Source organism: Mixophyes fleayi, chromosome 9, assembly GCF_038048845.1.
Source record: "Mixophyes fleayi isolate aMixFle1 chromosome 9, aMixFle1.hap1, whole genome shotgun sequence".
In the NCBI taxonomy this organism is placed as follows: Eukaryota; Metazoa; Chordata; class Amphibia; order Anura; family Limnodynastidae; genus Mixophyes; species Mixophyes fleayi.
In genome coordinates, this window is record NC_134410.1 from 104,269,571 (window position 1) to 104,413,749 (window position 144,179).

Consider the following 144,179-nt stretch of genomic DNA (forward strand, 5'->3'; position numbering starts at 1 on the left):
TGCCACTTGGCGGATCCCGGAGTGACTGCAGGTGGGAAAGCCACGCTGCCGCTCTGAGGCCCGAACTTCTGGTTTCCCATGACCCAACCGGAAGTGGCCACCTGCGGTCCACTCTACGGTCCAAAATGGCTGTAAGATGATGCAGTAGCTGCCGGGAGGTAAGTCTGGGTCAAAGTTGGTTTCCAAGGGGGTTCTGCCGAGGTGTGTCCAGAGGGATGTTTTTAGAAGTTCTGCGTGTTCAGACGACAGACGGGAACAATTCCAGCGGCCGCTCGTATCCCGTCAGGGATCGTTTCCCCCCAAGGCAGGAGTAACTCATGCTGCAGGGCTAATGGTTTATAAGTGTCCACTAGCCCCAAAAGGTGCAATTTTAGAGGACCTGGTACCTGGAGCTCTGAGCTTGAACTTCTGGCTAATATGGCGTCCATACCACGCCCCCATAAAAGAATATTTTAATATTCTTTTTTCAATTATATGTCTTTCAAATAACAATTTACAGCACTCATTAACATAAATAAGTTCAAACACAACACAACAGCAATATGTACAGAAATGTGCTTGGTTATTAAAGAATGTTATAAAAATACCAAACTTATTTATTAATAGGATGTGTGCACCTATTGTGTGCCCCTTAATATCACACTGTGCCTCTTCACCATCACACTGTGCCCATTCAAAAGATTCCCTTTTATTATGTTGTACCTTTATCACACAGTCCTTCCATCATCACACTGTGCCCGCTCACCGTCACACTGTGCCCCTTCACCGTCACACTGTGCCCCTTCACCGTCACACTGTGCCCCTTCACCATCACACTGTGCCCGCTCACCGTCACACTGTGCCCCTTCAACGTCACACTGTGCCCGCTCACCGTCACACTGTGCCCCTTCACCGTCACACTGTGCCCCTTCACCGTCACACTGTGCCCCTTCATCAGTTTCCTTTTTATTAAATTGTCCCTTTATCACACTGCACCATTGATCTCAATGTTGTCCCTCTGTTTCTTTACTTACCTTTAACTTGAACTTCTTTCTTCTGTTTTCTTTCTTCAAGTTCTGGCTTCTCTCTGCGCCACTCCTCAATAAATGAAATGCTGGACGAGATGATGTCACACCCGGCAGTCAGGGAGGAGGGTGCCAGGTGCGGCCGCCATATTGGTATGTATTTTTTTGTGCCGGCTGGTGGACAAACAAGGGATAAACGCATTGACATTCTATGAGGAAGGCACAATTGTATTAAGATTGTATCCTGTGCATATGTATGTTAAGTGTTCTAAACGTTAGACAAGTCATTCTTAAATGTGGCCAGGTTGATTGTTTAATCAGGGATAAAAGAGAACAATAGGTCTGGGTTATATAACTAGCATACGCAGATACTATCAACCTTTTCATTGTTATACAGTACCCTGGATTGGATTCCCAGCACCTTCTCCACAGGGAGCCAACAGTCCCCAACCACCAGGGGGGAGATCACTCAGGGTTAAATCTTATAATTTTCCCACCTATTACAAGCTGGCTACCGCCCACAAATTCGCGCACCACTGTTGGAGTATTGAAGAGGCTACCTGTGTTTTTGAGTGTTTGGAGCGTTAGTGGATTAGTGCCTAGGAACAGTGCTTCCGTCCCACGTGTATACTCAGGCCCGGGCTCCCATTTTTTACATACATATATATTTTTTTTACACACATACACACTATATATATATATATATATTTATTTTTAGGGGCCCGGTACACTGCATTGCCCGGGGGCCCATAAAGTAGTTAAGGTGGCCCTGCCTATGGCCAATACATCCCTGTATATAACCAATGTTACTTGAACACTGAATAAAAATAACATCTAAATATTTATACTTATTTAGATTAATATACAGTACGGTCTTGTGTTACAATACTGTTACGATCCTGGTAGTAACTTTTTGTTGCAATATCTCACTTTCACTAGAGGTGGTGCTCTTGTGGAAAGTTTCCATTTCAGTTTGCGAGGAGTTAATCTTCTCACTCCAGCCTTTAACATCTGCACCTGTCACTGATCCTTAAATCCCTGGTCTTGGCTGCAGTCTGTTTCAGATCATTGTTATCAACTTGGGAACAAGAATGCATCACTGAGCCATGGTTTGCTATTATCTTTTGTCTGTTCTTCAGAGATCCTGTTCAGTCCAATGCTCTGGTGACTCTGTTATCTTGTACTACTGATTCCTGGCAATGACAACACTTATGTGAGCTATTACCTTAGCATCAACTTATGCACCGGTGATTTTACCTTTACAGTGTTTCATGTGTGTATGGAACTTGTTGTACTTCAGTGCATTCATTTTTATAAGCAACATCCTGTGTATCTGCACTTTTCAAACTTATTGCTTTAATAATTATAAGCGTCATCCTGTGCCATAGCAAAAAGACAGTTGTCAGCGCTTATCCTTAACACTTCATATATGTGTATATCTAGCAGAAGGAAAACATGAGTAATGGGTTCATATTTTGATCAAAATATTTAAGCCTGTATCCCAACGTCAAGGTAACCTCAATATATGCAGGTCCTACACTGATCTATATGCTTCAAACACATTTAAAATGCAATTAAAATCAGATGCACTCACCTCCCAGGTATAGGGGCTTACATGTTACAAGGGCTGGCTTGTAAGGCACACGCAAAAAGGCCCTAAATAGGCATGATAGTCATCTTCAAGACAACACAAGGCAATATGGTGATATAAAACAAAAGAAGAAATAAGCCTGTGTTTGGTTAATCCCATATTATAAATGGTACCAGGTGCATGGCATCACATCATCTTGTTACATACTATTATTGCAACATCCCGTGCACTTAAGAGGCTGTGCTATCATAGTGCCTTCTGTGTTCCAATTATTATTGTATTTACATATCATCCAGAGACTTGTTGTGCACCACTCTCCGGTCACTGGGTCTGCACTATTTTGATACTCTTGTGTGTTCTGCCTAAACAAAAATGATTATTTTATAGAGCCACAGCACAGGTATACCCATTACTGACTGAATGATATTAACTGGAGCAATGCTGGCATTACAAATGTGTAGCACACAGCAGCACCTCTGGTGGGAGTCTGTTACTTCACCAATAGTTCACAGAGGTTAGGGTTCTATGGGGGGTATTCAATTGTCCGCGGGTTCGAGCGCGGAAAAACTATTCCCGTTAATACGGTAATCTCTCGCTGGATTTCAGCTCGCAGCTCCCTGAGCTGCAGGCTGAAATCCAGCGAGTAAATTACCGTATTAACGTTTTTTCCGCGCAGGATTATCGTAATAACGGTAATCCTGCGTGGACCGCGGGATTTTCGGCAATTCCGCGGACAATTGAATATGCCCCTAAGAGGCCAGTTCAATTATAAGCAGTGTGCTGCGGAGTTCCTGTTGAATTGCCACGAATGTACCATTCCATGGCTAATCAACATAATAGATTTTTCCTTGAACCTCATAGAGGTACACAGGAATATCTACGATGTTGGGATACTGTAGTACCAGGAAATGTGTGCTATCTGACACTGCATTTATGTCCAGTGCACATCTCTAGTAACTGAATCAGCCCCTAAAACCTAACAATGATATTGATCAACAAATAAGTTCTAGAGACACATAGATTTATAGTTTCCCCATAAATACTTTTATGAAACTGAAAGTTGCTAAACAGCCAAAGTCCCATTTTGCCCTAAATTGTATTTTGTAGACCAACCTGGTTAATTGTTTTTTTTCTCTTCATGGTTTGAGCCTTATGGGTTTATAAAATAAGTGGCTGAATTAATTTGGGTCACACAGAGACAGATTAGGGTGCAGTGCTTATCATGGCATGCTCCATTAAAAAGAAAATACTTGGTGCACCATGCATAACATACTGAACAATATAGTGAAAGTAGGGGTGTGCACCGGCCACTTTTGGTGTTTTGGGTTCTGATCAGTGGCGGATCCAGAGAGGGGCGATCGGGGCATTCGCCCCCCCTAGCAGCAATAAGCTAGGTCCCAGCCGCCGATCAAAATGGGAGGGGCGGGGCTAAGTGTGAGCGGGGGCGGGGCTAAATGGAATTGTCCTTGGGCCCTCCCACCCACCCTTATATTGTTGAAATAGGACATGCACACTTTAACAAACCAATCATTTCAGCGACAGGGCCTACCAAACTACTGCGGCTGAAATGATTGGTTTGTTTGGGCCCCCACACCAAAAAAGCAATTCATCTCTCCCTGTACAAACTAAACTGGCTCTACTGAGGCAAGATGTCGTTCTCATCCTCATCCTCTGATTCCTCGCCCCCTTCAGTGTGTACCAGATTGAACCTTGCACAACACTGAAATCAGTCTCCACTGCACTTGACTCAGGCGCATTCCCACTCCTTTGCCTATGTCGTAGGTGGCTGTGTAGGCTTGAATGGCCTTTTGCTGCTCCTCCATCCTCTGCAGCATATAGAGGGTGGAGTTCAAGCGCGTCACAGCCTCTTGTTTTAGTTGATGGCATGGCAGGTTCATGCTTTTTTGATGTAGCAGGAACAGTGAACGTAGTTTAATATCTGATACTAATATTTCTGCACTGCAGGAACAGTGAACGTAGTTTAATATCTGATACTAATATTTCTGCACTGCAGGAACAGTGAACGTAGTTTAATATCTGATACTAATATTTCTGCACTGCAGGAACAGTGAACGTAGTTTGACTTTGAAATAGCAGTACCTATTTTTTGGTACAGCAGCAACAGTGAACGTATTTTTATATATTGCAGTACTAATATTTCTTGACTGCAGGAACAGTGAACCTATTCATATATTGCAGTAGGAATTTTTTTTTATCATTTTTTTAAAATTATTTTTGTATAACTTTTTTATAATTTTTTTTTTATTTTTTTATAACTTTTTAATAATTTTGAAATAACAATGCCCTTAGCAGAACAAAACACAGGACACAGGCAGCACCACTGGACTCAGCAGGACAGAGCACAGGACAAAGCACCACTGGACTCAGCAGGACAGAGCACTGGACAAAGCACCACTAAACTGATCAGCAGGACAGAGCACAGGATCTCAAAGGAAACCACTGAAAAGCAGGACAGAAGCTCCCTAACTACAACCTCCCTCACGAGTGATCGCAGCCAGAGTGAAGATAGCGGGCGCGAGCAGTGAATTTATGACATCCGAGTCTCGCGAGATCCGACGCAAGACTTGGATGTCATAGCCTCGTTTTGGCTTCATTTGGCGGCCGGAAATACCTGAACAGTGCTCGGATCCCGTCGGATCCCGCGAAATCCGAGCCCGCTCATCACTAAGTGAAAGGTTATTCTTGTTGAGGCATAAAAGTGAATATGTAGCCTGATTACCTATAAAAAGCAAATTCTATACTTTACAGTCTACTGCATGAAAATAATGGACCTCATGAAGTTATAAATCTCATAACCATACGTGCCAACTCTCCCGGAATATCCAGGAGACTGCCAAATTCCAGATAGATCTCCTGGACTCCCCAAGGAGGAGGGCATTCTCCCGAATTTGCCCACTTCACTAGGAATTTGAAGTCTCATGACATGTTTTGCGGGGTAATCCCATCATTTTGCCTCCCACGCAGTAAAATTATGCGCTTGCATCATTGCATCACAGGAGCAGGTCCAAAATGACGCAATTTGCCGAGCCCTGCCCTCACACGCCCACTTCCCCCGGAATCTCCCAGAGAATATTAATGAAAGATAGGCAAGCATGCTCATAATGCCAAAGTGGTAACAAAAGAAAATCATTCTTTTTTTTTTTTTTTAAGTCCAAAGATCTCGCTTATGGATAAGGTAATCTAAAGAGTCATGTGCTCACGAAGGTCTCCACAATTTTGCATCACACACAGTGGCGTTACCCAGGACCGACAGTAGAAATTTAGGGGCCACGGTACAGCAACTTCATGAGACCCCCTACAGTCGACTAGAAAGGAAACCCATGTGCCACAACACCAAAGGGGTGTAGCTATACCATTGGAGGTGTGGCTTGCATCACCGGGGGCATGCCTAGGAGGTGAAAAGCACAAGGCAAGGAAAAATTTAATATATCCCCATTAGAGGGTACAATGATTTGGTGCTCCAGTAGTCTAAGGACGAAGCCCTGTAGCATTGTCATTACAGAAATGCCCAGCAGCTTTACTCACACATGTACCCTCTGCCCACATACTTTACACACATATGCCCTATCTGCGAAGCAGCTTTACATACACATACCCACTCTGCCCACATGCTTTAAACGCACATACCACCTCTGTCAAACAGCTTTACACACACACCTCCTCTGCTCACAGGCTTTACACGCACACATGCCCCCTCTGCCCACATGCTTTACATACACATACTGTAATGCTCTTACCTGTTTCCTCGCTCCAGCGCTGTCTCCTCCATGTCGCGATCGGCACTTCCAGGGAGCGGGTCACATGACTCGGCAGCCTGGGCGGGCTGTTTGAAAGCCTCTCTATAAAATTTTGGCACTGATACTTGCTTAGTTTCAGTGTAACTCAGTTGCTGTGCATCTGACTCCCCTGTGCTCCTCCTTGTATGGTGTTTTCTGTTGGATCTCCTGTGTACCATTTCTGCCTGTCTGACTACGTGCTGCTGGATTTTATGTATATCGAACTTGACTGGTCTGATTACGTGTTGCTGGATTCTCTGTGTACTGAACCTGGCTTGCCTGACTGCGAGCTGTTGGATCCTCCTGTGTCCCGAACTTGGCTTGTCCAACCATCTGTTGCCTGATTACCCCATAAACCAGATACTAGCCTGTCTGACCATCCATTGCCAGATTTCCCGTGTACCAGATCCTAGCCTGTCTGACCATCCATTGCCTGATTTCCTGTATACCAGATCCTAGCCTGTCTGACCATCCGTTGCCTGATTACCCATGTACCAAATCCTAGCCTGTCTGACCATCTGTTGCCTGATTTCCCGTGTACAAGATCCTAGCCTGTCTGACCATCCGTTGCCTGATTTCCTGCGTATCAGATCTTAGCCTGTCTGACCATCTGTTGCCTGATTTCCCGTGTACAAGATCCTAGCCTGTCTGACCATCCTTTGCCTGATTTCCCGCATACCAGATCCTAGCCAGTCTGACCATCCATTGCCTGATTTCCTGCATACCCGATCCTAGCCTGTCTGACTATCCGCTGCCTGTTTTCCAGGGGGACCCGATTCTAGCCTGTCTAACTATTCTTCATCTTCCTCCTTAGGCCTTGTGTTACATCTTGAAGCCATCCAGAGGGCCGCGACCTGCAGGTTCCTGGCAGCAAAGTCCATCCTGCCTTGCGGAAATTCTTGGTGAATATCGGGGAATCCGTTAGACTCCGAGCCTATGGTCTGCTAGTGCTAATCGGGATTAACACAGGTACCTCCTGAGTTGTAACACTCTGCCCACATCCTTTACACACACGCATGCCCCCTCTGCCAAGCAGCTTTACACACACATGCCCCCTCTGCCAAGCAGCTTTACACAAACATGCCCCCTCTGCCAAGCAGCTTTAAACACACATGCCCCATCTGCCAAGCAGCTTTACACACACATGCCCCCTCTGCTAAGCAGCTTTACACACATATGCCCCTCACTGCCCAGAAGCTTTAATCACACATGCCCCTCACTGGGATAGTCTCCACCAACTCCACAAGAGGAGCAGAGTTGGGGAGTTCATCAATGGGTCAGTATATTCCCCCCTGTACTCCTACTCTGCTGGACTGTGGCTCTGAGCACTTCTCCTCCTTGCCCCTGCACATGGAGCTGGCAGCCTGGGACTGTAGGTAAGTTTGTCTAAATAAACACCTGTTTTCTTCATGTGTTTTCTATGGAGTATTATGCTTTTCTGTATGTTCAGTCTTTCTTACCTTACCTTTCTGCTCTTTTCCTATTTGTGCCAGCCTCTCTGCCCTTCCCTCATCTGTGCCAGCCCCTCTGTCCTACCTCTGACTGCACCAGCCTCTCTGCCCTACCTGTCTGTGCCAGTTCCTCTGATTTGCCCCTGTCTGCGCCAGCCTGTCTACCCTTCCCCTGTCTGCACCAGCCTCTCTACACCACCTCTGTCTGTGCCAGCCTATCTGCCCTACATGTCAGCAACAGGCTTTCTGCCCTCCCTCTTTCTGTCATCCTTTCTGTATTCCTATATGCGTCAGCCTCTCTGCCCTTCCCATATGCACTACCTTTTCTGCCCTTCCCCCATATGCACTAGCTTCTGTGCAAGCCTCTGCCATCCCTGATCTGTCAGCCCCTGTGCCCTAGTGCTGATACCAGCACTTCTAAATTCCTACTTCCACCACTGTGTAATATATCACAAAACTACAAACAAAATGATAAAACACCATGTACAGCTGATGATGAAGTAGAAACTGAAGACTGAACAATGAAATATTGTAAGTGCAAAACTTAAAAGAATTATTTATCATTATCATTAAATTTTTTTTGCAATTCTGAATGTGAACAGATTTCTTTGTTCAGTACAGAGGTCATTGCAAGCATAATGGAAAGGCTATAATGCCTACATAAATGAAAAGTCCACTTTGAAACAAAGGCTTTCATTAAATATATATTACAGGTAGACTGTAATACCTTTTATCCCTGTGTAAGGTCCGTAGAAGAGCGGTGCCTCACAGGGCGACTAGCTCCTAGTACCTAAGAAAAACCTACCACGATTCGCGTGGATGACTGTATCCTGCCTCGGTTCCGAATCGGGGAGCTCTCCGTACACCCACTGGTATCGCCTACGAAGAGAAACGGAAAATTAACCCGAGCCTATAAGGAAAGAGCTGTCCGAGAACACGGCAAAGAACGAGGACACTCTCAGTCCAAGCTCACTCGCCGCCTTCTCGCTTTGCTCTTGCCAAGGCAGGGGGGACTACAGGCACTTGAGACCAGGACTGGTCCCGCCCCAAGTACCTGGCCCACCTGCCGGTGAGGGCCGAACCGAAAGGGGAATCAAGCGTGATACTCACTGGGACACTCCCACTTATGATCCTGTTCTCCTGCACCTTCCCGACACCTGCGGAGGACAAGAACACACAGCCTCCCTCTGCACTCTCAGTGAGACTAAGATGGCATCCACAAAACTAAACTGACTGCAACAGCGACCCGACCCTAACAACACTCTAATGGTCGGCAACGCAACTAAGTCAAACAACTATGACTAACTAGGTGTGGTGCACTAACGGAACTGCTCACTTACCACTACGGGGAACACCAGCCGGTGTTCACGGACTAAACCGGAGGGCGGTTCCTAACCCCCTCACCCAGGTCGTACCAAGAAGCTGCCTCCTTGCTATGGGGTCACCCACGTACCCTAAGGACCGGCTGCTTCAAGCCCGGCTGAGGCTCAGTGGAACAGCACACTAACCCGCGGGCCGACTGCCGCACGGAACAGCCGATCGTAACTGAACCACCCGACTGTCTGTACTCGGGTATCTCACACGTGTCCTTACGTCCGGAACCACAGGTCCACCTGCACGGAACCGGCCTTGGGAACCCTCAATCAGAACCACGAGCTGCCCCTGGAACTGCCTCAAGGTGTGCTGCACTGCCACCAACTCACTCAGCCACCCCCTCTGGGAACCAGTGTGACCCCGGGGACCTAAGGGACAGGAAAACTACGTGTGGTCTCCCCTGACTATGTGTATGCTGGTAATCTACACTTGTCCCCACAGCACGGGTTAGCACAGAAAAACACAGGAGCAAGAGCCTACCTTTAATGGGGGCCTGACGTCTTGCCCCTGAACACAGTTATGTAGCACACCCCAAAATACAGTAATACAAACAATACTCGCCGCACAGACAAAATAAATGCAGTATACAGTACTTTGCACGCTACTCACCAGAGCACACCTCTGTTAGCCAACCAGCCGGTTGCTACAGCACCACAGGAGCCTCCGCTCTACTGTACCTCCTAACTCCGTGTGCTCACCTCACACAGGACCGCGCCTACACTCATGAGGCTCTCACGCCTCTATCACACCACCACCAGGGCCGTCTGCCCTTCACACCATGGGCCTCTGCCCAGCTACACACAGAGCCTTGTGCTCTGTTTAATGGGCCTCAGCCCCCTCTCTAACTCAGGGCTCTGAGCCCACTAACTGAGGGCCTTGTGCCCATAAAAGACTATGGGCAATCAGCCCCTAACCAGGCCCTGTGGCCTTCCTATGGCCTCTAGGCCGCTAACTACCTAAGGGCCTTGTGCCCTTTTATACCTGGGGGCTCTGAGCCTCCTCTTATCTAACTAACAGGGCCTTGTGCCCTTTATAGCAATATGGCCTACTGGCCCACTACTTATTCGGGGCCTAGTACCCAAGTCCCTGGGCCTTGTGCCCCTAATTTAATCCGTCCCACGGGCCTTGTACCCGACCGTGGCCATGGGCCTATTGCCCGACTCTAGTAGGTGTGCTGCGGGCGGGGGCCCGGGAGAGAGGTTGCCTGACACAGGCCTCACCTGGTGCTGTCTTCGAAGAGCTTCTCCTGGACTCCTTCCCCGTCTGCCGCTGCTTCCACGCTCTGCCGCTGGCTTCTGGTCTTGATCACGCCGGTCTTCAGGCAGCAGAGGCGCTCTTAGCCCTAACAAGGGCTCTCTGCCGCCACTGCTGGTCTCTGCTGGCTTCTTCTCTTCTGATCTTGATCCCGCAGCTCTCCGCGACACGTCCTGCTCCCTCTCACTCCGCCGACGAACCGAAGATGGCGACGCGCGCGCCGACTTATATAGTCGGCGGCGAGCTAACGCCGTCACGTAGCGTCGACGCGATGCTACGTGATGACGTGGCGGGTCCGGATTGGCCCGCCGCCGTTGCAGACTTTCAAATGGCCGGGAGGTGAGCCCTGATTGGCTCACCGTCCCGGCCGGACCAAGGGGACCGCAGCCGCCCGAGGAACGACGACGGCCCCGGACAGGTAAGCCCTCCACACCTGCATCCAGTGGATACCACCAAACCTGGGTAAAGAACATTCCCAAAGACCAGTTTCATGCGCTTAAGAAGGAACTGTTCTGACCTCAATGTGTTCAGAGAACAGGCCGCAGAACTTAAGGAGAGGTTCATTGATAGAAACTGTGGCCCCACTACAGTTAATTCAGCTTTACTGGAAACCGTAAGTATAGAAAGGAACGACCGGTTCAGCCTAAAGAGAGGCCTATAGAACCAAATAGAATCTCCATCATCACCCAATACACCAAAACTCTAGACAATTTGAACAAATCATTTGGAAACATTGGCCCATCCTTTTAAAAGATGACAAACTCTCAAAAATATTACCTTAAAACCATCCTATATATATAAAAAAGCACCCAATCTGAAAAACATATTGGTATCCAGCTGTTTACCACAAGATAAACATCCTTCAACAGAGACATGACTTAAAGAACAAACTACTGGATTCTTCCACTGTAACCGCTGCTTAGCCTGTGGAACTACAAAGTGTGGATCAACCAAGCCCATTAAAACATTTCAATCTTTTGTCACAAGAAAGGACTATACCATTAAAGTAAAAATCACATGTGACACGGTAGGAGTCATATACATGTTAGAGTGTCCATGTGGACCCCTGTACGTGGGAAGAACCATACGAAATCTGAAGGGTCTCAGAACATATCAGAAATATTAGAAAACAATTAGAAACACACAGTGTTTCAGAACATTATTCTGTTCACCATAATCACGACCCCACAACCCTCAAGTTTGTGGGTATTAAAAAAGTTTCAAGATATTGGAGGGGAGGGCATTATATCAAGCGCATATCTAGGGAAGAGGCGAGGTGGATCTACAACTTACACTCTCTCCACCCCAAAGGCCTTAACTTAGACTTTGATCTGGAGACCTGGAGAATGAATAACCACTATTTTGATATTTCTGGTGTTACTACCTAATCGGACCCAGACAACCATACTGTCATCAGTAGAAAAATTCATTTATTTTAGTGTGGAAGGGATAAACAAGAATTACAGTTATACATAAAGTTATACATAAAGCTCCATCATACAGCAGTACAGATTGCACACAATATGTCTCTATTAGGTCTTTTCTTGCTGGACCTACTTCCATTTGTTGCAATTAACATCAAGACAAAAGGTCCAATTTATTAACTCAATTCTTTATAACAATTGATATTGTCTGTATTCCTCCAGACTCCTATGTATCATCATCACCATTTATTTATATAGCGCCACTGATTCTGCAGCGCTGTACAGAGAACGCATTCACATCAGTTCCTGCCCCATTGAAGTTTACAGTCTAAATTCGCTAACATACACAGACAGACAGAGAGAGAGACTAGGGTCAATTTTGATAGCAGCCAATTAACCTACTACTATGTTTTTGGAATGTGGGAGGAAACCGGAGCATCCAGAGGAAACCCATGCAAAACTCCACACAGATAAGGCCATGGTCGGGAATTGAACTCATGACCCCAGCACTGAGAGGCAGAAGTGCTAACCACTTAGCCACCATGCTGCCCGGTGAATGCTACTGTTATGTCAGCATATACTGTTGATGTTATGTCATTCTTTCATGATTATCTATGTTCACCACTGCTGCAGTCTTTTACCACATCTATATAGTAAGGTTCATCTTAACCCACACCTCTCCTTGTGATTGGCTACAGACTCAAGCCTCCTGTTAGAAAAGTTGAAATGGGAGGAACACCTGTTTCATTCATAATTTATCCCTGATAAAGCCTGTACGGTGCGGGGGAAACGCCTTGGATATTACACCACCACTGAACTTAATTTGCCATCCACAACTGGCCCCTTGGATCAGGGGAGAAGATTTCACATCGTTATCCCCCGCTCGCCAGATTCCAAGCCTGCCACGTCAGCCGAATAGGACAACAGCTGGGACTACTATATAGCCTACGCGCATGTGCACACCGCTGGAGACGCCATGCTCACTTCACTTCGTTCACGGCTAAACATCATGCCGCCACCCGTCCACCAGGAGAGGTAAGAATGAAGACTGGAATCAAGGCTCCAACAAATACCCTTTACTAGTGTCTCCTGACATCTCGGAATCATCATTTCGATCTGGATTTGACTTTGCATTTAGCATATTAAGAATTTGTTTCCCGGACCATCACTTCAGACCTTTAATCATTTACTTATTCATCCAGCGAGCCTACACTAGGGCCCCTCTACTGAACTGTACACACACGCTCAGGATTTGACTTTTTAATGTGTATAGCTGCCATTTGGTCCTAATTTTTTATCTTACATCCTGCACTATTGGTCCATTACATTGCTATTATTATATTCTGGCCACAATCGTATTTTATGTGTCTGCATTTGTTTAATAAAGAAGCCCTCTGTCTATGCTACATGAGTACACCTTCCCTCTATCCCATACATATATTCACAGGTACTCTTTTTTAGCGCTGAGGAATCTCTTCCATTTGTCTACCCTGTATAGGAATAGGATCACTTATACAGGCCCGGCGCTCCCATTAGGCAAGGTTAGGCACTTGCCTAGGGCGCCGGGCTCTGGAGGGCGCCTGGAGGGTGCCACAGAATACTAAAAGACTTTAAAACTGTGCGGCGACCGCTGACCACACCTGGAGGGGGGAAGGGGCTATTTTGTCACCACCGCCGCCTCTCTGCTCCGTCTCCGCCCCTCCACTTACTAGTGTCAGTGAGTGGAGGGGAGGAGACGGAGCAGAGAGGCGGCGGTGGTGAGACAAGGTAAGGAGAGGAGGGAGGAGGGCGGCAATTTTTGCGGGGGGGGCGGCAATTTTTGCGGGGGGCGCCGCTTTTTTAAAAATGCCTAGGGCGCCGTGGACCCTAGCACCGGCCCTGCACCTATACTTCCTCCTCTGGCAGCTTTTACATTATCCAACAGGGAGCGCAGTTAACCATACCCCCTGCTATAACTATCAGGGATGTAAATCATTTTTAGATAGACCAGTTGGATTTGTTGTGATTAACCCTTCACAACCAAACATTATGCTTGCTCAGGCTTACTGTGACAAACAGTTTAAATTGAATTGACTTTTCATTTATTAATATACCCAAATTGTGAAAAAAAATATGTTCTTATTTTATAAATATTACCTAAAAAATTAAACAACAATAGGAATAAATTACATTTTTCTATTTCTTTTTCTTCCCCTAGCTACTCTGTTGTTATCAGCAGCCCCTAACAATTATTCCATAATTGAATTAGTCCTAAGTAAAGTGTACCAATTATGTTTACTTTTTTTAAAGTCTGATGTTATTTATAGGAACAAGGACAAGGGGCTTATTTTAGTTTTAAATGTTTTCACCCCACCGGTGTGCCACATCTTTACACAAGGATGGAGTACAATTGTACAAAAATTTTTAGGGTTGGCATAAGGTTACATAAGGCAGGTTTGGGCAGGCAAAAATTTGTGGAAGACAGAATTTTGAAGTGTGAGGTAACATACATTCTATTACACCCATGCAAAATGCCTTCATGTCATGCATGATGGGTTGAGATAACACAGTTTAAATGGGTTGGAAAACAATTTAGAAGGACAGGGACATTTTTTAGTTTTTAATCTTTATTTTTATTTTATCTTTACCTTTTTTACATTTTATTTAACATTTTTTATTTACTTTTTGTACTGTTGGGCCACAGAGATGTAGGAGGTACTTAATCCATAACTTCACTGTCCCTCAGCAATATTAGATGAATTCGAACAGTTATCTAATAGCCAACATTTATATTACTAATAATAGTGATCTATATACATTGAGCGTTTTACCGGTCTTGTAAATGGGAACTGGATCTAATGGGTCACAGTACTGGAACTGGGGCTGTCAGTGACAGATTTATTAAAAAAAAATTGCATTTACTTTCTTCTTCAGGGATGTGTGATAGAGAGTCATGATATTATATAAAAAAGTAATTAACTTAGTTGTAGTGTGACTTAGGAATTTCACCAAAATAGCACCAGTGTGAGGCTTCACCAAAATGGTGGTGCTGGGGTGGCATCACTGACTACATCTCTCAGCAGTCTATTCTGCTGGAAGGAGGAGAGGACTGATGAGGAGGGTGGAGAGTAGCTGAGCATCTGAACTGTGCCATTTGAGAGGGTAAAGGTAATAGAGGGCAGGACACCAGGGAGGAGGACATACCATATTGGGAGAGAGTGGTGAAAGCCAGAGAGGAACTTTTCTCTAAGTTATAATTTCCAGGATAACAGAGCCTCTCTGAGTGTATGGGAGATTTATACCTCAGAGTTTACTGACTGAGCTGTGATGACCACTCAGCCCCTAGTGATTATCACATAATCTGTTATAATTATCTTCAAGGGGTGTACTTAACAAGTTTATCTATTCCATTTTATTACAGTCTAGTCTACTCTACTCTTTTGTTTATTAATTGGTCTTTTATCTAATCCTATCCAACCATGTGAACAGTGATTCCTGACAGGCATCCAGGTTTAGTTTGGGCATGAAACTGATTGCCAGAGTGGTAGGACTGTAGGAACATATATTCTGAAAGGTCACTCACAATTAAGTTGTACTGTATATTGTGGCAGTTTCTAAAAGGGGTCATCTGTGCAATTTAAGATGGGGTTTCTTTTAAAAGTGTCTGGATATAGGGTCATACTTGCCAACTCTCCCTGAATGTCAGGGAGACTCCCTGAAATAGAGGTGATCTCCCTCACTCCCTGAAAAGTCTGGCATTCTCCCTGATGCTGAGCCAGTACAAGACATGGTTGGCTTCGCCATCTGTGGCATGATGACACAGTTCAGAAATTGTGTCCAATGTCCATGTATTGATGTATATGGAGGTGGCCATTTTCATGGAGACCAAGATTTAATCAAAGACTGACAGGTAAGACAACATGACTTCAGTAATGGAGACAGAAATGTAAAAGACACTTCAGTCTCTAGAGATTCATTAGCTGCTTTTCTTTAAGCATAGTTGTCTACACTCCCGGAATATCCGGGAGACTCCCGCATTTCTGGGAGACCTCCCGGGAAAGCAGAGTAACCTCCCGGTTATCATCCCTGCAAAAGATTAAGTGGTGGGGGGGGGCTTAATGACGCCAATATTGCGTCATCTTAGCCCCACCCTTTGGTGTAATTGGACAATTTTGTGACAACCATTTAGGGGTCGGGACCAAAATGATGCAATTCATCAAGCCCCGCCCCCACACTCGCACCTACCCTGGGATCTCCCTGAAGCCAACCAGGAAAAGTTGGCAATTATGATAGGGTACGTGTAACATGGGCAATAACAGTGAATCTTTGAAAAGTGTAACTATTATTAAATACACTAAACATGGCTTGATGGGGAGTGTCGTTTATTAAGGTCAGTTGAAGCAACATTGTCTGTAAATTGCACAGAGGCTCCCATTTACTAGCCCTGGGGGATATTTAAAACGTTGGAAACCATGCATTTACATTTCTGTGTTTTCTGAATACATTTCATGACTTTACTGAACTAATTCTTGTGTTCATCAAATAAAGCATGTGAACCAGCTTGCTTTTATATATTACAAAGTATCCAGATATTGCAAAAGAAGCTGGCACACATATTTATAAGGCAAATAATTAATGCACTAAATAAGTATGCCACAAATATTTTTACATTTGTTTAAAGAGGATTCTGAAGCAACACACACCCTAATAAACTGCTTACATTCTTGACATTTTTATGTCTTTTATAAACAAAATTCTGGCTGCAGACTCTATTTTATTTATTTTGATATAAGATAAAATACTGAGGTTAAATCAAGTAAGGCAGGTAACATTATCATTCCAAATTCACTGGAAGAGATTTAAAGCTTAGAACAAAATACATAATTTCTCATTGTAACATTTTTCTACAGACCTGTAGAGATTATTAAACATAGTTAGAAATTAATGTCATGAGTCTGTCATACAGAATGTAATGTAAGTGTGTTTTCTTTGAAGTCCAAAATATATACAAGGTAGGTAGCATTTGTTCCTGGGGAAAAAGATTATTTCCATTTTCATTTTTCAGGTATAGCTATTAGGACATTTACATGGAGGGCAGGTAACCATTGAAGTGACTTCTATTCAATCTAATCATTAGTAATATATAAAACAGCCTTTAAAATTCAATATACTGGTTTTGGGTACCACCACCAAGTCTATTATTTTTATCTTTAAAGTATACTTAGATATTTTGATGACTGCTAATTACATTACATAAGTTTGAAATAGATTATCCCAAAGGCGCCAAATTAATATATACTGTAAACACAGATTTATTCTCATTACAGTTGAACAGCATATAAAATCAGTGCACTGATACAATACATCGATATCATTACACACTTACATACAAATATCCAGTGTTGTAAGGGTACGCTCATATGTAAAAATATAGTCACTGTGCATCTCAATTCATGATATAGTCATATGCAGACTAAACACAAGCTGCTTGTGGCCAATACTCAAATGATAATTTGTTCATTAAAAAAATGATGCATGTGGTATCTCAATGTACAATGTCCCGTTACAGTTCCTCACAAAGTGTACAGCTGTAGCAATAAATCACATATATCCATATAGATCAAGCCCTCCGGGGATAAATGAGGTGGCGAACCACTTATTTGCAATCCATGGTAGTTGATTGCCACCAAACCCAAGCGGTATGGGACTGAATTCCGTTTTCAATTCTGATCAGAAATATGTAAGAATAGGTGCCCCGTTCTTACTCATACAGCTAGGAACTGTCTTGAATAAAATAATCACTCTAATAGTGAGGGCAGAGTACAAGACCGATGGCCTCTTAATGTCAAAAAGCAGTCTGGTAATTGGAGGCACAATGGTCTCTCAATAAAGTGTGCCCGAAGGATCGCTTACCCGGTAGTTGATTTTGCACAAAGGTGCCAATCCTCGGCAGTTGTTTCGTGTCTTGGATGACTCTATAATCCAAAGGGATGTACGTGGCCGCGTCGTCTCCTTCGCGCATGCGCACTTCGCAGTTTGAGGTTTCCGTTTGTAGGACCGTTCTCGCGAGCACAGCGGGATAGAAGTTCCGTTTGTTAATGCAATAGTGTCCGGTTCCTACGCGTTTCGCCGAGATACGGCTTCGTCAGGGAAGAATCTTCCCTGACGAAGATGACAAACTGCGAAGTGCGCATGCGCGAAGGAGACGACGCGGCCGCGTACATCCCTTTGGATTATAGAGTCATCCAAGACACGAAACAACTGCCGAGGATTGGCACCTTTGTGCAAAATCAACTACCGGGTAAGCGATCCTTCGGGCACACTTTATTGAGAGACCATTGTGCCTCCAATTACCAGACTGCTTTTTGACATTAAGAGGCCATCGGTCTTGTACTCTGCCCTCATTATTAGAGTGATTATTTTATTCAAGACAGTTCTTAGCTGTATGAGTAAGAACGGGGCACCTATTCTTACATATTTCTGATCAGAATTGAAAACGGAATTCAGTCCCGTACCGCTTGGGTTTGGTGGCAATCAACCACCATGGATTGCAAATAAGTGGTTCGCCACCTCATTTATCCCCGGAGGGCTTGATCTATATGGATTATTGTGATTTATTGCTACAGCTGTACACTTTGTGAGGAACTGTAACGGGACATTGTACATTGAGATACCACATGCATCATTTTTTTAATGAACAAATTATCATTTGAGTATTGGCCACAAGCAGCTTGTGTTTAGTCTGCATATGACTGTATCATGAATTGAGATGCACAGTGACTATATTTTTACATATGAGCGTACCCTTACAACACTGGATATTTGTATGTGAGGGTGTGTAATGATATCGATGTATTGTATCAGTGCACTGATTTTATATGCTGTTCAACTGTAATGAGAGTAAATCTGTGTTTACAGTATATATTAATTTGGCGCCTTTGGGATAATCTATTTCAAACTTATACCATGGAGGGATGAAGCCCACCCCTTTCTTTCACACACCCTATAGGCAGCCTACCTACATTTACATATAGGAAGCGCGGAATCCACCACCTTTTTCACCTAATTACATTACATGGCTGATATTTCTAGAAGAGTTCCCCTGGAAATCTCTTATGTCTTTTTATACTTGGACTGGGGAAAGCTTTACCTTTTGGCTGATGACACAGATATATGGAAAGCAGCATACAAAATTATGAGATATGGATGCACATAAATGCTGGTTGTAGAATAGAACTTTCTACATATCTAAACTACAGTAAGTAGCAACTTAAATAAAGTGCTCTTTATTTTACCTGTTAAAGAAAACGAAAGCTAAAATGGCAAAGATGAAAAGACTTAAAAATAATGCATTTATATACAGTAGGTGGATAAAAAACTGTGTACACTGAAGTTTCCTCATGCAGAGTTGTATGTAAATTGTGGGTAATTTACACTAAAAAAGGTGCGTGTAAAAGAAGTACTATTCAACCCATATGCCATACACATCACAAGATGCGTCCACCTCTGCATCAAAAGCATATGCGCCAGGTATACACCAAATGCAAAACTAGCCCATTTACACCCATCTGCTGAGCTTAAAACATGTGTCTGACTCTTCACTACTAGCATATGCACTATGTTTATTGCAGACGTACATCAGGTATATTTACACCATAATCAGTCAATAATGTACATGTGCCCATAGTGTGAAGTACGTTCATTAACATACGTAGGGTGCAGTGTATGTCATTTTTCTGAATAAAGAGTATTCACACTTAACAAAGGAGGACCCATTACATTATATTCAACATGAATAAACATATGTGTCATAAACACTGCTTATTTACAATGTACTGCTACATCCCCATTAGGAACTCTTGTCTATGTATTGTGCATTGACAATGTTATGTGACTGTTCCATTTGTAACTATTAAACACTTTTGCAGATACTTTATTAACACCTTATTAGATATATGAAAACTGTACTGTCACTGCAACACCGAAACCTCACATTGATCACTCTATTTACAAAAGAATGCATTCATTTAATTTGAAAAAAACATACAAATTATGTTTAATGAAATGGCGAGATGTGAACATTTATATAAAAAATGTTTTAAACATTTTTAAAAATGTAATAATAAAATTATTTAGATTGTAAGCTTCAACAGGGCATGACTGATATGAGTGAATTCTGTGTACATAATAAGTGGCGCTATATAAATAGATGATGATGATGATTATAGTCAGCCAGGTATGTTAAAAAAGGTGGATGGGCAACATTTAAATAAAGAATTTGTTAAAAAAAAAAAAGAGGGAAGGAACATATAAAATAAAATGCAATATAAATGAAGATTTGTTTTTGTTGCATTATTTATTTTCATTATGTAAGATCTATCAGTTATAATAATAAAGTACTGCTGGATTAGGCAACACTAAAATAGGTTCTTTTTAATATTGATAAATATTTATTATACTGAAAACCACCCTTTAGGGATAGCCCGCTACTTATGGGCCAGTGCTGTGTGATTGACCCTACCCCCCAGGCTAAAATCTGCCAGCCAGCCCCTGTTCCGTACTACTGTTTCTGACTGCATTCATTTGGTTTCCCTGCCTCATGAGACAGACGTAGTTCTTACATAAGCAGACAGCTGTCTGGGAGCATGTATAGTTCAGAATGCCGACTGACTCTCACACTGGGGCCATTTTGTGCGGCAGGGGGGGAAAAAGTAAAATGCATAATCTAATTTAGCATTGTATGGGGGGCATGGCTTAGTCCAAACTCTAATATAGCATAAAAGCAACATAAAAATAGACTAAAAACAGCATAAAATTACAGTTAGTATCATTTGCCTTACATGTATAAAAAGTTTGCATGTTTTCAAATTTTGCACCCACTAAGCCCCTGCATTTACATATGACATATTTTTTATCCAGGCTCTCTTATACGAAAACCACGACTTTTGGTATTAGGCGTTATTAAAGGCAAATATTACCAACAATTTTTTTCTTACATTAAAATTTTAAGTGGTTTATTTTTTTTTTTTTATACTTTATTAAAGTATAATTAATGTTTATAGTTTTAACCTTTATTAAATACATAAATGATATGAAAATAATATTAAATATCTCTTTTTCCAACATAGTGAATACCACATGATCATAGTTGGTGATATCTACACTTCAGTTTGTCTCTGTTGTTATAATGATAACATAATTTACCATTTCATGTTCATCTGTGCTTCTCAAATGATATACATTGTATCTTAGCATTTTATCTGTGACTCTATGGGGTATATTGCCTATAGCAACCAATCAGGTTCTAGCTTTCATTTTGTAGAATGTACAAAATAAATGATAACTAGAATCTGACTGGTTGCTATAGGCAACATCTCCACTTTTTCAAACCTGCAGTTTAGTAAATATATCCTTAGAAGTGCTTTAAACACTGATAAGGACAAAGTACCCAGATATTTTGCTGCTGTTTTTTTTATTCACAAAACAGCGACATGACACATTAGCCATGCACAAATTATGGCTAAAAGTTCTTAAACTATCAACAATAGAAATACTATAGTGTAAGAGAGCACGGACAGAATATCAATGTTCCTTGGACCTAGGATTTGATATTGAATTACATCTTTTCTTTTTTTTAACATGCTATGTAATCGCTTAAAAAATTGCATTTGCTGCAATCACCTTGGCATTTAAAACCTCTCACGTTGTCTACGCCAGGAGAAGCAGCATTAAAGTGTCAGCAGGGTGTGGGAGAACAGATTCCTGGCTATGGAAACCCGTAGCTCCTATAAATTAAAGAGGGAGGAAGTCTGTTTAAAAAAAAGGTTAACATTATCCATGAAGAGTACCTGCCAACATTTGCATCTATGAATTCAGGACAGGGTCCTGAATGGGGTGTGGCCTCATTATGATGGAGGCGTTATCACATTTTTTGACATACCTCCCAACATTCTCAGCAGTTGAAATGAAAGTTCTGACTTTCAGGATGACCGCATACTCCTCTAGAATCAAGACTGTCCCACCTAAATCAGGAGAGTTTTGAGGTACAGTATGCTTTAATGACCAATGATGATATCATCATCATCACCATTTATTTATATAGCGCCACTGATTCCGCAGCGCTGTACGGAGAACTCATTCACATCAGTCCCTGCCCCATTGAAGCTTACAGTCTAAATTCCCTAACATACACACACAGACAGAGAGTCTAGGGTCAATTTTGATAGCAGCCAATTAACCTACTAGTATGTTTTTGGAGTGTGGGAGGAAACCAGAGCACCCGGAGGAAACCCACGCAAACACGGGGAGAACATACAAACTCCAAATCATCTATTTTCCCATAGCGTGAAGACCACACGAAACATATTTCCTGACCACTACACTTTTCCAGTGTGAGCCTGATTGGGGGTTTGAATTATAACTGACTGGAGACATTAACTCTTGATAATAAAGGAACCCTTTACAGCTAGGCAGTCATTACATGAGGGACCAGAGTTACATAGTTTATGAACATTGAGGATGAAGATGAATACTCCAGCAGATTAGATAATGGAGCAATAGGCCAAAATCATCTTGCGAGTGAGTTATCTTTAAAATGCATGGGGATTATTAAATTGTCCCATGTTTGCAAGGAGAGGAGTCTCCTCTGTCAAGTGAGTTGTTTCACCTAGGTACTAAAGCCAATAAAAAAATGAGAGAAGAATTCCAATTTTAATCTTAACTTAACAATTGTAACCCTAATGATTACATAGCTCTAAGGCCAAATCCTCACACATTGTATTCTCTCTTGAGAAAGCTTTATACAAAATACTTCATCTATATATTTTAGGGGCGGATCTAGAAAGATTTTCTACCCCGGGCGATTTAGGGGGGGCGATTTAGGCCCCGCCCCCTTTCTGCCTTTTAAGGCTGCCGGCGGCTGCACACTATTTGCAGGTCCGCTCGGCAGTGACAATGTGCTGCCTGGCTGCTCTGATTGTGTTTAAAACACAATCAGAGCAGCCGGGCAGCACATTGTCACTGCTGAGCAGACCTGCACATACTGTGCAGCCGCCGGCAGCAAGCCCCTGCTAGGGGGGGCGATTGCCCCGATCGCCCCCCCCCCTGGATCCGCCACTGCTATATATATATAAAAGACTAGCTGAAGTAATCGGCATTGCCCGGGTTTCAGTCTTCAAGTTAAGATATCAATGTAACTGTCAACCTTTAAAAAATAATAAGCAGCTTACCAGCTCTTCCAACACATCCATGAGGTTGCTGCCCAGTGTCGTTTTTGTTTTTATATTAAATGTAATATATGTATTACAGTGGAAGGCCCCCGGGTCAAAGTTCTGCCCAGCGTAAACCAACAGGAGGTCCGACCAGGACCCTAACCCAGTACCGTAACTAGACATTTTAGTGCCCTGGGCGAGACAGGGCACCGGCGCCCCCCATCTAAGTGGGAGTGACAATCGTCGAGTGGGCGTGGTCAACCTACTGCGGGGGCGTGGCTAGCTCTTTACAAGTTCGAGACAGCACTGAAACCCCCTCTCTCCCCATTCTTCACATTCTGGCTTTATAAGGATCTTGATGTAATGGGCCTCCATAGAATCAAAGTACTTTAAATGCAGCTATCACATGCTAGCTGTATAAAAAATGAATTGGTTATTGAAATAAAACTCACTGAAACAAATTGAAACATAATTGTAATGGTACCATCTGTACCACACTGCCCCTTTCATCCCAATCTGTGCAGCAGTGTCGGGATGCTTAACCGGACAGACAAACAAGCAGAGTAATGAATTTTACATATAAGACAAGCAGGGTCACCCGGGGTTGCGCGTGTCCGATTTGTGATGTGTCGCAGTTGTTTGTCGCGAGGTTTCCGTCCAGCAGTCAAACAATTGTTTACAACCAAAAACTGATGTTTTCACTATTTGTCATATTGTCGCAAATTCCATAGTAACATAGTAACATAGTTGATGAGGTTGAAAAAAGACACCAGTCCACCAAGTTCAACCTATTTTGGATCTCCTGCGATCCTGCACTTATATTTGAAATTAATCCAGAGTAAGCAACCGCCAATCTGTTTCAATTTTGAAAATCCCCCCAGACTCAATATTGCAATCCAATTTTTACCCTATATCCACTACTATCCTTTATTTTAAATTAATGGTCGTATCCCTGGATACACCTTTCCGCTAAAAATTTGTCTAACCCTTTCTTAAACATATCTATTGAATCTGCCATCACAACCTTCCCTGGCAATGAATTCCATATCTTGACTGCCCTTACTGTAAAGAACCCCTTCCTTTGCTGGTATAGCACTTTATAATTGTGAACAAGCACAGTAACAAAACAATACTAGGTAATACATACAGACAGAGAGGTAAGAAGACCCTGCTTGCAAGCTTGCAATCTATGGGCATTAAAGACAGTAACTTTGGATATATATACTATCACATATGGAAAAATGTTTGTGAAACAATAATAATAATGATAATAATAATAATACCTTAGTAAAAATGTTGCCTGTCAGATCAGTATATTTTAATAATGGTTACAGTTATATATTTTTGTTAAGGCTGCCAACCTTGCTTAACTCACCTAGTATCCATCTAATATAATCCCTGCTAAAATGAATCTGATTATCTTAGAAAACATGTATTAAAACCGTTACATTACACTGTAACATACAGTACACATTCTTTGCAGTACCTGTGACTCTGTATAAGTGTGTAACTTTCTTTGTGCCCCCAAGCTACTTTTTTCCCCCCTGCCAATGCTGTTACGTGTGGGAGGTTGGTCTGGAATTTGGAAGGAGGGGTTAAGCCTGTGCACTATCTGAAATGTGACTGCTCCAAGTCTTTCTTCATGAAGGACGTAACATAACAGGCGAGATGGCTGGTAAGTTTCCCAACATCACCTCCTAAAACGTACTCAGAAATACATTTAGAATAATGCTTAATCCTTATATATTTCAGGAAGATACTTTCTTCTGCTGTTAGTAATGATGAATGTTTTCTCTTCATTCCAAACTTCTAATACAGGTTAGTACCATCTATCTTTCACATTTTCTCTTACCACTCAGCTGAATTGAGCAGCAACTAAAGATTATGTTTAGAAGACTGCCATTGTATAGCATAAGCTGCAAGATGTAGATATATAAGAAGAGCAAAATATAACATTTTGAACAGATTCACCAGTGTGGAAACAGAGCTAATATGTTATAACTTGCAAAATAGGACAGCAAAGTGTGTACATTTCCCTCCTAGTATGACAGTAATTTTCCCACAAGCTCTGTAGGTTGCATAATATTATTATTTGATCTTGTGTTTGATATTTTGATTATAAAAGCATGACTGTGGTATGATAAGATTAGTCACATATTTGATATCTCGCTTCCTTTTTTGTGGTTTTGAGTGGTCTATTAAAAATAAAACATTTTCATTTGACATGTAAATTCAAAATAAATACAGTTATGCAGGTTGTAATTTTAGTTAAACTGTTAATTTATTGTATGAGGCTATATGCTTAGCCATATTTTAACATGTGTTTGAAGAATAGTGTGTTGTGTTATATTACATGTCAAAGCAAAAGTCATAGTTTTAGCTATAGTCATAAGCAGACATGGATGTTTGAATTAGTGTTTACCTGGGAACATATGCCTTGTGGTGCCTGTATGTATTTTCTTTTGTTTGTATTCTTATTTTTATTACTCTGCCTTTAAATATGTTTTCCCAGCTTTCAATAGCATTGTGGAATGTGTTGGTGCATAATATTAAATTAAAAAAGCAAACAAAAAAACTATAAGCTGCAGGAACAAGAATTTGTTTTAACCCTTCAATATCCAAAGGTTGTTTGCACCTTAACTGCAGCACAACAGGATGCCCAAACACCCTCCACACCCTCTTCATGACCAAGGCAATTTTTAGGTTGGGGGTCCATCTGTTTCCTCAGGAAGCACTTTTTATTAATAGTGTACTATTTATTTTTATTTTAGGTTTGCACAAGTAAATTTATATGGAGAAAGGTTTTTTGGTTCCATACTGGAATACACGTCTTGTTTTCTATATATATATATATATATATATATATAGGAAAAAAATAGGCCACATTTTTGAAAACCATAACTTTTTTCTGCTTTTTGTAACTTTCAATTTGTTATAATAAATGTAATGTATGCAACTTTTGCTTAAAATGTAATCATCTAGGTTCTGAGTATAGCAATACCTAATATGGGTCGTTTATTTTAAACTTGAAGCAGTGATGGATTAAATGCATATATATATTTATATTTATTTAGATAATTACATTTTTTTTCAATTAGTTCAGCTTTAAACAGTCTAATGTTATAAATTATGTGTCCCTGTTTCCCTGTAAACAGTTTTTATGTAATTTGCCAATCACAAATGTATCATGCTTGACAACTTATGGTAGTCGGCGTCAGGGAGCTGCTGGGGAAAGGTGGGCGTGCAGGGGGCGGGGCTCATTCGGGCCCCGTCCCGTGACGTATTGCCGCAAATGCATCGTTTTACAGCGGGGGGTAGTGCCAAATGACGCGATTCTCAGGGAATCGCTGCATTCTGGATTTAATTCTGCCCACTTCACTAGGAAGTGGGCAGATGCGGGAGGCTGCCATACTTTCCCGGGAGTCGGGGAGACCCACCCGGAATCCTGGAGTCTCCCGGACATTCCGGGAGAGTTGGCAAGTATGATGTATACGCTAAAGTTTTAGGAGCATTTCAAAACTACTAGGTAATTAGTGAAGGGATAATGAGGGAAGCAATTTTTTTTTTATGAATACTTCTTTAATATCATTTACTTATAAAATTACGCAGTTGTCTACATAGGTTTCTACACCACTATAGGGGGGCACTGCAGTTTTGTTTGTGGCCTCTGGGCATTCTTACATCAAATGTTTGGCATTGTCCCACAACAACATGCATGTGTGTTAGGTCCCTTCTGAGCTTGTAAGCACAGATTACCTGACAGCTCTGATGTGATATTTCCATTCAGTGGCATGCAAAACTATTAAACAATGCAACAGTTGTGTTGTACAGTCCTATAATTTGGAGACAGCAGTTGAGCCGCCCTGTGCTGCTCTAATAGCCTCCAATTTCTGGGAAGGATTTCCACTACATTTTGGAATATATCTGGGGGGATTCACATCCATTCAGCCATTTGTTTGATTGGGTTGATGCCAGGGCTTTGTTTAGGCCACTCAAGTCCTTCCAGAACAAACTCATGAAACCATTTTTTGTTGAACCTCGCCTTGTGCACGGGGTACTGTCATGCTGAAACATGAATGGGTCTTCCCCAAACTGTTTCCACAAAGTTGAAAGCAGATAATTGTGTAGAAAAAGTGCAAAAGACAAATCAAGAAGAAGGGGCGGGTCCAGCTCTGACCATTCAGTACCTGTGTTAGAAACTTACAGAGCGCTGTATGAGTTTAAACGTTTCTCAAGGTGTTAGGTCAACATGAATGTGTAAGTGGCCTTGGCCTTAAAAATTAAGAAAATGCACCATGCAGCTGTTTATAGTATTGCTATAATACTTGTTTATCCCTTTTACATTGGGTTTACTTAGTTAACTATTTAAGAGTTAGATTTCTTCTTGAATAGACCTCATATTGCTGTAAGAAAACCCAATAATGTAGGTTTGCAGTTTCTCAGGTTTCCGAAGCATATTTCTTGCACAAAAATGGATATTGTAGGTATGATTAAATGACAACTAAATGTCAAAATTAAATGTTCCTAATTGAAACATAGAGGTAAAACAAATTGTTAAAACTTACCCTAATTTTCATTAGTAATAGTAGATTTTAGAAATCCAACTTTCTCCAGTGAAGGATATCTAAAGCCAGTGGTTCCCAAACTTTCTTAGTTCGAGACACCCTTACGGTCTCCATAAAGGCACCCCTAAGACAAACTAATTACAGAGTAGTCACATTTTTTTAATTAGATGGGTCAAAGTAACTTAAGTATTTAAGCCTCTTCACCACCACACTGTGCTCCTTCACCACCACACTGTGCCCCTTCACCATCACACTGTGCCCCTTCACCAGTTTCCCTTTTATTACACTGTGTTTTTCATCCCATTGCTGTCCCTCTCTTGCTTTGCATATCTTTTACTTGGCCCTCTTTTTTCTGTTTTCTTTCCTTTTTCTACTCTCTTCTTTTGTTCACGTTCAGGCTCCTCTCTGTGCCATTCTTCACTGAAAATGTCAGACGTGATAACGTCATGCCCAAGTCAGTGTGAAGAGAGCAGGGAGAAGGTTGCCGGGCACCCCCACCACCCCAGTACTGGTAAGTTTTGTTTTTTTTCTTGGCTGGCCGGTGGACAAATGGGGGATTGCAGGCGGAGGGGAACCTAGGCGCCCACCACCTTGCTTTCCTAAATCACGGCCGGCCCTGGCTGCAGCACCGTGTGAGATCACTGCGCCCCTTTCCCCCCTGGAGCACAGTTTAGGAAAAGTTGGCTTAAGTTAAAGTTATTTTGGTTTTTACTACTAAGCTGTTACAATCCATACACAAGAGTGCTGTTTTTTTTATTACTTTATTATTGTTATTGTTTATTTATATTTCACCACAATATTATGAAGTGCTCTACAGAGAATATCTAATCATTCACATCACCCTGTCCCACTGGTTCTTAGGGGCGTATTCAATTGTTAGCGTTAACGCTAACAAACGAGTGCTCGAAAAATCTTAGCGTTAATACGGTAATTACTCGCAGAATTTCAGCTCGAGCTGAAATTCCGCGAGTAAACTACCGTATTAACGCTTTTCGTGCGCAATATTACCGTATAAACGGTAATATTTTTCGAGCGCTCGTTTTTCAGCGTTAACGCTCACAATTGAATACGCCCCTTACTGTCTAAATTCTCTACCACACACAATAGGGTCATTTTTTGCCAGCAACCATTTAATCCTCGAGTATGTTTTTGGATTATTGGAGGAGACTTAGGCACTTGGAGAAAGTCCATTAGGGTGCTGCACAAAGTCAGTGTCCTGGTTGGAGTATGTCACCATGTCACCTGATGCACTTGCTACTTTATTAAAACAATTTGCTATTTTCTGAATACTGGATAATTATTTTAACAGTGTCTTAGCCTAGGCACAAATTAAAAGTTTATTCAAAGTACGGATGATACCTACCATCCAGTGAGTCATCACTGTGTAGGCTCAGCAAGTGCACTGAAAACTACGATTTCCATGAACACAATAGTGTTTTTTTTCATCTTAAATATCAGGTCATGCAAAGGAGAGAGACATGAGACATAACGAGAAAAGGGCCCTGCCCTCTCCTCCCTACATTCTAGAAGGAGGGAGTAATGAGAGGCATAGATGTAAATGAGACAGGAGTGAATGTGATGAATGTGTGAGGCAGGGGTAATGGATGTGAGGGTTGAGGGGGTAGGGTAGGTAAACCTGAAGAGATGACTTGTGATCATTTGAAGGATTGAAGGTTGGGGGAAAATGCGGTAAGATGAAGCGATGAGTTCCATAGGTGGGAAGCAAAGCAGAAGAAGTCTTGGAGATGGGAGTGGGAGGAAGTAATGAGGGCGAAAGAGACCTGAAGGTCAGAGGTGGAGCAGAGTGGACATGCTGGGGTGTATCTCGTGACGAGGTCAGAGATCATATAGGGAAAGCGTTCATGACGGCCTTGTAGGTAAAAGTGAGCAGGTTAAACTTAATTCTTGAGGCAATGGGGAGCAGGGGCGGATCTAGAAAAATGCTGTACCCGGGGCGAGATAGGGGGGGGGATTTAGGCCCCGCCCCTTTCTAACATCTTAGGCTGCTGACGGCTGCACACTATGTGCAGGTCCGTCCAGCCGTGACAGGCAGGGACAGTGTGCTGCCCGGCTGCTCTGATTGTAGTCAGAGCAGCCGGGCAGCACACTGTCCCTGCCTGTCACGGCTGGACGGACTTGCACATACTGTGCAGCCGTCGGCAGAAAGTGTCTGCTAGGGGGGGCGATCGCCCCCCCCCCCCTGGATCCGCCACTGATGGGGAGCCAGTGAAGGAATATACAGAGAGGAGCACAGGATGAGGCCTGGCTAGAGAGGAAGATAAGTCTAGCCACAGCATTCAGCCTAGAATAGGGGAAAGGTGGGCTTTGGGGAGGCCAGTGAGGAGTAGGTTACAGTAGTCATGCCAATAAATAAGGAGCAAGTGGATCAGGTTTTTAGTTACTACTCGAGTGAGTAAAGGGCAATGTTGTCGATGTGGAGGTGGCAGGACTGGGAGATGGACTGGATGTGAGGGGTAAAGCTAAAAGCACAGGGTGACACTGAGGCAGCATATGTTGGGAACAGAGTATAGAGTGATGTTGTGGACTGTGAGAGAGATTCAAAGAAGGTTGGTGAAGTAAGAAGGGGGAAAGCTGGTAAGCTGCAATTTGGACATTTTAAGTTTGAGGAAGCATTGGGTCATCCAGGTAGAGATGGCGGAGAGGCAGTTGGACACGTGCGATAGGAAAGAGGGTGAAAGGTGTGAAAAGGAACGCTAGATTTTGGTGTCATTGGCATAGAGGCGGTGATGGAGGCCAAAGGAGTGGAAGAATTTGTCAACAGAGGAGGTGAAGGTAGAAAAAAGTAGAGGGTCAAGAACAGAGCCTTGGGGAACACTAATAAAGAGAGAAAGAGGAAAGGAGCAAGAATCAGAAGTAGAGACACTGATGGAGCAGCTCAAGAGGTCGGAGGTGATCCAGGAGTGGCAGTTTCCTTATGATGGATAAAGGAACAAAGACCACTAAAACCCAAAATTTACATTTTCAGATTTACACTTTTACTTGCACATATTAGATAAATAAAATGTCCTCCTTAATATTATGTTTAACACCTGTATTGAGCCTGTACATACCATTTACATGCTTCAGACTTTATATTTATGTGCAATAAAGAGCAGTCTATGAAAGCAGCTCACTACGGAACTCAGCTTTAATCACCCAACTTAAGACACACAACAGATTCCAGACAGTTATATTCCTAGTGGTAATTCAGGAAATGAAAAACAAAAGGAAGTAAAAACAGCTGGGGGCGATGTTGAAAATTAAGTAGCCTAAGCTACTGTATGTTATAGTCCAGGTGGCGTGTCATATTTGTTGTGTGACCATAAATCAATGAAAAAAAAAAATTCATCTGTTACTCTTCCAAATAATGGCTCTATTGAATTTAACAACAAATGTACATGCTGATCTTCTGCTCCTCTATTAGACTGCAGTGCAACCCAAGTGTCTTTGGGATAGTAAGCTTAAAATGTCCTTAGATTAACTAAAACTTCGAAAAAGCAACCAATCAGATTATAGATATAATTTTCTAGAAAGTAAGATAAATGATAGCTAGAATTTGGTTTGTTGCTATAGGCAACACCACCACTTTTACTTTTTAGAGGTATTAGTAAATATCCCCCATTGTCTCCTAAAGAAAGTGGGTTTAAAAATCAGGTAGAGTCAGCCCTCCTTTGGAAGTACACACTTGCTTTAATTATTTTTTTGCATTTATAAAATATTTGTTTTCTATATGCTGATCAATACCAATATGAGGTTTTTTCTTAGACACTTCTTATCATTTTGCACTGATCCAGAAAACAAATCCGGAGTTGTTTCTGTAACTCCTACAGGGACTGCCAATGACCCACACAGAAAAATATCCTAAATCTGACTCCGGTTGACATTGCACTACCCTGATGATAGTTAAAGGACCACTAATCCGCAAAATTGTGATTTTCAAATTTACATTACTGTATGTTTGTGCTAATAAAAACTGGATGCAGGTGTGGAGGAGTGATTTAGAACATGTTTACTCAGTAACAGGTACAAACAGTAATAACCGATGAGATACTTGTCCTCTCCCACCAAAGTCCATGATGTAGTTCTGTTGAGCTCCCAGCAGGACATTCATCTACATCCCTTCCTTCATAAATATAGGAAAAGAGTAAATGAAGCAATAAGTAAATGAGACAGTGGGAGAAAATAAACAAGTGAAGTGAAGTATAATTGTTGTTTAAGTCACAAAGTTCTGAAACTGTGGGCTAGGCCTTGGTAGTCTGTCAGATCTTATGATGATGGTGGTATTTTTGAAGGAAGGTGCTCTAATGTGTACTCTGACCTTCTATAAGGGTCTGAGAACATTCCTGTATCTGAACATATGACTTAGGGTTTTTTGCCTGTGGATTCAATTGGAACAAGATTGGTAGAAGGGGTGGCTATAAAAGGATTACATGTAGAAGTGACAGGCTCAGACACACTTAACATGTGGCATCTCTACCCTTCATAAGAGGTACCACTAGCTTGAGCCATGTAACTGTTAGGTTGGTTGGATGCTCTCTTAGCAGTGGCTAACTTGTCATACCCATATGAAGTTACATACAGGCATTGTGACCAAGATGAAGTGCTGTTTTGTCAAATGTGATTTGCCACTTAATACTTGCTTCTTAGTATGTGAACTGGGTACCTGAGTTTAGACCTTCTGCAATAACTGATGCTTTGGTAAAGATTTGACAGTTCTGGTACATGAATATTTTTATAACGCCTGTTTGGCTGAATGTACTGCCCTTTCAGCCAGACTATTTGACTGTGGGTACAAAGGACTGGTTGTGATGTGCCCAAAGTCCCATGTATTAGCAAAGGTTTTGGACTCTGTATTAAAAACTGCTTGTAATTATCTGTGATGAGGTTTTTTGTGGTATGCCAAATACAGCGAAGATTCTCCTGGAAATTACTATTGCACTGGTGAGGATAGGCAAGTAATCAATCTCAAACCAGGTGGAATAAATGTTGATCAGTAAGAAGTGTTCCTTACTGAGCCATTCTGATATGTCAGGAGCAGTGATAGACAAATCCATAATGAATGTTCCTTAGGTTGATGAGTTTTGAGTGCATTATATGGTGCACACAAACCTATGGCCCTTTCATAATCGCTGTACATTGCAGACCAGAAAAGTGATTTGTATCCCCTGCATTTGGTAGCTTCAAGGCCTGGATGACCTTGTTGTAAACATTGGGTATAGTATTTCTGAAGTTTATTTGGAAAAATTAATCTCTGTCCTCTAAGAAGGCTCCCATCAGAAGAAAGGGGCATAGGTTTTGGCAGAGTTCTCAAGAAGATGATGGTCAACCTTCTAATATATAGGAATATTAGACTGGTGTCTGTTCCAATCAGTGTATTTTAAGCAAGCCCAGATGAGATCTGGAAGGTCCCTAAATTCCTTTCCAGTATAACAGAAGATCTATAAGATAAAATTGGTTTAATTACCTTTTTTGAGCCATAAAAGATTACATGTATTCATAAGTGTTGTGTTGGGTGTGGTTTTTATACCTTGGGAAGATTTGATTATATCCATGTCTTCAATGCACTGTTTATGTATTTGGCTAGAAAATGATAAATGACCACTCAGAATCATTGAGTACCACAAGGCTCAGTCCTATATCTGCTATCCTCTATCTACACCACTTCTCTTCGAAAACTAATACTCTCCTTTGGATTTCAGTATCACCTCTATGCAGATGGTACCCAAACCTATCTCTGCTCTCCTGATCTCTCACCATCTGTGTTGTCTCGTATTACTGACTGTCTTTCTGCCATTTCCTCTTGGATGTCTTCTCGCCAACTCAAACTCAATCTTTCAAAAACAGAATTAATAATATTCCCACCAAAAAACAGAAGTTTCCTGCCTGACATTTCTATTTCTGTTAATAACATGACCATAAATTCCACCTCGCTGCCTAGGTGTAATACTTGACTCACAACTATCGTTTATTCCCCACATCGACTATATCTAAATCATGTTACATACATCTAAAGAACATTTCCGAAATACCCACATATCTTACACAAGACACTGCAAAAAACCTTAATTCATGCACTCATCATCTTCTGCATCGACTTTTGCAATTCACTCCTTACTGGTCTTCCCATAATCAGACTTGAACCCCTACAATCTATTTTGCACACAGCGGCTAGATTGATTTTCCTTGCAAACCGTTCTTCCTCTGTTGAGCCACCCTGTCAGTCTCTACATTGGTTTCTTGTTTTTCAACGAATCCAATATAAAATTATTCTACAAACATACAGGGCCTTCAACAAAATTGCACCGACATACATCTCCTCACTTGTCTCAAAATATGTCCCATTTCGACACCTCCGCTCTGCACAAGATCTGCATCTCTCTTCCACTCTCATCACGTCCTTCCATTCCCAGTTACAGGACTTTTTTCCGGCTGCACCCACTTTGTGGAATTCCCTCCTTCACAGAGTAAGACTTTCCTCTAGTCTTCAAACCTTCAAGTGTTCTCTGAAAACCCATCTGTTTAGACAAGCTTATGATATTCCTCAACCAGCCTCTTAATCTCCCTAGTTTACCCAATTACCATCCTCTACACTGCTAACGCAAGACAACAACCTTCTGACCAACATTGCAACACACATAGCCCACTCAGTACTTTTACCTTTGCAGTCTAGCTGGTCCATTGTGCAATATGATGTAGCACATGTCCTTGTGTTTCAAACTCCCATTGTCCCATAGATTGTAAGCTTGCGAGCAGGGCCCTCTTACCTCTCTGTATGCATTACCCAGTTTTATTAATGTTTGTTCCCAATTGTAAAGCGCTACGGAATTTGTTGGCGCTATATAAAAAAATGTTGATGATGACTATCATACAAGTCACTAAATTCCTTCAATTCTGGCTATTCTTGTTGGACAATGTGCACTTCCGGTCCCTGGTCTATTACATTAAGTTTAGCACTCTCAGGTAGGTCCAATAATATGAAAATGTTAAATAGCGCTTGTGAATTCAAGCACAGCCATGTCCAGGGTCTTGATGATTTGACCTTGATACGATACAAGGTTAACTGAACTTATATGGTCAAAATGGTCCTGAGGACTTAGTTTGAGAAGTAGGTTTTGGGATATAATATTGCATTTAAAATCAGTGTCAATTTTTATTTTCATGATACTGTTATTGTGCTTAACTTTTAGACTAGTGAAGATTTCACCTAACTCAGTTATGAGGTCAATGCTCTCACAATATAACATGCTAATAGGTTGTAGGCCTGACTCCAATCCACCAGATTGACATCATGTAGCATTTTTTTTTCTCTGTATTTCACGTAAGCAGTCTAGCTACCTGCATGTGTTTAGACTTGCAACATTCGGCAAAGTGGTTCCGTTTGTTGCATGCATTGCATTGCTTGTTAAAGGCTGGACATTTTTGCCAGTCAGACTATAGGGGTGGTGTGTACCGTACATGGCACACTTCTGCCTTTTTCCTTAACTGTCTTACACTACTCTCTGATTGTTCCTTTATCATACAGGTTAACACCTACTCTTGCAATAATTGCGTGCAGACTGTCATTAAAGATACCACAGATGGTTCTATGCCTAATAAGTTCGTTTGTAATGGTGTCAAAGCATGGAAACATGAGTGTATTGTTTCATCATACCTTTGGTTGGTGGTGTTGAAAGCATATCTGTCCGTTATTTGTTATTTGTTTACAGGAAGACATATTTCTTCAAAGTTTTGTAATAAAATATCATGATCTTCTAAATTTAGTAGTGTATAAGGTTGTACCTTTTTAGACTTGTAAAACAATCCAGCAATGCTGTACACTCTCCATTCCTTTTTGAATTTCAGTCAGCAATGCTTACATCAAAAGTCAATGAATTAATGCAGCGGAGACCCTGAGCAGGTGCAGGCTGGACTAGGGGGCAGACCGGTCCCATAGTGGTCTACCTTGGGCTGGTTCACTGGGCCACCTGCATTTTTTTTACTTTAAATTGTTCCTAGTAGGCTGCTGAGTCAAGTCTTGCCCCCCTCCCTTCCCCCCCCCCGGGCTAAAATTTGCCAGCCCTCCTCTGACCCTGAGCTATGTCTGTCCACTTCTGACACCATGGCCTGAGTTATTATGGAGAGCAAGGCAAAAAAAATGGTGTATATTTTCTCCTGGACAAACCATGTTTCAATGCAAGGGGTGCAAATTTGTTTACTATTTTGCATGTAAGGAAAATACTGGCTGCTTTTTCATGTAGCACACAAATACTTGATAGCATTAATTTTACACTGAAATTTAAAGTTGATCTAGGACAGGGGTCAGGGAACTTTTCTACCTTTTACCCCAAAATATATTTAGATACACCAACGTTACCCCCTTGATTTGACAGGAAGGAAATCATATATTATTAATTATTGTAATACCACATTTTATTGAATCTATTCAAAATTTCTTTGAAAACTTCAATTTCAAAACTTCAGGATTTGGAGAAATGATGTTGCTTCATTTCTGATACAAGAGCATCAATATTAGGGCATTTTGATGTCAGAGCAATTTGGATACAGTCTTCAGGGTCCATTCGACTTCTCTGCTTTGTTTTTATGTTCGTTAGAGTAGAAAATCCTTGCTCGCAAAGGTAGGTTATTGCAAAAGGCAGCAACTTTTTGACTACCTCCTCATGTGCAATTTTGAATACCTTTGCAGCTGTTGACATCCAAAAATATGACAGATCTGCTTTGTTTTAAAATGCAATGCATGCTTCATTATTGCATTGAAGCTCAAGAAGTGCCTCTGCCAACCCTTGAGGCTCTTCTGGTACAACAGCAATTTTACATTTAAAGGGGTCTACAATCCAACTGACAGCATGTGAATCGGCAGCATTACCCCCAGGAATTAAATTTTTACCCCATTTGGGGTACTTTACCCCTGTTCCCTGACCACTGATTTAGGACATGCCCTAGCCCAAATATAAATCTGTCCCCACATTTTAAATTTATCTCCCCCTCCAATGCAACATGGTTTTGGCAAGGTGCAATGTTAATTCTTTTTTTGATTTGCTCTCCTTAATGACTCAGGCCCCCATGTGTTTTTGTGCTTATAAAAACTTAAAAACTATATGCAATTGTGGAAGAGCGATGTAAAACATGTTTACTTATTAACAGGTACAAACAGTAATAACTGACAAGATACTTGACCCCTCCCACCAGGACATACATCTACTAGTACAAAAGTAAAATAAAAGTTCAGTGTTACTTTAACAATACCTGCAGCTCTATTAAATAGTAGTATTACGTCCCCATTTAATAACAGAGATATGAAGCCCCTCCCACATCTCTAGGACAGTGCCCTACATGGCAAAAAAACCCAACCCCCTCCTAACATGAGAAGAGAATGTTAGATATACTTCACAAGTAGCACAGATAGGTGTGAATAAAACTGTAGGGACTCACACAGAATGTAGCAAAAGACATGTGAAGGACATATGAGGAAGATGAATAGTAAGCAGTCATGATACAATAGGTAAAGAGGAGCCTGTCTGTGAGAGCTTACATTCTAGAGGTCAGCTGTTGTGTGTTAACCTATGCAATAGCTTATGGGGAACAAAAACATGCAGTGTTGTAGTAGTTGAATTGTCCTAAAGCACTCTTTGGGTGTAATTCAAGTCCAAACATAAATTACATGCAATTTGAGTTTTAAGACAGACCACAGAACTTCAGCGTAGTTCCTTCCATATTCAAATCAAAGCGTATCTCAAGATACGCTTTGACTTGAATCTATGTGTAACTACGCTCTTGCAATGCAGTACTTGCCTTAACAAGGTACAAACAACAGACTGCAGTAAACACACAAGCATATGTAAAATGAAAGGTCACATCACAATGCATAAAAACAGATTTCTAACATAAAATAAAAGAAAACCTAAAATAAAAGAACAACTCTTACCAGAATAATCATTTATAGAAATATGTGTTTTTAAATATTTGTTTTACATTAAATACATGAATAAAAATGATGGCATTGTGGACTGTACATACAATGCATTTTTATAATCTATCTTACTTGCAAACAGTTGTTCTGTTACACTAGCTAGTGGCACGTATATGTGAACTTTTCAATTCAAAGACTATGCCATCACTATCAGTCACACCTGACGTGTAGTGGGTGCAAATGATACGGCTGAAACTAAGCATACTTAGGAGAAGCCTAGGGCTTAAATTGTCCGCATCTATGTCACAATGCCCTTACTGAATATTGCCTAAGTTAGTCCGATCCTTCCCATTCGATCCGCCTCTCAAATTGTAGGCAGTCATACCTGTCATTTGTGTTCAGATATGATTTGCATGCAATTGTGTACCTTGGTGTAGGGCCTGTTTCTGAACATACGCAGAGCAATTTCCCGCAAGATACACTACACAAATAGTCATTCATCCAAACATAAATCATGCCCTTTGTGTTCAAGTGGGACATTTCCCATTAAAACCTAGGTGCTACCATGGGAGCGTCAGGAAACTGCCTTTGTTTGGTTGGAACAATACAGATACAACATTATCTTTCTATTGCTAAAATCTCTACTTACACTGCTACTGAATCTTTGTTGGCATTCAATGAATTACTAGCTTAACTAAATAGAGAGTGGAATGGTGTCATCCATAGAGTAGATCAGGATGTGGAAGTACTTTTGCTAAAAAAATTGCAAAGTAATTCAATTACTATTTATAAATAACTATAACGGAAATCCATAGAGCATTGCAAGCTTGCAATGATTGTCTTTATAAATGTACCGCCTTTGAATTACTTTTGTTACTATTACTTGTAAAAGTTTAAAAAGATGAACCAATCACTAACACTGCTATATGATACTTTTCTCTATGAACACTCTATTCAGTGTCTTTGGATTCCGTTCCACTTGACCTGTGTTTAAACTACCATTCTGTCCATGTTTCTTTGCCTTTGTCCAGTTAGACAGTAGGCACTTCCCAGCAGCGACCACACTATCGTTTGCTACCGTGTTCTTATGCTAGTGCTTCCACATATCCTAATATGTTTTTATTTCTAAAACCCTATAATTCAGAATGCTTATTTTCCCAGAACTTGGACTCCTTATGCCTTTTGGATTAAAATGATATATAAGAATATACACCTGCACTTGGTACCCAAAAGAAAGTAAGGGTTAGCATGCAAGGCTTTATTAGAACTTTCCAGTTTTAATGCAATTGATGTGTGTCAGTTGGCTCATTAAATATAGAACCAAGATTCTAGCTCACTCCACTGAAATGTAAAATCTTAAAATAAGAGTTTGTTGTAGAGAGCTAATCCACTTTACAAACTGCAGCGCCAGGGAGCTGGTAATGGGAAAGGAGAGGGCCAGTCCTCATAGACCGTTGAGAAATAACAAGACAAGCTAAACAATCTGACTTCTAAAAGTTATTTTGCTTTGTTTTTTTTGAACAGTGGCAATAAGTTCTCTTTGAAGTTGTGCTAGAATAAATATAAATTAAACACTGTGTTGCTATAGAGACATTACCCCTATTATTTACCTATTGTAAATGCAGCATGGAACGCCTCTTGCCAATTAAAACATGGGTGATGCTATGTAAGATAAATATATTGCTTTGTTTGATAACTAATTATATGAGTTAAAAATCGACCATACCATTCACACAGCAGTTTTGAGCACTAATATGTCTATGGCTAATATTTACCTTACGTCAAATGACAGCTCTTATATCAATAAAAACAAATATACAGAGCATTTGTGTTAGTCCCTTAGGCTTTGCAACTAGTTGACTGATATTCAAGTCTCCAGCATGCTGCTCATAATTCTGTATATCATCATACTCTTCTTTATTTGATAGTCAAAGCACAGTACAGTATAGTACTATCAAACATGTTCTACCATTGAATGGGAACATTTACATATACAGAGATATATTTTCATATTGATTTATTTGTATTCTAGATTGTGTTGTCCTGTAATTCAAGTACGTTTTCCTATTAGCAGTAGTAAGAGGAGAACACAACCCAAGCTTACAATGGTGCAAGACAATTATTTACTTCCCTGGGATGCACCCTTCCTTCAATATGACGGGCCCCCCAAAGCCTTTAGTGGTTCAGAACTGGTCTCCTCTCTGCCACTACAGCTTAACATTGTAATGTTGTCAGTATTCCTCCCTTTAGTCAATATTGTCCTCAGTCATGGAAACGGGAATTCACAGAGAAATGGCATTGGCAACATTCTTGTTTGTATTAGTGGCTGATGGGACAGCAGCCCTGGATCATCTGGGGAACCTGTCGGTTTAGTTGAATGGGATGCGGTCATATTTCAGACATGAAAATGTTGGCAAGCTAAATGTCAATACTTCTATTCTGGTGACAGCTTGAAATATGAACAGTGTGATTGTCGACATTCACAATAATAATAATAATAATAATAATAATAATAATTATTTATATGTAAAGAGTAAAGTTTTAGTAACTTATGAGAACTGAAGATATCTGAGATAACAATTGTAATAGTGGGTAAGACATTTTCATATGCACACTAGACTTGCCATAGGAAGACATGTTTAAGGGCGAGATGTTCACTGACCCCTGTGTTCTGGTTTTGGTTTTGGATCTGGATTAACTTCGTGTTTTGGTTGTGGTTTTGGCAAAACCGCCCTTGCGTGTTTTGGTTCTGGTTTTTTTTTCTTGGATCCCTATTTTTTTCTAAAATCCCTATGTTTTTTTGCTAAAATCACATAATTTAGCTTTTTCCCCCCTACATTATTATTAACTTCAATAACACTAATTACAAGTCATTTGTAGTCAATTTTGACCACCTCACACTTTCAAACAAAGACTGCAGCAGTTCTTGCCAGTGATAAGAAGGCCATTGTCATGCCTGGGCATAAGACCAAAAAATCCACCTCTTATGTGTGGCATTATTTTTTTTAATCTTTTTTAAACAAGTGTTTATTAACGGTCAAAAAAGAATTAACAATGCAAAGAGATACATGTTATATCAAACAAAATATATTCAGTACATTAAATAGTGAAGTAGAAATCTCAGTGCTTCAGAAAAAAAATAGCACAGATTTTATAAAATAAAGCCCGATATTTTTATATTTAAAAGAGAAGAAAGAAAATAAAAGGAGAAGGATGAGAAAGAGGAAGATAAAAGAGAAGATGAGAGGTGGAGGGGGAGAAGGGGAGGGGCGTGGGAGATCGCTCTTGAACCAGAGGCAATGAGATGGGAGGGGGGAGGGGGCTACGTAAGGGGCGGGGGAACGATTAGGAAAAAGGGGAGCGGTATTGGAAGTAAGACATCCAGGGGTCCCGGACCTTGTTAAAAGATTTTTGTTTCGTATAATGCTAGTCATATATTCCATCTTATACGTATGCCAAATCCTATTAGTTACAGCGGAGAATGAAGGGGGGCAGCCTGCCTCCAATCTATGGCGATTTGACATGTGGTCGCTGAAATAATGTGACGAGCAAGTTTATTTTGGTGTCTAGTGGCCGTGGGGAACCCAAGGGGTAGAAGGAAAAATTTAGGGTCAAAGGGTATGGGGGTTTGAATTAACATTTCTATCAAAGCTTTAATTTCGCGCCAGATGGGAATCAGTTTCGTGCAGTCCCACCATATATGTAAGAAAGAGCCCGCGCCAGAGCATAGACGCCAACATCTGTCAGAGGAATCAAGCAGTATCTTTTGTAGTCGAGTAGAAACATAGTACCACCGGTAAAGAAGTTTGTAAACATTTTCCTTTATTCGGACGCAGATTGAGCTGGAGGCAGCATTGTCCCGAATTTCCGACCACTCCTCATCATCAAGAGGAGAGCCCAGGCCATGTTCCCATGACATCTCATGGGAGTCTCGAGGAGGAGTAGAGGGAACAATTAGTTCAGAATAGATATTAGAAATAAGACCTGACGTCGATGCTTGGTGCAGACACAGTGTTTCAATTGTTGTGAGATGTGAGAGGTAAGACGTGGTTTGGAGAGGGAGTGAAAATTGCGAATTTGCAGGAATTGATAAAATATCCATGTGGGCAAGCCAATTTTAGTTTGAATATCCGTGAATTGGGGAAAAGTTATATTGCGGGTTATGTCATTTAGAAAACGTATCCCTCAGGAATGCCAAGGAAGGAATGCGGAATGGTGTAGGCCAGGAGGGAAATCAGGGTTATTAAAGAGGGGGATAATTGGTGATGGCTGCGGAGAGAGACCATAGAGCCTGATGGATGAGTCCCATATAGCCAGAGAGTGGGAGATTATGGGATGAGACAAAGCTTTTTTGGGGCGACGGGCCCTTGGAATCCACAGAAGGGAGGCAGGAGTGAGCATCCCCAGACTTTCCGCCTCTAGTGTCACCCAGACCCTAGCAAAAACAGGACCGTTCAATAAGACACATTGAGCGATTTGCGCCGATAGGTAGTATTTTTTAAAATTTGGTATACCTAGACCACCACCCCGTGAGGATCTCTGTAGGACCCCAAGCCGTACTCGTGGGCGTCTACCTGCCCAAATAAATTTAGAAGACTCAAATTGGAGGAATTTAAATACATAGGGGAGAATTCGGATAGGCAAGGTTTGAAAAAGGTACACCAGTCTGGGAAGAATATTCATTTTAACAGAGTTTATACGACCTATCCATGAGATAAGTTGGAGGGACCAGGTGTTGAAATCTTTCTTAATTTGAGAAAGGGTATGGGGGAAATTAGCTTGGAATAGATGGGAGGGATTTTTGGTAAGGAAGACCCCCAGGTATTTTATTTTATGGCGATGCCAGGTGAAAGGGAATGTTTGATCTAGGATTGCCTTATTTGTTTTAGAGATATAGAAATCCAAAGTTTCAGTTTTGGCAGGGTTAATTTTATAGCCCGAGAAGTGCCCATAAGTATCTAATTCCGAGAGATGGGGGGGGAGAGAGGTAATGGGGTTGGACAAGCTAATGAGGACATCATCTGCATACAAAGCAATTTTGCTTTCCGTATAACCGACCTTAATACCAGAAATGGATTGGTTGCAACGAATTCTGGCTGCTAACGGTTCGATTATAAGAGTGAAGATCAATGGGGAGAGGGGGCAACCCTGGCGAGTGCCATTAGAAATTGTAAATGGTTTGGAAGTTAGGCCATTGGCCGAAACCGTAGCAGAGGGGTTTCTATAGAGAGCCAAAATACCAGTTAGAAACCTACCACAAAAGCCCATGGATTCGAGGACTCGACTCATGAATGTCCAAGAGATATGGTCAAACACCTTTTCCGCATCCAAGGCCATCATGAGCGAGGGCAATTTTCCGTTATGTAGAGTGGATCAAATTGATGGATCGTCAAGTGTTGTCGGGGGCCTGTCTCCCTGGGATGAATCCCGTTTGGTCCGGGTGAACCAGTTTTGGGAGCAAAGGGTTAAGCCTGGTAGCCCATATTTTAGCATAAAGCTTGAGATCTACATTGAGGAGGGAAATGGGTCTCTAGCCCGCACAGTGGAGAAGGTCTTTCCCAGGTTTAGGAATTACTGCAATATTGGCAAGCGTGGTAGCAGAGTCAAAGGAAGCCCCCTCCAGAATTTGTTTGTAAAAGGATGTTAAATAAGGAACAAGGTCCGCAGTATACTTTTTATAATACTGCGCTGAAAAGCCGTGTGGCATTATTTTTACACAAATCCTGACAACAGTTGTCTAGACATTTGCAGCATTGTAAAGCCACAGTCAGTAGAGGTAGGCAACTTAACCATCTAGGAACCTCATCCATGTTACGCCATTTGAAGCGAGTTCATGGAAACCTTTTGTGAAAATCAAATTTATGCTAAAAAATAACCACAAGCAGTCCAATATCAGCTACCTCCCTTCTCTCAGATAGATCCCAGCACCTGCAATCTACACCCCCAACATCTTCATCTTCAATATCCTCACAAGTGATCGGAGTTAGTCCTGCATCCAAGTTGCTAAAGCGAGATGACTCCTCCCCCATCCTATAACCCCTCAGAAGAATCCTTGAGTGTTAGTCCCACTGCTGCTGCTCCTGCTGCTGAGGGTGGATCTTCAACCCAGAAGCAGACCAAGAAGAATACTACTAGTAGTTTACAACAATTGACTGTTAAACAATTCTTTGCAAGAGGAAGCAACTATGGTAACTGTCACCCAGTCGCACAGCGGATCACCGGCGCCATGGCGACTATACTAGTATTAGATCTATGTCCAATATTCACCATTAATGCAGCAGGAATAAGACAGTTAATTGAGGTCCTGTGTCCCCATTATCAAATTCCATCTCAATACCATTTTACTTGACAAGCAATTCCTCACCTGTACCAGAAGATTACAAAAAAATAAAATTATTGGGCTACAAAATGCCGTTCTACCCATTGTACACTTTACCAGAGATATGGAGACAAGCGGAACTGGGAAAACTAAAGACTATATGATTGTGTTAGCCCACTTGGTGATTTGCCTTCACCAGCAGGAACAGCAGCAGCATGTACCCAAGAACGTAACATTTTTCAGAGGCAGGCTACTCTGTGTATCATTTGCTTCTCTAAGAGGCATATTATTATTATTATTATCGTAGATTTGTAAGGCATCACAGTGCTCCACACACCGTACAGTAGGACATACATAAAACAAGACATACGTAAAACAAGAGCAGACAAGGCAGACAAAATGAATGGAGACATGAAAACAAAGGGTATGGAGGACCCTGCTCATTAGAGAGCTTACATTCTAAAGGGAAGAGGGCACAGCTGAAACAAGAGGAGCGAGTGTGGCTCAGAGTGGAGAATGGGATAGTTGTGAGGGTGCATTAGTGTGAATAGTATTATCGAGGATAAGGTCACCTCTAAAAAAAGTTGGGTTTTCTAAAGATTTGAAGGCTATGGGAAAGTCTGATTGAGCAAGGTAGGAAATTAAATAAGTGGGGAGCAGCACAGGGAGAAGTCTTGAAGGCGGGAGTGAGAGGTGGTTATCAGAGACGAGACAAGGCACAGGTCAGAGGTAATACCGCTGACAACCTGTTTGAAAAAGTAAGGGATGTCATTGCGAAATGGCTTATCCTGCTTGGATTCTCCTGAGGATATGTGATTTCTGCTAACGCCACCAATATTGTTAGAGCATTATAGTGGGGGGAATTCCATCACATTCCCTGTTTTGCTCACACAATTAACTTGGTGGTCCAGAACTTTTTAAAAAATGACAATGACATACAGGAGATGCTGTCTGTGTCCTGAAATATTTAGGGTCATTTTCGGGATTCTGCAACAGCATGTAGGAGAATGCAGCAGCTGCAAGAAGAATAGAATTTAGGGGGAATACACTTTAGTCCAGCGCAATGGAGAATACTTTCCGTGTTGTGCAAGATGCTGAAACCACTCGAAGTAATCACCTGTGAAGAGAGTGCAGACACTGTTTGCTTGAGTCAAGTGGTTTCCCTAATTAGACTTTTTGAAAAACAGCAAGAGAAATTTAAGGAGGAAATTAAACAAAGCAATTCCGTTAATTATGTTGGACTTGTAGATTAAGTATTCGCTTCGCCAGGATCCAAGACTTATTAACATCTTGAAATCAGATCATTACATTTTGGCAACTGTGCTTGATCCTAGGTTTAAGAGCTATGTCTTCTCTTTCTTTCCAACTGACCCAGATCTCAAGAGATGCAATGAGCTCCTGGTCAGAAAGCTGACAGCTCAAGTATTACATGACACAATGACGTCTCCTCCTTCAGTTTCTCTGGAAGTTGCTGCTAGGAATAAACTTAGCTTTCCCAAGACACCCAGTGGTGATGCAGATGAGTCTGCACAACATTTTGATATTTGGTCTGGTCTAAAGGAATTGCCCAAAAATCGTGACAGCTCTTCTGTAAAATGATCTACAAATTCCATGAGGAAGGCCATTACATCAAAATACACAGACTTCTGTGATGGGGGATTCCAGAATTAGTATTTTTTGAGGATGATGTACACACTGATGAGGGTGAATATGATGACAGTGTAGATTGCAGGTGCTGAGATCTAGCTGAGAGAAGGGAGCTAGCTGGTGCTAGTATGCTTGGTAATATTTTGGGTAAAAAGTCATGTTGGCAATTTTATGTTTTTCTACAGTAAACTTTCACGTTTATTAGAGAGGTCTTTTTTTTCTTTAAAAAGGTACAAGCTTTTTATTTACATTTTTGTTTCTCTGACTTAAAAACACTATGCATTTGCCCATGGTCCTTCCTACTCTGTTATCCTATACAGGACCTAGACACCCACTCTGCAAAACTTGCTTCACATGTCCTGGCAGCCGCTAGATGCCTGATTGCTAAATTTTGGAAGCAGGCGGACCCCCCTCGCATCTCTTCTCTTAGATCATATATATGGTTTATTGCCAACATGGAAAAAATTACGTCACTACTACGAGACAAAGAAGACAAATTTCATCAAATCTGGGCCCCCTGGCTTTATGCCTAGGGTCCCGCAGTTATTTCTTCCTCCAAATAATCTCCCCCTACACAATTCCATATAACATTGACCCCCTTACTACTTTAAAATACTCCCATGCAGACCTGATAGCGTTCCCTTCTGAAGGTGAACATGCTTTTCTTAGTATACCCCGTGAGACGGCCATCTCCCCCCCCCCTTGCCTACCCTACACCCCCTTCAATGTCCGCTACCTTTCCCTCCCGTCCCTTACCCATTACTATCTTGTTATATTGCAATACATTTTACTGTTTTGTGAGTGACATTGCTGGATATCTGCTTTGTGATTATTTCAACCAAAATGCTTGTTGTTTTCTGTTTATGTCATTCATACTTAATTATGCAATAAAATTTTGAGTTAAAAAAAACCCACTATGCATTTGAACATAGGCTTTAGCACATGAGGTAGAGGGATTAGTATCATCATGACTGAGACTGGAGAGTGACAAGAACAATGCCACCTTTTCTGTTTCTCTATGAGCTATGGCACAATAGAATGTCACTGGAGACTTTTAAGAACACTGACAGCCCTATTATTAAAATTTCTGTTTCAGCACTGAACCCTGCCACCTCTCCTGTTTCTGAGTGAGCTATGGTACAGTTAAATGTAACTGCAGATTTAGACCAAGCCTGCCAGCCCTATTATTTCTATTTCAGCAATGACAATTAGCAGTGGAGCTCTCCTCTTTGTGTTTTACCTATATAACACAGTATAATGTGACTGCACATTTAGAAGACCAAGCCTGCTAGCCCTATTATTTCTATATCAGCAATGCAAATTAGCAATGGAGCAATATAGCTCTCCTCTTTGTGTTTTACCTATATAACATAGTACAATGTGACTGCAGATTTAGAGGACCAAGCCTGCCAGACCTATTAGTTCTATTTCAGCAATGACAATTAGCAATGGAGCAATGGAGCTCTCCTGAATGTCACTGGAGACTTTGAAGAACACTGCTACCCCTCATCTTTCTTTTCTACCCTTGACGCTGCTCAACTGCAGTAGAGATTGCCAAGAACTTTGCTACCCCCTCTGTGAAATGGAGCTGGATCGCTGTGGAGTGTGGTACTTATAGAATCCAAAACTCGGGAGATCCGACGACGTACCAATGACGTTTTGACTCGTTTTCAATTCCGAGGTTATGTGAAAGCACCGAGCCGGCTAAGTTTAGCTAAGTTTGGGTGTGTTCGGTTCTCGGGGAACAGAGTCTGAGCATCTCTTGTTTAAGGACGCTGCAGTTGGCCTAATTCAGCTAGAAGAGAGAACAGTTTTGCATACCTGCACTTCATAGATACAGTCTTTGAAAGGATTCTGAGAAATGTCATTATGAAATATATTGTAGAACATAATTTAAAAACACAGGCAACTATGGAGAAATCATTGGCTCATTTCCACTCTTTGCTTTTTATTTGCATCACCTTTGATGCTTTGCATGACGTTTTACCAGAGTTTGAGCTAAGAGGAGAAGCCAGGGCTGAGCTACAGCATGCACACATGGTAAGGAGATTAATCATTACCATGTGGTGTGTGCCTCACTTGATCCCTAACTTCCTCCACCAAAATCCTCTGTCACCTCTGCTCCTTTTCTTGAACAGAGCTGTATTACATATAATAGCTAAATATTTCATGTGGCACCACTCTGCTCCAAAAACTGAGGCTCTATGTACAATAGTCTGAGCATATCTTTGTGTGAGGACCATAATGATTAAGAAATATGGTTAGCTTTTTTATTAAAGGTAGATTTCAAACTAGATCTTCATAGAACAATTAATGTGATGTATTTTTCGAAATCATTCATCAACACTGCTAGGTCTTGGGGGAAAAGTTTGATAACTGATTAAAGAAGAGAAAAGGTAGTAAGAAATGGAGCATATTCAGAATGTGCTAAAGTTATTAATGGTGTTTTAAAAGGATCAGTATTCGGCACTGCTTTTTCATCTTTTTATTAATAATCTTGTACACAGTGTAAAAAGTAAGGTTAGAAATTACAGATGAAATTTAATGTAGATAAATGTACGGTTATACACCTAGGTCATGGTAATAACTATGTTCTTACACATTAAATCGAATACAATTAGGGAAAACAGAGATGGAAAGTGACTTAAAAACTAGTTGAAGAAAGCTAAGTAGCAGCACAGTGCCAGGCACTGGCTGTAAAGGCAATAGAAATCTGGGATGCATAAAAAGGTGTAAATGCAGACAATGCAAACATAATCACTGTAAATCACTAGTTAGACCCAATCTTGAATATGGGGTACAGTTTTGGGCAAATCACTGTAAAAAGGACAAATGCAAACATAAGAGGACTCCGAGGCAGGCTAGCTCATTCATAAAATGAATAGAAGGGTTAAATTAAAAGGTAGAAAAACTAGATATGAAAGTGACCTTCTTAATATGTATAAATATATGCAATGTCAAAATAAAGATTTGAATAATTAGCTTTTCATACAAAGGACCATACAGAGGAAAATGAGTCATTAGTTACAAATGTAAGATAGATGTTTTCACTATCAGCATTGAAAGGGTTTCATAACTGTAAGGATAGTCAAGCTGTGGAAATCCCTTATCAGATAAGGCGGTTATGACAAATTCACTAGCAGAATTCAGCAACAGATCGGAAGCCTTCCTTACAGATAATACTACCTAAAACTCTAATTTCAATAATTTATTATGGGGTGATTAAGGCTAAATTGGCCAACTGTCAAACTGGGTGATTTGGTTTGACTTGATCTGTATTAACTCAATTAGAAATGATAAAAAAAAATGATAAAACTTTGCTTTTTTTTCAATTTACTGTTTAACTACTGCATGCATCTATGTAACAATACTTTGTACTGAACTGCGCAACACATGTAAAAGCAATATAACACATTTCAAGGTCTGTGGAAGGTATGTAGACTTTTACATAAGCACTTGTAAATATTTTTTAATTTATATTTAATAAACTTGTATATTAGAAGTCCCCTTAATCAGAGCAATGTCATGGACAGGTATACAAAAATAAGGGACATGTATGTTAAATTGGTAATATCAGAATTTACTACACACCATGGTAGTTATGGAAACTCAAAAGTGAATTTCAGTTGAGTGGCTGCATGCATTTTAGGTTAGTTTTCGTGAACAAGATCTTGCATGTATGCTTTCTGTGAATAAAATTCCGATCACCTATGCAAGAGGCAGACACAGAATACAGGTTAAAAGTACAGAAGTATCTAGTTTCTTGAAATTGCAAAGTGTTTGTTCCTAGTACCACTCTGGAAAAAAAAGGAAAAAATTATATATATATATATATATATATATATATATATATATATATATAAAATTAAAAAGTAAAAAATATATATATAAAGGTAGGAGAATATATATGTATATATATATATATATATATATATATATATATATATATGTATATATATATATATATATATATATATATATATATATATATATATATGTATATATATATATATATGTATATATATATATATATATATATATATATATATATATATATATATATGTGTTTATATATATATATATAATATATATATATATATATATAATATATATATCATTGAGAAAGCTGGAATACCCTAATTCATACCCTACCCGCTTATGCTCCAATTAAATGTCAGTGGGAGGAGGACAAGACAAATTTTCCACAATATCTCTTTAACAGAAGATTATGTTATAGCTAAACTGCACATTTTCTAGTTACATAACAGAAAAGTGGTTCATTTGGAATTAGGCCTCCCACATATGAACATAAGGCACGACTGTAAGATGATCTTTATGACGGCAGCAGCAGCTTTACAATCAACATTCCACAATATACAAGTAATAAAAGCATATAACTACAGAAATGCAGTAAGGATATATTGCTGCTTTTCTGTCAATTTAAGGATGCTACAATATAGAGGCACATTGTCTGGATAACTGTACTTGCACTAACCTAACCATTTACCTTTTTTGTCAGTAAAGGTTAGAGCTAGCAATATGGAACTATGCAAAATATTCCTTGTAATTTATATTGAAACTGCTATAATTGTGACTTTAAGCTGTCTCACTATTTCATATGAAAAGAACATACAATATGTTTTTCCTTTAGACTTCCTTATATATCTCTAGAGATTAATGGTTCAGAGTCAGAGAAATCCGACAGAACCGAATTTTGGGGTTCCGCGTTAAACTGAGTCATGACTCGTTTCTCGTGCCACATTCATTTGGGAGTTTTGAATCAAAATTTTGTTTATATATATTGTGGCAAAAGCCCGCAACTGCGGAAGCACACGCGAACAACTTCTTCCATTTTACGTAGTTTTATTGTCAGGATGGTAAATGTTTTAACACCGTACAGATTTCACAGCATTTCTTGGAGACCCTAAACGCTAGCTAGACATAGCTCAGCTCTCTCAAGACCAGCCAGCTTCCCCAACATTGATCTCAGTGCACAAATGATATAAACAAGCTTTTATACCTGATACTCCTCCCCCAGCCTTAGCTTGATGGACAGGTGACACACCCACCTTCTCTTTAAAAGGAAACGCCCATCACTGGCTCTGTAATTCAAACAGGCACACCCTGTCTGTTTGCTGAGAGGAAGGATTTCAAGTCATGTAAGTTAAACCAAATTTAAACTATTGCTATTCATACATAGGTCTTTACATTCAATCTAGGTGCATTACTGCACAAATGTTTTACTCTACTTCCCTGCTTTCTCTGCATATTGCCAGCTAAATGCCTCCGATTGTTACAATATATATATATATATATATATATATATATATATATATATATATCCCTCCCACCTATTCTCATCATTCAATTTAGAAGTAATAGCATGTGGGTAGGAGGTTGGCTGTTATTCTGTGCTAAGAAGATCACTTGGAGAGGGTTAAAGGTCAGTTTGCTAGAATTGTGTGCTGATTATTTGGGTGTCAAGAGAGTGAAGAGTAGAGAGGTGGTGGCTACTGGTTGTTGTACTTATATATTAAAGTATATATAGTATAGACATCTCAACTATTTAGTGTAGAAAAAGCGGGATGCTGTATGCTGTAAGTGTGTTTAAAGTGTTTCAATCTGCAAGCAAGCAATTGTGTGAGGGGCAGTATCAAAAACATCTTTAGTAATCGGCAAATATCAAGGTGTTCTTTGACTCTGGGCAGCACGCCCCCCTCCCCCCCCCCCCCCAAAAAAAAATATATATTTCTTGCTTTTAAATCCCCAAGTATTTCAAGCTGAATGCAACTGTGTGAGGGGCAGTATCAGTGACATCTTTAGTAATCGCCAAAAAACAGGGTGTTTTTTAAGAACCAATTGTCTAAAGTTTTGATTATATTGTGGGGCAATGATGGAAGAATTGTAAGGTAATATTCCCCCCTTTCCCTATCTCATTGGCCGTTCACCTGGTGTGGTGGCATCTACAAGTAGATCCAACTTCAACTAGCATTGCTCAACAATGGATCAGTCTACAGATCCGGAGCAACCCAGTATCAGTACTGGCAATAGTAGTACTTTTTTGACCTCTACTCGTAAAAAAGTTTATGTGTAGGAAAGTATGCTCAAAATCCAAACAATGTTAGTCAAAAATAAAACATCAGCTCTTAATGTACGTAAGGAAAATGTTTCTGATGTTGTGATTTGTTCCCAAAAAAAAAAAAAAAAATAGTTAACATTTCATACACCACCTGCGGTGCAGAGAAAAGGCTCAAACCAAGCCCACTTTTTGCTAGTAGGGGTCCTGCTACTGCTTGTCCACGTACTAGAATGCTGATTGCAAAACAGAGTGCCCAACACGGTCATGCATCTCCTTTAACTTCCCATGCACAACCTTTTCGCTCAGAGTGTAGGTCTTTCACCTCCAAAATAGTCACATCAGTGCATAAAAAGAACACTGAAGCTGAAGAATAACTTGGGCAGTCACAGAATCCTGAGGACAGTCTAAGGGTACAGGGGAAAACGCAGGATTTGTAGAGGGGGTTTCCACACCACGCCGCCAATGGGCGTGACCTGCATGATTGGGGGAGTGGCTATAATTTTAGACAGTGCTTGGCTGCTCTCCAACTCTTCCTATCCCTATAATATACATGGACAGTGCTGCGTTCACTACTGTTAGGTGCACGCAGCTCTCCCTTTTCAAGCAGAGCCGTGTGAAGCGGGGGCAGGGTCCAGCCACCTCAATTATACAGTGCCCCAGGCTTGGAGAGGGATTTCCAGGCACTAGGAACCCCCCCCCTCATGGCTACCCACTATGGGGTAGCCATGAGTGCTATATTTAAGTCTGATGTTTTAGATTCTGACACTGTAATTATAGAGCAGCCTCCTTCATAAATTTCTCAACCATTTGGAAATGTGGGGAGGAGTAGTAATGATATTGATTTACACATAGAAATTGAGGATGCTACTTTGGACTTGGAAATGTGCAAGAGGATGAGAGGGACAATTGTGGATCTGAAAATGAATGTGTTGTACTTGAACAAGATAATGAGGAGAATGATGTTGATTTGAGGAAGCCACCAGTGGTACCACCTCATGCCCTTGATAAAAAGACTCTTACAAGCATCCTGTGTGGACTGAGCGCTGGTGTGGATACAGTCTCCTTGTATTCCAGCACTATCAAGTACAGCTTGCGCTGAGCAGCCTCCATGGCCAAATAATCTTTCTGTGAAGGAACACAGCTGCTGTATGGCTGTCCCTTCAGTGTGGGCTGACTGCAGACCAAGATGAAACAGAAACTGTAGCCCCATTCATTCTTGCCTCAAATGTGGAGCAGTGAGACCAAGCAGGTTATGTTTACTCTAAATGGCGTTGATTGACCTCAGCTTCTCTGTGACCTAAAGAAACTGGGTGAGCCAGTTTACCAAATCAAATTCCTGAGCATGGACTCTCACTGGTAGCTAAGATTTTGTTATTAGGCTGTAATACCAAAGCATTGTGCTCCATCCACTGGCTTTTCCTAGCTACTTTGGGACAACCTCATACCCACTGATCAGTATGACCAAGCCAAGGCGATGGTGGTCTTGTGGCTGTTGACTGACTTGGGGTACATCATTGACTAAAAATAGGTTTTATGACAAATTGCACAGAACTTTTTTATCATTTCAAATCCTAATATGAATCACCTGTTTATTGTAAGATTCATGCTTAGCATTTGCATGCAAATATTTTAAACCTGGTACATGATAAAGAAACACTCCTAATGAAGGATATATAATATAAATAAATCACTATTGAGTAATTAAATAATAATGACAGCATTTTGTTTTGGTGTATCAAATATATATATTTTTAATCATCAATATCTTACAGTCCTAAACACATCAGCAAAGTGAATACCATTGTCATTCCCAAGGATGGCCGTGATCCTAGCCTCTGTGATAGCTACCGACCTATGTCACTTTTAAATGTTGATTTGAAGCTGTTTGCTAAACTGTGAGCAAATAGACTGTCCCCTCTAATCCCCACATTGGTCCATTCACATCAAGTAGGCTTTATCCAGGGCTGCCAGGCCTCGGCCAACATGAGTCAGGTGATAGACTTGTTTCTACAGCTAACAAATATTCTACCTCCGCTCTGGTGGTGTCTCTAGATGCTGGAAATGCCCTTAATAGGTTTTATTGACCCTTAATGAGATGTACTCTCAAAGAAATGGGCTTTCAAGGTTGATTCTGGTGCAATGTTGCTGCATTGTACCACAAACCTTCTGCTGCCACCCTTGCTAACAGTACCGCCTTGGTTCCTTTCTCTATTGAGAATGGCACCAGGCAAGGTTGCTCGTGTCCTCCTCTTCTTTTTGCTGTCTTGATGGAGCCACTGGCGTCTAGGATCCACATTAACCACTATATCACAGGCATACAAGCCGGCTCAGGAGAATTAAAACTTTCCTTGAATGCAGATATACTCTTAACAATGACAGACCCTCTTGCTTTATCACTTTATCACTAGTTGTTAATACGTTTTGAGCAGTGTAGAGTTTTGTAATTTGTAGACTTTCTGTTTAATGAGGTTTTATATTTTTAAGGAAACCCTTAAAAAATTGTTATGTTGGTTAATACCTGTAATACATAGTTACCTACTCTCCTGGAATGTGCGGGAGATTCCCGGACTTCCGGGAGAGCAGGACAACCTCTTGGATCCTATCCACTTCTTGTTGATGTGACTCATGCATCATAGTGGCAACGCCGCCTGTTGTAATAGGCTAAAATGGTGATGCCCTTTAGGGGAAGGAGCCACAATGACGTGATTCACCTAGCTCTGCCCCCACACACCCACCTACCCCCAGGATCCCCCTGGAAGTCAACACACAAAAGTTGACAAGTATGCTGTAGTATGTTTTCGAATTGAAGGACTATAAACTATATCTTGTACTTTAGAAACAAATATGTTATGAGCACATTATTATTATTGTTGGTAATTTGTAGGGTGCCACAATGCTCTGCAGCACCAGACATTTGGGAAAACCGTCCATACATAAAAGAGGAACATACAAAGTATACTGAATAAATGTTGATATGAAAACAAAGGGATAAGAAATTACTGAATTAGTTCAAATACAGACTTCAAAAATCCTGACTCCCATTTGCAGATAAGTATTTAAGAAATGAGAAAATAGTTTTTACACAATAGAGACAGTTTGATATGTAATTGAGTAAAAAGTGCAATTTTATGCAGCAACCAACTGAGGTTTAGAAAATACAGGGTGATTCAAAAGTCGCAGTACACCCTTTTATTTCAAAAACTCTGCAGGAATTGGGCCGATTGGCCGATTTCAAGATGGTGGCCATGTTTGGTACATACTGTAAAAGATAGACCACGTCACCCATACCTTACTGGAGTATTCAGGTTTCCCAATTTCCTGTAGAGTTTTTTAAATAAAAGGGTGTACTGCGACTTTTGAATCACCCTGTATTGTATAATTTCATCTTCCCCATAAATGTGCTTTTGTGCTTTGGGTAATAAAGATGACCATAATCTTCAAGCATGCTTATCACTCTTGGATGCAAAAACTATTGACTTCCACTTCTTATATGTGTGATTTGTGTGATTTATTACCACCATTTCCAAAGTCAGAGGAGACACTACTCAATGTGCCACATATTCAATACCTTATTGCTTTCATTAATAACTAACACTAAAGTTTGATTGCTAGTCACACAAGCAGCATATTTCATCTTGCATAAATAAATTAAAATATTAAGTATATACATATCTTTGCTTAGATGTCTCTCCTCTTTAATGTTTGGATGTAGTACCCACTAAAGGTCTACAAGAATCTACTATGATCTATGGAGAGGTCTGGTCATCTGCAAAATGCATTCCATACATTGCAAAGTATGTAGTACCGGCTGCAGCCTGGTATTTCACACAAGATAAATGGTAGTAAAATGATTTCTTACGTAATGACCTGTAAAGAGTATGAAAGTTACAACTCTACAACAATATAAATGTTTTAATCAGTGATACTACCAATTACTTTACTAAATAATACGGGTTAATATAAATTGGGAAGTGTTAACATAATCAATTTATGTATTCTCTTAACTGAAGACTATATAGGGGACGAAAGCTGTATTTTATTTGAAGACTAACGAAATGTTTTGATATGTTATAGAGGATGGTAAACTGTACTCACTGCCTAACCTTTCGTTGAATAACAGAACATCTCCTTAGTGGCGCTATTTAAATAGATGATGATGATGATCTCTTAGAAAAAAAAAGATCACCGGATGCAGCCATATTTTTGAAAAACATCATCCCACATCCCGACTAACTGACTATACAGTTTTTTTTTTATAACCAGCCAATTATTATGCAGTTGTTTTTTATTACCTTCACTTGCACACAAAACACGTAAAAAGAGATAAATCAGTGTCTCCCACATGACATGACAGCATTGTGTTACTGTATATTTCTCCAAAAACAGTTCTCCGTACAGTCTTGTACTTGTGTGCAGTCTGTTGCGGATTGTACCCTCCTCTTTCAGAGATTCTTTTATCCAGGTTTCCAGTTTCTAAACTATTACCTGATTCAGGTCAACTTAATGTTCCAAGGTGGGTCTGAAAGGTTTGTCCTCAACAAACATAAGAGCATGCAATTATGGTCATCGTCCTATAAAATATTTTTTTGTATTTGCTTATTACTCTTTCAATGCCACTGGTCTGTGTCAATTGCACATCTAGGGATATATTTGCTAAACTGCGGGTTTGAAAAAGTCTAGATGATGCCTATAGCAACCAATCAGATTCTAGCTGTCATTTTTTAAAATGTACTAAATAAATGATAACTAGAATCAGATTGGTTGCTATAGGCAACATCTCTACTTTTTCAAACCTGCAGTTTAGTAAATATACCCCCTAGTTTGTTACTGGTGCTAGTTTCAGCAGTAGTAATTGTTATTTATTCTGTTATAGCGCTTTAATATGGTAGCATATTGAAATAAATATATTTTTATTATATGTGGATCATATACCTCAAATTAGCAGAAATAATAAAAAGTTGAACCATGTCATGATTCCATCCTGTGTTATATTCATATGGTAAATTTAACCCCACAATGAATTCTGCTACTTCTAAAGTTAATAGGAATACCAAATATGTGTACTAACTTGGTTTGGTCTTTGTTTGCTATATATGTATATTCCATACTTACCAACTCCCGGAAACTTGTTTCCTTGAGGGGGCGGGGCGAGGCCAATCGCGCCATTTTGGCCCCGCCCCCCGTGAAACCGTAATTTGCGTCGCGGGGCCAAAATGACGCGATTGCCTTGCCCCGCCCCCTCCCGCCCTCCAAAATGGCGTGATTCACAGAGAATCGCGTCAAATGACGCGATTCTCTGTGTGAGATTGAGGTGCGGGAGAAATGCCAGCTTGCCCGGGAGACTGACCCGAATTTCGGGAGTCTCCCGGACTTTCCGGGAGAGTTGGCATGTATGGTATATTCACTTAACTTTTTGGTTTAATATTTAACTATTGATTTTTTTTTTTTGTAATTATAAGAGCATGTGACAACATTACATTATAGAACCTAAAATGGGGATATTTAACTACTGGAAAAAATTGTGGATTCCAACCTTTTTTTTTTTATGTGCAAATGCACATATTTATCCATCAGGTATCTATGATGGACCCCTTGTGATGTTCATCTGTGGCTTTTAGTAACGGAAATGCCTTTGTGAGTAATAGTAAAACTTCACCCCAACAAAATAAAACTATCGCATGTATACATTTTGGGATATTTATCATGTTGTGGGTTTTTTTTACGGAAACTCCACCATGTGTAACTGTTTTACAAGTTGGAACAAACTATCTAACACAATAAACCAATGTGGTCAGTTGCAAATTCAGATGTTTTTTCTCATTTAACTTTAAATTTTGTGTGTTTTTGGACTAGTTCCCCATTTTACACTTCCCAGAATTTTACACCATACTTGCCTACTCTCCCAGAATGTCCGGGAGACTCTAGACTTTCAAGATGTTCTCCCGGGCTCCACGAAGAATAGACCACTCTCCGGAACCCTGTACGATCTTTTCAAATACTGGGGAAGACAGAGAGTACATAACTCATGGACATGAAAGGTAGACAAATCAAATGCTGACATGAAAATAAAGGATAGAGAGAGCCCTGCTCATGAGAGAGCTTCCGATCTAATGAGACAACGGCACAGCTGAGATAAGAGGAGCGAGTGTGGCTCAGAGTAAAGATTGGGACAGTTGTGAGGGTGCACCAGTGTGAGTAGGGTAAACTCTAATACAGAGATGTACATTTAGGGCCAAACAGACACTTTTGATCATCATCAGATTCAGCAGAGGCACATTTTAGAACAAAAGGGGGATTTGTATCTAAATAATTAAATTGTCCTTGCAAAAGATTGCTAGTTTGTTAAGGGCTTCCCTGTAAATATATGCTCAATGGAAACATTAAAATAAGTAATGATTGTTTTATAAAGTATGGAGACTATCACTAAAGTTGACATCTATAACAAAAAGTTACCCTTCGTTTGGATAGCACTTCATTGCTCTGAAAGCCACTTTGCTCCTGTGCCATGTTTTTAATTACTGATGTTCCTGCTATTTTGTTCTCTGTCACAACCTGGGTACTGTACAATGTGGTTTCCATTTCAATGTCTTGTACATAGTATGCTGGGATTATCACATACAGCCAAAAAGCAGCACTTTCCATTTCTTCTTTACAAATACCACTTTCTGGTCTGCACAACATCACAGTAGGTATGTAATATATATTTACACTATTCTGGGCAGCAATCCCAGTTCGGTAAGTTAATCTTTTGCTGAAAGCCTGGGCAACTGCCAGAAGATTAAATTGTATTAATTGTCTGTCTGGGAAATAGAAACTAGGGAGTATGTTCTTTCCACTAAAATTTCAGAATAGGAAAATATTTGAAGGTGGTAAATCTTGTTTCCCAGAGGTATCTATCTATCTATGATGTGTATACTATAAAACTGTAATACAATTTGTTGAAAAAATTATGCATGTCTATATATATATATATATATATATATATATATATATATATATATATATGTATAAATATTTATACATTTTACAGTTCGAAAGCAGATTTTATTAATTTGCATACATGCTTAACTCTAATCCAATTTTAAATGTCTTACGTTAGATTACCAATTGCAAAAACATCCGAAATGAGATACTGATATGTGTACACTGCTAAAAAGAAAAAAAAACACCCCAAAAGCATTTATCTTTAAGCAACTGTCTTTTCAGAAGTTCAAATTACAACTGCAAACTTGTGGAGATGTTGTCTATAAGCAACCAATCAGATTCTAGCTGTCAATTTGTAGAATTTACTACATACATGATAACTAGAATCTGATTAGTTGCTATAGGCAACATCTTCATTCTTTCAAATCCTCAGTTTAGTAAATATACCCCCTAGTCTTGTGGAGCAGGATAAAAAGGAGATTTAAAAAATGAGATTATTGATATGGGATAAAGGGGTGGAGATTACACATTTTAAGGAGCGTCCATTGCTTTCCAAAACATAATACAACCATTTTCAATGGGAGAAGTACATTTTAAGGAGCACTTTGATCAATGTAAAAGAAAGACGTCAAACATAAAAAGTGTCAGATCTAATAAACACAGTCCCAATGTCCCCTACTGTCAAGATTAACTTAAGCCATAAAGAAGACTTAACTGAGCAGTATTTTAGAAAACCTAATAGTTTAAAGTAATGAAAAGAATTTTCATTAGAATTAGTTTACAAAGACGTCTCCAAAGACAGTAGAGTAGACATACGCTTTGAAGTACAATGGCTGGACTATGTAGGTAAATCTCTGTATGTTGTAAACGAGGTCCAATTTGATTACATTCATTTGTACACTATTAGCAATGTTTTTGGTTTTTTTTGCTGTTTTAATTATGTCTCTATTATGACTCCTAAATTCTGGGTGCCTCTCCCAGGCTCTTGCACCTTGGCCACTTGCTAGTGAAGTAGGCAGGACAAGGACCGCAATGAAGAGATACATTACAAATCGCCCCTGCAGCACGATGATGCAATTGTGGCATTTCAACTACTGGAGGAGAGGGGTTGTATGATGCAATTTGTAGCATTACACCCCCCTCTGCACTACCCACTTGACCTTCCCACAGAGATCTTCTAAATGGGGAGGGGGAGCCAGAAAGTTGGCAACTATGTTTGAGATTCATTCGAATACATTTATTGCATATAAAATTGCAGCTCAAAAACACATGATAAAAATGTGTATTTTCAATGTAAATGATTGGGGTTACCTGTAAGAAGACACATGTTAAGTTGTTTTTACTAGTTTCTTCAAGCTGCTATTAATGATTTAGTTTGCTTAGTGTCATGTGACTAATTTGGCATCCACAGTTATATGAAATATGATGTAGTGATCAGAGAGGCTTTGAAACTCTTCTTCACATGTGCTTCATAGCCACTCTCCCTGCCATCATGTGACCACTGAAGAGTTTCCTGATTGACTGGCTCTAAGACAAAGATCAAGTTGCACTCACCTCAGAAAGGAGCTTTAGATCTGACACCAAATGCTTCCAGCTAAGTAACACCTTTTCAGTTGTGGTGAGAACATGAAAAAATTAAGTTTGTTGCTTTAAAAACAAACAAAAATCTGCATGGGATTTCAAATTTCACCTTTTAAATAAGATAAAGGAACCCATAGCAAATGGCATGTGGATCCATTTTTTTGGTTTAAGAACTATTGAGCTAGGTATTCTCAACAGTATACAATGTTAAATAGCACCAGCTCTGTGGAAAAGCGAGGACCTTGCTTGTGTTAGGCACACTGATTGTTTACCCTAAAGGGTTAAAAGTATTTCATGGCCAATGTGGTGGCTGGGGTGGAGTCTGGAGACGTGCTGATAATCCTGTGTGAAAAGGTGTTGCTCCTCCTTTCTACTCGTGGAACGCCTGCCCTCCCATCCCTTTTTTATGTTATATGTGGTTTATGTAGTAGGTCTGATTTGTTGTAACCATTCTTTGCTTTCTGCATTCAGTTGAGGCACAGTAGGCAGGAAAGTGGGGCAGGCAGTGGTTAATACAGGGCGCAGTTAGTTTGGTTGGAGTCATCCTCCCTTCCATCTGGTCTCTTTAAAGAGTCACCTTTGCCCTGGGTATCGTTTTAGTAAGCGTACCTGTGAGGCCAGAGAGGGCGGAGTCTTTCTGATGCCATAAGGTTTGCGCCGTGGTATTTGATAAAGTATTCTGATAAAGTTCGTTTTGACTGGTAGCCTGTCTGCATCCGCTTTCGTTGCCACCTGTTTCTACAATTTCTAACTAATTAATAAACTGTGACCTTAGTTCGCCAAAAATTATTACTGTGTCCGTGTGGTTTATTTCAGGTTGATTATGTGAGTCATTATTTTAAGGTATTTAGGGTTTAGAACATTGTGGTGGAATCAGCCCATTGGTGTTTAATAATTTGTAAACACCATACACAGAAGTAATGGAGGGAATCAAATGAGAAATACTTCTGCTAGCTGGAGTGAAGAATGTAAATATTTAGAAATTATAATTTGATTACTAGAGTTTGTTTTTTTAACCTATTACTCTTGTCCTGTAAGCAAAAATCTGTATATATGTGTACGGCTTTGGACAAACAGATTTATTAGGATGAAAGTTATTGCATAGCAAATAATGTGCAACTGAACTGTGGTTTTGTAGCTAATAGTTTCATTTACTTAAGTGACATATTACTCTTACCAGCAATAATGTGCTAAATAAAGATACTTTTTGCAAAGATTAGTCTGGTAGACTAAAATGTGTGCATGTGAGTTGTACTACTGTGAGTCTACAGCTGATTCCAGCAGCTGTTGTAACAGGAAATGCTGTTATGTTAACATAATTGAATTGTATTTGATTGCAGATCATTTGTCTTTGGCATATTTGTAGCAGAATTCCTTCCATATTACACTTTAGTGTTCATAATTGTAAGGGACCGTGTTATTTTGCTCAACTCAAGTTCTGTGTGTGATAGTGTATTTATGGCCAGTGCAAGTTTTCTCAGCGCCCTAGGCAACAATTCACACTACCGCTCCTTCTCTCTCCAATACCTTCTATTGAATCTATCACACACATTTGACTTTGTAAATAAATACAAATTCTGCATTTATTAATGCAGATTTTCAAGAGAGGAGTTTCTGTGCCATTCCATGATCATTATGCAAGGGAGTGGCTATAATTTTAGACAGTGCTAAACTGCTCTCCAACCACTTCCAATCTCCTAAAAATACATGGGCAATGCTGCGCGCATTACTGTCAGGTGCACACTGCTCACCCTCTATGAGCAGAGGTATGAAGTGGGACTTACCTCCCTATTGACCTTGCAGTGGGGTCAAAGTCCTGATTGAGCGGGACAGTCGCCTATAACGGGAACTGCTCCACCAGAGCCAGGACAGTTGGCAGGCTGTCCTGGTGTCTCCTATGTGTTCTTGAAGCTTTCACTACCTGCTGCTGGTGTCTTAAGCTCAGTAGATCATTGTCTGGATTTTGGAATGTTAGGACCCTGTTTGGAAAAAGGATACCTAGATGAAATTTGGAAAGTTTAATAATGTGTGAACCCGCTGGGCCTCTCTCCCCACAACCAGTCCCATTGTTAAATCAACAACAACAATGTTTATTAATAGGCACCCCTCCCTCCCTCCAATGAGCCCTGACATTAAGTTAATAGAACTCACGTTAAATAAATTTACCTACTTCCATCCCAGGCAGCACCAACATTAAATAATTAGTATTCAGGTTTAATAAATAGCCCTCCTTCACTCCACTCCAAACTCACCCCCAAAGCATCCAAGCAGTATAAATTTATAATCCCATCACCCCACCTTAAATTAATAGGCTCCACCATGATGCCACTAATATATTAAATAGTCCTCACCATCACAAAAATAGTCCCCACTAATCAATATATAGTGCCCACCCACAATTAAATGATTAACCCCTTGCAAAAATAGTCTAAATGCTGAGAAAAGAAATTATTGTAATCTTTTTGATAAAGTTGTTGTTGCAAAGACTCCAAGAAACATCACTACGTTAATCTCCCAAATCCTTTGTGCATATTTCAGCATTGCAAAACACAATATTTAGAAATGCGGTTGATGACTTTGCCACAACATCAACTGTCAAAACCTGATAATCCCATTTACACAGTAAGATTAATCTTTCCAAGTGGAGTCATTTATAAACAAAACCTTTTTTCTTGATCAGTGAAATGTCACCCTACTATTAATTAATAACCCAGCTGCCCATCCCAATTGCCACCCTCTGCACGTACCTTCTTCCATATGGATGTCAGCTGGGGAGAGAGTGCCTGACTGGTACTGCAGGCCATTATAGATGGCATCTTCTCTTCCACCAGAGGCAGAGATTATGTGGCTTGGAGTGGCGCTACTGCTTCCCCTAGATGAAAGTCAGGACTCAGGATGGCCGGGTAACTAACAGCTGTGCAGGGCCGGTAGCTTTTGAAGTTACTTTAATTGAGCACTGCAGCCGCTGGCAGCATGGAATTACATAAAGTCAGCAACTTAATGCCCGATGGCCATCTCACTAGCATCTCCCCAAGTACCAGTGCCCTAGGCAACTGCTGAAAGTGTTGGGCCTGAGTGTATTCATATGTGTATTTTATAGATTTTTCTTCTCAAACATAGTGTAATTTATTTTCTAATTGGTCATGTAATCACTCACTAGTATTTTTGAACTATTCTGGCCCATAATCCACTTGTTTTGGTTTGTTTCTGTGACTAAGCTGCTATTTTGACATTTACTATTTTAATTTATTTACATGATGCCCTGTTCTTCTTTTGACAATGCAAAGGTCTGGTCCTTTGAAACACGAATTTTGCATGATCTTTGTCAATAGTCAATTTTAGGCAGATAATATTACTACATGTAATGGAAAACACATAGCTGATTTTGCAAACCAGTTATAGCCTGATCCCACTTTTCCAGAGCCTAAGGGGCCTTTAACTCTGCTATAGTAGTACTCCTGTATCAGGAAGTGTTTTAACAACACGATTACAGTGTCTTGCACGAGCGCTAATGAACAGATCACAAGAGTGTATGGATATAATTACTATACATAAATGTTTTGAAAAATGTTTTTGAAATATAAAAATTTTAATTTCATTTAAATTAATTTGGCATTCTTTTCATTTTAGTGAATCCATGCTGCTACTTCCCATGCCTGCACAAAGGCGTGTGCGTGAGGTTTGATTTGGACAAATATGAATGTGACTGCACTCGGACTGGGTATTATGGAAGAAACTGCTCTATCCGTAAGCTATGAGACAAATGTCTTTATCATATCCAACAGTTGTTTCCTGTAAGACTGTAATCAAATATAAATTCTTGAGTGGTGCTGCAACTTTGGACAGAGCACAGTTAAAACAACTCTGTAGAGCAGGGTGTGCGAGTTGCTTAAAAGGCATACCTTCCGTTCCAAAATATTAGATATAACAACAATAAAGTTTAAGCCTGAACAGTTTTCTTTCAATAGAATGCGCTTCGTTTTTATAACATTTCTACACTTTTTTTTTTTTGTAAGGAAGTCATACCTGTGTAACCCTGTAACATTTTTGGCATTGAAAGTGTTTTGTTTTACTGAACATTTCCATCCTGATGTAATAAAACCCCCAGAAGAGTAAACCGCAAATGTGTTTCACAAGATCTTAAGCTACTGAGAGTCTCTTAGAAATACTCCCCTGACATTCAGTATCTCTTATATAAATAATCTTCCAAGCTACACATATTTTTTACATTTGAAAAGCATTTTTTTACCTACACATTTAAGTGCAAAGTGCATGTACATTACATGGGAGTTGTTTGTTACATTGACAAATAGGAAACTTTTACTATAAAAACAGCATTTAAAGCTGTTGTACACTCTCACTATTAAAATGGATAAGGAACCATCCACACTCATTGATAACAATACTTATTGTATAATACCCCTTAAATATTATAGATGAAGTTACTTATAAGCGATATTTAATTCATATGAAGCAAATCTGAAAGATTACAAGTTATATTGAGTAAAGAGCAATATATGCCACTGAGAATAGTTTAGTGGTAGCTCTAGAGTGAAATTGCTTTACAGCTTGTAATTATACTATAATCCAAAGCACTTATATTTATTAAATGATCATATGGATAATTTATACATGGACATAGAATTGTGGATAGAGTGTATGTATGTATATATATATATATATATATATATATATATATATATATATATATCCAATATATAAATGCTTAGTGGCGTCTGTGTGTGTGTGTGAAAAAAAAAAAAAACAAGTTGCAGCGCAACCTGCTGGGCAGAGTTATACACTGACCTACTAAATTCTTAGTGTGTGTGGGAAAAAAAATTCAAAAAGGGCTGAAATTTGGTAGGGCTCAAACTCATTTTCGTGAGGTAATTTTACCTCATGAACACACATGTGTAGAGGCGTGCGTTAGTGTGTGTGGAAAAAACTATTTTCTCAGAAAGGGCTCATCCAATTGACCTGAAATTTGGTATACTGACATTATTTGACAAAAAAAATAGAATAGTCAAGTCAGTTAACTTCCATCATCCCCCCTTCCCCCCGTGGGAGGGGTAGTAAAGGCTAAATTTATGAGTTAAGGGGTCAAACTCATTTTCGTGAGGTAATTTTACCTCATGAACACACATTAAAAAGGCCGCTTGCGTCGGGAACTAACAATCTTCCCCTGAGGAGGCCTGGGCTAGGCCCAAATGCATGACAAGAACCTTTTTAAGACCTTAAGTATCTTGATTTGACTAGAATGCATGAGTATCATGCACGGGTTAACTTGTATATATATATATATATATATATATATATATATATATGTATATATATATATATATATATATATATATATATGTGTGTGTGCGTGTGTGTGTATAAATTACGCAACTCAAATAACTGCAGGGCATTGGCGATTGTAGAAAATATACTAATACAAAAAAGTTCACACTCTTCTTCTCAGTATAATTTAAGACACTGACAAAGTTTCTGCTACATTAGTTAAGTGCATACTTGCCAACTTGCTGAAGTTGGCTTCCGGGAGCCTGCCAGGGGAGGTGGGCGTGATGGGGGCAGGGCTCCAAAATTCATGTCATTTTGGCAAGCACCGGGATTCCCGGTGAATCACGGCATTTTGGACCTAATTCTGCCCACTTCACTAGGAAGTGGGCAGAATTCTGCCAGATGCGGGAGATTGCCACACTCTCCCGGGAGTCCGTGAGACTCTTGCAAAATGCGGGAGTCTCCCGGACATTCCGGGAGAGTTGTCAGCCATTTATCCAGACACTCTCCACTGTAGAATATTACCATATATAATTCTCAGAGTCGTGAATATACCATATAGTTATAGAATACTATATTGAATCACTGATGGTTTTTAGGTTCGGTCCCATTAAGTTCCTTCATTGTTAAAGTATGCATTAAAATACCTGCCCACTGAACTCTGACTTATTTTATTTTGGAATATTTACTTTCAATTATTAAAACATGTTTTATGTGTAAGATAATAAAAGCTATATTTTATTTATTTTATTTCATATGTTAGCTGTTAATGGTGGACATTTTGATTTTTATGCTTGTCTCTAATTACAGAGTTATAATCTATATCTTGTGAAATCTGTATGTTTTAAACATATATGCTTCAAAAGCTTGTACCCCAACTAAAGGCATGCCCCTCAAACACCCTCACTTCTGTAAACACAGATCACTGCTTTTGAAGGCGAAAGTTTAAAAAAGGGAAAATTTTGTTCATTGCCATAGAGAGCAGCATGTTGTTAGCTGTGAGCTGCTGTCAACCAATCACATGCTGCCCTCTAAAGCACTAACATTACAACTCACCCCCTTTTCACGGTACTTCTGATGAAACTTTAACTGTAGCTATAAACACATCTAGATGTATTCATTGATTGTTTTATTTGCAGCTGAATTTTGGACTAGAGTTCGTGAATTCCTTCGTCCAAGTCCTACATTTTATCACTACATCCTGACACGGTTTAAATGGTTTTGGGATATAATAAATGAAACTTTTATCCGTGATACAATTGTAAAGCTAGTTCTAACAGGTAAGATCACCTTTTTTCAATACTGCTTCTGGAACAGATTTTATGACAAATGTCATGTACTATATGAACTATTAACTATCGCAGACAACTACTTTTGCCAAAGCTGCATTCTGGACATAAGAGAACTGTATCTTTGACTCTAGGGAGCTGTACACTAGGTAGCTATATATTGTAGACTTGGGGGTAAATGTATCAAGCTGAGAGATTTCAGGCGGGTTTGAAACACCAATCAGGTTCTAGCTATCATTTATGTAGTACATTCTATAAAATGACAGCTAGAATCTGATTGGTTGCTATAGGCAACATCTCCACTTTTCAAACCCGCCGGAAAACTCTCAGCTTGATACATTGACCCCTTGGTGTCTTTGTACTGAACTCTGAGGGACAGGGTCTAACCAGAAGACTGAATGACTCTGTACTAGAGGCTGGGGTCTGCTGTGTACTGGCACTGGAAGTTGGGTTGCATTCTGTACTATAGGAAACTGTACACTGGAGAACGTGGAAGTGGAGACTATGGGTGCATACAGCACTCTGGGGGTTGTATAATATGCTTACAGGTACATATAAGAGCATATGATGTTGGGGCAACACGCTCTGCACGTTGCAGAGTAACTGTTAATGAAACTGTAATCTCTTTATTTTAGTGCGCTCTAATTTGATACCCAGTCCTCCAACCTATAATTCAGCATACGGTTACATTAGCTGGGAAGCCTATGCCAATGTCAGCTACTTCACAAGAGTTCTTCCGCCTGTGCCAGATGATTGTCCTACACCAATGGGAACAAAAGGTGAGATGCTGTGAAACCGTTCAGCTACCTGACGTTAAATCCAAGCTCCTCTATGAACCTGTGTGCTTATGTTGTGCGTTACATGATTTGACATTTTAGTAGCAAACTTTGTATTGTGGGGTGTACATTGGGCTTACAATTTAAGGCAGAACAGTGTCTGTCACAGGTATCATCATCATCATCAGCTATTTGTATAGCGCCACTAACTCCGCAGCGCTGTACAGAGAACTCACTCACATCAGTCCCTGCCCCATTGGAGCCTACAGTCTAAATTCCCTAACATACACACAGACAGAGAGAGAGAGAGACTAGGGTCAATTTTTATAGCAGCCAATTAACCTACTAGTATGTTTTTAGAATGTCAGAGGAAACCGGAGCACCCAGAGGAAACCCACGCAAACATGGGGAGAACATACAAACTCCACACAGATAAGGCCATGGTTGGGAATTGAACTCATGACCCCAGTGTTGTGAGGCAGAAATGCTAACCACTCAACCACCGTGCTGCCCATGCACACAAATTGATTTTTACACCCTTTTATGCTCTTGGAATCAAATAATTTGTATAATTGAGGTAGACAAATCTGGCTTACTGGCTAAAGGTTATGAAAAGTACTTTTACATGCAATAGTGGCCCACACCAATTTGTTTCAAAATTAAAAGGGGCAGCACAGTGGCTAAGTGGTTAGCACTTCTGCCTCACAGCACTGGGGTCATGAGTTCAATTCCTGACCATAACCTTATCTGTGTGGAGTTTGTATGTTCTCCCCGTATTTGCGTAGGTTTCCTCTGGGTGCTCCGGTTTCCGCCCACACTCCAAAAACATACTGGTAGGTTAATTGGCTGCTATCAAATTGACCCCTAGGGGTATATTTACTAAACAACGGGTTTAAAAAAGTGGAGATGTTGCCTATAGCAACCAATCAGATTCTAGCTGTCATTTATTTAGTGCATTCTACAAAATGAAAGCTAGAATCTGATAGGTTGCTATAGGCAACATCTCCACTTCTTCAAACCCGCAGTTTAGTAAATCTAGCCCCTAGTCTCTCTCTCAGTCTGTCTGTGTGTGTGTGTTAGGAAATTTAGACTGTAAGCTCCAATGTGGCAGGGACTGATGTGAACAAGTTCTCTGTACAGCGCTGCGGAATTAGTGGCACTATATAAATGATGATGATGATGATGATGAAATGTTATAATCACATTCCCCAACAGAAAGTCATTATCAAAAGGTATTTTCAAAATGCATTTTTATATGCCCTGTAGTATTAAATATAGTTAAACTTGTTTCATTGATTATACAAGACAAAATGCATTGTTCATGATACATGTTAATTTAGGGTTAGATTTACTAAAAGGTGATTTTTTTTTATGTGGTTTGCAAAACACCACACATCGGACACAGTTTTGGAGGCTGAAAACTCAAACTGCATTTGATGTGTTGCGGTTTGCAAACCCCTAAACCGCTTGCCGTTTAGGTCAAGCCATATGTGGTTTAGGCCAGACTGCATGGTAAAACAAGATGTAAAACATCTGGCTTTATACCCTTCCATTGTGCTACTCAGCATTGGGTCTGGTCCTCTGGGGCAGAGAACTGTACAAAAGTCCAATGCTGAATAGCACTGGGCCCCTCCTGTTGCCTTATAAAATAAATAGGGGAAAATGAATATGTTGTGCAAGCACAGAAGTGCCAGCATGTTCTTGGATGACAGTGCATACTATCATTTGCAGTGAAACAAGTGTGTACTACGAGGGTTAACCCTCTAATAAGTGAAGTAGCTAATTGTCTCCAACTATTCTCCAAATTGGCAGTGGACAGGGATGCGTCTGTTTGAGCTGTGGGAGAGACTGTCTGTCGGCTTAGCTCTGACTTTGAAGCAGGGATACATAGCTTTTCTCCGAGGCCAAATTGGGAGCTAGTACTCAGTTTAATGTGCTGCAGTAAGACTTTACTCATTTTAACATGTATAATATTACAATACAAGAATACTAAATATAGAATTTACAGGGAATGAGGAACCTCTCTGTCATTAAGCCATACCACTCAACACTGTTAAAACATGCACAGATGCACTACATGTTAAGATTTTGTCCCTGGTACCCATCGGCCTGGTGTACTGGGGGGCCCAGTGTTACTCGGCATGGGGCAAATTGTTCAGTTCCCCTCAAGAGGCCGGGTCCAATGCTGAGTAGCAGTGAGCTCTTCCACAAAGAAGTTTGGCAATCCCATGTTGTCCCCATGAGGAAAGAAGGGTGTAGCTATTCCATGTATTGGGTGTGGTCATGTCACATAGGGAGTGAGCAATGCCCTTCCCTTGTAACACATTTGCCCTTCCTCACCGCTATAGTAACACATGTCCCCCTCAGTCTTTTAACACGTTTCCCTCTTGTAGTAAATTATTTATTCCCCAACACCACTTCCATATAAGCAGCAGACTAAGCTCTGCAGTAGTACAGGGACTGTCTGTCAGCGAATCAGACTGAAGCTCACTGTCAGACTGACCTCACTGAATAACGCTGGTTTTCACTGTGGCTACATTGGTGGAACCCAACAGCTACTAGTACAATATGGGACAGTTAGAGGAGGTCCTAGGCCTCCAAAACAGAAGCAGCAGTGTTTCTGTCCCGGCGTCCCGGTTCTCCCTGTTCCTGCCATGCTTCCCTAGTGCCGAGTTTTCCACCAGCACTGTGGAGGGTGGACCATGGTGGCCCATGGGCAGAGGGGCTCACCAGAGATTTTGGAATGGTGGGTAGTCTGAGCATGGGTATCCCATACACTAACTTCAAAAAGTGAAAATAAAAACATTTATTAAAAAAAAAAAAACAAGCATTGCAAACTAGCAATATTAATGAAGAAGAAAATAGACCTATAACTTCTCATGTATTACTATTGTGCATGTGTACATAGTAAATGATAATTAATGAAAAAACTGAATGAAAAAAAATTAGGACAGTATAAGCTGATGCCATTCATTATTTAAATCTGCATAATAATTTAGCGTATAGCAAAAAAACATAAATAAAATAAAAAAATCAATGAAATGGTTTAAAGTGCAAAGTTATAGTTCAGCTGTGGATATAAAGTAGTAGAAAGCAAGGTTAATTTTTAGAATTATAACTTTACACTTGGGCCTGTCATTAGTCCATATGGGACAGTCCCATTTCCGTCTGTGAAAGAGAGCATGGCTTGATGGAAAAAGGGATGAAAGGGGTGTAGCCGTGCTTGGTGCTTGAAATGTGCTGTGACGTGTTTGGGCTTTTCTACACTAAGTATGTTCATCAAGTACTACTTATCTCATCCTCTACTAATCTGAAGCTCATTCATTTGTATTTCTCAGCTGTGCATCTATGTGTTTTAAAGTATGTAACAGTAATTTGTTATTTATTTTTTTATTCTATGTTGACCGAGTGTTTTATTGATGCCTAATATATGATAGGTATCTGGCCTTCTCTAGCCTAATAGTACAAATAGTTGCTTTTGTTTTTTTATTTCCCCTTGCCTCTGAGTAGTTGACCAATTATCACAGATGTAGTGTATTCTGAAATCAGCCTCACTATATCTTACATTTAGACTAAGGGGAAACGTGTCTGGGGTGTGACGTGTTTGGGCCTTTCTACACTCAGTGGGTTTTCTCACAAATTGTTTGGAAATGCAGTTATACAACACAGCTGGATAACATTGGACAACATCTGAAGAAATCCAGGCATAAGCTACACCTGCTGCAGCCTATTTTTGCACTACTTCACTGAACATTGCAAATAGGTATTTCTTTAAACTTTTTTAACTTTGTGGCTTTTTACTCTAAAATCACAATGTTTAACAAATTGCTTTTATTACTCTGTTTCATGGCATTATCTTTAGGACTATATCATTCTTCACCCTTCCTGCAACACAAACATTTGTCAACATTGTCCCTACATTACTCCACTCACCCCTAGTTAACACTAAGTTAACACCCCTAGACCTTTTGTCCTATTTATTTTCTCTAACTGGAACAGCCTCCTCCTCTTGCCAGAACATAAAAGGACACTCATTTTACAGTTCTCTTACCTATCTTTCTCTTGCTCTGCTTCTTCTATTATCTGATAACATATACTTAGTCCAGGTCCTACACACTCCTCCCACAGCCAAATATCAGAACACTACCGAAATCCAGCAAACCTCAAACATATCGCCTGTCTCCCTTCTCTTCCAAAGTCCTTTAAATGTGCCCTTTGTAACAAACTTACCTCCATACACGACCTCTTCCTCTCAAACAACCTCAACCTTTTGGCAGTAACTGAAACATGGCTCAGACACTGCCTAACCTGCAGCCATTTCACATGGTGGCCTCCATTTCACCCACACTTCCAGACCTGACCTGGAGGCAGACAAGGAGGTGGGGTTGGATTACTTCTCTCCCCACAGTGTACATTCACAGTTCTACAAAATGTCCCATCACTTACGTTCACATCTTTTGAAGTACATGCTATTCGGACTTTGAATCCATTCTTTCTGCGTGTTGCTGTGCTCTATCTCCTCCCCATGGAGTGTACCAACAATTTATTGAGGATCTCTCTACATGGCTCCCTCACTTCTTATTTTCTGACATACCCACCATCATCCTGGGTGATTTCAACATCCCAATTGCTAATCCACGTTTCAATGCTGCTTCCAAACTACTCTCTCCCTCGACCTCTCCTAGTGGGTTGAATCCTCTACTCATCGGGATGGCCATTGCCTTGATCTTGTTTTCTCTAGACTATGCTCTGTTTCTGATTTTCTTAACACTCTCCTCATACCCACAGAAATCTTATCGCTATTAATTTCATCAGTTTTCCACCTTTTTCCCAACACCTTCTCTCCCCTATTTCTACATTCGCCTTCTTTGGTATGACAGTATCTCATTTTCACAATACCCCAGCAACAGCCCTTGATCAAGTTGTTCCAGCGACTCTTCATACTACACGTCGACTTTGATATGAGCTGTGGCACACTAAAGTAACACGAATTCTTCAAAATCTTTCCAGTAAAGCAGAACGTTACTGGCGTAAATCTCATATCTCTAATCATTTCTTCACATATACTGCTATCTACCACTCCTATCAAAAATGCACTGGACACTGACATACTACCAATCTCTCATTTATGCTCAGGCTTCAAACCCCAAATGCCTGTTTAACACATTTAAATCTCTTTTCAACCCCCACCCCAAACCCTCTGACTACTATTAGCTCCCTACTTCAACGACAAGATTTATAAGATCAGACTAGAAATAGCATCATCTTCCTCGACTAGCAATCAGCTTGATTCCTTCACAGCACCCTCTGACACTCTCTCTTCATTTGATCCCACAAATGAAGATGAAGTATCTACTCTCTTCTTATCCTTCTACTCTGCCTCCTGTCCTTTTGATCCCATACCCTCACAAATTGGTAGATCCCTGTCTTCTGTGCTCATTCCACCTCTAATTAAAATCTGTAATCTCTCTCTCTCTACTGGTAGCTTCCCGTCATTATACAAGCATGCAGTGATTGCTCCTATTCTGAAAAAAACTAAATTCTGACCCAAACTGTCTTGCAAATTACCGTCCCATCTCTTAGCTCCCATGCCCAGCCAAGCTTCTAGAGAGACTTGCCTACACTCGCCTCACACGCTTCCATTCCGCAAACAACCTATTGGATCCTCTTCAGTCTGGCTTTCACTCTCAACATTCCAAAGAGACTGCAATGACTAAGGTTGTCAATGATCTGATCACAGCTAAAATTAAAGGTGATTACTCTCTTCTAATTCTCCTGGATCTCTCTGCTGCATTCTGCACTGTTGACCACTCTCTTCTCATACAAATGCTACAATTCCTAGGTTTTCAAGACACTGTCTTATCCCGGTTCTCATCCTACTTTTCTAATCGCTCTTTCAGTGTTAAATTCTCTGGATCAACCTCTGCTCCGCTTCCTTTATCAGTTGGAGTACCACAAGGCTCAGTGCTAGGTCCTCTGCTTTTCTCTATCTATTTCACTTCTCATGGAAAACTAATAAACTCCTTTTGATTTCAGGATCATCTCTATGTGGATGATGCTCAAATCTATCTATCCTCTCCTGATCTCTCGCCATCTGTGTTGTCCCACATTACTGAATGTCTTTCTGCCTCTTTATCTTGGATGTCCTCTCGCCAACTCAAACTCAATCTTTCAGAAATGGAGTTAATAATATTCCCACCCACCAACAGAAATTCTCTACCTGACATCTCAATTTCTGTTGACAACATGACCATAATCCCACGTCACAAGCCCCCTGCCTAGGCGTGATCTTTGTTAAATCATGTTAAATACATCTAAAAAACATTTCCAGAATATGCACATACCTTACACAAGACACTGCAAAAACTTTAATTCATGCACTTATCATCTCCCACATTGACTACTGCAATTTCCTCCTTACTGGTGTTCCCCTAAATAGACTTAACCCGCTGTGATCAATTTTGCATGCAGCGGCCAGACTGATTTTCCTTGCAAATAATTCTTCCTCTGCTGAATGTAACAAAACTTACCTGATCCACGTTCCTGTGTCCCATTCTGTCGGCCGAGCGGCACTTCCAGGTGTGCGGCAGGTCTGATCATGTGACTCCTCGGCAGGGAATTTGAAACCTCCCTATCCTCTGTGTATATAAGAAGCGCTCTGACACTTAGTGCACTGTTAGAGCAATAGGTTACTTACCTCCTGACTCCCGTGCTTCCTTGGGGCATTTTCTTTGTGTCACCTTCCTTCTTGGCTATCGAACTCCTGTGAATCAGACCCGGCTCTTCTTTTGACTACTCTATTGGATTTCCCCTGCACAAGAACCGTCTGAACCGTGTACCGAACTTTGGTTACTATTTGACTAAGCTATCGGACTGTTCTTTGCACCTTCTGATTTGTGTAACAGACCCGGCCTGTTCCTTGTCTCCATTTATAGGATCCTCTGCTGTACCTCGCCCTTTGTGTCTTGTACCAGCTCCTATCAAGTTCAGTTTCTTCATCTCTTCAGGACTGCTTCCAGTTACCATCTTTTATTATATTTGATCTCAGGCACTTGCTTCTCCTACCTGTCTCTCATGTTAAGGGGCTGAACCAGGGGCCGCAACCTGCAGTCTCCCAGCAGCTAAGCCCACTCCGCCTTGCGGCGGTTCTTTGCGAAGACCAGGGGTCTGTTAGACTCCGCGCCCTGCTAGGCCTGTGCTAATCCTAACTGTGGGAACTCCTGTGTACGTAACACTGAACCACTCTGTCAGTCTCTTCATTGGTTGCTTGTTTTTTTACTGAATCCATTATAAAATACTTCTCCTAACATACAAGGCTATCAACAAAACTGCACCTAAATACATCTCCTCACTTGTCTCAAAACATCTCCCCACTCGACAACTCCGTTCTGCACAAGATCTGCATCTCTCATCCACTCTCATTACATCCTCCCATTCCCATTTGCAGGACTTTTTTTCAAGCTGTACCCACTCTATGGAATTCCCTCCCTCGCACAATAAGACTTTGCAAACTTGGCTGGGCCAATATGCAATATGTAGATTTAACCTCATGTCTCAGACTCCCATTGACCTAATGATTGTAAGCTTGCAAGCAGGGCCATCTTACCTCTTTGTCTGTTTTACCCAGTATTGTTTATTTATTGTATTTGTCCCCAATTGTAAAGCGCTACAGGAATTTGTTGGCCCTATATAATTTGATGATGATGATGCAGGAATGGGTGCTATGAGGGAAGATAATGCATAGCTTTACTAGGCTGGGGACAAATACCTAGCGGTAGATTTACTTTAAGTTTCTAGAAAAGAAAAGTGGAAGTTTTGCCCATAGCAATCAATCAGATTCTAGCTATCACTTATCTAGTACATTCTAGAAAATCATAGTTCGAGTTGAATTGGTTGCTATGAGCATAGCCGTTTTAGAAGCTTTATCCCCTTGTCCTGTTTTTCTAATTTGGGAGTATCGGGAGGTATGAGTACACTTACAAACAATGAGTTAAATGTATAAGAGAATCATAGATACTCAATAAAATGCAATGCATAGAGTGAGAGTTTTGCCCATATTTTAGCCACACATTATTAAAAATTACATGAGAATTACAACGTGCACAAAAATTGGGGTATTTTCTTGTCTTTGTTTCCATTTGCATAATATAAAATTAGAAAGAATATGATGCTCACCTAACACATACATATTCTGTATCATTTTTTAAGTGATCTGTCATTTCAGTTCAATAATGGCTCTGCATTTGTTTATTTTCTGTGTGCTTTTAGGACAGTGAAGTGTATCCTGATGATTATGTCTAGAGAGAAACTAAGAATGACAGCAGCTAGGTTTAAACATACATAATGCTGTTCACTACTGGGAGCAGTTAATTGTTTCCTGCAAATGTGGAAATCATTTCCTGATTATTCATCCATGGCACCAAGTGATGTATTGCTATATGAGGTTGAAACCTTTGCCTGTATTATGTTTTATCTTGGTTATCAGTCTGTTGATCTTACACCACCCAAGAATCTTCAGGAACATGTGCAATGCATTCCCCAGTAAGTGTGTGGGAGCACTGTAACCACTGAGGAAATGATGGAAAACCTGGAGAGAATGTATTGCAGATACTCAGTTTAAAAGTGCAGAAGATTGTCTTGCAATATATTTTTGGGTAATCATTATAATAGCTTGCCTAAGGATGCTGCAATTAAGATTATCCATTTCTAAATAGGGTGTTAAACACAATAATTAAAATAACAACCAAAACAGTCCCTTAAAGGAGATAAACAGAAGAACCAGTGGATCTACTCCCTCCAAAATGGCAATACTCTAAATATGAAAAAAAACACATTTATTTCTCTAGGACATATGTTAGGAGCATTACATTTTGATTGTAAATTACTTGTATAATTACATCATACATGCCTACTGTCCTGGAATGTCCGGGAGACTCACGAAATCCAGGTTGGTCTCCCTGGCTCCTGGGAGAGCAGGGCATTCTCCTGCAAGTGGTTAGATTTGAAGCATACTTGCCAACTTTTTGTAATTCGCGTCCGGGAGCCTCCTTGGTAGATGTGGGCGTGCGGGAGGCGGGGCTCCAAAAATGTGCCATTTTGGACCCGCCCCCGTGACGTAATGAGGCAAGCGCGTCATTTTACATCAGGGGGGCAGGGCCAAGTGCTGCAATTCGCATTTTGGCCCTAATTCTGTGCGGGAGACTGGCATACACTCCTGGAATTCCGTGAGACCCACCAGAAATGCGGGAGTCTCCTGAACATCCCGGGAGAGTTGGCAAGTATGATTTGAAGCCTCCATGAAATCGCATCATTTTGGCCAGCCCCCCATGGTAAAATGACATGTTTGCGTGGGACCAGGGCCAAAATTATGCGATTCATCTAGTCTTGCCCCCGCACGCCCACCTCCCACCCGGATCTTCTGCAGACCAACTTTAAGAGGTTGACAAGTATGGATTACATACATAAATTACAGCAGTGTCTGCTCCATTACCTGGCAATAAGGCTCATTTTCAAACTTTCAACAAGTGCAATTCAAATGCTGTTTTGTGATGTTATGCTCAATGCATGGGTTTGTGGGCCATGATGGTGGCATCTGCAGAGGTGCAAAAATTTCCAATGTCGTATGGGAGCAGTTAGGGTGGATCGCAGGCATTACTTATTGAGTGCGGACTAAGACATTAGCACAACTACCTTAGTACCCACATGCAAAAAACAAGGTTATTTAAATGAGATCCAGAAGTGGAGAAAACACATTTACTGGGGACATCTCTGCCTTGCTGGGGGGCACATAGCCTTTTTTTTCCCCACCAAAGCACTTGACTTTCCACCACCTTTGAAGTGGTGAAAGTTGGTCCAACACTTTCAAAGGAATGCAATTTGCACCTTTAAATCTCCCCATGGTAGAAAAAAAACATTTCTAGGTAAACCTTGAACAATGTTTTGAAAACATCCAAACATACAAAGGTGACAACTGTAAAAAAAACAGTTCTGATGCCCTCTCACAATTCAACATATAAATGTACTTTAAGAGAACAATGTCAGAGTATAAATTAATGAAGGTGGTGGTCCTTAAGTGCTGATGGATTGGATTTTGACGTGACTTTTCTACTGTTTCCACCATGGAGATAGATAAGTAAACCCGCAACAGTAGCCATATTGAGTTTCCAGGGACCGGGAAGTGGGCGTGCACTTTAAAATATGCTTTGCAGACAAATAGGATCAACTGTATAAATAAGGCACAACGGAATTTGCTAGCGCTATATAAATGTTCATGATGATAAGGAAGCGATGCTTGTTCATTTTTTTGTAGTTTGTAAATGAGCCTTAGGATCTGTTGGTCTTATAATTAGTAGTTTATATGCTTACCCTTCAAAACATATCAGAATATTCATATAGTTTAATCTTGTCCTGTACCTACTATGTAGACCAGTTAGGCCCATGCTAGAACATTATTTTTAAGATAATAGCACAGAAATATTTACCTCCTGACAAAGTGTCAGATGATGAATCACATTGGTGGCATGAGTTTGGCACAAGTTTTAAACTTCATTAATTCTCCTGCATGGAGAACTCTGAAACTGGTCCATTCCAGCCAGTGCAAAGAGACAGACAATGGCAAACCTATGGTGTGGAGAGAAGTGCTCTGTGTTATGCATCTGGTACATGTTTATTCAGCTGCTTTGCGTTGAAATAACTAAATTTATTACAAAATTGAACCAACCCCTTCTTTTTCCTTACACACAAACACACACATATACAGTATATAGACACACACACACACACAGAGCAGAATGTGCGCACTTAGAGCCTGAGTCATTAAGGAAAGTAAGGCAAAAAAAGGAGTAAATGTTCTCTGGGACAAACCATGTTGCAATGCAAGGGGCACGTTAAATACTGTCTGTTTTTTCATCTAGCACACAAATACTTGATAGCTTTATTTTTACACTGAAATTTAAAGTTGATCTAGGACATGCCCTTCCAAAACTATAAATCTGTCCCCATATTTTTAATTTACTTCCCCCTCCAATGCAACATGGTTTTGCCCAGGTCCAAAGTTACTCCATTTTTATGCTTTGCTCTCCTTAATGACTCAGGCACTTAAAGTAAAAGTAAAATAAATATGCTTTGCTATGCCTTTTTAAGGGGACATCAAAGAAGTGTCAAAATGTGATAGATGTGAGCACAGATAAGCCTAAGATTTGTATATGTGCGTCTAAGGCAGCTGCAAATCTCAAGACAATAAATTATAGATTCAGCACTCGTATCTACAATGGAGTGTCTGCAATTGCACTGTGTGTTAACTGGTATGAAGAAATACCTATTCATACCAATCAGCCCAAATAAATGTAAATTGGGGTCAGATGATCTTAACTCATACTTGTCAACTTTTAAAACCTGTCCTATGGGAGTTCCCGGAGGACAGGTCATGTGACAAGTGTAGGGCGGTGTGGTGACGCAGTCACCATAGCCCCGTGGGCGGGGGCTTAATGACATGTCCGGGAGGTTGCCTAATCTTCCAGGAGTCCGGGAGGACTCCCCAAAATTCAGGAGCCTCCTGGATATTCCAGGAGGGTAGACAAGTAAGCCTTAACTGTGAACAGCTATATGAATGAACACTAATTTTGTCAGAGTTATAATCGATGAGACTTTAACTGTTAAGTCTAATTGATTTGACAATATTATTGTTCATTCATATAACTGTTCACAGCTGAGGTCCTCTGAACCACCATTTACATATATTTGGGCTGATTGGTGTGTATAGGTTTTCATTCATACCAGTTAACACACAGTGTAATTGCAGACAATTTTAAATACGAGTGCTGAATCTCTAGTTTATTCTGGTGATTAATTAGCTTTGTCCACAGTTTCACCCCCTATACTACCTACTAATACCCTCCCACTCCCTATGTACAGTACAGCCTACTGATACCCTGTAGTTCCCAAAGTCCAGTATTGCTTTCTCATAATCTCCAGCGCTTACTAGCCAGGGGTGGTATAGTGCAATGACTCATAGGCCTGTCAATGCCGCTCTAGCCTCCCAGGCCCCTCGCTCTGTTCTCAGTAGAGCAGAGCAGGTTCACTTATGAGAAGGGGCAGGCTGGGTTGGAGGCCAGGGGGGAAATTCTTTCCTTTAAAATGTTCCTAATAGGCTGCTGAGTCGAGTCCTGCCCCCCATGCTAAAATTTGCAAGCCCTCCCCTGCTTATGAGCATGCATAGAAGAAGCATCTGCTCTGCTCTTTCTAGAGCCATTGCCTCGGAGGGAGTGGGGGCAAAAAGGGAGAGGGAGACTGGCAATGCCAGGCATTAACTAGCAGTATCAAAAGCCTTATTCCCAGTAGTGACCACTGCTGTTCAGAATATTATATACTTAAGAATGTTATTCTTCTTTGTAAGCCACATCAAGCGTCATCTGCTGTTTGTTGTGCCAGCATTCATATAGTAATTAATCTGGAAACTGCTTTACTGACAATGCTCTCAAGAGAGCAAATAAAGAGTCGTCTTCAATGATGCCAGTTGGAATGCTTCCACTAAGCCTTGCGTGTTTCTTCCTATAATGGGACTCATTCAGAGATCATCTCTCACATTCTGATGGCATTATTGCTAAGCAAAGATTTTAGTTCTAGGCAGAACTTTATTCTGTATCCCCTTCAATTGCTTGTTTTAGTTATAACTATAACTCTGAACCACAGCAACTTTTTAAATTGTATGCAAAGTAAAATAAATTGTTTGTGAGATGTAAGATTACACATTTTTAATTTTTTATTCTTCTTCCCTCACTCTACCCACACAAAATCAGCATTTGGAATATTAATCTGAATTCTCCTATATGCAGCTAGGTTTTATTTCCACACTGTACAACACTGTAGAACTTTATGGCACTATATAAATAATAATATTAATAATAATAAGTAAAGATAGGGCCGCAGTGCCTACTTTCCGCAACTGTCCAGGGTCCATCAGTATAAAATGTGGCTGTCAGATGGACAGCAGGCTCTGTCTATAGAAAAAGTGTGCTTCTGGTGTTACGGCTAATGGCTATTATCATAAGCATTCAGAACTAGGAGTAGTGGTTGTGACGAAATGAGTGTGATACCCCTGTGACCATATTGTTTCTCATTTCTCATATAATGTGGATTATAGCAAGTACTTATTATAGCCCTTGCTTTTGTTCCCCAGCTCACCAGATTACAACGGCATTGTCCAATTACATGTAGCTAAGGGGACACTGTAGCTCAGTGTAAATATGTATATTGTGTATTGTATATTGATGACTTGCAGTAAGGTTATTCATTGTCTTTAAAGTGAAGCCAGGGGGGGTTATGGGTAGAGATCTGGTTGCAAGATGCTGGAGTGGGAAAACTAATTAGTGTCCATTGTTCTCACCAGGCTAGTCCAGACAGGCCATCTAACAGGGGAGGTTCTGTGGAAGGACAGCTCATTTCCACTCCCCTCTCCACCCCCCTAGTCCAGCACTGACCAATGGTTAAGAAGAATAGGCCCAGGGAGGGGAAAGACTGTGGAAATTAGACCCAAGATATAAGGAGCCACACAGGTGGGAGGGGGGTTCATTCTGGGATTTCATTCATGAAAGGTGCAAGATCTGGGTTTTGAGTTGTCGTTCTCTACTAGAGTCTATATATGCAGCTGAGAGAGATCCATGGGTCTTCAAGTCTGGACAGCCAGGTGACTATAACTCCTTAAGCTATTAGGATAAGGGACAGATGATGTGGTAAACCTGCCTGTCATTTATTTACTGTGTGTACATAATAATCTAGTGTTGTTTGTATGACAATAAATGTACTGTTGTACTTTTGTAACTGCATTTGCCGTGAGTGACTGAGAATCCTAGAAGGTACTAGGTAGACTTCCCTGGCATAGGAAGGCATCCGTGGGTGGCCAGCCAGCGTGAAGTAGGTAGCATTGGGCCAGAAAACCCGGTATCTTCACAGTGGTCTTCACCTATGGCAGCCGCCTTTCCCATAGGGCTAGTTATGCTCACAGGTACTCAGATGCCCCCAGGTCTTAAACTCAATGTAGCGTAAGCTTATGAATAACACCGCAGCACAAAATAGTAGGCGATGGCAGGAGATAACGATGGTCAGGAACAAGCAAGGGTCTAGGGACAGAAGCAGGCAGTGTGGTCAAGTCCAGACAAGGGTCAGGGCCGGCAGCATGCAAGGATATCCGAGTCACAAGGAAATGTCAGGGTCAATAGTGTCACTCACCGGACTGTGAGTGCTTCTTCCCGGACATTTAGGAACCGTGGCCGTCCTCCATCCTGAGGGTCTGCGCATGCGCAGCCCTTTCCATACCTCCAGTGTATGTTCCTTTAACTAAATTGGCAGATCAGGCAACCTCCCTATATTAAGCACCTGTGGTCAACACCACGTTGCCTGATCTTGGAGTCTCATTCCCCATGAGTCTCTGAAGGTGTTCCTGTGTTTCCTCGTTTATTCAGCCCAGCTGATTCCTGTGGTTTCCAAACCACTTCTACCTCTGTGGTTTCCAAACCACTTCTACTACTGTGGTTCCCATACCACTTCTACCATCTACTGTATCATCGTGACTGTGAGCTGATTCCTATCCGCTGCCTCCGTGCACTACAGTCTTCTAATCACTTCAACTCTACCATGCATCATTGGGACTGTTAGCTGATGCCTATCCGCTGCCTCCGTGCACTACAGTCTTTCATTCACATCCACTCACCTGTTCATGATTGTGACTGCCAGCTGATTCCTATCCGCTGCCTCCGTGCACTACAGGCTTCAACCTGCAACTCGTCTGTGTTTCATCATCGTGACTGTTTGGCTGATTCCTATCCGCTGCCTCCGTGCACTACAGTCTTTAACCTGCAACTCGTCTGTGTTTCATCATCGTGACTGCTAGCTGATTCCTATCCGCTGCCTCCGTGCACTACAGTCTTCAACCTGCAACCCGTCTGTGTTTCATCGTGACTGTTTAGCTGATTCCTATCCGCTGCCTCTGTGCGCTTCAGTCTTCAGCCCTTGTCAACTCTCCCGTGTTTCCTTGAGTCTGCTGCCACTATTGCTACCCGCTACTCTCCGTGACCAACTGTTCCAGTTCAACTCTGCTCCGGGGTCCCATCGTTACTGCACCTGCTGGTTGCTATTGGCTACCTCCGTGTTCCCGCAGAGACCCGCTGCTGTTACTTCTCAGCGCTACTCATCCATCTACTGCTGATCCGCTCTCCACGCCTTCCTGTGTTCCCTGCTGGTCTACCTACCTGTGCGCTGCACCTGCTAGACCACCGCTTCACCCATCCAGGGACTTTGAATCCTGCCGGCCTCCTGCCCTTCAGGTATCTCTGCACTCCTGTCTGACTGCCTTCTCCTGAACCACGGTATGCATACTTCCCATTGACTGTGCTGTGTATTGCATACCTTGCTGGACTGTGTTGGTTCTCCTCTGGAGTGTACTATCCGCTGAGTCTATTGCCATCATTGACTGTGTTGGTTCTCCTCTGGAGTGTACTATCTGCTGACTCTATTGCCATCATTGACTGTGTTATCTCATGCTGGATTACTTCAAGAGACTTCCTATATTGGCAGTGTTGTTCAGTCATTTATACATTTATATTGTGCATATTACTGTGGATCAAAGTCAAGGTGCCCGTGTATATATTGTGCATATTACTGTGGATCAAAGTCAAGGTGCCCGTGTATATATTGTGTTGCAGTCTCTCCCCGTGCACCTCCTCACATATATATTCAGTGGTACAACTTGCTAGTGGCAGACCACTGACTCCTGTTTACAGTTTCACCTGTTCCAGTATCCTCTCACATAGCAGTGGTACAACTTGCTAACGCAGACCACTGACTCCCCGGATACCTCCACTTGGATTCCATTCCTTCACTCAGACAGCGGTACAACTTGCTATCCGCAGACCGCTGACTCTCATCACCTCCTCGTTTCTGTTGGACATTCCTCCTCACTATAGCAGTGGTACAACTTGCTACCGCAGACCACTGACTACCTTCACGTGTCCTTTGTCCATACAGTTCCTCGTGTATTACTACTTCCATATTGCCAGTGCTGCTAGTCATAGACTTTCCTGAGCATCTCATCATCTGCTATTTCCTGTTCCGTGATCACCCTGCTACCAGAGTACCATATTACCACCTATACTGCTCTGGTAAGCCTATCACCTGGTGATCCCTGGGTAAAGACTCCTAGTGCCCGTGACAAATAGCAAACTATCAAGGTCCAGGAAACAAGCCAAAGGTCATACACCATAATCAATCCAAATTTCAGCACAACAGGCAGGAGTTGGTCAGCTAACAGGAACTGAATGCTAAAACCATCAGGGAGGCTGTCACTCACCGGACCGTGAGTGCCTCTACTCTGGAGCGAGGTTCTCCATCTTTTCTCGCTACACCTGTGTGGAATCGTGGCCACTCGCTATCCTGCCATCTGCGCATGCGCAGGTCTCGCTAGTAGCTTCACCTGTCCATGGAGGTGATTGACAGATCAATCACCTCACCCTATTTGAGGCACCTGCAACCCTAGGTAGGGGCCTGATCTTGAAGTCTCATTCCCAGTGAACTTCTATAGGTGTGTGCAGATCCCAGACTGCTTCCAGCTTTACTCGTTATACAGTTTCCAAACTGTGTGCAGATTGTTCTTACTACAGCTTCCACGCTGTTCCTGGCTCCACTCAGCAGCGGTCCTCTGAAAGTTCCAACGCTGACACCCTGCTGATCGTGTTACAGCTTACACGCTGCTTCCCTGCTCAACTCAGCGGCGGTTCCCATACCGCTACCACGCTTCATCTCCCAGCTGATCCCGGATCTACACAACTGGGTATGCGTTACTAACTATTGACTATTATCTATGCTACTCACATACCAGTTGCATCCATTATTGTTTATTGCGCAGGGTACAGGTACCCATATAGACTGTGTTTCCGCTTTGCTCCAGTTAGGACTGCTGTCACTCAAGCTCGTTACCTACTCACGCTACTGCTTGGCGTCATTGTGCATAAACTGCTGTGTTCAGCTTCCCCTCACTGCAAGGCACCAACTATATATACAGACTATTCATTGTGCCTTCCAAGACATTGCTATTCTCACGCTGTTCCCATACAGCCACAGTTTGCCTTTCAACTTCACTCTCCTGCACCTGGACAAGTCCTCACTCCCTCCACAGCAGTGGTACAACTTGCTGCACGCAGACCACTGACTTCCCTGCTACATACCTGCACCTGGACAAGTCCTCCTATCACAGCGGTGGTACAGCTTGCTACTCGCAGACCACTGACTACCCTGCTACCTACCTACACCTGGATCCATTTCCTCACCATAGCGGTGGTACAACTTGCTGCACGCAGACCACCGACTACCCTGCTACCTACCTGCACCAATCCTATTCTTCCCATCAGAGCAGTGGTACAACTTGCTGTACGCAGACCCCTGACTCCTCCTCTACCTATCATCACCGATCCACGTTCACTCCTCGTGTCTACATTATCTTCAGTCTCCAGTTTACAGCTCCAAGTCGTTGATTGCCTCAGACTATCTCTACTCTCCTGCTGTTGTGTCGCTCCAATCATTCACCTGCCTGCTTTGAGGTGCGTGCCATATCCCCGCCTCTCCAGCAGAGTACCATCTGGTGAAACTCGGGTAGCAACTCCTAGTGCCCGTGACAGAGGCAAAGCCGTCCCTGCCTTAACTACATAGGTGATCCAATCAGGAGGGAGAAGGCACAGGCACCCTTAGTCAGCCACAGAAGGCTGTTAATAAATTAGTCATCTTGTGCGCGCCTCTGGCTCCCCAATATGCTGGAATGCGGCAATGCCAAAAAAGAATATTACAACCGGTGCCCTGGCAACGGCTGAGATGGAGGGGAAGTGATGTCCCGGTTATCATGGTGACAGAGCGAGCACCGAAAGTTGTGGCAGCTCGGGGCACCACCGTGGCTCGTAACATCTGGCAAAATGTATCCAAGCTCCCATGCTTGATTGTGTCTGAGTCAAATGTTGTAACATGACAGAATATAGGGTAGCTTGACTAAGGAGGTTGTATTTGACACGCAGTCATCCACCTTACTTTGCCTTTGGTTGTAATATGCAAATGAGGTAACAGTTTACAGTCAGTGTAATTTTAAAGGAACCAGTACAGTCCTGTTAGCGGTGTTTTACTTGCTCGCCTCTGATTTGGTCAGTCTTAGAGAGCATTGCTTTATGATTTTTTGGTGCCAACCAGACAAGATGGTGGCTGGAATTGGCAGAGTCTGTAGGAAGGGTGCTTAGTTATGTACTCACTTTAACCAGAACAAATAACCCATTTATTATCAGTAAATTCTTTTTTTTCATTTTTTACAATTATTCAGGAAACCGTGAAATATGCTTACTTCTAATTACTATCTTTAATTTTACCGTAGATGCAAGAGATAACATATTACTCTGCCTATTAATGTACAGTCTGTAGACTTTATTGTAGTGTATGCTTGGTCAAAGTAAAATTAAATAGCATCAAAGAATCTAAATGAAAAGTGTATCCAGTTGCAAAGTTGTCCTCCTACTAACAAGGGGCTAAAACGGCTATTGTACATTGCCTCTGCTTTGCTGCTTATGTCACTCAGGACTGCTAGGTTACATACTGGTAGGTTAATTGACTGCTAACAAATTGACCCTAGTCTGTGTGTGTGTGTGTGTGTGTGTGTGTGTGTGTGTGTGTGTGTGTGTGTGTGTGTTAGGAAATTTACACTGTAAGTCCCAATGGGGCAGGGACTGATGTGAGTGAGTTCTCTGTACAGCTCTGCGGAATTAGTGGCACTATATAAATAAATGGTAATAATAATAATAAAAGGTTACTAAATAGCTGTGATTAAGCAATGTCTGGTGATTCATGGTGCATTTAAACTAGAGATGCTCACTGACCACAAAGAACCGAGCCCGCTCATCTCTAATTTAAACCCTGCACTGAAGAGCAATGAGCTGTGAGGAGCAATTTGCTTAATGGAAATACATGGGGATTTGTGGGCATCATTTAGAGTTGGACACAAGATACACATTTCCCTACTGTGCACCAACAATGTGAGAGATTTTCGCATATTGTATACTTGGTGAGGCAAAGTAGGGCGCATGAGGGCTGGCTAGGATAAGCTGAGTACAACAAGAGTGTATTCATATATGTGAGACATAATTAGATGTGGACACATCCCCAGATATGCCGAATAGGATGAGTATCTCTATGGGGTACTAGAAGGTTAGTGCACATACGCCATAATGATGTGCACTATCTAGCCGCTTCTGATTGGCTGATGGCATATTGACATCTCCAGCTGATACTAATTCAGAAGCTTCATGGCTAAGTTGTGGTTGTCTGTGGATGTGGAAGTGTTTATATTTCATTGCATTTCATATGCAATACGACACTCGCATTTATCAATAAATGTCAATATAGTATTCTGTCAAGTATATGACCTTTCACAACATTGCATTTGCCGCCAATTCTGTTATTAACACATCTCTGCTTTCGTTAGGCATAAGTATACTCACTTGTACGTCTGATGTATGCCTGATGCAAGTACTACTGTTTCTGGGTTGTATGCATCTTGATATACATACATTTGGTGTGTGAATGTGTCCAATTGTAAGTGAATCCAATTGCCTCTTACTAAATTGCAAATTACTGTATTATTTTATTTTTCACTAAACTACTATACAAGTACCGCACTCGTCATCAGCAAATCTTGGGCTATTATTATTGTACTCTAGTTCCCTCACTGCACATGAGGAACATAAAAAGAGCTCCGATGCTAAGTTGTGTGCTATTTGTCCTTTGTCCAGCCTCTACACACCAGGGGGTAAATGTATGAAGCTCCGGGTTCTTCAACACCCGTGAGTTCGGCATCTTCAGCCCTTAAATTTAAAGCGGCGCTGCCTTGTAAAGGGAAGTTTTCCTTTACAAGGCAGCGCCGCTTTAAATTTAAGCGCTGAAGACGCCGAACTCGCGGGTGTTGAAGAACCCGGAGCTTCATACATTTACCCCCAGGGCTTGGCTACTTGGTGAAACATTGTCCTTGTGACTATCCGTAATTGCAACAGCTCATACTGAACCAGGAGGGCCAGACTAAAACCCTCAGGACTAGGCTAAGAGTTACCCTGATCCCCACTGCACCCAGGTACTGATATGAATCTGAAGTTATGCCTGTAGTAATCCGCTGTAACCAACATAAGTGAGAGGACACCAAAATGATTTTCAGTGGTTTTCAGCACAAAACCAAGTACATTTTTTTCTTCTTTAGAAATAATATTGTGGTAAATAACCTTATTTTTTTCCTTTAAAGTTTTCTAGATATCTTTTATAACATAAGTTGTGGGCAGCCAAGTAGCTTAGTGGTTAGAGGTCTGCTTCACAGCACTGTCGTTATGGGTTCTCCCAACCATTGTGTTATCTGTGTGGAGTTTGTATGTTCTCTCTGTGTTTGCGTGGGTTTCTTCTGGGCGCTCCGGTTTCCTCCCACACTCCAAAAACATACTGGTAGGTTAATTGGCTGCTGTCAAATTGTGTGTGTGTGTGTGTGTGTGTGTGTTTGTTTGTTAGGGAATTTAGACTAAGTTTCAATATGGCAGGAAGTGATGTGAGTGAGTTCTCTGTACAGCTGCGTAATTAGTGGCGCTATATAAATAGCTGATGATGATGAGAAGTTCTCTTACTATGCTTTGATCAAATAATGTAATAATAATAGAATTGTGTCAGAAAGGAGGCATGTGAACTGTGCCATATATGCCAGAACACCTTGCTGCCTATATTATGTAACTTTGCTATGGATGTAACAGTTTTTTTATGGTAATAAAATACATTTTAAAATTAATATCTGAATTCATAATTAAATTAAGGTCATCATTGTATTTACAATGTTTGCATTGTAACGTAACAAGGTTATTAAAACAAAGGCTAATATATCTGCTCTCAACTTGTGTGGTCTCTCCTATCTCCTATTCAAATTGTGCAATCAGTTCTTATGTCTTCCTTCTCCTTATCTTTATGTTACAGGAAAGCTGCAACTACCTGATGCCGCTTCACTGGTAGAGACCTTTCTAAAAAGGCAACAGTTCATCCCAGACCCGCAAGGCACCAATCTGATGTTTTCCTTCTTTGCCCAACATTTTACTCATCAGTTTTTCAAGACCTATGGGAGGATGGGACGGGGATTCATTAAAGGATTTGGTCATGGAGTAAGTTGTATTAGGTTTTTGCATTCCATTAGAGATGTCTGCTCAGGATGAGAAACATTTCTCTTTGAAGCAATTAATCACTGCGGAGGAGTCTTGACATCACTTAGCTAGCAGACCGCCCTGATTAGTGTCTGTTTTCTGGCACATTGAGATCCTGCTTTTGTGGGTGTGGTTGAATGGCTGCCAGCTACAATTATAATTTAGAAGTCTGGTATTTAACTCCCTCCTCTTTACCACTAGCAAAAGGATAACCATCTCCCTCATGGGCATAGACAATGTAAGATATATCCCACCTCGAATTCCAAAGACCATCGTTGACTAATTCATTTGTCCCAGGGGAATACTTTATGGTGTTTTTAAATGTTCATTGTGCAATACCTTTTATGCACTGCAAGAATGAGATTTTATATAATACTACTACTACTACAACTACTACTACTACTACTACTACTACTACTACTAATAATAATAATAATAATAATAATAATAATAATAATAATACAATGCATATTGAGAAATGTACTTAAAGACATTTAGATGAATTCACCTAAAATCTATTGTTCTAGTTAACTCCCCTGTGCCCCCGACTAGCAGAACTTGGGGTACTTTACTTACTGTGGAAATAAGAAGCAGTTGCTGCCCTGGTGGTGAGATCTCTTGAACTGTAGCGATCCTTGATATGGAACCTTCCGTTCCATTAGCGTTTGACCTTATAAAAGACAAGGCAAATGTAGAATTTGTAAATAATAAGAACAAAGCAATAGAAAAAAATTGAAAATAATAAGTACCAAAATAATGCGTACTTGGCACGTTCAGTTTTAATTTATGAATTGCTATCATCATGCCCAGGTTTGTGGTGAAGCAAATAGCAGAAAGCCTAGGGCTGTAATGCTGTTCCTTGTTTCAACATCTTACATCTTACCACATAAACCAACATAAAAATTAACTTTTAATCCCTGAATGAATACATTTATTTATTTTAAGGATGTAGTGGGGTTTGTAACAGTGTAGTTCTGTAGCAATGTGGATAGTGTTACAAATTGGATAATGACATTACATTAGTTCCGTTTGCACAGAGCACGGCATTATTACACTATAATATACATTATGAGTGGTGTGACTCCCCAGTACTTATCTGCTTAGTACTTCTGCTGGAGACTTGGCATAATTCTGTGGCAGTGGCGAAGGAGAGTAAAGATCTGATGCACTGGGCTAAAATGATAGCCACTCCTGATTCAACTCATTTTTGGACGTCCAATCAGAAGCCTACTGTCATTTTAACACTGTGTGATTGATCCTACCTCTGCTTTGATGCCACTATAGAATTTTCCCAGTCTTCAGAAGAGGTCATTAGTACAAATGAGTACTGGAGACTATTGTACCTCGCAAATGGTGGTGGTCCAATGGATGGAACCCTGTCTATGTACTAATCTGGAATTAGGGAGATGTGCCATAAAAAGCTGAAGGTAAAAAACCCCTTTAATTATAAACAGAATTCAATATACCTCCATGATAGTTACATAGAAACATAGAATTTGACAGCAGATAAGAACCACTTGGCCCATCTAGTCTGCCCATTTTTTAATCTATGGTAACCTCAAACTTGATTCTTAGTTCTTTGTAAGGATATCCTTGTGTCTACCCCAAGCATGTTTAATTGCTCTACTATATTAGCATCTACCACCTCTGATGGGAGGCTATTCCACTTAACCACTACTCTGTCTGTAAAGTAATTTTTCCTCAAATTTCCTCTGAGCCTCCTTCCCTCCAGTGTCAGTGCATGTCCTCGTGTTCTAGTACTTCTCTTCCTTTGAAACATATTTCCCTCCTGTACCTTGTTTAAACCCTTGATATAAATGAAAGATTCTATAATGTCCCCGCTTTCCCTTCTTTGCTCCAAACTATACATATTAAGATCTTTGAGTCTTTTCAGGTAAGTTTTGTGCTGTAATCCATGCACCATTGTTGTTGCCCTTCTTTATACAGTCTCTAATGTATTTATATCCTTCTGGAGATATGGTGACCAGAACTAAACACAGTATTCTAGCTGAGGCTGTACCAATGTTCGATAAATTTGCATTATTACGTCTTTATTGCTACTGATTCCTCTCCCCATGCAACCAAGCATCTGACTTGCCTTTCTCAATGCTTTGTTACATTGCTTACCTTCCTTTATGTCACCCGAAATAGTGACTCCTAGATCCCTATCCTTCTCAGTAGTTTCCATTATTTAAACCATTAATACTATATTTAGCCTTTGGGTTTTTGAGACCCAAGTGCATGATTCTGCATTTATTTGCATTAAACTGTAGTTGCCACTCTCTTAACCATACCTCTAATCTATCTGGATCATCAATCATTTGTTTTATCCCTCTTGGTGTGTCTATCCTGATGCATATCTTTGTGTCATCTGCAAAAAGGCATACTTTCCCTTCATTACCATTACAATGCCATCTTAGAATCCAATATCAAACTTTCAAGTTTATTTAACAGTCTGTGATGTGGGACAGTGTCAAAAGCCTTACTAAAGTGTAGATGACATACATTTCCTTTAATAGACAATACAAAGAGTTGTTAGACATTAATGCCAGTACTAAACTCTGATATAACTTTTAGTTCATTTAAGAATTGTGATAAATGCACTGACAGTTGCACACAATATAAGGCCACACACATTTCACTATGAAAACAAATTAATTCGGCTCAATGGTGCTGAAAGTTCACCGTAGTTATCATTATTTATGTGGGCACTCCTCATTATAAATTCATTCTGACAACAAGTCTAAGGGAGTACATTGCTTTAATCATCCTTCCAATGAGATACATAGAAATGATGAAACACATGTCAATGTCTTTTGTAGGTTGACCTTAGTCATGTATATGGAGATACTTTAGAGCGTCAGTATACACTTCGACTCTTCAAGGACGGGAAGATGAAATACCAGGTGCGTTATGTAACACTATTTTCCCAGCACAGAGTCTATGTGTTTTTTTAATTAGTCGTTTTTGGTCATTTCATTTGGAAAGTGTTTTGTAATAGCAGCTTTTATCTGTGTTGTCACTGTTGTATTTTTGGCATCATTAATGTCTGTATGTAAGCGAGTGGGCAGGTCTAGAACCAAATTTTAATCAATCAGTTAAACTAAGCTGTAACCAGTCAGACCATTGGAACATTCATAGAGCTAAATTAATCTAAACAGATCAATAGGATATACACAAAATGTAATAGACCCTTTTGTCAACTCCAATAAATACGCCAACAAAATGTATGGGTGAAGCACATCTCAAAGAGAAAATTCGTACAACCAGATTGTTTTATATACAGTGGCATAACATGTATTTTAGCTAATGTTGTTATTGCAATTGTAAAAGTGAGAACAAAGGGAGCAGATCTTGGGGTATATTTACTAAACTGCGGGTTTGAAAAAGTGGAGATGGTGCCTATAGCAACCAATCAGATTCTAGTTCTCATTTATTTAGTATATTCTACAAAATCATCATCAGCATAGAATATTTTGTTATTCACATCAGTCCCTGTCCCATTGGAGCTTACAGTCTAAATTCCCTAACATACAAACAGACAGACTAATGTCAATCTGATAGCAGCCAATTAACCTACCAGTATCTTTTTGGAGTGTGGGAGGCAACCTGAGCACCCGGAGGAAACCCACGCAAACACGAGGAGAACATACAAATTCCAAACAGATAAGACCACGGTCAGGAATCATCATCATCATCATCATCATTTATTTATATAGCGCCAACATATTCCGTAGGAATCAAACTCATGATCCCAGTGCTGTGAGGCAGAAGTGCTAATCACTAAGTCACCATGCTGCCCTCAACTAGATGACAGCTAGAATCTGATTGGTTGCTATAGGCAACATCGCCACTTTTTCAAACCCACAGTTTAGTAAGTCTAGCCAATTGTCTCAATGTGAAATGACCTATAGATGGATTTATTTGGTAATGTGTGCTAATAAATATCATTGTATCCTCTCTGGATCGCACTGACAAACTTAGAATAAAATATCAAATCATTAATTCTCAAGGCAAAACCATCATGAAATTGAAAACTAAAATTATCTTTATTACAGCAAAAATATTTTTCTTTCAACTTGGTCATTGTATAAAATCTGATATGGAAAGAAAATATTAATCCGAGTTTTCTGTCAGCTGCTGTATACAGAGCACAGTTTGTTAAGTAATTTTTTGCTGTTAGTAAAAGTGATCATCTTCTATCACACATCTGATCATGTCCAAAAATTATTCAGTCAATTGGATGATTCTTGGACATTCATTTTGGAACGACATATTGACAGATATCAGCCAATTAGTTAACCATTTTATGGTATGTCTTAGCACAGGGAAAAATCTGTATTTTAAATTTACTCAATAAATAGGGCCCAAATCCCACCCAAGTAGTACAATTTCTGTTTAAAGTGCTCCATAATGGAATGCATCACCTTCATAGAAGACAAAAGAATGTGGATCAGATCAGATATAAACAACGTTTGAATGTGTGCTTTTCCTTTAAGTAATATTACTTGTTTTAATAAATGTATTACTAAAACAATGCATTCCTTCGTGGATCTGTTTGTACTTCAGATAATAAATGGAGATATGTATCCACCAACAGTGGCTGATGCTCCAATTCACATGATTTACCCAACAAGTGTCCCCAAGGAAAAGATGTTTGCTATGGGGCAGGAAGTGTTTGGCCTTCTCCCTGGATTGATGATGTATGCAACTATTTGGCTTCGCGAACACAATCGGGTGTGTGATGTGTTAGTAAAGGAGCATCCCACATGGGATGATGAACAACTGTTTCAAACCACAAGACTTATTCTCATTGGTAAGCAACGAGTGCCATGATTGCTACAATGCAATGCATCTAAATCCATCAGTATTGTGCTTAAAGGGCAAATAAACCTAAACATCAATTGATCCAATGTGAATAGGCATCTTGCCATATTCACAACTATGTATAAGTGTATCACCACTGTTTCAGAACTAATGCTTGACTTTCCTGTATATCATGAAAATATTTGCTTTGTATATTGTTTTCTGCTATTTAATGCAATGTAACTTGTATTTTTTTCGATTTAATATCAAACTCATACCTTTAAATATTTTCATTACAAGTTCATGAAAGTTTGTAGCCATTTCATACTTAACAAATTGGATTTTTAGCCTAATACCTGTTACAGTGTACTTACCGAGAACACAGAGTGGAGGTCATTTAGGGAGAGAAAAACGTCTGCAAAATCAGTTAGGTCCTGTCATTTGTCTCGATTTGCACAAGTGCACCTAGATTTTGACTATAGCACATAGATGGTAAGATGGTAGCCCTTGCAGAAGAGCAGAACATTTGCATAGCAGGAGGGAAAGAGTTGGGCAGAGTGAGGGCATTTATTGCAAATTACAGAGCAGTTAGTTTTTTGTAGAAATACAGAAACAAGATTTCCTTTTCAAGAGCGATATTATTGAAATATAAGGGGCAAAGGGTGCATTGTTAGGGGAGCTCCTTGCTAGATATGGCCATTTCCACTCTTTAAATAGAGTTCACTTTTGCTCCAGCTCAGAACTGGTAGAACTGGCATTCTTGGATGTCATTGTATGCTTTTAACAGGATTCCTTTTGCACACTGCACATTTTTGGACAGTCTGTCTTTTATATTTTACCACTGAAAGTAGATATACCATTCGTAGGGCAATCCATCAAGGTACACCAGCGCCTGCTCATATATCTAATGGAATGGGGATTCTCTGTTCCTTTTGTTGTAACTAAACACTTATAGAACCATAATATGGAACTATACCCTACTTATAAACGGTATATTTGTCATTGATAATATAAGTTCAAAAAAATATAAGAGTTTATCATGTAATAAATAAATACATTTGTGTAAAGGTTTACATATGTTGATGTGCTTTAATATTACACAAATGATGTGTAGTCCTGTTAAATATCTATATGCAAAACGTTATAACAATTAACTTTATCTTTTTAGGCTTCCTTCTGTACCCCATAATGGTTTTACACATGACTCAGAGGTTTTATGCCATGAGGACATAATCCCATTTTATCTACATTACTTTCACTATATATATATTTTTAGTGTATATATTGTTGGTATGGTGTTTATAGCAGCCGAGAGATTTCAAACAAGTCCAAAAGGTTTCGTGCAACTAGCCTCAGCCAGTTTTATTCAGTAGGAAAATAATAGAAAACTACAAAAATAAATAATCTTGCCGTCCAGCTCTAACTAAGCACTGGTCACTCCTGACTAACAAACTAAGTAAAAACAAAAAATAAGTTTTAATAGAGTAACCTACAGGCTTTCTCTCACAGAGACTCTGCAGCTCCTGTCCCCAGGCAGTGAGAGACTGACTGAGCTGCCTTGCAGTCTTTTATTAGCACCACTTCGGTACAACTCCAGATTGCCAGCAGAATCACTGGTAACTTGGAAGACCCATTTAATGGGTCTAATACAGCGGTTCCCAAACTGTGCGCCGCGGCTCCCTGGGGTGCCACGGCGCTGTCACAGGGGTGCTGCGATCCCTAGCAAGAAAAAAAAGAGAAAAAAAAACATACCCATCATCCAGCGCCGGATCCTCCTCCTCACTGACTTCCGGGCGTGACCTCATCACGTCCGTCAGCCTCAGTGAGGAGCAGCAGCAGAGAGGACGTCAGGAAAGAAGATAAGTAAAGGAGAGTGAAGGGGGGCACAGAGAGACACTGAATGGGGACAGAGAGAGACACTGAAGGGGCACAGAGAGAAACACTGAAGGGGCACAGAGAGAGAGACACTGAAGGGGCACAGAGAGACACTGAATGGGGAGAGAGAGAGACACTGAAGGGGCACAGAGAGGGACACTGAAGTGGCACAGAGAGAGACACTGAAGGGGCACAGAGAGACACTGAAGGGGGACAGAGAGAGACACGCTGAAGGAGGGGGACAGAGAGAGACACGCTGAAGAAAGGGGACAGAGAGAGACGCTGAAGGGGGACAGAGAGATGGCGAAGAAGGGGACACAGAGTGTGAGATGGCGAAGGGGATACAGATTGATGTGGTGAAGTGGCGCAGTGATATGATGAAGGGGCACAATGTGATGGTGAAGGGGCCTAAATACATCTTACGTCATTTTGACCCAACTACTTAAAAACGGGACTACCCGGTAATTATTTTGGCTTAGGGGTGCCTTGGAAAAATTATGATGACTTAAGGGTGCCTCGATCTGAGAAAATTTGGGAACCACTGGCCTAATAGATAGAGCCCGCCCTCTCTCTCCAGCCATAAACCCTAGGACCCTTTTCCAGCTTGTCAACAGGCCTATAGCTCTTCTGCAGCTCACAGACAATAACATTCTCCTGGGGGTTTAAAATGAGTAGGAACCCAGGTGAAATATACCTGCCATCATACACTAATCCAGTGACTTTGTCAACTATATATATATATATACAATATTTTCTTTAATCCTATATCTAATCTTATGTCAGATTAAAAGTTTCTGTTTTGAACCTCCTCGTGATAAAAGCACATTCTATTGTGGACACAATCAAGCATCAAGCAACAGGCCCAACGCAGCCAGAAGCTAATGGAAATCTTTCCATAAGCAACATTCTAATTTTGTTCAAATATTTATTTGTGGCTATTCGGCCCCACTTTAATGGTTTGAAGGTTTCCTTCAGAGTTGCCAGCCGTCAAAGGGACCCAAGCTCATGAGTCATTTCATCTACAGTTTTTATCTAATTACTTATTTGATCATTATATACTAAACAAATATATTGCTATATGCATTAAAACATCATTGTCATTATTATGGCTCAAGCTTACAAGTTCATTTGTGCTCCTGTAATAATGCATTAATAATCCAGTACATTACCTGATATTCATGAAAGCATCAGTTGTCATGTGACTCTTGATTCAAGTGGTTAAAATGATGTGAAAAGAATAATGTATTTTTTTCTATATGCAGGTGAAACCATAAAGATAATAATTGAAGATTATGTTCAACATCTCAGTGGATATTTCTTAAAATTGAAATTTGATCCAGAGTTGCTGTTTGGGGTACAATTTCAGTACCGTAACCGGATTGCTGTTGAGTTTAACCAGTTATATCATTGGCATCCACTAATGCCAGACAGCTTTATTATATTGGGACAAGAATATGACTATAGCAACTTCCTGTACAACTCTTCAATCCTTACAGACTATGGAGTGGAAGCTCTTGTGGAATCCTTCACAAAGCAGATATCAGGAAAGGTAAAATGCTAATTTTCTTTTACATAATATTATTTAGTGAATTAAAGGTGCAACTTATGTTGATAGTAACAATTTCCCAAGAAATACTGTATCAAAACCAGTAGGGTTCATATCATGAGGCAAGGTGATCTGTGACGAGGTCCGCACCTCGCCTCCCAGCCCACAACATATCATTTTTCCCTCATTGGTGTCTTTACTCCTATACTCCTTACTGAAGGTGGAGCGCATAGTGTAGTGAACTGTAGTGACTGTATAAGGAACATAGGAGGAACAAGGGAGGGAAATAAATTCTTCCTTAGTACTATCTCTCTCTACGAGAAGAAAGGCAGAAGTGGGGAGGGGTACGCTGGTGTAGCTCAAGTACCATAAGGGCTTGTTAATGCTCCTTACGTCCTATATAGATTTGGGTAGCAGGCCTCTTAGGAGGCATGTCTGCTGCACCTGCTTCCTCCCTGGTGCAAGATCCATGCTGCTGATGATGATCAAAACTGCAGCTAGGCTATGCAAACCAGAGATGGTGGCACTATAGCAGGGACATCTTCAGCGTGGCTGTCCTTGCCATAATACAAACCAATCCTAGGCTGGTCAGCACTGGGCTGAATTCCCTAGGGGGATCTAGCCCACAGAAAAAAAAAAGAAAAAAAAAAGATACAGACCTCCCTTCAGGACAGACCAGCCCCTTGCTGATAACACTAAGGCTCTTCCCACACCCCTGGTGCGGTGGGTGTTGGATAGTAAGTGAAAAAAAAATATTAAGTTAAATCAGCATTTTGTCCATGGGGCTCTACAGGTCTCAGCAAGCCCGGGTTGCCATTAAGTGGTTGAACAGAGCTTACCTAAAAAACCCATTTAATTAATCTTTGTGTCCTATGTATAGCAAATATATTACCTGAGGTGGATATCCAGCTCTCAACCCAGCTATCAGAGCTGAAGGACTCAATCTGTCATTCCACTTCAATAAAACATCAGTGGGGGCAATAAAAGAGAGTGTGAAAAGTAGTAGGCTAGCTCCAAGCTTACAGGTTTTTATAATGGATACTCCAACTATGTGCTGTATATGGGGGATCTAATCTAATGTGTGCAACCTCTGTAACTCATCTCTCATCTTCTGAAAGACAGTCATGGTTGCCAACAGCTATCTGTCTTAATATTTCTACAATGACTAATGCATATTTCAAGTCTCCACTTTACACTGTTTTTCCAGGCCCCTACCCACATTTTACTAAGTGGCCAATCTATGCTTTAATATTGGTGGCTGGCAATGGTTCTGCTTGCAGTAGCCAAACCAGCAATTAAAATTCCCTGGGGCAATGAAATAATTGTTTGTGTATTGTATACAAATTATTTGCTCGTTGCAACTATAAAATTCGGTTTGACCATTACATTCACTCTTATCTTTCATTGCGTTAGGGAATTCCATTTTCTTTTCTGTTTGGGCCCTTTCTCCTGAGCTCCCGTTTATTCCTCTGGCTGTATACTTTTTCTAATAGGAAGCGCAGTTCTTCCATAACCCAATTTCAGCAATTACAAATGTTGTTGCACTACCTTATGTATTAATTTCCCCACACCTTAGAATAAAAATAGTAATAATAATTCTTTACCTTGCCAAAATTAAGTTGTTTCCTTCTACACGTATATACTTGTTTTTGGGCTTGTCTACATAAGTACTGTTAACTTACTTACAAAAAGTTTGTACATATATTAATAAATTTATAGCATGTTAGCTATTCGAGTTCAAGTGGAGACGGCTCCTTCGTTTTATAACCTTTGCTCCTTGCAGCAAAATCAGTATGTATGACATTTGGAGATAAATGATATCCTATTCACACAGCTGTACAGCATTAAAACGTTTGCTCAATCTACTGAGTATAGTGGGTTTAATTTGATTTGACTTTTATTTCCTCTGTCCTCAACCATAAGCTTCATGCTTAAATATAATTGAGATAGAGCCTACATTGACCTCCCAAAATATACAGTATGTTTTGAAGTTATGTTTTAAAGCCATACTGTTCTGAAAAGATCTTTAAATAATATAGAAATATGTCTGACTGCTAAGTAAAACAGTAAAGGTCCCATGATTGAAGAAGTTTTATATAAGTTTGTGCTTGATAGAATGATGCAGATATTCTGTAAATATCATATTAATTTGACCAATGAAAGTCATTGTTCAATTTAGATACTGTAATTTATTAAACTTCAGTTCAGCAAAGTATATCACAGTTGTGTCAACACATGAAAATCAAAAGAAATAAGTTGTTAATTTAATGTTGGCAGGCCTTACAGGACATTCCATAGCAGCCAGTTATGCACATTGGGTACTCTTTAGTGATTTCAAACCTCTGTAGCTTTCAACATCTGTACGTTGAAAGTCTTTGTTTCCAGTACTGGCTAAACATGGGCCTATACTTTCTGGCAAAAAAACAGAACAGATTACATTTTAATGTATAATGATAAGCAAGTTCTAAAAATACAGCTATATGTCTATCCACTCCCTCAGTTTAATAGTATGTTGAAATTCTATAAAATTTGTAGCATAAAAAAGAGACACACCCACATTTAATATCAAAGCTATAATAAAAATAAGAGTCAAAATGTAATGATCCAGATGAGATGTGCCAAGGACGTCATCATATGCCTTGCCAGCAATTGATTAGGATTGTATTAAATTGTCAAGCAGTTTTAGAGAAATCAATGGGGTTTATGCACATTCGACAATAAAATATTGTCAAATGCATACACAGTAATTCACAGTAATTCATCATCAGCTCCACCAGTTCTGCAGCACTGTACAGAGAACTCACTCACATCAGTCCCTGCCCCATTGGAGCTTACAGTCTAAATTTGCTAACATACACACAAACAGACAGAAAGACTAGGGTCAATTTGATAGCAGCCAATTAACCTACTAGTATGTTTTTGGAGTATGGGGAAAAACCGGAGCACCCGGAGGAAACCCACGCAAACACGAGGAGAACATACAAACGCCACACAGATAAGACAATGGTCGGGAATAGAACTCATGACCACAGTGCTGTGAGGCAGAAGTGCTAACCACTAAGCCACCATGTTCCACAGTTTATTACTCCGATTGGCCACTCCCATTCAGACAACTCTTTCAAATGTGTATTTTTTTATAACTTTTATTTATTTGTATTATTTTTCCGAAAGAGCAAACACAAAACATACAACAAAACATAAATATGTATCATAAAATCCATCTTGCAAGTAGCAACATTAACAGACAGATTAGAACACACCAAAGTACCATTTTACAAATAATACTAATTAAAACACTTAGTTGAGAATATAATAAAAAAAAAAGTATAAATAATAATAAATAAATAATAATTAATTATACATAGCGCAGGACAACTAAAAGACCCTTCCCCTCCCTCCCTGCCTCTAGGAAGCAAACTAGCGGCCTAATTCATTAAGGATCTTAACTTAAGAAACTTCTTATTTCAGTCTCCTGGACAAAACCATGTTACAATGCAAGGGGTGCAAATTAGTATTCTGTTTTGCACATAAGTTAAATACTGACTGTTTTTCCATGTAGCACACAAATATCAACTTTAAATTTCAGTGTACAAATAAGCTATCAAGTATTTGTGTGCTACTTGAAAAAACAGTCAGTATTTAACGTATGTGCAAAACAGAAAACTAATTTGCACCCCTTGCATTGTAACATGGTTTTGTCCAGGAGACTGAAATAAGAAGTTTCTTAAGTTAAGATCCTTAATGAATCAGGCCCTAGGATCATTAAAATAGATACAAATTATTCCAAGTTTATCAAGTCATCTGAACTTGCTCTGTATCTAGAGATGTACCATCTGGATCATATATTATGATATTTCCCCTTTGCCTTCCTGCAGGTATACATATATCTTTCATGCTGCATATTTGCAATCACTAACGCCCTCCATTTATGGAATTCCAATGGGCCAGGAGCAAACCAAGCCCAAGCAATCACCAGAGTTGTAAGATTAAATATATATGTAACTGTATATTTATTAGTAATATTTCCTAGAGAGATGCCATATAAACACAGTTTAGCACTCATTGACGAGTCTGTGAGAACAGTATTCAAAACACATTCCCAAACCTCTGTCCAAAAACCCTTTACTATAGGACAGTGCCAAAATAAATGTCCCAAAAGTCACCCATACAAGAATGACATTTCGGAAATTCCAGACTACTTCTTGGGCCCATCCGAAACAAACCTATCAGTGTATGATAGACCCTGTGTGATATATACAAATAAAGTTGTTGATATCGAAAGCAGGAGGTAGTCCTGCGGAGACTCTTGAGCATATGGGACCATTCCTCATCAAGAAGGGAGCCCAGATCCACCTCCCATTTAGATCTAAGCTTATCTAAATCAGCAGAGGCCAACTTCAAACTAAGCTTAGAATATAATGTAGTTATAATTTTCCGAGTGCCCACTTCATGTAAAAGACATTTAAGGGGTGATGGCTAGATCGAATGAGGGTACAAAGGAAATTGTGAATCAAGGGCATGTCTCAATTAAAGATAAGAATAAAAAACAGAATTAGGAATTCCACTTCTCAAGGATAACTGTGCAAAAGTATTCAAACATCCGGATTCATATAATTGCCCTAATGCGTTAATACCATATCTGTGCCATATATTATGCTCTTTTAATTTTTCAAGTTCAGCGAAAGAGAGGTTATACCAAAGAGAAGTTGAGGGGTCATGTCTTTGGCCTCCAAGTATATAATGAGCAAGATGCCAAATCTCAATTGCTTGACTAATAATTGGCGCAACCTGACGTGAACACTTACCCACAAGCAATATCTTTAAAGGTGACAAACATTCATACATAGACCTAGAGAGCCCCACCTGCTCTGCAAGGGAATCCAACAAGGCTAACGGGGTCGGAGATCTTAACCATTTAGTTAAATGTGTAAGCTGGGCAGTATAGTAATACAGACTAAGATTCGGGAGGGCCAAGCCCCTATCTGTCTTAGACCTAGTTAGAATAGACAAACAAAGCCGCGCACTAACACCCCCCCACACAACTGAGGATATGAGCTTATTGATATTCTGGAACACCGATTTAGCAAGATACACAGGTAAGTCTAAAGGATATGTAAATATTTAGGGAAGAACAACCATTTTGAATAAGTTCATCCTGACTGTCACAGTTAATGGAATTTTTTCCAAATATTCACTTTTAGTTTAAAATATTCTGTGACTGGGTCAAGGTTCAGTGAAACAAATTCAGCTGAAAACCGGGATATCCAGACCCCTAAGATATTTGAAACAAAGGGTTCATTTTAAAGGATAACGCTAAGAAACATCAGCGGGTATCACTCCATGCAACAGAAAAACATATGACTTGTCCCAGTTTACCAATATAGCAGAAAAATGGCCAAAACGCTTTACTGTACAGAGAAGATGATTCAGGGAGGCATTTGGGTCTGAGAGATAAAGAAGCATATCAGCATAAAGAGCTATAGAATCCCGCAACCTCTCCACAGGAAGACCAACGATATACAGATTGGCTCAGATTAAACATGCCAGAAATTCTATAACTAAGGAAAACAGAACCAGGGATAGAGGACACACTGCCTAGTACCCTGACCCAAACAAAATGGGGAAGAAGTATGTCCATTCACTGAAACTCTCGCCAAAGTAGCGGAGTATAGTAACTGAATTTATTTGACAAATCCAACCCTCAGACTGAATCGATGCAATACCTCCCATAAGTATCCCCACTCCAACGAGTCGAACACCTTGGCAGCGTCAAGAGACACCACCACTGCTCCCTTCTCTGTTTTATTGGGTAGCTGAATGTGAGTATAAAGGCGATAAATATTGGGGATAGTAGATCTTATCTTCCTACTCTACCTCCTGTCCTCTTGATCCTATTCCCTCGCAAATTGGTAGATCCCTGTCTCCTGTGCTCATTTCACCTCTAACTAAAATCTGTAATCTCTCGCTCTCTACTGGCATCTTTCCATCACTATACATGCATGTAGTGATTACTCCTGTTCTAAAAAAACAAGATTCTGACCCAAACTCTCTCTCAAATTACCGTCCCATCTCTCAGCTCCCGTGCCCCTCCAAGCTTCTAGAGAGACTTGCCTACACTCGCCTTACATGCTTCCTTTCCAAAAACTACCTTTTGGATCCTCTTCAGTCTGGCTTTCGCTCTCAGTACTCCACAGAGACTGTGTTGACTAAGGTTGTCAATGATCTGATCACTGCTAAAACTAAACGTCATTACTCTCTGCTAATTCTCCTGGATCTCTCAGCTGCATTTGACCCCGTTGACCACTCTCTTCTCATACAAATGCTGCAATCCCTTTCTAATTGCTCTTTCACTGTTAATTTCTCTGGGGCCACCTCTGCTCCGCTTCCTTTATCAGTTGGAGTACCGCAAGGCTCAGTGCTAAGTCCTCTGCTGTTCTTTATCTATATCTTCTCTTGGAAATTGAATAAGTTCCTTTGGATTTCAGTATCATCTCTATGCGGATCATACCCAAATGTATCTATCCTCTCCTGATCTCTCGACATCTGTGTTGTCCCGTGTAACTGACTGTCTTTCTGCCATTTCATTTTGGATGTCCTCTCGCCAACTCAAACTTAATCTTTCTAAAACAGAGTTAATAATATTCCCACCCCCCAACAAGAGCATACCTGACATTTCTATCTCTGTTGATAACATGACCATAAATCCCACCCCACAAGCTCGCTGCCTAGGTGTAATCCTTGACTCACACCTATCCTTTGTTCCCCACATTGACTCTATATCTAAATCATGTTACATACATCTAAAAAACATTTCCAGAATTCGCACACATCTTACGCAAGACACTGCAAAAACCTTAATTCATGCACTTATCATCTCCCGCATTGACTATTGCAATTCCCTCATTACTGGTCTTTCCCAAAACAGACTCAAACCCCTACAATCTATTTTGCATGCTGCGGCAAGATTGATTTTTCTTGCAAATCATTATTCCTCTGTTGAATCACTCTGTATGTCTCTACACTGGTTGCCTGTTTTCTACCGAATCCAATATAAAATACTTTTACTAACCTACAAGGCCATAAACAAAGCTGCACCAACATACATCTCCTCTCTTGTCTGAAAATATCTCCCAACTCACCAACTCCATTCTGCACAAGATCTGCGTCTCTCATCAACACTTATTACATCCTCCCATTCCTGGTTACAGGACTTTTTTAGGACGGCACCCACTCTATGGAATTCTCTCCCTCGCACAATAACAAGCGTTCTCTGAAAACCCACCTCTTCAGACAAGCTTATAATATTCCTCAATCCCCCTCTTAACCTCACTACATTACCCTATTACCACCCGTTACACAATTTCACACAAGACAACTACCCCTTGACCAACATTGTTGTATGACAGGATCATCTAGCTTATGAGTCCCTTTTACCTTTGCAGTCTGGCTGGGCCGAAATGCAAAATGTAGACTTAACCTCATGTGTCAAACTCCCATTGTCCCATAGATTGTAAGCTTGCTCGCAAGGCCTTCTCACCTCTTTGTCCATTTTACCCAGTTTGTTTATTAGTTTACTATGTTTGTCCCCAATTGTAAAGTGCTACGGAATATGTTGGCGCTATATAAATAAATGATGATGATGATGATTTACTAGGCATAAACCTAGTTTGGTCAGGGTGGACTATCTCAGAAATCACTGAATTAAGCCCAGTAGAAAGAATCTTAACCAGAATTGTAATATTTGTACAGAATAGATATTGTTCTGTATGATTCTGGATATGAAAGGTCTTTCTAAAGCTTTGGTAGAACTATTATCAGCACCTTGGACATTGATGGCGGAAGACTGCCCAACTCAAAAAGATGTTGAAAAGTCTCTTACAACTGTGGAATAAGAAAGTTTTTCAAAATTTCTTATATAGCTCTATGGGAAGTCCTTCGAGCCCCCTGGGCCTTATGGTTAGGAAGCGAAGATATAGCCACATCTATTTTTTTTATTGAATTTAAATATGTGGAGAGATGAATACTTGTATACTGTACCTTAGAAGCATAAATATTCCTATAATAGTCCTATAATAGTCAAAAATGTTTGAACAATTTCAGTCCCCTTAAAGACTTGTATAGACTGGTTATTATAAATCACCAGGATAGTCTTACTACTCAACTGTTCCCTGGCCAAACCAGCCAAATATCTCCCACCCATATCTGCGTGTGAATAATAACAGTGTTGTGAGAAAAGAAGACAACGTTTCGATTTATCAAAAAGATAGTCCTTCCAATCTAACTGTGCCTTCAGCACTGAAGTCGACCCTCAGAGGCACGTAATATTAGATACAAACAACTCCAAGTCTTTGCAACGCTGTTCCGGCAAGGACAATGTCCTGCTGTTAAAGTTCTTAATGTCAGAGACTTGTTTAATAAGTGTTCCCCTGAGAAAGGCCTTAAAGGAATCCAGAAGAAACAGGAGAAGACGTCATCCTATTATCATTGACCCCTCCACCACACATACATGTAAGATCAGATCCAGCCCCTATCGAATCAAATCAAGCCGGGTTTAATTTCCAAAATGTTACAACCCTGTCTCTAATCAAATCAATATTTATAAATACCGGAGAATGATCAGAGATGACTCTGGATAAATATTCAACCGAGGTCACATGCGGAGTTAATGAAAACAAAGACAAAGCCAAGTCTATCCACGACATGGTGTGGTAAGATGTAGAATCTATTAGTAATTATTTCTTCTGAAAGGAATATTCATATGTAGTCAAACCCTGCGCCACTCAGGAAATAATTACTTTTTTTTGGTAAATAAATAGGAAGTCTGCAAATAAATTTATAGTGGTGATTATTTTTTTCAGTAATATCGGTCTAAGAGGCCGGAGTGCACTACTGGTTTTTGTGAAACAGATACCGAGCAGGCACTGTTACAGTTAAAAGCAAGTTGGGCCTTTTCTAAAATAGTAACTGCTGGGTCACCAGGAGGTGTTTGTGTGGGACTTTGTATTTTAGCACTTCAATGAAGTAGCTTAAAATACGGCCGGGCTATTGTAGACAACATCGTGACACCTCATATTTCCTACTTTTGCCAGCTCAAAATTAGTGAGGTACAGGCCGACCTTTCTTTGATAGGGCATGATATGAAAAAATAAGTGAGAGGGTTGGAGAGGCGGAGAATCAAATATCTACCCTGGAAGATAGTACAACCCCCCTCATCAGAGGGGCACTACACAAATTAACTACATAAATCTTCCATTCCATTATAAACTTAAAATGTCAGACTTGCAGGGTCGCCTAATGCTTAATAATCTTAGATGTGTTGCACTCCCAGAGCGTGTAGAAGGATATAACCGTGAACTATTTTTGGAAAATTGGCTTGTAGAGTTGTTTTTGAGGGACATTTTTTCTCCTCAGTTTGTGGTGGACAGAGCACATGGTCTTCAATCTGAAATACCTCCTCCTGGAGTTCCCCGCGAACATTTATTGCTAAGCTTCTCCATTTCAAGGATAGGGATATGGTCCTTAAAGTGGCATGCCAGACGGGCCCCCTAAAATTCGATAACAGTATAATTTCTGTGTTTCCGGATTTTGCCTTTGATGTTCAAAAGTCGAGAGTTCAGTTTATGACAGTCAAGCGCAAGTTACGTGACTTATTCAATGTTGTTCCCAGCGAGACCTCCAGTAGAGGCGCAGGGCCGCTAAAAAAAAATTTCTACACCTCAGGAGGCTATGGATTGGATGGAGAGATGCCCGCAGGAGAGAATCCGGGATGTACCTTAATGTACCCTAAAGCTGTTTATAACTACCCTTTTTTTTTTTTCTTAATGATGTATAGTGTATAATATTTTTCTATTCTTTAGGATTGGTAGTAGAGGGCCAGTGTAACTTAAGTTGGAGAAGGGTTTCTGCTAGGTATAGTCAAGTTTATATCGCTCCTTTTACTTTGTATTCATTTTAAGGTTTTCTTAGTAATATAGTTTGTTTAGGGATTGAAGTTTACATATTTTTTACTTTCTTGGGGGTATACGGTGTGGGGGAGGTAGTAGGGGGTTTAAGGCTTCTCTTTACTATAGTATAGAGTGTATGGCATGTTTATATTTAGATATGAGATATATTTTCGATAAATTAGTATGTTATTATGATGTATGTACTGTTGGTCTTTTTGTTTTTCGCGAAAGTAATAGTGTGTTTAATTTTGCTTAGGGGTATTGCTTTTTTGTTTTGTGCACAGGATTGGCCGCCTGACTCCTCTTCTTAGCTCTTTGCTTCTCCCTCTAATAACATCTCTAAACCTTCTAGTTGTATGATTCTGTATGACCATGAGTAGATTGTCTGGTAAGGGTCTTCGCTAGCTCGTGTTCAACACTAGAGTTTTGAATGACAAAGTCAAGCGTTTTTTAGTGTTGTCTCAGCTTCGAAAGTATGACACAGATATCTCTTGTTTGGTTGAGACACATTTATATGGCAGTAAGGTTAGGCCCTGAAACGACAAATGTGACTATTTTGCAGTTAATACAGTCATGGCCAAAGGTATTAAGAATGAAACAAATATTATTTTTCACAAAGTCTGCTACCCCAGTTTTTATGATGGCGATGTGCATATACTCCAGAATGACCTGAAGAGTGATCAGATGAATTGCGCTTAATTTCAATGTCCCTCTTTGCCATGACAATGAACTGTATCTCAAAAACATTTCCACTGCATATCAGCCCTGCCACAAAAGGACCAGCTGACATCGGGTCACTGATTTTCAAGTTAACACAGGTGAGAGTGTTGACGAGGACAAGGCTGGAGATCACTCTGTCATGCTGAATGAGTTCGAATAACAGATTGGAAACTTTAAAAGGAGGGTGGTGCTTGAAATCATTATTCTTCCTCTGTTAACCATGGTTATGTGCAAGGAAACACATGCTGTCATCATTGCTTTGCACAAAAAAGGCTTCACAAGCAAAGATATTGCTGCTAGTAAGATTGCACCTAAATCAACCATTTATCAGATCATCAAGAACTTAAAGGAGAGAGGTTTAATAGTTGTGAAGAAGATTCCAGGGCGCCCAAGAACGTCCAGCAAGCGCCAGGTCCGTCTCCTAAAGTTGATACAGCTGCAGGATCGGGGCACCACCAGTGCAGAGCTTGCTCAGGATTGGCAGCAGACAAGTGTGAGTGCATCTGCACGCACAGTGAGGCAAAGACTTTTGGAGGATGGCCTGGTGTCAAGAAGGCCAGCAAAGAAGCCACTTCTCTCCAGGAAAAATATCAGGGACAGACTAATATTCTGCAAAAGGTACATGGGTTGGACTGCTGTGGACTGGAGTAAAGTAATTTTCTCTGATGAATCCCCTTTCAGATTGTTAGGAGCATCTGGAAAAACGCTTGTCTGGAGAAGGAAAGGTGAGCACTACTATCAGTCCTCTGTGATGCCAACAGTGAAGCATCCTGAGACCATTCATGTGTGGGATTGCTTTTCAGCTACACAATTTTGCCTAAGAACACAGCCATGAATAAAGAATGGAATCAAAACATCCTCCAAGAGAAACTTCTCCCAACCATCCAAGAACAGTTTGGTGCTGAACAATGCCTTTTCCAGCATGATGGAGAACCTTGAGATGAAGCAAAATTGATAACTAAGTGGCTCAGGGATCAAAACATCGAAAATTTTGGGTCCATGGCCACGAAACTCCCCAGACCTTAATCCCATTGAAAACATGTGGTCAGTCCTCAAAAGGCGGGTCAACAAACAAAAATCCACAAATTCTGACAAATTCCAAGCATTGATTAGGCAAGAATGGTCGGCAATCAGTCAGTATGTGGCTCAGAAGTTGATTGACAGCATGCCAGGGCAAATTGCAGAGGTCTTCAAAAAGAAGGTTCACACTGCAAATATTGACTCTGCATAAACTTAATGTAATTGTCAATAAAAGCTTTTGACACTTATGAAATGCTTGTAATTTTACTTCAGTATACCATAACAACTTCTGGCAAAAAGGTCTAAAATCACTGAAGCAACAAAGTTTGTGAAAACCAATACTTGTGTCATTCTCAAAACTTTTGGCAACGACTGTATTTTCCATTACATATAACGCTGTCTTTATGATAAGGTGTTCTGTTTTGATATTATTATATCTAATCTTTTTCCGATATGGATTCTATATTCAAGTGGAAAGCGTTTTAAGAGTCCTTAGACAGTTCAGACTATAGAGGGACAAAAGGTGACTGTAACCCCAACACTATACAACACTATACATAATACAGTAGGTGGGTTTCCGGAATCCTCTACACTAGTACAATAAAAGGAGTCTCTTCAATTTCTGGACAAACAATTAATTTATTTATTTCGAAGCACACTCCGACTTGACTCTAGCTTCCAATTATGTAGCTCTAACTCTGTGTTCGCAATGTATTTTGTCACTGCGTGTTGCTAGGGGGTAGTGAGGCATAGGAACAAAGTCACCAAGAACAGATAAACATTACTGAATAACTTCAATTATTTCATATTATATAATATATTATATTATGTAAGGAATATGTAAAGAATTCTATTTAAAAATGTTCTATAATAATGCTTTATGTGGCCACATTAATTAAGGGACAAATTCAACCAAAACTTAAAATGTAGTTTTGGTTGAAGTTCACTAACTTACTCAAAAATATAAATATTTATATTACCTACTGAGCGGTATACTAATGGTCCAGTGCTGCTGTCTGCTGCAGTCACTTGCTTGTCTGATAGAGCTAACAGTGCTGTCAATGTCTTACAATTGGGAAATTCATAGAGGCGGGGCTTTAACAAACATGCCTTTATGGTTAAAACAATCAGCTTTCTGCTGAAACCTTTGAGCAATCTGGAGTGACTGATAATGGGAAAACTGCACCAAGGTAACTGCAATAAATCACTGTATTTTCTCATTATTTAGTGAAACTTTAACCCAAACTAAATTTTACATTTAAGTGAGGTTCTCTGTTAAGTCTGAGGTTGCATCCTGTGGCTTATATTGGTGACTTCTAATAAACAGCTGAAGAAAGAGTTATTAAAGAAGAATGTAGAAGGGATTTTTAATTATTTTTTTTCTATTTCTGTTTAGATTGGAGGTGGTCGAAACCTTCATCCACGTCTCCTACATATAGCTACTGGGGTCATTGAAGAGTCACGAAAACTTAGATTGCAGTCTTTTAATGAATACCGGAAAAGATTCAGTCTAAAAGCCTATACGTCTTTCCAGGATTTCACAGGTAAAATTCCTATAAGCAATTAAGTTACTAGACAACTCTGGAGGAGCTGGTTTTCTTGTACTTATACTAAGGGCTAGATTTACTAAGCTGCGGTTTTGAAAAAGTGGGGATGTTGCCTATATCAACCAATCAGATTCTAGCTATCATTTTGTAGAAGGTACTAAATAAATGAAAGCTATAATCTGATTGGTTGCAATAGGCAACATCCCCACTTTTTCAAACCCGCAGCTTAGTAAAACTAGCCCTAAGTGTGTATACACTACATGCAGTCAGAGGTCTCAATTGACCTAATATATTTATGGTACATTATTTGCTCTGTATTTAATTTGTCTTTTTATATTGCTTTATTTATCTGGTAATCTGTAACTGACGCCAGGTAATTAGCTTCATTAGGCATATTTGCCACATAAAAAGTTAAAGAACATAGATTTGTGTTTTGTTGCTTTGCCTTGTTTTCATTTAATTTTTATATAAAAGATTTATAAAATATGGAGACAATCAGCAAGAACATTGATTGCTCCCAATACAGTTATTTGCATATTAAAGAAGCACTAAGTCTAATGTGCAAGTAACTTTATGTAAAATAGTTAAATGTTTGGGATCTCTTATCCAGAAGGTCTGAATATCAGAAAAAGGTAAAAGTTAATAACTACTACTGTATAGTAATTGTGTCATACATAAAGCATGGGGCTCCAAATTACAGGGACTAAAAACCCTTACCGTAAACCATTACTTATAACATATATATGTACAGGCGCGGGCTGGCAAATTTCAGCGTCATGTGATGCGGCCGTCTGTATGCTGACGCGGCCGCATCGCGTGTCACGTTATGCGGCCGCCTGTGCGCCGCTGCTAATCAGGAAAAATTGCATCCACGGCCGGCCCAAACAGCGGTTTTCTGAACGGCCAGGGGGTCCGATACCCCCCTGCCCCCCGACCCAGCCTGCCCCTGTATATGTATCATTTTCAGAAATTAATCAGAATTAGATGTATTTAAGTTATGGCTTTGATTCTGACTGAGGCATATGACTTTCTGTAAACTGAAGCGCACTGGGGAAAGACTTTGGGTGCCTAAAATCAAGTGGCTGATAATAAAAGACACTATCTTGTAGTGAGTTAGCTAGCTATACCATAGCATACATTTAGCCCTGTGTCATTGTATGGAAAACTTTTACTTAAACATTTGCAAATATATCATGTAGAATTTTCTTCTTCTATTCAGCTAGTGTCTTATATTTTATGTAAGTCCATGACATTTAAAATATAAAATTGCTTTATATATAAGAGCGAACCATAACATTCAAGAATATATGTACAAAAGTTTTAGAAACTTATCAAACAGGGACAGATTTAAAATATAATTTTATCTTGATAATAGAAGTTTTCTTCCTAAGCAGACTTCTTGTCAACAGATAAGACTTTTATCAGTAAGATCACTGAAAAGAGTTGCAGACTGTCTGTATCAGCCTAAAATGGCATGCAGTGACTGTAAATGAAATGAAATACATAAGAACGTTTAATATATATATACACAAAGTAATGTGAGTGTACGGACACACATTTGTGCATAAAGATGGCTTTTGCTATTGCATGAACACATATTTAATGTTTACTGTTCCTTTAAAATGTCTATATTGGCGAGATATGTTCTAATATTAGCTATAGACTCCTTGTCATAACAAGCACAGCATCTCTTAGATAAATAGCTAAATATGATTTACACAGAAAGACAAGTGGGTCTATTTATCATTCGGTGATAAGCGTTAACTTCTCATAGGAGAAGCGGTTAGTTTGTCGCTTCACCTAATTTATTAAAGGGTTAATATTGGAGACGGCACAGCTCTGTGAGGACAGCAATAATGCTCAATTTATAAATTGGCCTGTATCCAGGGAGAGATGAAAACATCAGGGGTAGATTATGGAGGTGAATACTGACTGTGGTCCTTGTGTAGCTGTGGTAATAGGCAGAATGTTCTTCTCCTGTTTATCCCTCAATAACCTCCCTCAGCAAACACGAGCAATAAATGTTTTAAACAAACCAACAGTGAAAGGACAGCATACCATTAGAAATAAAAATTCACTTTCTTAATACAGTTCTGATACTGGTGCAAATAAGGTAGAAGTAATTACCTGTTGATGAAATAGAGAAAGCAGAGATTGGTCACTTCTCATAGCCTGGTATAGAGGTAACTGATATCTAGTAAGAACTCCGGTATAACTCCGAATTATGCTATTTAAATTTTTTTACACTTGTAACTATACACTTAGAACTATACACACTAGCTATGCAGCCATCACTGTATAGGGATTGCGCAATGTGCCTGGCATCAGGGTCTCTTAGGGAGCAACAGACTGTGTGCAGAATGTTAGGGTGCAACAAGGCATTTAAGAGTTTAGGGAATATGTATGATGCCTTCTTATCCTCCATTCTGATCACCTTCTTTCTTCTTGATGAGCTCCCAAATCTGTGACTTCCCCGGAATATTGGTGCTATGCCTGCTCATGCTGAGGTCCCATAAGTCTCCATGCCTAGTTCACACCCCCTGCATGTACTGCTGTTCACACTCACTACTATATGAAATGCGATCTCTTCCATTCATGTATCACCTACCTTAACATCCATTTTGGGGGCTGCAGGGACATGTGTTGCTGACTCTCCAGTAGCACAGTGGTTAAAAAATACACTGGCAGTCCCAGGAAGAGACCCATCTGTCACCGCCAGTGTCCAAGGTGCTGAAATCTTATCAGCACTTTAAAGGGTATATGCGGGAGATACAGCACATTGAGCATGCTCAGCGAAAGTCATGTGCACTTTAACAACAATTGTACAAGCAGGAAGAGAACACAAGTTATCTTTGAAGGAGTGATGGGTCATTGCTGGGACAGCCATTTTTCACTAGCGCAGTCCCAATAAAACTTTGATAAATTATGGCGATACTATTTTTATCGCTGTTATAAGTGGCAATAACAAAAACAAGATCTGTAAAAAATACATTTTTAGGAAAATAGACAATATCCCTTTGAGCATGAGATTGCTTGAAATAAAAAAATTAAATGCAGAGTAGTAAAATGTCTTATTTTCCTATAAGGTAACAATGTTTAAAGAAAAAGTCTCGCCATTAAAAGAGAACATTTTATCAATGGTCATATTGTAAGATTTTTTTAAGCATCTAAGATTTACTTTTAGGTATGTGGTCTATTTGGACTTCTGACTTTGGCACAATAGTGTCTGTGAGTTGTGTATTCACATTATGATGTAAAAATCATTGAAATTTCAGGCCCTACATAGGAAATTCATGACTAATGTTATAGTTTTTTAAAAGCGCCATTTAGGAAAGCTCTCTAACAAGGGCATTAGTCATAAATGTTTGCAAGCTTAAAAAAATAAAAATACATGTAATCATGTCAAATTAAAGTAGGTGTGGGGAGAATATTTGTTTAACTTTTATTTTATTTTAAGTTTCTGTCGCAGGTAGAATGTTAACAAAGGCATCAATATTGGAAATTTTTGTGCTAACTGGTAGCTTTGCAGAGCTTTCATAATTATAGAGACACAGCACAAAAACATCAGACACTCCCATATCATAGTGATTGCGTGATATAGCCAAGATAAATTCTCCAATTTCCAACCCAATATTAACTTTTCCCACTAGGGGTACTATTAAAGTTTATGGAAAATATTTCTTGTGACTCTAGGTTATATTTACCCTTTAAAATCTTAGCATTGTTGTTATGCTCTGTCAAAACAGTCGTAATAATTTGTTTAACAAGTCCGTTGAGCAGTTAGTATAACTGTGTTTTCTTCTTTTGCAGAATATGGTTTGAATAGCTTCCAGGAAGTGTATAAGTTAACAGTGTGAGCCAATATTTAATTTTTTATATGTTGGATTTTTTATTGAGATCCATTTGTGATGAATAGCTTTTTCTCACCTAATCATGTTCTATTATATCACCATGGAAAACCTTTCATGGGCAAAATTCTGATTTTGAAATGTGCTTTGGCAATTTAACAATGCAATTTAGAGCTGGCATTGATTTTCCTTAGAGGTGGTGAACAATTTCTATTTATAAGGTAGGAAATGTATTGTGATTTAAAAAGCCTATCATGCCCAAACATTCATTTAGAGCACTATTCTGTTACTCCGAAAGTACACCCACAAGTATCTTTGTATACTTGATTTCAAAGTGGCAATTTTGTCCAGCTCTAGCATTAGCTACTACAACCATGAATTGCCCACTCTGCAAAATCCATCCCCTAGCACAAGCCTGGCCATCCAGTGGCCCTCAGGTGTTGTGAAACTATAATCCCCAGCATGCTTTGCCAGTAGATAGCCAGCAGAAAAAATAGTAGATAATAATAGATAGAATTGTGAAAAAAAGAGCAAATATACAGAAATTACAGAAATGCAAAGTTTTATGCATACTTTCCCACTCTCCTGGAATGTCCGGGAGATTCCCAAATTCTGGGTGGGTCTCCCGGACTTCCGTATCCTGCGCGTCGGGTGTCAAAATTACGTGATTTGCAGGGAAATGCCTCATTTTGTGCCCAGCCCCTGTGACAAAATGATGATTTTGTAGTGGGGGTGGGGTTAAATGACGTGAATTGCCCCGCCGCCTTCCCAGGATTATTCGGATGCCAGCTTTATAAAGTGGGTAAGTATGGTAAGTTTTAAGATGAACTTCCCACCAGGCAATGATTAGACCTTTTATTGATAGTTTTGCCATTACCCTTTATTAAAAGGAGAAAGTATTGTATATTAATATATGTATTTTACAATATTGTTGTAAATAATTATGTAGTATATCCATGTATATTAAAATTTTCTCTATTTCACAGGAGAAACAGAAGTCGCATCTCAACTTGAATCCCTCTATGGTGATATAGATGCACTGGAATTCTACCCTGGCCTTCTGTTGGAAAAAACTCACCCAAATTCCATTTTTGGAGAAAGTATGATAGAGATAGGTGCGCCATTTTCACTTAAAGGACTTATGGGGAACCCAATTTGTTCTCCAGAATACTGGAAACCCAGCACATTTGGTGGAGAAACTGGATTTAATATTGTAAAGACTGCTTCAATAAAGAAGCTGGTGTGTCTCAATGTGAAAAAATGCCCGAATGTTGCCTTTCATGTTCCAGAGTCTACAGAAGAAAATGATATATTTTCTGATGCAAAGACAAGCGATGAGCTTTAGTGGATCCAACTTTGTTAAATGGGCCAATCTGTGTTACATTTCACCAGGATTCTAGCATTAAAAAATGATATATTCATTTTTTTTTACATTTAAACACAATTTTGTGTTGTTTTTTTTCCAAATGGGTGCCAGTAAACTTTGTGAGTAATTTATGCAAACACATAGGCATTAAAGTGATTTGCCAAATCCTAAAGCAGTAAAAAGTGATGTTCTTTCCACTTATATATTTGAATCATGCTGTAATGATATTGAAGTGATTAAGGGTACATATACACCAAGAAAAATTAATTTTTTTAGGAAAATTATAACTTTTGGTATAATAATGGAAGGGCTTTTTTTGCTGTTGTAAGTGTTGTGAAGATGCAGATGGCTGTTTGTAATGTCTTAAGATTGGGTTAGGGGTACCGTCTCCTTTGGCTAGAGAGCTGTACTTCACTCACTAAAGCCAGATAAATCCCATCAGTCTACTGCTTCAGTTTAAATAGCATCAGCTAGTTTTAGTCACTAGCATGCAAAACAAAACATAAATAAAATCCTTGCTGTCTGACTTCAAACTAATACCTAGTGTCCCAGACATATACAAAACAACAGAACCTACAGATCATAAATTGCAGCGTATCTCAGGAGCTATCTGACCTCCTCCCCAGATATTGAGAGACTGAATAAACTGCCTAGCAGCCTTTTAACAGCACCTCACCAGGTGAAATTCCTGATTAGCCAGTAACTTGCTAGCTCTGTGTAAAAAACAAAATGGGCCATATGATTGGAGCCCACCCTTCTCTCTCAATTCATACCCCGGGAACTCTTATACCAGCTTTTCCTAAAAGCTAAAAACAAAATTTGAGAAAGTTTTCCCAAATACAACAATCTCCATGTGGTTTTAAAAAGTATGTAACAGAGCGCATGGTTGGTACCCTAGAAGTAGTGTAATGAAGAGGCCTGGTTCTATAGTAGAGGGGCAAAGGTCTCCCCCAATAGTTTTGGAATAAAACAAGAAATACAGAGCTAAAACTGCATAAACTCATGGGTTGATTCTCTTTACTTGTGGCATAGGGTTTTAGCACAACGGCAGATAAGTAGCGGTAGTGTAGAGAAGTAATGCCGAATTACCATCAACATACAATGTTGTTCAACATGTCACAAAATAAATAACATTTTAGGAATATTGTTTCCATAATATCAGCATAATAAAAACACAAACCATAACAACACCTCGGGCACTTAAGTCACTGAATGAATACACCTCATTTTCAGTGAAATGAGTTTCACTGGATAATGTACCTTTGAGAGATAACCGGTTGTTAATAAGTTAAATAGACCATTACACTAAATGCTGTTGCAGCAGATTATCTGGACAAATCAATCAGAATAGACCTTTAGTGTAATTATTCAACACTTATCACACAAAACCAGTAGATATGCAACAAGGATGAATCCATATTGTTCAGGTTAGATGCTTTAGCAGAAGTGACTGTAGATTAGGGTCACTTTACAATAGACAGAACCCATGGGGATAAATTGGAATCCACAGGTTAAAGCAAAGTTTCAGTTGGACCCTTGAAGCTTATTTACTTATGAAATCAGTAATCGATCTCTCCCAGCACCTGTAGAGTTAAACAACTTGCAATTCTCTCCTCAGTTACCATTTTAGGGCGTTTCACAATAGAATCATACTTCTGATGCAATATAGACAAACTCTTGTGATAAATAATTTCTTGCTATGTTCCTTGCACACTGCGTCAGCTTGCAGATAACTGTAAATATAGCAAATTTGGCTGGAATAAACTCTCCCTTCAGTCATCAGCAAAAGGGTTGGGTAGCATTGAATGATGGGGGTAATAGCGACATCGGTTAAACCTACAGAAAAATTGCGATTTCAACAACACCTACAAAAAGAAAATAATGACATACAATAAAAATGACAGTGTTCATCCTCGGCATCCTTACGCTATACACTGATTGGTGTGAATGCCGGGAGTTTTATTTGACGTCAGTGTTCATGGCAACAGTGATATCTTTGTATTTAAAGGGGCAATGCCTAACCCTTACGTCTAAATGAGATATTAAAGTGGTGGGGTCCTGGCATTGCCACTTTAAATACAGAGAAATCACTGTGGCTATGAACAGTGACGTAAATTGAAAGTGCCGGCATTGACAGCAATCCGGTTGTAGAGTAAGGATGTCGAGCTTGTTCACTGTCATTTTTATTGTAAGTCATTATTTTCTTTTTGCAGGTATTGTTGAAATCTGTATTTTTCTGTGGGTTTAACCGATGTTGGTATAGTGGTAGTCGTTAATATGACTACCATTAATATGACTACCACCGCAGCAAAACCTCTCAATAGCAATATTACAGTCCCGTTCAGAGTTTCTAATAACACAGTGTGAAGTCTCACTTGATTCACTGAAATAACTTGAATATAGCAAAGCAAAATTACCCATAAACTTATCTGTCTTCATATGAGTCCTGCTGACATCTCATGGGTAGGGAAAAGTTGGGTCTTTTCCAGTACTCCAAAGATGCTTCTTTCTAGATGTCAGGCGCTGTCTCCTCACTTCTTCTAGGTGCTGGGAAACCGTCGCCTGTCTGACTTACTGCTCGCTTCCCATGGCCTAGCAACGGGATGCTCTTCTGGATTCTGGTCTCCAGCAGCACGAGCATGCGCATTACAGCCATCCTTGTTCCGTGGCTCCGTCAGCGGTCAGCTGTGCTCTGACTGCTGAAATCACTCTCCTCCTATCAGGGCTCACTTCCTCATATTTAAGGACCCAACTTACACCAATGTCTTGCAAGAGTATTGGTTCACCAATCTCCAGCGTTCCTGTGTTTTGCTGTTTTGGATTCGGACACTAGCATCTTTCATGACCACTCATCTGCTCTAGTGATTCGGTACTGCATTGTCTGCATGGTTCCTGACTTTGGCTACCTCTGACCATTCTCCTGTATTTCCCTTTGTACCTCACCATTGCTGGCTTGTACCTGGTTGTTCTACTATTCTTGTGTACCACTCCATTGCACTGGTGACTAACTGGGAGAACTGCGACCTGCGCACCTCAGGCAGCCAACCCATACCTCATTGTGGGTGTCCCTGGTGAATACCGGAGGTGCGTTAGACTCTGCGCCTCACAGTTTAGTTGTGCAAATACCAGTCAGTGGTAACTACAGCTACAAGAGGGTGACAGTATACTCTGGCCATGAGTACACAGGAAGAACCATCAGCTTGGGATCTTCTTCTACAACCTTGCAATGGGACGAACCACCTGGATACCTTGCAGGGTTCATTACCAGCCCGTCCGGCCACCCCTGCAGGAATGGTTACCAACTCTGCCGCTACTGTCTCCCCCAGTTCTGCCAGCACCAGAGGTTTGCGTATACCTTCTGCAAAAAAATATGATAGAGACCCGAATATGTGCTGCCGGTTTTTCAGCCATCGTGCCATACAATTTGAATTGGCACCAGATGATCCCCTGCTCCAGAATTCTATGACTTTAATCGAAAGTTTTAGTTAGTATCTGGTTTTGGTCATACATTTGTTGAAAGTATTGTATGCCATCATTTTGTAGCAACGGGTGGTAATTTGTCTGGTTTGCTCTTATAAACAAATAATAGAAGATCGGAGTGTGCCGTAGTGCAGCATCAGGAGCATCAATTAAATCATATAGGTGGCTGCGTGCCTGGAATATAAATCCAATAGGTTTATCTTAGTTAGAATTATGCAAACCAAGTTCAAAATGGATTCTCTTCTCAGTAGTTCAACAATTATTAAAGATAGAAAATAACTGAAAAATAGAAAAACAGAATAATGTATTATGTCAATAAGTCAAATATATGGCTAATAAAACAAATTAAACAGGTAGCTGCATACCAAAAATTGAAAAGTTTATGTACTGCATATATATCAATGTCCATTGTGATCCTCATGGAACAGTCAGCTACCTCAGTTGGACAGTTAAAGATCATTCAGAGTTGGACGCAAATCCTGTTTTTAAGTGGAAAATATAAATTTTCATACTGCATATGTCCATATTATGCTTTTGTCAGACCCCTGACTCGTGCAGACACAGAACAAGGGAGGACAGGGGCATATACATGTAGGTTAAGTAAAGTAAAGGCTCGTTCACATACATTGAAATCTATTTAAAGGTGGAAACAGCCTAGATTTGCATGTCAGGAATTATATATGTAGCAGGTGCCCTACTACCTCTGTGCTAATGATGAGGACCTTTGCAGTATTAAAAAACAAACAAAAAAACAAAAAGCATTCAGGCTAGCCTGAGAAGATTGTGACAATTGTGGATGGATGAACAGCGTGGAGGGCCCCACACTAAAGCTGCAACCAGCAGACTGAAGAAAACCCGCTGTGTGGGCCCCCTGTGATTGTGTTACACAAAAAGGCGGGTCACGTCTAGAAAAAAATATCCCTATGCTGGCACTACTGGTCCCAGCAAGCCCTGGCAGCCATAAACTGCTTGGGTATGTTGGTGTTTTTGTTCCCGATATGAATACCACAGAGAGATGTTGTGCTTCAAAACAGAGCATTATTATATACAAGAATCACATCTGTATTAAGGTATTAGGATAACCAGGTTAGCTGGGAAGCTGTAGCAGCAAAGACTATTGTCTAGGTATAACAGATGAAGCAGGAGACACTGGATTACCAGGTACAAAAGTTCACATTCAGGCTACCATGTTGCACCGGGCACTGGATGAACCACGGGAGAATCAAGTACAAACAGGATTAGGCATACCAAGTAGTAAGAAGGAGCAGCCGGCGGACCAGGCAACAATATGGGCACACAAATGGGTAAAAAAAGTGTGGCCCCCCCCCCATCCCTGCTGCCCAATCTGATTAAGCCTAGTGCTGCCAGTCTAGTCCTGGTACTGGCAAAATCAGGGGAACAAAAAGTATGGGGTCTCCCCAATTTTACTAGAACCAGCACTAGCACAGCTGAAGCTGGTGGCAGCATAGCAGGGGAACTCGCAGCGTGGGGTCCCACTGCCATGATGCCAACCAGCCCCAGGTTGGATTTCCTAGGAAGATGGGTTCTGCAAAAAAAATATGAGCCGCCTCCGTAGGGTTACCAGACCCAGTGCTCAAAACACTAGGGCTCTTCCCACACCCCTGGGCAGTGTGGGCTAATAAAAGTCTTTTTAATAGAAAAGATACCATTTTGTGTTGGAGCACTACAGGCACCAGCAAGCCAATGCTGCCTTTAACAGTGAAATAGCATAATGGAAATATGAAGGACGCTAGGTCTATTTATAACCTAGGGTGTTCCCATGCTGTCAGTGGGAAAGCCCCTAGGTTATAAATAGATCTTGGGGTAAATGTATCAAGCTCCGATTTTTTCAGAGATTAAAAATCATGGAATTTTAGTCCCCAAGTCGCGAGATGTATTAACATGCGTTTTTTACTCTGGTCTTCAAAATCGCTGGTCATCTCTCGCAATTTGCTGGTAATTCAAACAGTTATTTAGCCAACTCTCCTGTGTTTACCTAACTCTCCCATGTTTAGGTTAAACTTGCCATAGACAACAGGTTGCTTCCTAGCTGCGAGATTATTAAACACATCACTGTTACATTGCCCTGCCTATACAGCCGCAGGTCCCGGCGGCTGGCAAAAGTTTTAGATGAATGTTTGAAAAAAAAAAAAAATGGATGAGGTACCCCTGTCTGAACACTATTAACCCTAGTGCTGGCAGCCTACTGCTGGTTGTGTGAAAATCAGACCCCCCCCCCTCTCCCCGATTTTCATGCAATCAGCACTAGACAAACCAGCCGGAGTGGTTGGCACTATAACAGGGGGACACGCGGCAGGGGTTTCCCTATCATAATGATAAACCAACCCCAGGCTATTCAGGGGTGGGATAAATTCCCAAAGGAAAACGAGCACCCCCCCCCCCCCCTCTAGGAATAACCAGCCCAGTGCTGAAAAGCACTAGGGCTCTTCCTACTGGGCGATGGGCATAGGGTAATATCGACGGTTACAATTTTTTATAAAAAACAAACTCCATTTTGTTTTGTGGAACTACAAGGACCAGCCATGCCACGGTGTCCTAAACAGTCTGGGCCTGCTGATGCTTGTATAACTACAAGCACCAGCATACCCATGGCAACCGGGTCATGCTGGCACTTGGAGAACCACAAGTGCCAACATGGCCTGACACCCATGGCTGGCTGCGACCTGTAGTTCCACAAAGCAAAATGTTAAAAAAAAAAACACAACACCCTGTTTAACACCACAAAAAGTTAATACAAATTAAAAAAAAACAATAAATACATAGCACATCCTCTTTAATACCACATCAATTTCATAAAAATAATAAGTGCTTCTAAACCATGCCCAAAAATATTTGTATTCCAAATGTCCATGCTTCAATTAAATCTTCTTATCTTTGGGTCACATAGTCCCCATATTTGTAAATCCATGTTGATTACAGTCTTCTTATCTTCGAGTCACATAGACTCCCATATTTATAAATCCCAAACTAGAACATGCTTGTTAAAAAAAACTAGGGATGTGCACCGGCCACTTTTGGTGTCTCGTGTTTTGTGTTTTGGATTCGGATTTGCTTGAGGTTCTGGGTTCGGATTTGTTTCGCAAAACACCTGACGAAAGGTTTTGGTTCGGATTTAAGGTTTTGGATTCGGATTTATTTTGAAAAAAGCATAAAAAGTGCTAAAAACCAGTTTTGTGGGGTTTTTTTTCACTCCTACGCTATTATTAACCTCAATAACATTCAATAACAATCATTTCCACTAATTTCCAGTCTATTCTGAACACCTCACAATATTGTTTTTAGGCCAAAAGGTTGCACCGAGGTAGCTTGAGCACATAATGCCAAAAAAAGAGGTACAAGATGGAATTGTTCTGGGCCCTCCCTCCCACCCCTCGCGAGATTCGATGCGAGACTTGGACGACAGAGCCTCGTTTTCATTTTTTTGCCCGCCGGAAATATCCAAACAGTGCTCGAATCCCGTTCGGATCCGCACTGTTCGGGTGGGCTCGGATTAGCGGAATCCGAGCCCGCTCATCTCTAAAAAAAACCCTAAAAAAAAAAAGTAAACAAATGACGTGACTTTTGCATGTACACTGTACAAGCAGCCCAAATTGAATGTGTATAACACAGCCACGAGCTCTAGTTATAGTCTAAGGGGAATTCCCACATTGTCATGGGAATTCCCTATCCCTGCTATCCTATTGGGTATACTTAAAGACAACTCTGTATTATACACCCCTTACAGTCCATGGAGACTGATGCTATAAAGAAGGTCAGATATTTGAATTTTTACAAAATTGGTCCTCCATCTCTGGACCCAAATACACTTAAACCTTTTGCATATAATTAATTATATAATACATTTCCTAACATATCAATACCAATATTTTCATGTCTCCAAGCAACAAGTCATATAAATAAAATCCTACACAACCTAAACCCTATAGATAAACAATGCACCAAGATGGTGACGTATTTCACCAAACTTCTTAATATATTTACACACCTGATATGTTATAGACCTTGAAAATACCAAATGTGGAATAGCACTTAAAGATTTAGGGCCTGATTCATTAAGGAAAGTTAAGTAAAAAAATTAAGTTAGTCTCCTGGACAAAACCATGTTACAATGCAAGGGGTGCAAATTAGTGGTTTTGTCCAGGAGACTACTTACTCAATTTTTTTTACTTAACTTTCCTTAATGAATCAAGCCGTTAAAGATTTATGGATATATTAAAAGGCACATTTACCAATGGATAAAGAATTGGGACTCGATTCATCTGTGGACTTACGTCCCTTTGCGTGCCATATATTGAGTGAAATTGTTCTGAGCATGCTCAGAAACAGGCTTTATGCCAATGAATGCAAATGCATACAATTCATGTGTGAACGCAAACAACACTTACTACTACCTATGTTTTCAAGGGCAGAACGGGAGAGGGAAAGGGTGGGTGAACATAGGCAATGTACAGTAGGGATGTGTCAACGCAGTTTCGGCCAATTAAAGCTCTGGGCATCTTGTATGTATGTGTTGTTTAGCCACATCATTTGTACCAGGTGTTTTTGTTTTTTTGCATGAGTTCTAATAGTACTTTAGGTTGCATATATGCATGTGCGTATCCTCCACTGTGTACTGTCTGTCTTCATACAGCAAGTAACGTATAGCCAGAGCATACCCAGATTGAAAAGGAACCGTATCTTGAGATCCTCTTTGAATACGGACGCAGGAGCGTGTAAATTCTGTGCATTTTTTTTTTAAACTCGTTACGTTCGAAGATGAATCTGGCCCCTGGTGTCTACTTTGTAGAAATAAATAAACTTTAACATACTAAGTACACATCACATCTCATATGAAAATTGAGATTTAGTTTTGGTGCAGCACTAGACACTAATTATTACAAATGTCAAATGCCTGAACTTTTACATTGTTTATGGATATGCCCCAAAATTCAGGAATTATGGTGAATACATATACACGGCTATATAACTTCAACACTTAAAAAATATTTTTTTGTGGCATGTGATTGGGCAATCTGGAACATTTATACAAGAGAAATTAATTCACAATTGACTGTAACAATAAAAACAAATATATTATAGTTAGCAGCTGCTTAAAGAAAGCAATTGTTTTTATCTCAATTGATTCTCCCAGATATCCCAAGACTAAATATTTTGGCAAATTGGATATAATATTTGTTTCATATGGATTAGATTATAAGCAAGCAACAAAAAGGAAAATGAATTAATACTTAGACACCGTATATAAACATGCTACCAATACACACAAAAGATCTACTCAAAAAAGCCTTCCAGCTAACTTCATTGTATACTCTGGGATTACTATCTTGCAGAAATCCTTTATAATTCTTTGAGTGTGGTATTACTACAAGATGGTCGGCATTACTTAGTGCGTAGTTACATATATCAGAGCAAACTTCTATGGAACAACAGATTAGAATATTGTTGTATACTCTACCAAATTGACCAAGTAAGCTATAATTGAATTATTGTTGCAAATGTATCTCATATTACTGTTTGACATGCAAAGTAATGTTTATTATATACTGTTTATTTTATTGTTTATTAACTTATTTGGCAAGATGGAAACTTCTAATAAAAAAAGTTTTGTGGGAAAACCCCCCCCCCCCCCTGAGCCAGGTTTCCACTTGGGGCTGTGACTGCAACCATGTTGTGATGTTTCCATGTAAAAGGGCTAACTATCATAGCAAAACTACTCCCCAAACGTTAATACTTGAGGTGATGATGACTATTTTTTTACATCTTGGATGTTACATACCTGCACTTTTAAAACAGCAAGGGTTTCACAAGCAGTTTATGAAGCAGGACAATGCAGATTTACAAATGTTACCATCTATGAAGGTATTTTCATATCTTCTGATAGTCCCTAAAACCAAATGTACTAATAGTAGCATAGTAGCGTTGGGAGGCCATCCATAACGGCAACATCTCGCAACTCCTGGCCATCTCCCCAGTCCAGATACACCCTTCTCCAGTCCATCTGCCACAGTAACTTTGGCTGTGTGACCCTGCAAGCACTGCAGCAGGATCAATAAGATGGGGACTCAGAAAAGTAATTGAGACCCCTGAGTCTCTCAGTCCTTCTCCCTGCAGGGGTCCCACTTGGAGCAGCTCTGTCAGGCGCCGCCCGCAACTCCCAGGACGGCTGCCTGCACCTCCGCTCTAGCGCGTCTGCCTAGCAACCAGACGCGTCATTTCCGCCCCGCTCGGCCGCCCAGCTACAGACCTCTGAGTGTTCCCATTGCTAGCCAACAGGATGCTACCCTCAGGAAGCGCTATGGCGCTAAATTATGACAGTGCTGCAGCGCTGGCCCCTCATTGGCCCCAATCATTATTTAAACCCCTCCTGGCCCCATCTCCAGTGCCAGAGTTTCAGGTCCTTTCCTGTCTCCAGCGTTTCCCTCAGTGTCCCAGTTATTTGCCTGTCTCCTGATTACTTGCCTGTGTCCTGATTATTGCCTGTCTGCCTGTGACCCTTGTGACCCGGATTGCCTTGACTACCCTTTTGGATCTTCCTTTGTACCGCGCTGCCAGAACGCTACCGACCCGGCTTGTCTCACCTTCCCTTCACATTCTCCTTGTGTACCTGCCTTGCCCGCACCGTTGCCGAACCAGCTTGTCTGACAATTCTTCTCGTGCTTCGCTATCTGACTCGTGGAAGGACAGCGACCTGCGTGTTTCCTGCAACTGAGTCCATACCTCCTTGTGAGGGTCCCTGCTGAACACCAGGGGCACGTTAGATTCTGTACTTTCCTTCATGTAGTGCCAACGATAGCAGGTACGCTATACCCAGTCGTGACAAGCTAAAGGTTCCTCCACATGTTTTTGGGGGGACTTTTGGACACACAGGTGACTCTTACCGCTGAGTCACCTTCTATCATGCCACACTCTGTTGGGCTGGCAGGGGTAGAAACAGTCTCTACTGATTCACCTTCGCCAGTTAAGCAAGTCAGCCAGGCCCCAGGTCTCGGATTAGGCACACGAGTCCGGGGTGCTGGGGCTAAGGGACAGTCTATCCTTAAATGACCGTTTTTTTCCGCAGTTGAAGCACTTCCTCTCCAGCTTGGGCTCTGATGGTATCTGATAATTCCAAGGGATAGGGCGGGGCGGTGGCTGGCGAATGGTACCCGAAGGGTTAGGTACTTGCTTTTGGTGGTAAGTAGAAGAGGAGTGTCCCCCTGATTGTACAGTACTTTGGAGTTGGCTGTTAACCTGACACTTCTGCCAGTGTGGCCTCACTGCCACATACTGATCGGCCAACTGAGCCGCTTGTTCCAGGGTTGCTGGGCTACGGTTCAATACCCACTCCTTCTCCTCTGGTGCGCACCAGCGGTGAAACTGCTCTATGCAGATTAAGTCCACTAATATTTCCCAGGGCTTGGCATCAGATCCATTAATCCATTTTATTGCGAACTGCCGCAACTGGTTGGCAAATTCCTCATGGCTGATATGGGTGTTTTTATCTAAGTCCCGAAACTTCTGCTGGTAGGTCTCCGGGGTAATAACCTAACGCTTAAGGAGGGCCCGTTTTACCACGTCGTAGTTCGCACAGTCCTTTGGGGCCACTCCGTGATAAGCTTCCACTGCACGACCTTGTAGCGTGGGAACCAGTTACTTTACCCACTCCTGTTTGGGCAAGTCATGAAGGTTACAAGACATTTCAAACACATGCAAATGTCTATCAATATCACCAACACTGAGATTTTGCGTCTAATCTGTAGGTCACAGGATTTTCAGCATGGAAGACTGTTTCAAGCAGGTCTTTGAAGCAAGTGATGTTTATTTGCAGTAGAGATGAGCGCACTCGGATTTATGAAATCCAAGCCCACCCGAACGTTGCCGATCCGAGTCGGATCCGAGACAGATCCGGGTATTGGCGCCAAATTCAAATCTGAAACTGAGGCTCTGACTCATAATCCCGTTGTCGGATCTCGCGATACTCGGATCCTATAAATTCCCCGCTAGTCGCCGCCATCTTCACTCGGGCATTGATCAGGGTAGAGGGAGGGTGTGTTAGGTGGTCCTCTGTCCTGCTATATCTCGTGCTGTTCAGTTCAGTTCTGTGCTGTGCTGTGCTGTGCTCAGTCCAGTGGTGCTGTGTCCTGTGCTCTGTCCTGCTGAGTTCAGTAGTGCTGCTGGGTCCTGTGCTGTGTCCTGTTCAGTCCAGTGGTGCTGTGTCCTGTGCTCTGTGCTTCTAAGGGCATAGTTATTTCCCCATTATTCCCAAGTTTTTAAAAAATAAAAAAAAAGTTATAAAAAAAATTTAAAATAAAAAATTTAAAAAATAATTAATTATAACCAAATTTGCAAAACCAATCCAGCAGTATAAGTCCATTGGTACTGCAATATTACCAAGTTCACACATTCTGCAGTATCTTGTGCTACATATAATGGAGACCAAAAATTTGGAGGATAAAGTAGGGAAAGATCAAGACCCACTTCCTCCTAATGCTGAAGCTGCTGCCACTAGTCATGACATAGACGATGAAATGCCATCAACGTCGTCTTCCAAGCCCGATGCCGAATCTCGTAGTACCGGGCATGTAAAATCCAAAAAGCCCAAGTTAAGAAAAAGTAGCAAAAAGAGAAACTTAAAATCATCTGAGGAGAAACGTAAAGTTGCCAATATGCCATTTACGACACGGAGTGGCAAGGAACGGCTTAGGCCCTGGCCCGTGTTCATGACTAGTGGTTCAGCTTCACCCACGGATCTTAGCCCTCCTCCTCCTCCCCCCCCTACAAAAAATTGAAGAGAGTTATGCTGTCAGCAACAAAACAGCAAACAACTCTGCCTTCTAAAGAGAAATTATCACAAATCCCCAAGGCGAGTCCAAGGGTGTTGGTGGTTGTCAAGCCTGACCTTCCCATCACTGTACGGGAAGAGGTGGCTCGGGAGGAGCCTATTGATGATGTAGCTGGCGCTGTGGAGGAACTTGATGATGAGGATGGTGATGTGGTTATTGTAAATGAGGCACCAGGGGGGGAAACAGCTGATGTCCATGGGATGAAAAAGCCCATCGTCATGCCTGGTCAGAAGACCAAAAAATGCACCTCTTCGGTCTGGAGTTATTTTTATCCAAATCCAGACAACCAATGTATGGCCATATGTAGCTTATGTAAAGCTCAAATAAGCAGGGGTAAGGATCTTGCCCACCTAGGAACATCCTCCCTTATACGTCACCTGAATAACCTTCATAGTTCAGTGGTTAGTTCAGGAACTGGGGCTAGGACCCTCATCGGTACAGGGACACCTAAATCCCGTGGTCCAGTTGGATACACACCACCAACACCCTCCTCGTCAACTTCCTCCACAATCTCCATCAGATTCAGTCCTGCAGCCCAAGTCAGCAGTCAGACTGAGTCCTCCTCAATACGGGATTCATCCGAGGAATCCTGCAGCGGTACGCCTACTACTGCCACTACTGCTGTTGCTGCTGTTAGTCGGTCATCTTCCCAGAGGGGAAGTTGTAAGACCGCTAAGTCTTTCACAAAACAATTGACCATCCAACAGTCGTTTGCCATGACCACAAAATACGATAGTAGTCACCCTATTGCAAAGCGTATAACTGCGGCTGTAACTGCAATGTTGGTGTTAGATGTGCGCCCGGTGTCCGCCATCAGTGGAGTGGGATTTAGAGGGTTGATGGAGGTATTGTGTCCCCGGTACCAAATCCCGTCGAGATTCCACTTCACTAGGCAGGCGATACCAAAAATGTACAGAGAAGTACGATCAAGTGTCCTCAGTGCTCTAAAAAATGCGGTTGTACCCACTGTCCACTTAACCACGGACATGTGGACAAGTGGTTCTGGGCAAACGAAGGACTATATGACTGTGACAGCCCACAGGGTAGATGCATCCCCTTCCGCAGCAACAGCAACAGCTGTATCAGTAGCAGCATCTACAAAATGGCTGCTCGTGCAAAGGCAGGCAACATTGTGTATTACAGGCTTTAATAAGAGGCACAACGGTGACAACATATTAGAGAAACTGAGGGAAATTATCTCCCAGTGGCTTACCCCACTTAGACTCTCATGGGGATTTGTGGTGTCAGACAATGCCAGTAACATTGTGCGGGCATTAAATATGGGCAATTTCCAGCATGTCCCATGTTTTGCCCACACTATTAATTTGGTGGTGCAGCATTACCTCAAGAGTGACAGGGGTGTGCAGGAGATGCTTGCGGTGGCGCGCAAAATTGCTGGACACTTTCGGCATTCAGCCAGTGCCTACCGCAGACTAGAGGCACATCAAAAAACCATGAACCTGCCCTGCCATCACCTCAAACAAGAGGTTGTGACACGCTGGAACTCCACCCTCTATATGCTGCAGAGGATGGAGGAGCAGCAAAAGGCCATTCAGGCCTACACAGCCACCTACGACATAGGCAAAGGAGTGGGGATGCGCCTCAGTCAGGCTCAGTGGAGACTGATTTCCGTGTTGTGCAAGGTTCTGCAGCCATTTGAACTTGCCACACGAGAAGTCAGTTCCGACAGTGCCAGCTTGAGTCAGGTCATTCCCCTGATCAGGCTGTTGCAGAAGCAGCTGGAGAAAGTGAGGGAGGAGCTGGTAAGCCATTGCGATTACACCAAGCATGTAGCTCTTGTGGATGTAGCCCTTCGTACGCTTTGCCAGGATCCGAGGGTGGTCACTCTTTTAAAGTCAGAGGAATACATTCTGGCCACCGTGCTCGATCCTCGGTTTAAAGCGTTTGTTGTGTCTCTGTTTCCGGCGGACACAAGTCTACAGCGGTGCAAAGACCTGCTGGTCAGGAGATTGTCCTCTGAAGAGGACCGTGACATGCCAACACCTCCACCCTCATTTTCTTCCACATCTATGGCTGCGAGGAAAAAGCTCAGTTTTCCTAAAAGAGGCGCTGGCGGGGATGCTGATAACATCTGGTCCGGACTGAAGGACCTGCCAACCATTGCAGACATGTCTACTCTCGCTGCATTGGATGCTGTCACAATAGAAAAAATTGTGGATGATTACTTTGCTGACACCATCCAAGTAGACATGTCAGACAGTCCATATTGTTACTGGCAGGAAAAAAAGGCAGTTTGGAAGCCCCTGTACAAACTGGCTCTATTTTACCTGAGTTGTCCCCCCTCCAGTGTGTACTCGGAAAGAGTTTTTAGTGCAGCGGGGAACCTGGTCAGTGAGCGGCGAAGGAGGTTGCTTCCTCAAAATGTTGAAAAAATGATGTTTATAAAAATGAATAATCAATTCCTCAATGAAGTACAGCACTGCCCTCCAGATAGTACAGAGGGACCTGTGGTTGAAGGAGGAAGTACACACTGTAGGAGGAGAGGAATCAGAGGTTTTGGATGAGGACGACATCTCGCCTCAGTAGAGCCTGTTTAGTCTGTACAGGGAGAGATGAATAGCTTTTTTGGTGTGGGGGCCCAAACAAACCAATCATTTCAGCCAAAGTTGTTTGGTAGGCCCTGTCGCTGAAATGATTGGTTTGTTAAAGTGTGCATGTCCTATTTCAACAACATAAGGGTGGGTGTGAGGGCCCAAGGACAATTCCATCTTGGAACTTTTTTTTTTGCATTATATGACCAATCAACAGTCGTTTGCCATGTTCAAAAAGTAAAACCAAATTTAAACAAATTCAAGAAATTAAACCAAAAGTAAAATGCCCTGTCATAATTTAAAACAAGAGGTATTGACTTGCTCTAAAAGTACTGTATTGTTGTTTATATTTTATAAACACTACACTTGAAAGCTTGAGTCTTTCAATGAAAAAGTAACTCTCCATTGCATGAATATTTGCAACAGGGACAATTTTAGGGTTAAGAAAGTCAACTAATAACACTTAGACGCTGTCTGTCTTTATAAACACTACACTTGGAAGTTGGAGGAGGTATTGTGGCCCCGGCACCAAATTTACTACCGGGGCCACTCCACCGTGCAGTCCATATTTAGGTGTATCCGATATTAAACAACGGTGACAGTTGATGCCCAATTTTTTAATTATATTGTTGGCGCTGTAAAAAATTGTGTTCCGGGCACACCACACTACGCAGTCCATACCCTTTTTTGGTGGAATTCTGACCCGTGGAGGGTTTTTTAATTATATTGTGGCCTCGGTACCAAATTGTGTACCGGGGCCACCACACTACGCAGTCAAGAAAGATAGATGCGTATCATAGATAAAGTACATTCAGTGTTGTGGGGCAAATTGAAAAATATTCAAAATGCACTGACATTATCAAAAACAAGAGGTTTTTACACGCTGAAACTCCAACATGTATATGATGGAGAGGATGGAGGAGCAGCCGTATGTGCAGTGTAATGCAGACCTGTTGAAGGTTTTTTATATATTATATTGTGGTGGCCAGTGGCCAGTCCTCTACGCAGTCCAGATACTATTTTTGGGTGTAATGCAGACCTGTTGAAGGTTTTCTATATATTTTTTTATTGTGGTGGCCAGTGGCCAGTGGCCAGTCCTCTACGCAGTCCAGATACTATTTTTGGGTGTAATTCAGACCTGTTGATGGGTTTTTAATTATATTGTGGGGAACACTCCTCTACGCAGTCCAGAAAGATACCTCGTTGCAACGTTTTGTACTAAAAAAATAATAATATTGTGAGGTGTTAGGTGTTCAGAATAGCCTTTAAATTAGTGGCAATTATTGTTATTGAATGTTATTGAGGTTAATAATAGCGTAGGAGTGAAAATAAAACCAAAATTTTTACACTTTTTAGTTTTTTTTCAAAAAAAATCTGAATCCAAAACCTTAAATCCGAACCAAAACCTTTCGGCAGGTGTTTTGCGAAACAAATCCGAACCCAAAACATCGAGAAAATCCGGATCCAAAACACAAAACACGAGACCTCAAAAGTCGCCGTTGCACATCCCTAATTTGCAGTCACATTGGTTGAAGGTACCATTGATCAGGTCAAATGGAACCAGAAGAACAAATTCCCATACAAGTCAGTGCTTTTTATATATATTTGGAGACAATTTCACAGGGTAAGCAGGCCCCCTTGAGGTCTGAACTATTTTTAGAATCAGGATGCAATTTGTTTACCCAAACATGGATTTACATGCAATGCAAAGCTAACAATATTTACATTTCTCTTTGATATCCTAAAACTTGCTAAGATTTCCTGCATCTTATTTTGGACACAGGAAATGTAATAACAAGTCTAAATAAACCTTCCTGTTCCTTCAGGTGCTGGTCCCTCACACATCAGAAGGTGTAATTAACATGTCCTAGTCTGTGCATTACCTCCTGTATCTGTGCGCCGCCGTGCAGGCATAAACTTGTACTACTCTAAGCATAAGTCCTGGGGGCATCCGAGTACCTGTGAGCATAACTAGTCTCTACGGGAAAGTGGGCTGCTGAAGGTGAAGACCTGTTTATGCCTGCATGACGGTGCACAGGAACTCTAAACAATGGAGACCGCACATCTGAAGAAATTAGGTTTATGTGGAAGTTAAATTGTATTAGATGCAAAACTAGATTACATCCTGAGATCTGATGGAAATCTGAGGAAATCAAGTTGATATAGAAGTTCAGTTGTTAGATGATGCAATGTGCCAGCTGGCAAGTAACCAAAGCTATGTGGAACATAAGAAACAAAGTCTAGAATCATGTCAGCCGATTTTTCAACAAGTAAAGCTACTGCTTGCAGAAAGACAGGTAGCACTATAGCTACGGGGTCAAGAGAACAACTTTACCTAGCCACAGGTCTCTGATGGTCACCATGTCGCTGCGTGAGGACTCCTTCAGCAAATTCCTTGTAATCATGACAAAACAATAAAAAAGATAATTCATCATTTGGGAGTCCCAGAGCTGGAGCCTCAGGAAGAGGTTTTTTTTCAGTTTGTGCAAAGCACATTTCAGTTTAATCAGTGTGTATAAGAGGTTCAGATTTCTTTAGTAGTCAATGCATAGAGTGGTGCAGCTAACTGGGAATAATTAGGGATACATTGTCAACAGTATGTCCTATATATGTGTCCTATATATGTATCCTATATATGTGACCTTAGAGGTACACAATTGAAGTTTGTCTTTGGACACTTTGTGTCTGTTGCGAGCCGGAAGAAAGGCATGTTTAGAAGGTGTGCAAAGTAAAATGTCATCTGCATACTGCAGGAGTGTAGAGACCTGAATGGGACCAAAACCTCTTAAATTGTCACTCAAAACCTGACTGAATACCATGGGCATGTCAATGAATCCATTGAAAGTCTGAGCCAGGTGTATTGAGAAATTGACTGTCAGGGTGGATGGGGACTGAGATAAAAGCTGAACAAAGATAATTTAGAGAGAAGTGCGTGCTGATGGGCGGTATCTGCATGAGCTTTGTGGCTGGGTTGGGTACAATAAGAAAAAGAGGCTAAACTACAGAATTAACAGCCCTCAGATCCTAAATGAAGCACAAGCCACACCCACCAGATTTCTTAATAGGGATAATGGGTGTGTTTACGGGGCTAGTGGTCCTTACCACCACATGCTGTGGTAGTAGCTCTACTAGAGTCCCCCCACGTCTGTAGGGGATGTGATCCACAACTGCAAAGGGATATGTGCAAGCATATTCTGAGCTTCAGAATCAAGGAGGATTGAGTGTTTTGTAGTAAGGCAAGAAGTGAAACTGGGGGAGTTAGTAAATCTTACACTTGCTATTCATGTTGTTTAAGACTTGTAAATATAATCCATCTAGAGTAAAAAGAAACAATACGTGTTCTAGCAGTTCCTATGTCCACTAAAAAGGGTAGTCTCTCCCTTCTATAGTAAATTGAATGGTTTAGTTCAGAGTTTTTCGCAAAGAAGGAGGGGACAGATTGGAACTGCTAACCCCGTCATGGGTCTCTGATTGCATGAAGTCCCCATCTGACTCTGTGTCATGTTCATGCTGAGTAAGCGGAGCCTCTGCCCACTATTGTCTGGGCATTCTACACTGATGTTCTATATGCCTCTTCCTTTGGCAATTTGTTAAACAGATACTTTCAGACCCCAAAGACTTGCCCATGGTCAGACCTCTCCTGATTTGGAAGTTTCTTCATCTGAATGTGATAGCAAACTTACAGGTGGCTTCTGTTGCTCTTATTTGCATATTCATTAGCTTAGGGAAAGTATTGTACCTCTTTGTTTATATGCTATTTGTATTGTTTTGCCTCTTCTTAAAGTTTAACTCAAAGTTTAACTTTATAAACTGGAGAAGACAGTTTGAGGCAGTGTCTAATAGGGGCCCTAAGACCATTGACAAATCCTGTTACTAACAGGGGTCTGAATTCAGCTTAGTCAAGTATCAGTGATTCTGCTACAGGACTTAGCCATATGTAAAAAACAAGAGTTATATTTATTTACTGTCTCACTAGCGTTTTGGTGCACTGTCATGTATTTTATCTTATCAATTTTAGGAGGGAATAATTTCTCTACAGCCCCTGTGAACCATGACCACTGTGTATTTAATTGATCTCAAGTTTCTGCATCCCCTTTTCTACCTGCTGTCCAGCCCAACTCCTGAAACAATGTGTCTGCATCTCCTTTAGTAAAGATAGTAGTAACTAACTGTAGGAGGTCCCTGTATATGGGCTTATGAATGTTTTATATCCATGCTAAGTAAGTAGTACAACCAAGAGTTCAGTTTTGCATGGGGCGCAATCCTGTAAAATATTATGAAGCTCAGTGGCAGAACCAAGAGACATATATGGTCCACTGGGTTTCTACATTGTGCAGAGCAGGGTCAGGGTACCCTGACCCTGAGCTGGTGGTACAGTGACAGTACGCAAAGGATACATAGGGACAGAGGAGAAGGGAATATCTGTGTCAGATCCTTGGTGCATCCTAATTCCTAGGGGCTGAATATTACTGGGTGTTGTTCTAATCAATGGTAATTGAGTGGGAAGATTGGGTGGATTGTGGTGCTGATACCAACCCCCTGCTGCTTCTGCCAAACCTAGGTCTGGTACCTGGCCCCCTTCAACAAGTGGTACTCGCACTGGGGCATGTAAAAAAGAAATTGGTGGCTAACAGTTACCAAAATAGACATTTATGCAAATATCTCTAAGTATTCAACCCATAATTTTGGTACATAACTGTCGCTGGTGTCTCCTCTGGCAATTCCATCATCATTGCAGAAAAATACAAATACTAGTGCTGTCAGGGTTGGTGTAATTCTGCAGTCAAATTCTACTGTGTTATATAGGTAACACACAAAAAGGAGAGCTCCATTGGTAATTCTCATTGCAGAAAAATACAAATACTAGTGCTGTCAGGGTTGATGTAATTCTGCAGTCAAATTCTAATGTGTTATATAGGTAACACACAAAAAGGAGAGCTGTATTGCTAATCCTCATTGCAAAAAATACAAATACTAGGCCTTGCAGGCTTTTCTTCTGAATTTGCAGTCAAAGTGTACGGTGTTATATACACCCAAAGAGAAGAGCTCCATTTCTCCATTGCTAATTGTCATTGTTGCAATACAAATACTAGGCCTTGCAGGCTTTTCTTCTGAATTTGCACTCAAAGTGTACGGTGTTATCAAAATGGATTCACAGCTGTACACAGAAGCGCAGGAGCACCAAGCAGCTACTGCCACCAGTCATGATGATAGTAATCCCTGTACGTCATCTGGTAAAGCTTATGTAAAAGTACATAGTGTGTTTAAGTCAAGCAAACAAAAATGTAAAAAACACCTTTTACCTTGGTCAAGAAAAAAAGAGCTCTAATCCAGGCAAAGTTCTGCCGAAAAAAATAAAATTTCCAGCATGCCATTCTGCACATGCAGTGGCAAAGAAAGAATGAGGCCTTCGCCTTTCTCTATGAGTGCGAGATCTGAAACTGTTACTGAGGCATCTTCTTGTAAGGTCAGTCGTGAACAAGCAAGACCTTGTCATTCGGACTCCAAAAGTGGTGACCAAATACTTTTACGTGCAAAAGCTGAGCTGGAAGAAAACAGTAAGGCTTTAGAGGAAAATGTATGTTCAGATTCAGAAATGACACCAATCCCTGAGCAGAGTCCATCCACGAGTGCTATGTGTAATCGTGACCATTCTGAAAGCGTACTCATAAAGAAGGCACCTTTCAGCATTTCTGCAGATGTGTGCCTGAACAGCCCGAGTGTAGCCGATGATACACCAACTGAGGATGCCACTTTGTAATTGCAACAGGATTAGGGGGATATTTGTGTAGCCGACGAGGGTGATAACTAGGATGTTGATGAGAATGATGTTGTTTTTGTAAGTCCTGCACCGGTGGAAGCAGTTCTGGCACCTGATAAGAAGAAGGCCATTGTCATGCCTGGACATAAGACCAAAAAATTCACTTCTTATGTGTGGAATTATTTTTACCCAAATCCTGGGAACAGTTGTCTAGCCATTTGTAGTGTATGTAAAGCCACAGTTAGTCGAGGGAGGGACCTTAACCATTTAGGAACCTCATCCATGTTACGCCATTTGACACGAGTTCATGGCAAGGTGTTGGGAAAATCACAAAGTTATGGTAAAAAAAATAACAACAAGCAGTCCATCATCAGCTAGGACCCTTCTCTCACCTACATCCCGACTCCTGCAATCGACACCCACAACACCATCCTCATCAATATCCTCAGTAGCAATCAGAGTTAGTCCTGCATCCAAGTTGCTAAGGCTAGATGACTCCTGCACTATACTTGATTCCTCTGAAGAATTCTTGAGCGTTAGTCTCACTACTGCTGCTACTGTTGCTGCTGCTGGGGGTGAATCTTCATCCCAGAAGCAGACCAAGAAGAAGACTACTAGTAGTTTACAACAATTGACTGTTAAACAATCTTTTGCAAGAGGAAGCAAGTATGAAAGCTGTCACCCAGTCGCAAAGTGGATCACAGACACTATGGCGACTGTGCTAGTTTTAGATCTGCGTCCAATATCCACTATTAATGCAGCTGGTTTTAGACAATTACTTGAGGTCTTGTGTCCCCGTTACCAAATTCCATCACGACACCATTTCAGTAGAAAAGCTATTCCTCACCTCTACCAGAAGGTTCATAAAAATGTTATCATTGGGCTGCAAAATGCTATTCTACCCACTGTACACTTAACCACAGATATGTGGACTAGCGGAACTGGGCAAACTAAAGATTATATGACTGTGACAGCCCACTGGGTTGGTGATTCGCCTTCACCAGCAGGAACAGCAGCAGCATATACCCAAGTACGTCACATTTGTCAGAGGCAGGCTACTCTGTGTATCACAGAGTAGCTTCACTAAGAGGCATACAGCTGACAATATGTTACAAAAACTAAGGGATGTCATTGCAACATGGCTTATCCCGCTTGGACTCTTCTCAGAATATGTAATTTCTGGTAACGCCACTAATATTGTGAGAGTGTTACAGCTGGGTGAGTTCCATCAAATTCCCTGTTTTGCTCACACAATATAAACTTGGTGGTGCAGAGCTTTTTAAAAAATGACAGGGATGTGCAGGAGACGCTGTCTGTGGCCCGTAAAATATCTGGACAATTCCGGCATTCGGCAACAGCGTGTAGGAGATTGCAGCAGCTGCAAGAGCAATTTAATTTGTCCTGCCACCAACTGAAGCAAGAGGTGGTGACAAGGTGGAATTCCACCATGTATATGCTTCTGCGGATCGAGGAACAGCGAAAAGCCATCCACGCTTACTCCACAAGCCATGACATTGGGAAAGGAGGGGGATGTATTTTAGTCAAGCGCGATGGAAAATACTTTCTGTGTTGTGCAAGGTGCTGAAACCATTCGAAGTAGTCACCTGTGAAGTGAGTTCAGATACTGCTAGCTTGAGTCAAGAGATTCCCTTAATTAGACTTTTGAAAAGTAGTTGAGAAACTGAAGAAGGAGATTGAACAAAGCAATTACGGTAAGTATGTCGGATTTGTAGATCAAGTACTTTATTCGCTTCGCCAGGATCCAAGAGTTATCAAAATCGTGAAATCGGATCACTACATTTTGGTGACTCTGCTTGATCCTCAGTTTAAGAGCTATGTCTTCTCTTTGTTTTCAACTGACCCAGACCTGAAGAGATGCAAGGAGCTCCTGGTGAACAAGATGAAAGCTCAAGTGTTCCATACCAGGATGGCGTCTCCTCCTTCAGCTTCTTACTCAACTGCTGCTAGGAAAAAACTTAGCTTTCCCAAGAGGCCCAGGGATGATGCAGATGACTCTGTCCCAAATTTTGACATCTGGTCTGATCTAAAAGAATTAACCAAAAAACGTGACTCCTCTGCCGTAACTCCACCTGATCCTACTATCAGCATCCAAAGGATGGTGGAGGATTTTTTTTACAACAGCATAGAAATAGACACATCAGACAGTCCCTTTACATACTGGGAGAAAAAAAAGGGAATTTGGAGACCCATGTACCAACTCGCTTTGCACTGCCTAAGCTGCCCACCCTCCAGTGTGTACTCAGAAAGAGTTTTCAGCACAGTTGGGAACCTTGTCAGCGATCGGCTTAGGAGGTTACTTCCTCAAAATGTGGAAGAGATGATGTTCATAAAAATGAACTTCAAGTTCCACGAGGAAAGCCTTTCCCGCCATTTACATCAAAATACTGAGACTTCTGTAACGGTGGATTCCAGCGGTGGTGAATTAATAATATGTGAGGATGATGTACACACTGATGAGGGTGAGGATGAGGCTAAGGATGATGACAACAATATCTTGCCACAGTAGAGTTATTTAACAGCACTGTTACCTAAGGTGGGTTAAGGCCATTGTTACCTTGTTTTGTGGGGGCCCAAACAAACCAAACACTTCAGCCACAAGGAGTGGCACTTTTGTGGCTGAAGTGCTTGCTTTGTTAAAGTGTGAATGTCCTTTTTAAGATCCAACATAAGGGTGAGTGGGAGGGCCCAAGGACAATTCCATCTTGCACCACTTTTCTTTTCTGCCACTGCTGTGTGCCAATGTGTCCTAGATGTGCTAGGAACTGCCGTATGTTTGAGTCATTGCTCTGTCACTTAGCATCCAGCAGGTCGCTGCAGTATTTGTCCGAAAGTGTATGAAAATAATAATGTGACCTGTGAGATGGTCAAAATTGACTGCAAATGACTTGAAATTAGTGTTAGTGAGGATGATAATAATGTAGGATCAAAAAAAGAACAACATTATGTGATTTTAACATATATTTTCCTAAAAAAATACAGATCCAAAACCAAAACACACAAGGGTGGTTTTGCCAAAAGCAAAACCAAATTTGGACTCTCTGATTTATCTTTGTATCCGAGTAGACCTCCATTATAGGGAATGCACCCAGGAAAGGGCTTCTTCTAGGAGAATGAAACCTCGTCTGGCTCCACATTTTCAACTGCAACTTCACATACCGCAGTAGTAGATGCACAAGAGATGACTAGATCCAGGCTAGTCGCCTGCAACGATAAGGCTAAAAAGACAAGGAGAAGGAGAGGCAGCACCTCTTGATGATGGACTATTTTGTCCAAAAAAATGGATAATTTAATTTAGATATTTTTACATTTAATTTATGTTTGTTGTTTTTTCACATTTATATGAGATTTTTTTTAAAAAACCATTCAGAATCAGAACACCATGGCAATATGCATATTAACACTAAGCTAGGAAAAGTTTGAAAGTGATCACATGCAAATCATATGCAAATCCTAATAGTGCGCCTCTGAGTTAAAGTACTAATTTTGGATTCATATTCACAGCATCCTCAGTCTGTCCTTCTCTGGTTGCTGGTAAATAAAAAGGATTCATTGAATTTAATGGAACAAACAATACATTTGTAGGATTTCAGGCCTCTCATGTGGATCACAGTTTGTTATGTTCAGGTGGAAGTTAATATGTCCATGGAGAATCTTTGGTATTTTCTGGGTTGTGGGTGTAGAGATTGGAACAGTTTCATGGATTAGCGATGTGGGGCTTGGAATAGTTTTATGAAAGATGCTGGGTATAAGCTCATATTCTTTGGCAGGCAGTATTGACAGATGTTTAGTTTTGGTTAGACAAGTGTACAAAAAAACCGTAAGATAGGTTAAGGTTGTACTTGGCATAGCATTTCCTTCAAAATACAAGCCCCCTCCAGTCTCCAGTTATACACATTGTCTGAGCTAATGTATTACTTGTGTGACTATAGGCCATATAAATAGATTTTGCAGGGATATTCAGGGAATTGCACTGTGGGTATTGGTGATTTCAGCAATAAGGATACGGAGATTCCAGAAGGTGATTATAGAAACTACAGGAAAAAGAGAGAAGAGGAATTTTTCACTCAAAAATGAAATGACATAGTCTGGGATTTTCACCATAGTAAGCACAATACTTATCCATCCAAAGGTTAATAAATTAGGCAAAATCTTTGATAAAATAGCTAATGAAACCACAAAGGATATACAGGGCTTGATTCATCTTTCATCTTCTAACGCAATGTGAACGCAACTTGTGCTTTTAAAACACACACATAATTTGGACGCACATGTTCAGCCACATCTTGGTAATACGTCCGGAGCTCAATACGGAAGTAAGTGAGTTAAGTGATGTACAATCGTACGTATGTGTTAGTGCATTTTTATTTGCCCATCTCTGAATTTGGGAGCAATTGTACCTTTCTGTACTACATCCGTCTTTACTCCTAATTTACAGAGGAACGAACAAGCGTCTATATCCTTAATTACCTTCATTCACCTTATTACTCCTAAACACTCATGTGTCATGTCAATTACATCGTATTAACACTTTCAATGCATTACCTCATCCACCTGCACTATTCCATGAGAACAAAAAACCCTTTAGCACATATATTACTAAAACAAATATGTCTTGTTAGTACAGATTTGCTTACAAAATAATTGAACACACGCAAAGGTTTTTTTTTTTTATTAAATAAAAATATTTCGTAATTTATTTATTTTTTTTCCAAAAATACATGCAGGGGTTGGATATTGTCTATAGTTGGAAGAAAAGAAATAAAAAACTTTATTATGTGTTAGATACATATCTTTGCTCTATATCTGTAAATTGGTCCCACATGTCTCTTCCTGTGCAGAGTTCAGAGGTGCTACATTCATAGAAATTCTCTGAAAGATTTATCTTAGTGTGAACACAATACTAGCCAGAGGACTCCATTGTGGAGGCACATGCAGATATATTGTATGGGGTTGCTTTACTGAAGGGAAAAAGACTTGTAGGATCAGACACCTGTAGGATAGAAATAATTGTCTAGGTTTAGGCAAAGACAGATTTAGTAAACAAATTATTTCTGAGGCCTAGAATTTTATGCTGAAAAAAAAAAAAATATTACAAGCTTATTAAATCAAGATATTTACATTTTTCTTCAGGGACCTGGGATGGGCTCCCTACCTCCTCCAGCTGGGTCTCCTCAACAACAAAGGGGATCCCTCCCAGAATTTGTTCCATGATTCTTCCTGGCTCTCTATTTGGACAGGCTCCTGTAGGTGGCATTCCTTGGAAGAAATAGGACACTTTAGTCTTTTATTACATATTATCTCTCTCTTCTAGATAGATAGATAGATAGATAGATAGATATGCTAATTATTAAATACCACACATGAAGCATTACTCCACCATTGGCCAAATACAAACACCTCTACACCACTTGTATGGACTTAATCTAGGAGGTTTATTAAAACTTCAGTGTCTTAAAGTGAATGTAATCACATTCTGATAATGAAACATCATGTCACACGCCGGACTCCCGCTGTCTCCCCGGGAGCCGGCGTGTGTATCCGCTGACAAAGGTCTCCTCCAGGACTTTTCTTTTCCCTACTTACCTACTTACCTGGGTCCACGCTGCTGCACCATCCAGCGCTGTCTGTCTCCTTCTTCCGTTCCCGAGCACCTACCTACGAATTACGTCTTCTGGTCCCTCTCTCTCCCCTCTTTGCTGCAGACGACACCTTTATTCTTCTTGCCCTGCTGTCACAGTGCGCGGTGCGCTGCTTGGTGAGGAGATCTCGTGAGACTATGACATAGAGATGTCATGGTCTCACTCTCACAAGTCCTCCTCACTAAGAAGCGCACCACACCCGCACTAGTGACAGCAGGGCAGCTAATGGAAATAGTTGCATAGAGTGACAGTCGGGGGCAGGGCCACCCCCAACCCGATGAAGAAGCCGGCATAATTAAAAGAAGAAAAAAAAGTGACAGAACTCATAAAAATCCTTGTTAGGGCCCCCCAGCTGCCCAAGACCCCTGGGCTGTAGCCCAGAAAGCCCATTGGGTTAATCCGGCCCTGCCAGCGAGTGACAAGACTATTCCTACCTGATTCTATGCTCCTTCTGTTGTGGTTCGCTGGGAACTTCTATAGGGGACCGCGACCTGCAAGTGGAAGCCGCAAAGCCCATATTCCCTTGCGGGAATCACTGGTGAACACCTTTCACTTGTTAGACTCCGCGCCCCTAGCTGAAGTAACGCCAATCTCGGCTGAACTACCAGGATCCAGTTAAAGCCTTTCGGGTAACGTGACACATCATTATTACATAGCAGGCCTTGTACTTTCTCCAATGAAGTTTATTGCAAGCCATATTACTTTATCATTTACAATGGGATATAACTACATGGGCCAGATAAAACAGTAATCATATGTATTTATTAGTAATTGTGAAGATATGTCGTGCAATGTCCCTCCGCGTTTGTAAGTCACTCCAGCTGAGCTGAACAATTGAGCTTCTGTAGCCTACTCTACGCCTCCGTTAGATTTTTGTAGACCTGTAGGCTGTGTTTTGATCCGTTTTGCTGATGTATTTAGCTGCGGGACCCAAGCAATGGTCTCCCCTCACACGATCTCCTGCAATGTACAGCGGTCCAAGACAGATCAGCTAGGTAGGGGTCGATGAGTTACACTGTCACCCCGGCATGCTTGCGAGGTTTGCCCTGTGAAGGTAGTCACTAATTTTGCAGTGCTTAGGCCCAGTAATGCGTTACCTTGGCTAGTGCATAGGGACGGGTCCCGCCTCACACAGTATCAGTTCACGCTGGTGTTTAAATGCACGCTTGACGACCTGGGCCGGAATAGAGCAGAATTTGGCTTGCATTCATTCCGTATAGGTGCGACTCCGTCCACTGCTCTGGATGGAGAGTCTGGCCCATATATTCAAAAGTTGGGCAGGTGGAAGTTCACTTCATATCGGCGGTTATTGAGACTCTCTCTTCTCTCTTGAACTCTTCTTTCCCTGAATTTCCAGGGTGGACACAGGACCTAGTTTCTTGCTGCTTTTGGGGGCAGAGGCGCGAAGGGATTTCTTCAGATTTTCCCTCTAAAAGTGGCCTTGATTGGCTGTTGACGGTTTTACCTTCACCTGTGTTGCCCGCTCCTTTCATATTCTCCTCTTTTTTTGTCCCCCCTTTTTTTCGTACCTTTTTCTCTCTCTACGTGAATGGGTCTCGTGGGCCCTGGCATGCAGTGGGCTTCAAGGCAGAAGGGCCTAAGTGATTTCTGTTTTGCTGTGTGCTGCTTTAACTGTTTTTGTTTTTTGTTACCTTACAGTTCATGGGAGTCTGCTAACGATCTGGGTCCTCGGTAACTCGTTTGTCCATTGGGCTGCTTTGCACCGGGCAGCTGCTGATACAACTGGGTTCCCCTGCCCAGTAGTGGTTTCTTGGATAGTCAGGAGGGGAATGAGGTGGCCGAGTGTCAAAGGGCTAATGTCGCAAGATACAGCAAAGCATTGGGTTCCCCATATTTTAGTGATCCATTTGGGGGGGGAATGATGGTGGGCAAGATAAACCTATTGAGCTACAACTGGCTATATTGTCCAAATCTATTGAGCTACAACTGGCTATATTGTCCAACCTGGATTGGGTACATGCCCCCTGGCCTGAACTTTTTCTGTGCTGGTCTGACATAGTTTCCCGGTTACAGTGGAGATCCTTTTCAGACGGGAGGAAGGCAAACAGGGTTTGTAAAAAAGTTAATGCTGTTGCAGCAAACTATATCCAGTCCATTGGAGGTATTAGAATCGAACACCTGTGTATTCCCATTCCCTTGCAGGGCCCAGCCCTATATAGACCCGATGGGGTGCATTTTACGGACAGTGGCCTCAGGGTTTTCATAGCAGAAATATATTTGGTTTTGAGGGAGTTAGTTAGGAGTTAGGATGGTGTCCGGCTTAGGTTCGGGAGGGAACCTGGAGTGGCAGGGAAACACTGACAAGATAAACAAGGTGGGTGAAATGCACATTCATAGTAGCAGGCTTTTGGAACCCGTTCCCTTCAAAGAGTCGGCTTACGTTCAGTGCAAGTACAGCTTCTCCGGGCTGGCTTGTGAAGCATTATGCTTAGCCCAGTGGGGTGCGGGTTCCAGGGCGCCTGGGGAACTGTTGTCCCATTAACATACAAATGCT

General features: G+C 40.8%; 1 protein-coding gene and 1 long non-coding RNA gene across 3 annotated transcripts; both read left to right on the forward strand.

The window, feature by feature from the left end:
- The first annotated feature begins 110 nt into the window (after nucleotides 1-110).
- LOC142101672 (uncharacterized) lies at nucleotides 111-7,357 on the forward strand. Its single transcript, XR_012679120.1, has 3 exons — nucleotides 111-158; nucleotides 1,054-1,157; nucleotides 7,207-7,357. It is a non-coding gene; the product is annotated as an uncharacterized LOC142101672 (long non-coding RNA).
- Nucleotides 7,358-24,660: 17,303 nt separating this feature from the next.
- PTGS1 (prostaglandin-endoperoxide synthase 1) lies at nucleotides 24,661-115,540 on the forward strand. Of its 2 annotated transcripts, XM_075184764.1 has the most exons (11): nucleotides 24,661-24,759; nucleotides 24,837-24,902; nucleotides 63,737-63,853; nucleotides 66,529-66,669; nucleotides 67,314-67,457; nucleotides 88,476-88,657; nucleotides 91,519-91,602; nucleotides 93,266-93,512; nucleotides 96,640-96,926; nucleotides 110,004-110,151; nucleotides 114,989-115,540. In XM_075184764.1, the coding sequence occupies exons 1-11, from the start codon at nucleotides 24,753-24,755 to the stop codon at nucleotides 115,345-115,347; spliced, it is 1,782 nt and encodes a 593-aa protein (XP_075040865.1). In that variant the 5' UTR covers nucleotides 24,661-24,752; the 3' UTR covers nucleotides 115,348-115,540. The 2 variants fall into 2 exon arrangements, with proteins under 2 accessions (XP_075040865.1, XP_075040864.1); XM_075184763.1 differs by lacking the exons at nucleotides 24,661-24,759; nucleotides 24,837-24,902 and adding an exon at nucleotides 28,050-28,160.
- Nucleotides 115,541-144,179: the final 28,639 nt, after the last annotated feature.

Bases quoted from the DNA above. Each gene is read 5' to 3' on its own strand.
- PTGS1 (XM_075184763.1), top strand. From the start codon at position 28,076: ATGTCAGACGTGATAACGTCATGCCCAAGTCAGTGTGAAGAGAGCAGG. The intron at 66,670-67,313 runs GTAAGATCACCT...TCTTTATTTTAG, and splicing joins TGTAAAGCTAGTTCTAACAG to TGCGCTCTAATTTGATACCC. The intron at 67,458-88,475 runs GTGAGATGCTGT...TTTATGTTACAG, and splicing joins TACACCAATGGGAACAAAAG to GAAAGCTGCAACTACCTGAT.